The 144,179-nt window shown below is 44.3% G+C and overlaps 1 long non-coding RNA gene across 1 annotated transcript; it reads left to right on the top strand.

The window, feature by feature from the left end:
* The first annotated feature begins 45,336 nt into the window (after positions 1 to 45,336).
* Positions 45,337 to 140,634, top strand: LOC144686289 (uncharacterized). The gene is made up of 3 exons (XR_013577891.1): positions 45,337 to 45,463; positions 48,329 to 48,483; positions 140,516 to 140,634. It is a non-coding gene; the product is annotated as an uncharacterized LOC144686289 (long non-coding RNA).
* Positions 140,635 to 144,179: the final 3,545 nt, after the last annotated feature.

Below are 144,179 nucleotides of genomic sequence, written 5' to 3'. Positions count from 1 at the left end.
GGGAGCTTTTCCTGCACGCACCTTTCGCATGCACGAACTTGTGTGCTCACCTTCCAGCACCCTACCCCCACTCCCCCCACCCCCCCACCCCCCGCCCCCCGCCACCACACAGGCAGCGCTGCAATGCACTTTCCACGCTGGGTGGCCCTTAATTGGCCTGCCAGTGCGAAATTGCGATCCAGCCCCGATTGCGGGTGGTAGTCGGCTTCCCGACTGCTTGCACCCGCCCCCGCTGAGCCCTCCGACGAGGTAAAAATTCTGGCCTAGGAATAAATGAGCCTTTGTCGGAGTGGCAGATGGCGACTAGTGGGGTCCAACGGGAACAGTGCTTGGGCCCCAGCTATTCACAATATGTATCAATGATTTGGATGAGGGAACCAAATGCAATATTTCCAAGTTTGCTGACAACATGAAACTTGGTGGGAATATCAGCAATGAGGCGGGCGTTAAGAGGCTTCAAGGCGATTTAGACAGGTTGAGTGTGTGGGCAAATACATGGCAGATGCAGTATAACATGGATTAAGTGTGAAGTTATCCACTTTGGTAAGAAAACAGAATGGCAGAGCTTTATTTAGATGGTGATAGATTGGGAAATGTTGATGCACAAAGGGACCTTGGTGTCCTTGTACACCAATCACTAAAAGCAAGCATGCAGGTGCAGCAAGCAGTTAAGAAGGCAAATGGTATGTTGGCTTTCATTGCGAGAGGACTTGAGTACAGGAGCAAGGATGTCTTACTGCAGCTGTAACAGGGCCTTGGTGAGACCACACCTGAAGTATTGTGTGCAGTTTTGGTCTCCTTACCTAAGAAAGGATATACTTACCATAGAGGGAGTGCAGCGAAGGTTCACCAGACTGATTCATGGAATGGCAGGATTGTAGTATGAGAGATTGGGCCGACTAGGCCTATGTTCACTGGAGTTTAGAAGAATGAGAGGAGGTCTCGTTGAAACATATAAAATTCTGACAGGGATGGAGAGACTGGATGCAGTGATGATATTTCCTGTGGCTGAAAGGATCTAGAACAAAGGGTCACAGTCTCAGGATATGGGGTAGACCATTTAGGACTGAGATGAGGAGAAACTTCTTCACTCAGAGGGCAATGAGCCTTTGGAATTCTCTACCACAGAAGGTTGTGGAGGTCAAGTCACTGAACATATTTAAGAAGGAAATAGATCTCTGGACTCTAAAGGTATCAAGGGGTATGGGGAGAGCGCAGGAGTACGGTATTGAGATAAAGGGTCAGCCATGATCATATTGAATGGTGAAGCAGGCTCGAAGGGCCGAATTACCTACTCCTGCTCCTATTTTCTATGTTTCTTTGTTTCCAAAGCCCATGGATCCCAAAGCCAGGTAAGTCCAGGGTCTTGGGCTGGGGGTGGAGGGGTGCGGTTTTGGCAGTTTAGGGAAGGGGAGTGATGGGGGTTGTGTGTTATATAGAACAAGTGGGTGGGAAGAAAGGGGCTTACTATATTAGGGAAGCTGTCCCCCTATGCACAAAGGGCACTCCCTGAAGATTGTACCCCACTTCCTTCCCACCCTTTAAAAAAGTTTTTTAAAAAGGCAGCCTGCCCACTCCCACGCCAACCATATTATGGTGTGGGCAGAGTATTATTGGGGCCAACTGGCTTGTTAATAAGCTCAATTAACCCTTGATTATTTATTTAAATATGATGGGCAGGCTGCCAATTTTGGAACCCACGCACCCCCCATATTATGGGGGGTCAGCTTGGGGGTGGGTAGGAAGGTGGTGGGATTGATACCTACATTATTTTACATATCCCACTCCCACCCCTTCCGCCCCACTGAAAACATGCCCAGTGGGTGGCAAGAGGGCAAGTGGGTGGAATAATGAGCATGCCACTGTTCATTATTCATCCTCCCAATGAGTCTTAGCAGCTAACTACATGATTTCATAACATCTGTACCAGGTAGTGATAGCAAAACAATGCAATCTCCATGGCTGTGTCTTGAGAATCCATTCCATGCTTTCAGTGGTTCAGTAGAGTAAACTTTGATTAGGCAGCAACAATGACAATTCTCCCAGAGGGAAAGTCCATGATGGTCCATCCAGGCCAAGGTCACCGAACAGCTGGATAATATTTACAGCTTGGGTAGTCACCTGACAAGGCAATGACATCTCCTCCGAGGCACAGGGACTTTGCTGCTAATGACCTACCTCTCAAATAGGCCTTTCAGAAGGCCCAATTTTTACCTGCACCTGAGTTGTCCAAACCAGACTGAGCCTTCCTCCGCCTCCTCACTATTTCCCGGATCGCCCAACCCAGCTCATATTTTAGCCAACCCTCCCACCCCGGATTGAAAATCAGAAGTTCAGGCAGAGGTCGGGTTCACAGAGCCATGAATTCTCCCATCTCTGCGCACCTGACCTGGGAGCGAAAATCTGGGCCACAGATCCCTGTGTACTGTAGAATTCTGTAGTCTTTCTCTATTTAAATAATATTCTGCTTTTTTATTCTTCCTACCAAATTTTCCCATATTACATTCCATCTGCCAAATATTTGCACATTCACTTAACCTACCAATATTTCTTTACAGATTCTTTGTGTCCTCTTCATATCTTGCTTTCCCCCCTATCTTTGTATCATTTACAAATTTGACTTTAATACATTTGGTTCCTTCGTCCAAGTCATTAATATAATTTGTAAATAGTTGAGACCCCAGCACTGCTCTATCACTCAGCTAGTTAGTTAGCTAACCCGAAAATGTCCCATTTACCCTGACTCTTGGTTTCCTGTTAATTAGCCACTACTCAATTCATATCTATAGATTACCTCCAACACTGTGAACTCTTATAATGTGTGGTGGCATTGTGATATCGTCACTGGACGGGTAATGTTCTGGGGACCTGGGTTCAAATCTCACCATGGCAGATGGTGGAATTTGATAATGTCCCACATGGTGGAATTTGAATTTAATAAATATCTAATGATGACCATGAAACTATTGTCAATTGTTGTAAAAACCCATCTGGTTCACTAAAGTCCTTTAGGGAAGGATATCTGCTGTCTTCCCCTGGTCTAGCCTACATGTGACTCTAGATCTGCAGTAATGTGATTGACTCTTAAATGCCCTCTGAAATGGCCACTCAGTTGTATCAAACCTCTAAAAAATAAAGGGAATGAAACCGGATAGACCACCCAGCATCAACCTAGGCACTGGAAACAACAATGGCAAATTCAGTCCTGTCGACCCTGCAAAGTCCTCCTTACTAGGTTTGTGCCAAAATTGGAAGAGCTGTCTCACAGACTAGTCAAGCAACAGCCTGACATAGTCATCCTCACAGAATCATACAGATACCTTGTCCCAGACACCACAATCACATCCCTGTCCCACCGGTAGGACAGACACAACAGAGGTGGTAGCACTAGTAAACAGTCGGGAGGGAGTTGCCCTGGGAGTCCTCATCATCAACTCCTGAGCCTCATGGCATCAGGTCAAGCATGGACAAGGACACTTCCTGCTGATTACCATGTACCACAACCCCCTCCTCCCATCCCCAAGCAATGTATTTATATTACTAATAAAATTGGAAGAATGAAAGGATTATTGTTAGGAGAGGAGTCTGTATGTGTGAGTCAGAGGCATTTAAGAACTAACCAGCTTGTAAGCCAAGGACTGTGTCTGCAAAGGAAACAAATTGAAAGAAGCCTCATTTTGAATTTGTAAGGTCAAATGTGCTTTGCCTGGTGTCTGTTTAAAGTCTATGGGTTATTGTTGCCTTGGTGAAGATTTACCTGGGAGTGATTAATTTGGGGAGTTTTTTAAAAGTTATAATGGTAGTAATTTGTAAACATGTGTATGCTGTTAAGTTAATAAATGTTTAATTTAGTTTAATATGTAAAAACCTCATGAGGCTTGGTGGTTTTATTCCTGAATTCAGAGCTGCATCTCAAACATGCTAATTCAAAATATAGGTTATGACAGTTGTTCAAGTTTCCCTCTGGGATTTAAACAACTCAGCCTTTGCCAACTGCTGTGTCATAACACAATCTGTAACCTCGTGGCCCAGCATATCCTCCGTTCTACCATTACCACGAAGCCAGGGCATCAACCCTGGTTCAATGAAGAGTGCAGGAAGACATGCCAGGGGCAGCACCAGGCATACCTAAAAATGAGATGTTAACCTAGTGAAGCTACAACACAGGACTAGCTGTGTGCCAAACAGCATAGGCAGCAAGTGATGCAGAGCTAAGCAATTCCACAATCAACGGATCAGATCGAAGCTCTGCAGTCCTGCCACATCCAGTTGTGAATGGTGGTGGACAATTAAATAACTCACTAGAGGAGGAGGCTCCACAAATAGCCCCATCCACAATGACGGAGGAGCCAAGTACATCAGTGCCAAAGGTAAGGCTGAAGCATTTGCAGGAATCTTCAGCCAGAAGTGCCGAGTGGATGATCTAACTCAGCCTCCTCTGGGGATCACCAGCATCACAGATCCTAATCTTCAGCCAATTCAATTCACTCCATGTGATATCAAGAAATGGCTGAAGGCACTTGATAGCGCAAAGGCTATGGGCCCTGACAATATTCCAGCAATAGTGCTGAAGACTTGTGCCCCAGAACTTGCTGCGCCCCTACACAAAAAGCAGGACAAATCCAGTCTGGCCAATTACCGCCTCATCAGTCTGCGCTCCATCATCAATAAAGCAATGGAAGGGGTCATTAACAGTGCTATCAAGCAGCACTTGCTTAGCAGTAACCTGCTCACTGACACTCAGTTTGTGTTCCGTCAGGGTCATTCAGCTTCTGACACCATTACGGCCTTGGTTCAAACATGGACAAAAGAGCTCAACTCCAGAAGTGAGTTGAGAGTGACTGTCCTTGACATCAAGGCAGCATTTGACCGAGTGTGGCATCAAGAAGCCCTGGCAAAACTGGAGTCAATGGGAATCAGGCGGAAAACTCTCCACGGGTTGGAGTCATACCAAGCACAAAGGAAGATAGCTGTGGTTGTTCAAGGTCATCTTAGCTCCAGGACATCACTGCACGAGTTCCTCAGGGTAGTGTCCTAAGCCCAACCATCTTCAGCTGCTTCATCAATGACCTTTCTTCCATCATAAGGTCAGAAGTGGGGATGTTTGCTGATGATTGCATAATGTTCATCACCATTTGCAACTCCTCAGATACTGAAGCAGTCTATGTCCAAATACAGCAAGACCTGGACAGTATCCAGGCTTGGGCCTACAAGTGGCAAGTAACATTCGTGCCACACAAGTGTCAGGCAATGACCATCTCCAACAAGAGAGAACCCAACCATCGCCCCCCGATGTTCAACGGCATTACCATCACTGAATGCCCCATTATCAACATCCTGGGGGCTACCATTGACCAGAAACTGAACTGGACAAGTCATATAAATACTGTGGCTACAGGAGATGTCAGAGGCTAGGAATCCTGTGGTAAGTAACTCACCTCCTGACTCCCCAAAGCCTGCCCACCCCCTATAAGGCACAAGTCAGGAATGTGATGGAATACCCTCCACTTGCCTCGATGAGTGCAGCTCCAATAACACTCAAGAAGCTTGATGCCTTCCTGGACAAAGCAGCCTCTTGATTGGCACCCCTTCCACATACATTCACACACTCCACCACTGACAAGCAGTGGCAGCAGTATGTACCATCTACAAGATGCACTACAGAAACTCAACAAGGCTTCTTAGGCAGCACCTTCCAAACCCACGACCGCTACCATCTAGAAGGACAAGGGCAGTAGATACATGGGAGCACCACCACCTGGAAGTTCCCTTCCAAACCACTCACCATCCTGACTTGGAAATATATCACCATTCCTTCACTGTCACTGATGTCAACTGAGAACCATGCACTATGCAGGATTTGAAATGGCCTTATCATTGCATTTTTCAATATGATTGGTGTTTCCCTCTGTAGTCAGCTGCCTGGATTTGCATCTCTTCTCAGTTATTATAGGATATGTATTTTTATTTAAGTATAATCTAATTATGCAACAGCAGCAATGCTAATCAAACCTGAACTACTTTTTTTTCCTCTGAATCTTTGTCTAGAAGAACAAATGTAAGCACCTCACTAAAGAGGTTTTTGTTTCATTTCTTTTGAAGGATCCAGTATTGTATAAAGGCCCCAGGCATTCAATCAAAATCCATTGACTGTCTATAAAATGCCAGTTACGATATAACAGAAGGGGGAGAAAGTGAATAAAACAGTCTTGCAGGCCACATTATAGATCTATTTTTCAAAAACACCACACCAGCCACACAATATACTATTATCCAAAACACCAGAGATATTTCATGTGGGACTATACATATTTTTTCTGCAGAGCAGCACTGAAAATCCTTACATCAAGCACGTATTTCCAGTCCAACAAATGTCAGCATTAAATGAAGGTCAAAGTCCCCTGCTGACAAAGATAGAACAATATTCAGCCTCCCAGTATAGTTCTACGAGATGTACAATGAGGTGATTTTATATTTTTAGATCATTATTACTATAATGGATACAAGTCTATATGCTGTGCTAGAGATTAAATTTTAAGACTGAAAGAAGCAATATGCTGGTGAGGGTTCAGCATTTCCTAATTGTGTACACTGAGTTTTGTAAACATATGTCCATTCAAGCCAATTTAAGTTTGGGCATATTCTAATAAGATTAAAAGGATGCTTGAGAAGAATTTGACATCGGCAAGATGAACGTAGTCTCAGGTGCGATTTTTGGTGCAACTTCCAGGAAGTACCAATGGAGGAAACTCCAGGCCAAATCCTGTTTCTAAACTGTATAGCAGCAATGGTAGTGTTACATATTTTGTGACTCAGTCTTTAAAATCCATGGACTGGATTTTTGGTCCCCGCTAAAGGCAGGAACGGAGGAGCACATGTACACAATGTCACATCGCCGGCTGACGTGCCAGTTCTCTGGCTCCATGCTGCCCCCATGACCACAAACTCGCATAATTTCTGTCTGAACCAAAGCAGATTAAGCAGTTGCTTGGCAGCAATGCTTATCTGTTGGATGATAACACAAAACTAAACGCGAAACACTTGATAGTGAGCAGACCAGGATATTCCGACAGCGATTATGAGGATACATTTCACTTTCTGATGAGAGGCAGCGATCTTCATTACCCACCTCATCAAGCTGATCACACGGAACCACAACCTCAAGTTGTAGATCTCAGCGCTGTCATCAGTGACCTTCATATCTCAAAGGCTAGTTCCAAGCTTAGAAAAAACAGACGTGCTGAACTCTTAGAAATTACTTGGTGTGCTCTCCATGCGGTATCAGGAAATGGCTGCAGGCATTGGATACTGGAAAGGCTATGGGCCTTGACAACATTCCGGCAATAGAAGTGAAGACTTTGTTCCAGGATTTGCCGCGCCCCTAGCCAAGCTGTTCCAGTACAGCTACGACAATGACGTCTACCCAGCTATGTGGAAAATTGCCCAGGTATGCCCTATACACCAAAAGCAGGACAAATCCAACCCAGCCAATTACCGCCCTATCAGTCTATTCTTGATCATCAGTAAAGTAATGGAAGGGGTCATCAACAGTGCTATCAAGCAGCTCTTGCTAAGCAATAGCCTACTCACTGACACTCAGTTTGCGTTCCACCAGGGCAACTAGGCTCCTGACCTCATTGCAGCTTTGGTTCAAACATGGACAAAAGAGCTGAACTCCCGAGGTGAGGTGAGAGTGACTGCCCTTGAAATCAAGACCACATTTGACCAAGTGTGGCATCAAGGAAAACAAAAATACCTGGAAAAACTCAACAGGTCTGGCAGCATCTGCTGAGAGGAGCACAGTTAACGTTTCGAGTCCGAATGACCCTTCAACAGAACTAAGTAAAAACAGAAGAGAGGTGAAATATAAGCTGGCTTAAGGGTGGGGATGGGGGTGGGGGGGGGGGGTGGGGGGAGGTGGGGGGCGGGGACAAGTAGAGCTGGATAGAGGGCCAGTGATATGTGGAGATAACCAAAAGATGTCACAGACAAAAGGACAAAGAGGTGTTGAAGGTGGTGATATTATGTATGGAATGTGCTAATTAAGGGTAGAAAGCAGAACAAGCAAGGTACAGATAGCCCTAGTGGGGGTGGGGTAGGGTGAAGGAATCAAAAAAGGCTAAAAGGTAGAGATAAAACAGTGCACCTCATCTTCCGACTAGGCACTTTACAGCCTTCCGGACTGAATATTGAGTTCAACAATTTTAGATCATGAACTCTCTCCTCCATGCCCACCCTCTTTCCGATTCCCCCCTTTTTTTGCCAATGATTTATATAGATTTTTCTTTTCCCACCTACTTCCATTATTTTTTAAAGTATTTCCATCCATTGTTTTATCTCTACCTTTTAGCCTTTTTTGATTCCTTCACCCTACCCCACCCCCACTAGGGCTATCTGTACCTTGCTTGTCCTCCTTTCTACCCTTAATTAGCACATTCCATAGATAATATCACCACCTTCAACACCTCTTTGTCCTTTTGTGACATCTTTTGGTTATCTCCACCTATCACTGGCCCTCTATCCAGCTCTACTTGTCCCACCCACCCTTAAACCAGCTTATATTTCACTTCTCTTCTATTTTTACTTAGTTCTGTTGAAGGGTCATTCGGACTCGAAACGTTAACTGTGCTCCTCTCCGCAGATGCTGCCAGACCTGCTGAGTTTTTCCAGGTATTTTTGTTTTTGTTTTGGATTTCCAGCATCCGCAGTTTTTTGCTTTTATCTTAGTGGCATCAAGGAACCCTAGCAAAATGGGAGTCAATGGGAAACAGGAGGAAATCTGTCTGCTGGTTGATGTCATACCTAGCACAAAGGAAGATGGTTGTGATTTTTGGAGGTCAGTCATCTCAGTTCCAAGGCATCATTGCAGGAGTTCCTCAGGGTAGTGTCCTAGGCCCAACCATCTTCAGTTGCTTCATCAATGACCTTCCTTGCATCATAAGGTCAGAAACAGGGATGCTTGCTGATGATTGCATAACGTTCAGCACCATTCGCAACCCCTCAGATACTGAAGCAGTCCATGCCCAAATACAACAAGACCTGGACAATATCCAGGCTTGGGCTGACAACTGGCAAGTAACATTCACGCCACACAAGTGTCAGTAATGACCATCTCCATCAAGAGAGGATCCAACCATCGCCCCTTGATGTTCAATGACATTACCTTCACTGAATCCCCCACTATTAACATCCATGGGGTTATCATTGACTAGAAGCTGAGCTGGATTAGCCATATTAATATTGTGGCTACAAGAGCAGTTCAGAGGCCAGGAATCATGCAACGAATAACTCACCTCCTGACTCCCCAAAGCCTGTCCACCATCTGCAAGACACAAGTCAGGAGTGTGATGGAATACTCCCCACTGAGTGCAGCTCCAATAACACTCAAGAAGCTTGACACCATCCAGGACAAAGCAGCCCATTTGATTGGCACCACATCCACAAACATTCACTCTCTCCATCTCCGACGTACAGTAGCAGCAGTGTGTACCATCTACACGATCCATTGCAGGAGTTCACTAAGGTTCCTTTGACAGCACCTTCCAAGCCCACATTCACTACCATCTAGAAGGACAAGGGCAGCAGATAGATGGAAACACCACCACCTGGAAGTTCCCCTCCAAGTCACTCACCATCCTGACTTGGAACTATATCGCCGTTCCTTCACTGTCACTGGGTCAAAATCCTGGAACTCCTTCCCTAACAGCACTTTGGGTATACCTGCACCACATGGACTGCAGCAGCTCAAGAAGGCAGCTCATCCCGCCTTCTCAAGGGCAACTAGGAATGGACAATAAATGCTGGCCCAGCCAACGATGCCCACATCCCGTGAATTAATAAAAAATAATGTTTCTTGTTTATGATGGTTTATTTTAAAATAAGATCCTTCAGTTTTACAAGGGGTGCAATAAGTTATGATCAGTTTTTGGTTGTGTGTGTCTGTTGACTGCCCACTGTTGTATGCTGTTTATCGAACCTGTGAGTGCAGTTAGAGAAACAGAAACAGTTTTGTCTTGATTTTGGGGTCTATCTAGATGGGGTTTCTTCAGAGTATGCCTGTTTCCCTAACAAAACTACTTTAGTCTGTAATTTTTTAAAAATGCATTCTTGTTTATTCACGGATCTATATGCATCTCACTAACTCTACGTGAGGTTGTACTTCTGCTTCTCTCCAGATGGCAGTTACTTAATCATGTGACATTGCATCATAGTTACATCAGTATCAGGTGCTCCTGATGTTAACCCTTTACTCTACAAAAACTAAACAGTAAGCTTGAGGCAGCAGACATTTTAAGAGCATTGAAATAAAGTTCCTGTTCACACACACAACCTAGTGAGAGTCATCTCTGCATATCTCCAAAGCACAAACACAATATAAAGCAGGCACAAACATACTAATTTAGCTGTGAGTAAGCCTCCCCCAACCTGTGTAAGAGTTGGTCCCACTGCTACATTCATGGGGACCATTTTGTGGGCCCAGCAATTTCTACGACATACATTGTAAATCTGTTGCAAAAAGGGCTGTAACTCAGAGCAAAATATCAGCCAGGATTTTTGCTGCTAGTGCTCCACCTCTGGCTGCATTTTTCTAGTGATAGTTATGGGTGAATTTTTCCTTTAAAGGAATAGAACAAACACGGTGTTAAAAATATGTAAGTGACTAGGATATTTCTCTCATAAAAGCATATTATCTTATGATGAGAGGTGCAATGCATAACTGTTTAAAATTAAATGAAGTCCAGCTGAACTCTTTGTGGTGGTCAATATGAATGTGCATGCATGGATTTTGAGATGTATCCATTTGAGTGCTTTCATTAAAGATTAGAAATTGAATCATATTTTATTTGTCCAAGGGCAAAAAGACAGTTTTGCATTCACAGTACTAATGGATGTGAATTAGCAACACATCATTGACTTACCTTGGCCACACTTGTGAGGTCATGACTCTGTGCAGCAGTACTTGGAGTGCTGGCAATTGCACTGATCACATCTGCCATCTCGCTTCATATATCTTGAACCATTCCTACCCAACCGTCACAGGTTTCACAAATGTATCATAATTGCTTTCTCCTCTGTATGCATAGAACAAGAAAATCAATGTCATTGTTTGGCAAAGGTAGTGCCATCAGTTTGAAGAAAGCACATCCAAATAAAGAATTAGACTGTAATGATATTTGTAGTAGATGCTACTGTGTATCCTGTGCAGCATTGATCTTTCTGAAACTAAAATAGACAGACTTCTTTCAGCAATCGGTTACCTGCTTAGTACAAATTGATGGATCGCAAAATGTTTAAAATTGAGGGATTGGGATGGAATCAAAGCCTATTCAGTTATTTAGTTATATATGAATATATTTCAACAGAGAGATGTGATTAGTGCCTTGGGCTATACTAATTTTTCCACCAAATATGTAAAAAGAAAAAAATGTATAACTTATACAATGCAGTAATTTTTCACCAATTTTTTTTTACAGTTTTTTGCTTTAAAGTAATTGTGGAGATCAACAGTCTTCTCACTGTTACATATTAGAGCAACAACAAAGATTTAACATCCTGGTATTAATGCAGAACAATATTTCAGCTTCACTAACCTGCCCTTGATATCAAGGCAGCATTTGACCAATTGTGGCATTAAGCAGCCCTAGCAAAACTGGAGTCAGTGAGAATCAGGGGCAAAGCTCTCCACTGGTTGGAGTCATACCTAGTACAAAGGAAGATGGCTGTAGTTATTGGAGGTCAATCATCTCAGTTCTGGGACATCGCTGCAGGAGTTCCTCAGGGTAGTGCCCTTGGCCAAGCCATCTTCAGCTGCTTCATTAATGACCTTCCCTCCATCATCGGATCAGAAGTGGGGATGTTCGCTGATGTTTGCATAATGTTCAGCATCACTTTCAACTCCTCAGATACTGAAGTAGTCCATGTCCAAATGCAGCAATACCTGGACAATATTCAGGCTTGGGCTGATAAGTGACAAGTAAGATACACATCACACAGGTGCCAGGCAATGGCCATCTCCAACAAGAGAGAATCTAATTGCCTTCCCTAGACTTTCAATGCAATTACCATCACTGAATCCTTCTCTAACAACATCCTGGGGGTTATCATTGATTCGAAACTTAACTGGACCAGCCATATAAACACTGTGGCTACAAGAACAGGTCAGAGGCTGGGAATTCTGTGGAGAGTAACTCACTTTGTGACTCCCCAAAGCCTGTCCACCATCTACAAGACGCAAGTCAGCCTGAATGGGTGCAGCTCCAACACTCAAAAAGCTCAATACCACCCAGCCCATTGGCACCCCATCCACCACCTTAAGCACTCACTCCCTCCAACACCAGTGCACAGAGGCAGGAGTGTGTGATCTACAAGATGCACGGTGTTGTGGAATGTGCTGAGCCAGGATTCTAGCAAGGAAGAGCTATAGGCGTAGCAGGGTATCTGCTTAAAAACTAGTTTATTTGCACTATTTATAGTATGTACAAAGTGAGTTACAGGGAAGACACAATACCGTTCAGGTTGCCTGTCTATTACTCACACTACCTCGCATACGACTTACTGATATCAGTGCCACATCATCATGTGCCCCATTGATTAGCATATCCATTCTGTTAACCCTTTATGTTACATCCCGTCCAAGTACGTTGTCTTGTTTTTAACAACAATATAGAACTCTCTCTTTAACTATTTACATGACCTTTGTTTTTAAACTTTTTGACATTACTGCCTCCTTCTCCACAACAACACCCCCTCTCTTCCTGAGCGTGTCCTGGGGATTGCTCCACTGGGTCAGAGGACTGGGAGTGAGTCCTGGGGTGCGTCAACACCCCTCAGAGCATCTGAAATGTTTTGAGGGTCTTCTGTCTACAGCTCGTAGTAGTAGAAACCCTGTGGTCTGGTGGGAGCGAATGTGATGAGGGTGTGTCTGTTTCTTCAGATGGTCCCAGACGGTGTCTGGAACAAATACAAGAACGGGTGCTCCATGCTATTGAGAATGAGGACTTCGGCTTTTCGGCCCTGGATCCAGACTCGCTGGCTTGACTTCAAAGTTGGCAAAGCTTTCACTCTGTGTCTGGTATTGTACTATTGGTGTTGTTTTTCCCAGAGGTTCAACTCCTTTGCCCTTACTGTGTTATGGTCAGTGGGAGTGATGTGAGGCTGAAGGTTTGCAGGCAATACCTGAGCCTGCATTATTAAACGATGGCCCAAAAGATGTTCGGCTGGATAGAATCCGTTGGCCGGGGCTAGCCCGATACTGCATGAGAGCTGCATGCCAGTCCAAATTCTTAGGCATCAGGTCCTTACTGGTGTAGCTGCTCGCTTAGCTCCCCTGTTGGCTTGTGGATGAAGAGGGGAACTGGTGACATGGAAGATACTGTTATCAACGGTGAACGCTGAAAATGGTCATTGGCAAATTGGGGCCCATTATCTGAAATAATTTCATCTGGGAGCCCATGGGTGTAACAGACGCTTTGTAGCACTTTGAGGATGAATTCCGCTGTGGTTATGTAAAGCCTGATTATCTCTAACCATTGACCATAATAATCAATAACCACAAGGTATGTCTAGACATGGATATCAAAGATATTGAGCCCTAACATCTGCCACAGGTGTTGAGGAAAGACAGATGGTGCCAGGGGCTCCATTGGTATCGGAGTGTTAATGCAGCAGGTGTGGCAGGATAGGACAAAATCCTGGATTGGCCACCACACTGATTGCAGGCTCTCACTCTGCATTTAGCAATGCCAATGTGACCTCTGTGGAGACTGTGAAGAATATCGTGGGGCAGGAAATGACCAAACAATGGTCACAAACTAGGGGGTTGTCCTCAGCAGTCAAATGGGTTCGTTTTTCATGGTATTTGCTGATAATGCCGGGTTGTATTTGGACCACCCTTGGAAACAGAACTCCCGCACTTGAATGCATTTGGTGTTTGCTTTTGGGACATGTCGAACATCCTGGAGCTTCATGGCGGATATGGACAGTAGGTTCATGACAGTGGAGGAAAATTCTTCTACTTCTGACACCAATGTAGAATCAAGAGTGACAGCATGGTCAACTGTGGGTCTGGCACAGTAAGGCACAGTATGGTGATAATCTGGCACTGACCATGTAGGTTTGTTCGACCCAGCCCCTGGGGTTTCATATTGGAAGGCTGAAGAGGATTTGTGCAGAGCTCTGCAAGGTACTCAACCAGTACAGATACGCCTGCTCCTGTATCAAGTTTGAAGCATATTGCAAACAACTGATCTCTAATTTGATGAACCAAAAGTCCAGGGTATGTTGGTGAACTTTGCCTAGGAAGTGCTAATTACTGGTGTTATTGTTGTTTGCCTCATTTGTTGGAGACTCTAACTGAGCAGAAATGCTGTAAATGTCCTGTGCTGCTGCATCTGAAACACTCAGCATCCCCTGCTGAGCAATCCTACCATTTATACTGTTGTCTCCTGCTAAAATGGCGGCCAACCAATTTCCCATCTTTTGTACCAATTTGGCAGGCTTCGGCATGGGTGGAGTTACTGTGTTTGGCCCTGCAAAAGCAAGGAAAGAACTGACCTGGATCGGTTGTTGAAATCTTTCACGGCACATCTTGCAGCAGCAATCTCTGTGTAAGTCCTCAAGGCTTGAAAATGAGTGGGATAAGGGAAGTGACTGTTCTTACAGTGCTGCCATCTCTAGCCGTCTATGGTGAGTGTCTCACCAGGATGTCTGACAAGGCATCTTGCCAAAGTGGGGTTGCAGTCGTCTTGGATCATGGCTGTTTGTCATGTGGCACCAACAATTAACTAAATTGGTGCTACCACCAGTGTTACCATGTTGTAGAATGTGCTAGGTCAGGATTCTAGAATGGAAGAGCCATAGGCACAGCAGGGTATCTATTAAAAAAACTAGGTTATTTAAACTATATACATAGTGGGAAGGCAGATCTCCCCTGAGATCTCTATGCCTGTCTGCTTCCTGCAGTACCTCGCATATGACTGCCTGATGTCAGTGCAATGTCATCATGTGCTGCATAGATTAGCATATCCATTCTGTTAACCCTGTATACGACACACTGCAGCAACTCACCAAGGCTCCTTCAACAGCACGTTCCAAACCTGTGACCAGGGCAGCAGATGCATGGAAACACCACCACCTGCAAGTTCCCCTTCAAGCCACTCACCATGCTGATTTGAAACTATATTGCCATTCCTTCACTGTCACTGGGTCAAAGTCCTGAAACTGTCTCCCTAACAGGGCTCTGGGTGTACCTATGCCACATGGACTGCAGCAGTTCAAGAAGGCAGCTCACCACCACCTTCTCAAGGGCAATGTGTCTTTTACAACAATCAGCAATGGCTTCATGGTCATCATTAGACTTTTAATCCCAGATTTTAATTGGATTTAAATCCCACAATCTGCTATGGTAGGATTTAAACCCAGGTCCCTGGAGCATTACCCTGGGTCTCTGGATTACTAGTCCAGCGACAATACCATATGCCATCACCTCCCTGATGAGGAAAGCAGACAATTAGTCATGGGCAGATCCATACAAAAGCTGTTCACATGAGAATGCATCAACCACTCGTTAGTGATTCTTTTTCAGTTTGTAAATTTTTCAGTGATTTGTATGAGAGTAGGGAATGGTATTGTAAAGAATATTCTATGAAATTCTATGAAATCAGACAGACATAATTCCTGTTTTCATGAGCAATATGATTCTTGTTGAATGTTTGTGAGTGGAAGGTTGCTTGACAGTTCTTATTTCTCATACTCTGCTTGATTTTCTTTTGCTAATTATATTCTTAACTGACAGCCAGCCTAATAGAGAATCTCTTAGAAGAGTTGGATCAAATTATTTTGGCTAATTGTACAAGCCTCTTCTTATCACTGCCATACACTAGTGGGCATTATGAGTGGGGTGCTGTTGCATCAAGATGAGTTGTAGCGAAATGGCTGACTTTTGCTTTTAAGTGTTCCAAGTACTATTCATCTATTTATGCAACACAGAAATAGAAATTGTTTTGAAGTGCTCTTTCCCCCGAAGCAAAGTTTTGACTTAAGAGATTAGAAGATCATTCTTACATTTAGAAGTTATGTAAATCTTTCTTTCATCCTCTCATATAGATCCTGCATCATAAGCCTATTTGAGGGAGACACTGCATGCATGTTTCTAATCTATGAAATGATGGGATTAAAAAGCCATATGGGAAGATCTAAAGGTTATTGGTTGCTTTATTTCCACACAGCTTTCCCACTTAGATGGTGGTACTGCATCGGTCACATTGATTTAATCCTGAAATATTGGCAGTTATAGCACTTTAATTGGAGGGAAAAGGATGAGGCTAATGGGTTTAACCACAAGGCACTGAAACAGCATTCAACCCGATGCGCCTGGGACACTGAGTTAGCTCACAGCTTGCAATCAATGTCTGTAACAAAGACTCCTGCAGAAAATTGCTAACCTCAGAATAGAGTAAGAACAAATCATTATTGTTACCAGGCACCTTTTCATTACCTAGATGAATAGATTTTCAGGGCAGGAAAATTTGTGGAGTTTTTTTAGAAACTCATTTTCTTTTTGTTTTTAATTAGGATCTTGAGTAATGAGTAGGATATTACAAGATCAGAGTCAAGGGTTCATTGAATTTCATAAATCAAGCCTCTTACAGTTATACAGGTCACCGAAACCCTGACACAGCATTATTGTCTTTACTTGTCTCCTGCCTATCATTGTTTGAATGTTATAAGGCCAATCTGCATTTATACAAATGGTAAAATTACTTTGATTCACCAGTGATAACAGGTGCATTCAATTATTGTCCATGTAACCTTAGAGTCGACATGCCAAGGTCTGTTGTGAAATAAACAAGTCTATGTAACTAGTATTTTACTTTTGGATAATTTGTTTCTCTATGCGAAATACTCTGTTATTTCATGTGAGTTTTTTTTGTCTATTATTGAGGGCAACTTGAGGGAAAAACTGGATAGATTAAAGCCAGGATTTTATCGACCCCTGGGAGGCAGGCAAGAAGTGGGGACAGTAAAATTGTGGGGGAGCCGCACTGGACCAGTCCCACAATGTAGTACCACTACTGAGGCATTTCCCCATCGGCGGGACTGGAAATGGAGAGGTTGCTCATTCAAAGATGATCGGCAACTGATTACCATAATTAAAGGTCAGATCAGGATCATCTTACCCTGTAGTGAGGTTAATCCTCCACCACGTGGGGAGACTGCCAGCTACATGGAGGCAGCCTTTCCATGGCAGCCCGGAGGGCCAGGCTCAATGGCCCAAAAATGGAAGGCAACGCCTGCTGTCCCAATGATCTCTCCAGAAGGATTTGCCCTCTGACCCTCGGCACAGTGATTTAAAAAAAATCTTTTTTGCCTAGGTGGACCAGCTCCCAAGATCTCTTGCATACCTCAGTAGTGGCCACCTCTCTCGGGGGCGCGGTTGAGGCTTTGGGGTTGCTGGCCCTCTGATTGGGCCAACAGCATCAGGAGAATGTTCTCCACCCTTAATTGGATGGTGGGTCCACTGGCAGCCAATTAGGAGGCTTACTGTGATAAAATTGTCGAGATGTCCTGCTGCTGCCAAATATGGGCTCAGCTCTGCTGTTTACTGTGCCACAGGTGCCAACACCGGTTGAAGTTTCAGAACCATTCAACAAGTAAACAATGTTTAGTTTTATTATAAGGTATTTTGTCTGCTTCTTCATAGTGCTGGCAATTAAATGGAGGCTTCAAACATCTCATTTAAATGAAATATTTTGCTTTCCTGCTCTCATTGAAAAGATATAAGCCCCGAGATGCAGGTCGAGCTAGGTTAGTGTAACTTACAGTGTAGAGGATTCTCATCTCCAGCTCTGCCCCAGGGATTCACATAAACTTGATTGGCTACATAAACAGCAGGGGAAGTTCTATCCCTTGTCAGCCGTGGCTCAATGGCAATATTCTAGCCTCTGGGTCAGATGTTTGTGGGTTCAAAGTCCCACTGCAAGCCCAAACTTGGGGCAGGATTTTATGTCCCACGGGTGGGGGCATGTCCGACCTGATCGGGCATAAAATAGCGTGCGATGACGTCAGTTGAGTGACCCGACATCATCACTTACTGGTGCGATATTTCGGTCGGCAGGCACGAGCCGGTGCTGGAGCCGCGCCCACATAATTAAGAGGCCACTTAAGGCCATTAAAAATCCAAATGACACCAATTTTTCATTGCCCAAGCGATTTTGCTCACTAGCAAAATAGGCAGGCTGCCAGCTGACATTTTCAATAACCTTATCCCCAGGCGGGATGAAAAGGGTCAGCAGCATTGCCAGTGTGAGAAGTGAGGAGTTTGGTACATAGTTTGCTGCTGGTTGCTTATTGGTACTTGGCAGCTTCATCTCTGTTCAGAACATCATGCTTAGCATTTCCAGGCTTCAATGCAGGACTCCTTGGTGTCTCCAAGGCCCACGGATTCAGACTGTGTGGACCCTTCCAGGTATCAGACAGCCTTCGGTTACCCTGGTAATGGAGATTGTGGTCTCCACTAGTGGCACCTCCTCTGAGAAGAAAGAGAGGGGCAGAAGGGAGAGGAGGCCAGGAGTCCCAGTGCAGCTTCCAGGGGAGGGACGTGTGGGAGGAGAGACGCAGGCACAAGGGGCACAGGGCCAGCAGAAGTCCAAGGCAGAAGGGGTCATAGAAGACATTACTATCCTGCTGCCAGGGTTTACAGGCACTGATGCAACTACCTCAATAATTCTGAGGTGCAATGCTGAAGGAGGCTCCGCCTCTGAAGGGAGACAGTGACCTCCATTTGTCAGGTGATTGGGCCTGAGGTTATCTCCGACTGTGTGGGTGGACACCCCACGCCAGTGGCTCTGAAGGTCACAGCGGCCCTCAACTACTATGCCTCCGGCTCTTTCCAGGGGTCAATGGGGGATCTGTGTGGAGTCTCCCAAACAGCTGTTCACAGTTGCGTCAAGCTGGTGACAGAAACTGTGTTCAGGCGGGTACTGACCTTTATTCTTTACCATATGGACGAGGCCAGCCAGGCTGAGTGAGCCGGAGGCTTTGCAGCCATTGCTGTGTTCCCACATGTCCAGGGTGCAATCGACTGCACACATGTGGCCATCAAGGCACCAGCAGGCGAGCCGGGTGCTGTTTTCAACAGGAAGGGCTTCCACTCCATGAACGTCTAGATAGTTTGTGACCAAAGGATACAGTTTCTCCAAGTCTGTGCAAGGTATCCTGGCAGCTCCCATGATGCCTATGTCCTCAGACACTCCCAAGTGCCAAGGCTCGTCAGTGCTCCAACCCATCTGGATGGTTGACTGCTGGGTGACAAGGGCTATCCATTGAAGAGGTGGATGAAGATGCCTCTCCGCTACCCAAGAACAGAGACTGAGCAGTGGTACAACAGGAGCCATGCCTCCACAAGGGCGGTAGTAGAGAGGAGATTAGTCCACTCTCTCCCTGGAGTGCCATTGCAGCCTGGCCAACCCCACCTGAAGAATGACTCGCAGGGCACATCCGAGTCGTGGCCCTCGAGCCGCAAGGCACTCAGTCCAAGCAGCCAGAGTTCACTCCCTTGGCCAGATCCGGCGTCATTGACAGTTGGCACTCAGACTCTAGCACCCTCAAGGCCCACAGGGGGATGGCAACACCTTAACACTTCTGCACACTGACCCATGCCAACATGGTACTCACCCTTCCTGAGTGCAGCAGGTCATTGAACCGCTTCTGGCACTGCGCCCATGTGTGCAGCACCATGTCGTGGCTGCTCACCAGCACTGTCACCTCCTCCCATGCTCTCTTTGTGAGGTGCTGTGGACTCCTCCTCCCATCTCTGGGGACAAGGGTGTCCCTCCTGGCAGACACTTCCTCCAGCAGAACGGCGAGGCACTCATCTGAAAAGCAGGGGGCCGAGTGCCCACCCAGTCTGCCCTCCTGCCTGGCATCTCCAGCCACACTCAACTCCATCATTTGAGTCTGCTAACGCACAACAGACATTTTTCCGTGGCAGCCTTCCAGGGGCTGCCTGGGCCGTTTTTAAACTGACCACCAGGTTGACATTGGACCATTGGCTGATAGGCACCTAACCCCGTTCGGCCCTTCCTGACCAGTCACGTGCCATGTTTCACACTGGGCGGTCCTCAATTGGCCCCCCAGCATGAAATCGCGGTCAGGGGCCAATCGCGGGCCCGCCCATCATGCCAGCCCAATGTCCTCAAAATCCTGCCCTTGAATGCAGTTCTGCTTTTATCCTGTCCTACATTACAGTAGTAAATCCAGTCAAAAGTACTTCATTGGCCGTAAATTACTTTAGAATATCCTGAGAGTATGAAAGACGCTATATAAATGCAAGTCTTTTTCTCTTTTCTTTCTCTTTGCAAGAGCAGCTGGAAAATCCAAGGAGCAATGAGGACCCATGCTACTCAGGCCCCTGCCACTTTCCATTGTCTTCCTGCTGGAAATTCACCACTGCTCCAATTTCAATCTGGTGCAACTCATGAGGAAATTCGTGGTCATAATATTGTAGAACTAACCTAGACTTAGGACATTCAACTTTGTCTATGTGTTAATGGGAAAAAAACAATGCACCCACAGTGAATTCATCTGATTAAATGCTAGAATTGTGAAACATAAAATAGACACCTTGATCAATGAACATTGGCTTCATTGAGAGCTAAAAGTTATTCCAATTAATTTCCGAAGCAATAAGATATTAAAAGTATGCTGAAGTGACCAAAAGGATATTTGAAGAAAACAACCACATCTGATTCAACTGAATACATAATAGAAATGCACCACTCTTCAGTATGAAAGTGAAGCAAATTAATTATTGCAGTACCAAAGGATATGTTGATAGGGTTAAATGAAGAGGTGTGTGAAGAGGATCATTTTTCTTTCAAGCTGTCTGGAACTTACATTACAGACTGGCTAATATTCTCACATCAGAGTGTCATGAAGACATGCTTGATGTAAAAAAAAAATAATCCACCTGGCTGGAAACATGACTTGAACTTTTAAAAACAGACTTTTTAAATCACAGAGACTAAAGGTAACTTTAGATGGCTACCCCAATTTGCATCACAGTACACACCACATTCCACTTCAACTGGAATGGAGACAGGATATCTGCAAAAACCAAAGACAATGACCTCCTCGGGAATGTGAAAGACTCACATTTCCTGTCCCATTAGCAAGGCATTAAGGCAACCACCTGAGGCATTCAACTGTTGGAGACAGACCATTAAGCCTAATCACATGGACAATGGGACCGCGGCTAAGAGAGCTTTCCAGGCTTGATCTAACCAAATTACCCTTGGAATACATGGACCATGACCTTATTTGGATTCCCTATATAGTTGAAGAGGGAAGGTCTTAAGACAAGCCAATCCTTTGTATGTTTTAAGCACATATTTTCTCTGCAGAACTGAGGACAAGTAGCTGAGGCGCTGAGAGAGAAGGCCCAAGTGGGGTCTCACCTACATCACTCTCTCTCAGCCTACTTGGCAAGCCTTGAGCTGTGATTACTGACTGTGATCATCCAGGATGTCCCTCCTGCAGACAGAGATTTCTTAATCCCCACCCTCAATGATGGAGGAGCCCAGCAAACCAGTGCAAAAGATAAGGCTGAAGCATTTGCTACAATCTTCAGCCAGTAGTGCCAAGTGGATGATCCATCTCGTCCTCTGCCAGAGGTCCCCAGCATCACAGTTGCCATTCTTCAGCCAATTCTATTCACTCCACGTGATATCAAGAAACAGCTGAATGCACTGGATACGGCAGAGGCTATGGGCCCTGACAATATTCCTGCAAAGGTACTGAAGACTTGTGCTCCAGAACTTGCTACGCCCCTAGCCAAACTGTTCCAGTACAGCTACAACACTGGCATCTACCCGGCTATGTGGGAAATTGCCCAGGTATGCTCTGTACATAAAAATCAGGACAAATCCAACCTGGCCAATTACCGCCCCATTAGTCTATTCTCGATCATCAGTAAACTAATGGAAAGGGTCATCAACAGTGCTATCAAGCGGCACTTGCTTCGCAATAACCTGCTCACTGACGCCCAATTTGGGTTCCGTCAAGGCCACTCGGCTCCTGACTTCATTACTGCCTTGTTTCAAACATGGATATAAGAGCTGAACTCCAGAGGTGAGGTGAGACTAACTGCCCTCGACATCAAGGCCGCATTTGACCAAGTGTGGCATCAAGGAGCCCTAGCAAAACTGGAGTCAATGGGGATCAGGGGGAAAACTCTCTGCTAGTTGGAGTCATACTGAGCACAAAGGAAAGTGGTTGTGGCTGTTGGAGGTCAGTCATCTCAGCTCCAGGACATCACTGCAAGGTAGTGTCCTAGGCCCAACCATCTTCAGCTGCTTCATCAATGACCTTCCTTTCATTATAAGGTCAGAAGTGGGGATGCTTGTTGATGATTGCACAATGTTCAGCACCATTCGTGCCTCCTCAGATACTGAAGCATTCCATGTTCAAATGCAGCAAGACCTGGACAAAATCCAGGCTTGGGCTGATAAATAGCAAGTAACAGTCATGCCACACAAGTGTCAGGCAATGACCTTCTCCAACAAGAGGGCATCCAACCATTGCCCCTTGACATTCAATGACATTACCATCGCTGAATCCCCTACTATCAACATCCTGTGGGTCACCATTGACCAGAAACTGAACTGGACTAGTCATATAAATACCGTGGCTACAAGAGCAGGTCAGAGGCTAGGAATCCTGCGGCAAGTAATTCACCTCCTGACTCCCAAAAGCCTGTCCACCATCTATGAGGCACAAGTCAGGAGTGTGATGGAATACGCCCCACTTGCCTGCATGAGTGCAGCTCCCACAACACTCAAGAAGCTTGTCAACGACCAGGACAAAGCAATCCGCTTGATTAGCACCACATCCACAAACAACCACTCCCTGCAGCACCGACGCACAGTAGCAGCAGTGTGTACCATCTACAAGATGCATTGCAGGAATTCACCAAGGCTCTTTAGACAGCACCTTCCCAATTCACAGCCACTACCATCTAGAAGGACAAGGGCAGCAGGTAGATGGTGTGGAATAAAGCTTTAGTCAGCTAAATTGTCTAATGGGTTATTTGGTCTAAAAGTGATTATATTGCAGTAAGGAATGATGTAAACTAATCAAGCAGTGTAAAACTAATTATGCAGAGTATCTTTGAAAAGTTTGTGGTTACAACTGCATCCTGTTATGTACTAAACGAAACAATGGTGCCAAACGAAACAATGGTGCCCTGATTAAATCTGCTGATATGGTAATTTATGTCATCTTTATCTAACATAGTTGTAGTTAAACTGTCTCCTGTCTTATTGTAAAATGTACCATCTGCCTGTAATTGTATTACTGTGTTCTCCCTTTGATCGTGCTAACCATGACATAACTGTGATTTCTTGATGTACAAACCTTATATGGTATGAATTTCTTGTTATGAGTGGTATAAACAACGCTGGATTCTCTGTTCAGGGTAGTAGACTGACTAGGAACCACGTGTGGTGTCCTGAGCTGCCTACTCCCAAGCATGCTTGAATAAATATAGTTTTGCTTCTAACAAGTCAGTGTTCTGGTAGTTGTGTCGCGATTCGACAATGGGAAGTTCCCACCACCACCTGGAAGTTCCCCTCCAAATCACTCAACATCCTGACTTGGAAATATAGTGTCTCTGGGTCAAAATCCTGAAACTCCCTTCCTAACAGCACTGTGGGTGTACTTACACCACATGGACTGAAGCGGTTCAAGAAGGCAGCTCACCGCCACTTTCTCAAGGGCAACTAATGATGGGCAATAAATGGTGGCCCAACCAGCGAAGCCCACATCCCATGAATAGATAAAAAAAAATTTCAGTACTATCGTCTCCAGAGGAACAACAAACTCAGCCATCTACATATTTAAATCAGAAGCATTAGGATCGCCAAAGGAAAGTTGTAAGATCACCAAACGCAGCCTGAAGCCAGCCAAGTCACCAAACTGCAGGTTGTATCTGTGTGTGTGTACACGAAAGTCAGAGCGTATTTTATTATTTCACTTAGATCAGTTTAAGTATAATAAAGGTAATCTCTTCCTTTGTTAAACCCAAGAAAACATGTGCGATTGGTTCTTTTATGATCACAGCACATAAACAATTAAGTATTCACTAAATTAGCAAGTATATCCTTTTCAAAACAAAAAAATCTGTTGAGGTTAAATGAGGAGAGGGAAAAGAGGTAAGCCAGTCACCCCCTCCTCACTTGATCTTATCAAGAGCAAGGCAGAGACACACATGGTTCAGGAAGTCTTTGCCTTTATGGAATGATTGCTCACAATATATTTGAATGGAAATCCATCTAGCAGAACATTTCAAATGTTTGGAACAGATCAGTTGATCAATCATCTCATTTGATTCAAAATATCCTTGGTAATTGATATCATACACTAGTGATTTTGATTGACAATTGCAACTGAGATAAAACTTTGGTTCTGGTTTGTGTGCAAGACAGGATCAATAATTCTTTGTGTTCCCTTTAATGGACAGCTCCACTGTCAGAAGCTCCCAATTGTGGACTTATATTGGGTGACCTGCAGTCAGTCTGAAGCCAGCAAAAAACGTGTATAAATCAATACCTCTGGTGGTACTTGATACATTTGAGTGACTGTTTCAAGGATCAATTTTTGCTGAGGGTTAATACAGGAGATGCATCTTTGTTTTGACATTTTAAGGATAAAAAACTTTGTAGTTGCTATAAATACATGTTTGCACTAAGTACTGTTCATTTATGTGACCACCATTAAATTAGTTTATCTAGTGGTTATATACTCTGAGCTTTCACCTGATAAAATGTAAGTTCAGTCTGCTGTCCTAAATTCAGGAATTCGTATTAGTGATAAATTTAATAAGATGAAAGCTGGGCCAAGGTTCTCTGTTTTGATTCTCAGGCTTGCTTCATTTACATAGGTATTGAACCGGTAAAGGCACGCTCTAATTTACAGGGGTGCACGATCCACTAATTGAAGTTGTCAGTGATGCTGAATCCAAAGGGAATATCCAGCATGGAGCCCAAATAAAACACAGAGCCAATTAACTTGTAGCTGTGAACTTACTGCTATCCTGTACAATTAATGCAATAATGCTTTTTCTTCATGATGAAACCAGATAGACACTGTGGTAGGAAAATACAGACTGATATAGGTTAAATAAGAACCACTAATTAACTATGAAATTAACTGGAGTGCATATAGAGATCTGTACATAATACATAATCCACTGTTTGAAACATTGTCGGTCTCCAGATCTTCATGTTATTTGCTTTTGTCAATCATTGTGAACTTCATAGCCCATTGAATTTCAACATATTAGCCCTTATACTCCTCTCCTGCTCACCCCTGGGTACAGGTCAGTTGGAGTGCACTCAAAGTGTGCGCCGTCTGACGTAATCTGAACTCGGCTGGAATCCTATGCTCTGGCCATTAGCATTGTCCAAAATTGCAGTTCCTGTTCAGTTCCAAGGGTTCACAGGAGATACATAAAAAAAAAGATGCACTTGCCTTTCCCTGACATCCTTGGCCTTGCAGCGTCCTCCGTTCAGATCCTTGATTCAGGAAGAAGGATCATCCTCCTAAATACCATTCCCCTACATCAGAACAAGTGACTCCACATTAGATGTGAAGCACTTTGGGATGTCTTAAGGCTGTGAAAGGTGCTATATAAATGTAAGTTCTTCCTTTCTAACATTTAAAAATTCCTCTATGTCAAGGCCTGATCCAATGCAGGAAGTTGCCATGATGCTTTCATCCTCTGCCATTCAGCACCCCTTGACCTCATGACAGAAAAACAATTATCTTAATGGATGGCAGCTGGACAACAAAGCTTTCATCGCTTTTTATCATGGCTATTGACCTTAACTCGAGGTGTCAACAGAAGTGGAGGAGCAGTACAATGAGGCACACACAGCTATAAAGTTGATGTTAGAGAGGAGCACAGTGCTGTTGAGAACATGCTACCTTGATATGTTGGGAGTGGCTCTGAAGTGTGCTCTTGTCATTAAGTCTATAGAATAATTTTGGCCTGCTGTGTACTTCATTACTTTGCCATTCAGTAAGGCAGTAGCTTAATGAGGCCTAGGAGGAGGCCCTGTCTCTGCTGGGTCCAGAACTACAGGCAGTAGAGCCAATTCAGAGGTTGTGCACTTAGACGAATCTTGCTAACACATGCAAGGAGCATCAGAAGACAAATCCTTTCAGAAGTAACTCGGTCTATCTTGGACATCATAACCTGGCCCTTTTAATAGGGGCTTTAATTTTCATTTCTTCTGTCGATGCTAGGTTAGCCTTTCCTCTATTTTCTTCCTATCTCTCACCAGAGAGTGAATGAGAAAAAAAAAGGATTTGATGGTGAAAGTGGAAATTATGTAAATTAGGCAGACTATTAATCTATGACTAAAATAATGTTACTGATAACCTAGGAGCCTTGAGAGGCATATTGGGGTGAAGTGTTCCACATTAAGGGCAAGAACTAACTGGTTTCATTATTTTGCTCTCATCTCATGTCACAACAAGTGGGAATATAGATTTATATTAATTGCCTTTGAACATGTATGTAACCATGTTATTGGCACCTTGGATAAGTAGCAGTCTGGGAATGAAAGTCATAATTAAAGTTGACTTTACATTTCGTAATTGCTCTGTCCAAATTTCTCTGCTCTTATTTGTGCTAGGTTTGATCAATTCCAGCACAAATTAGATGAAACATCACATAAATGTTAAACAGCCCACAGGAAAGGGAAAAGAGTGCCATTTCTTGTCCTGCCTTTGGTAATTAGAGAGTGATTCTGATGGCTGCCACGGCAGAGTCAAAGCCTATCCATTGACTGCAGCAGCTCCCAGAATAAGCGCTGACAACAGAGCAAAAAATTAAATTGTGTGACTTGATGCAATGTGAAATATTTGTTCCTCTTCCAAATATTCACTACTTCCAGCTTTCTTCCCATCAATCTGATATTTCGCCTTTTGTCAAAATGCTAAAAAAAATTCAAAATTCTCTCAAGTTGAATCAAAAGATTCAGTGGGCTGGGGTGGGAAGATGGATTTTAGCATGACACAATGGGTGAATTTTTGATATTTCAAAAATCAAAAATCTGACCCAACCCGGCTCCAACACATCCACATCCACTTTTAACAGAGGCAGGTTTGGATGCATGCAAATAACTCCCTCTGGAGAAGTAGGTTACTGATTATAATATCTAAATTAGGAAGTTTTAACAAGATTTATTCACTGCTAAAATAATGTTGTTGACAACCAGGAACCTAGAGGGGCATACTAGGAATGAAGTATTTCACATCACTGACTGGTTCTTCAGGATTTTGCTCTCATCTGATGTTCCTGTCAGTGGAAATATGCATTTGTATTAATTGGTTTTAAACATGACTGCAACCCAGTTGTTGATATTTTAGAAAGTAGGTGCGTGGGAATTAAATCCACCGGATGGAATTTAATGTCCTCTCCCTGCCCCTGGAGGTGGTGCCTTTTGATAAGGTAGGAGGGTGCAGTATGGGGACACTTCCGTCTTCCCGAATCCTGCTAACCAAGCTCTGCATGTGAAGGACAAAGGGCATCATTCCTGCCCAGAGGCAAATTGAAGCCCTGAAGTAGCCACTTAAGGGCCTCACCTTGCTGCTGCTGCTGGTATTTAACCAGTGGGGGGGTGGGTGTCCTGCCATCCGAGGAGATGGCCCTGCAGCCCCTGTGCTAAACTGTGGGTTCTAATCCCCGGCAGGATCACAGGATGAGCAATTGCGGTTGCAAGCTTTGAGGCAGCAACGGCAGTTGTGGAGCAGAGACTATGATTTGACCGTCCTGGGATTGGCACCTAGGGCAGTTTAAATGCGTGTTTTGCCAGTGGGAATAGCCTAATGAAGTGAGCTGTGAGGCTCAATCTCTATCACAAAAAGAACCTGCAATATGGTAGGTTTCTTAGCTTTTACTTTGTATCTGTACTCCTACTCCCAACCCCCCACCAGTCAACATGTCTCCACCGCCTGACCACCCTCAGCCCCCACCACAATTTTCACTCTGGGGTCACAACAAGAGTGCAGCATTAAAATGAGGCGACAGCAGGAAAAGATTTGGGAAGCACTGTCTTATAAGACTTGCCTGTGGTCTAGAAGGAGGGGGAGGGGGTGGGGGGGTCACTCACTCAAAGGCACTCTGTGTTTAATTGAGGGACCTGGCATTGAGAAGACGGGGCCCACTGAAAGCCGCCCCCCTTGCTGGTGACCACCCTGCAACAACCCCCACCTGGACTCTCTCACCTCCATCTGGGGTTCCAGTGGTGATCCTCAAGGTAAGTTAGACTCTACCCCATGTTTTCCCCCTGTGTGATTCATGCCCCTTCCGCCTTACCCTGTCAGCAAAAGTTGGATTTGTTGGAAATGGGGCAGGACTTCAGTACTCGAGTGCCTCCTGACATTTTTAAAGATCCACAGATTCTTTCCAACTCCACAAAAATCTAGCCCTTGGTCTCTTTATCCTTTTCTATAACTACTTTAGATCTAACTGAATTTTGATCACTAGCACTACTACCTGCCCAGATTCATTCTCTAAAATTAATTCCAGAGCTACCCCTTTTCTTGCTGGGCTAGCTTAGTAATGGCTAAAAAAAAATCTCCTGAATACATTTTAAGAATTCTGCACCCTCTATACCTTTAGCATTGAATTTATCCCATTAATATTGGGTTGTTGAAATCCTTTACTATTGCTGCCCTTTTTTCCTGTGCTTCTCAGCAAATTGCCTATATATTCACCTTTCTATCTCCCTCTGAATTGCTTATGGTCTATATTAAACTCCCAGCAGTGTGATTTCCCCCTTTTTGTTCCTCAATTCAACCTATATGATATCATTTGATGCTACTTCTAACATGTTATCTCTCCTCATAACTGTGATTGTTTCTTTGACCAATATTGCGACCCCTCCTTTTTATCCCTCTCTTTATCCTGTCTGTAAACCCTGTAACCAGAAATGTTGAACAGCTACTCCTGCCCTTATTAAAGCCACATTTCAGTGATAGCTATGATATCATGCATCCAAATATCTTTCTGTGCCTTCATCTGATCTGTTTTATTCAAACACCAGACTCTTTGCATTAAACTACATACCACTAATCTCTGAACAACTCCTTCGTTGTCTATTTTATGGCCCTCTCCAAGGAGCAGAAGGACCTAAGTGTTTTCGTGCATGAGTCACAAAAAGTTAGCATGCAGGTACAACATAATCAAAAAGGCATCAAAAATTGAACATAAAAGTAAGGATGTTATGCTTCAGTTTTACAGGGCATTGGTGAGACTGCATCTCAAATACTGTGTGAAGTTTTGGTCTCCTTATTTAAGGAAGGATGTAAATGCATTGGAGGCGATTCAGAGGAGGTTTACTAGATTGATACCTGGGATGAGCGTGTTGTCTTATGAGGAAAGGTTGGACAGGATGGGCTCGTTTCCACTGGAGTTTGGAAGACTGAGGGGTGACTTGATTGAAGTATATAAGATCCTGACAAGATGGACGTGGAAAGGATGTTTCCTCTTGTGGATGAGTCCAGAACTAGTGGGCACTGTTTTAAAATTAGGGGTCAGAGATGAGAAGATTTTTTTTCTCTCAGAGGATTGTGCAATTTTGGAACTCTCTGCCTCAGACGACAGTGGAAGCAGGGTCATTGAATATTTTTAAGGCAGAGGTAGATAGATTCTTGTTAGGTAAGGGAATCAAAGGTTATCAGGGTTAGATGGGAATGTGGAACCTGAAACACAAACAGATCAGCCATGATCTTACTGAATGGCGGAGCAGGCTCAAGGGGTTGAATGGCCTAGTTCTGCTCCTATTTCGTATGTTCATATGTTTGTAAGTTTTCTTGACCTTCCATATTCGCTTACTAATTTACTACCCTCTATTTCCAGCTTTGTTTTTCTTCCTTTTGATAGTACTCTCATAGTCCCATCCCCATTTCAAGCTACTTTAAACTAACACATGTCAAAGGTCTTCTAGCAGCTGGGATTGTGATGTCCAGAGGCCTCAAAAATCTGCAGCCTCCGAGAAAATGAGCTGCTGATCCTGTTGGACACAGTGGTCATGCATTGCCAGTGGTTATAAAAGTGACCAGCTTCCCTCAACTTTTGAATAAGACAAAAATGAAAATGGGGCACTGAATGCCAGTCCAGCCGTTCACATTGCTGCTTGGGATGCCAGAGATGTTCTAATAGCTGGGAGGTTCATTTAGTCAGATGCACTGAAGCGAAGTAGCTATCACATTCCCTGCTGCATCTTTCCTCCCTCTACCACTAACATAAAGCATTTCTGAAACCAACTATCCACTCATTACATATCCACCAAATAACCATCACCAACTCATATCTTCACACTCATCAATGAGCAACTGAACAGGTGAGTTGACACCCAGCATGCAATAATGATCTGCATAGGAAAGTGATGTAAATTAATACATATTAAATTATTTATTTAAAATGAGGAAAATTAATCACAACATTTTCACAAGCATTCCTGTGTATACCTCTAGTGATCTACAAAACGTTTTCTTTGGCTGGAATTTTCCAGCCCTGTTGGCATCGGGCATTAATCAGAGGGAGGGGTGAGGAACCATATGGCGAGAAGGTTAAAAATCGGTTATACGCCATCGTGAAACCAGCTCGCGATCATCCACTCCACCCGTCAAGGGTGCGCCGCGTTTCCTGCCGCCAACACGTTGGGAACGTCATTTTAATGCATTTGCATCTAATTATAAGCCCTGCTTACTGGAATCACCCCACCCCACATCAAATTTACCGCCCACGTCAGCGTGACTTCAGGATAGCGTGCTTCACGACTGCCTTTAAAAGGTGGGCACGGGGCAACCTGAACTTGGAGGGGAACTGGGAGGTGAGTGCACACCACCTTGCACAGCGCTAACATGCATCACCTGTTGGACATCAAGGAAGAGGCGCTGCGCATTCGGTTCGGGGGGTCGGGGGGTGGGGGGGGCACAGGCAAGTTGCTTTTCCCCGGCTGACTTTCGGTGCAGTGCCAGGGCAGGGGCTGCAGGCCAGGATGGGAGTGGGTGGTGGGGGGCTAGGCAGCACAGGCTGAAAGAAATGCTCAAGCACATTCTGGATGTTGGGGGGAGGGGAAGTGAGGAAGTGACCACGCACTTGGAAAAGCATCTCAGGAGTGAGCATTCAGTTGCAGCTCCATTGATATGCTTGGAGTCGGGCCTCTAACGCTTTTCTGCCCACCCAAGCAATGTAAAAGCATGAAAGTGCCACCGAATGCTAACAAACTTTTCACCCCTTGGGCACAGAGTGCAAATTAATGAGTGTTTTAGGGGCAACAGAGCAATTGGCCGACTGGGCACATTGTACAATCCCCTTGTGAAAGGTGGCCATGGCGCAGTCACTGGTGGAGGCGCTCACAGCCTCTTGCAATGTCTTTATTAAGGTTTGGACCAGTCCCCATTATGGGGGTTCAAGCTAACAGCGTAGCCTTGCAGTGTGGATTAGGAGAATGCCTGCACCTGAGCTGAGAGCACAACATGCAGTTCAATGGCTGAAGCTGCTGCCAATCAGTCAAGTGGAGTGGGGCAGAGGTGGGTGGGGTCTTGGGCACCAATGAACGCACTACGCACTAGCCATCCAAGCTGTGGCCCACACTCGACTGCATGCATGAAGGGGCTTTCAGACTTAACCAAGATAGTTTCTTAGTACACATATGCTAACCCACGCAACGCTCTCTTTGATCCTGCAGGAGGAGAACATCAGGATCATGAAGCCTGGTGATTTAGCGGTATGCCTCATGGCTTAAACAGCTTAGAGAAGAAGAAGAGAATGGTAGAGGCACCTGGCTCAGCAAAGGGAGGAGCACCTCCCTCAAGGTGAAGGGGCAGCAGGGCCTGTTGCACACGTAGCTGAAGATCCACAACGAGCCCTTGCTTGTAGGTGCCTCACTAGACCCAGGGTCTATAGACGGTGCCTGTAATTCCTGCAGATGACTGAGAACCAGTGTTGCCGAAGACTGCGCATGTCTAGGGAACTGGTCAGTCACAAGTGACACCTACTGCAGGATTTGGTACCACAGGGACATGGAGGCCATCCACTAGCCAGCAGCCGTGGAAGTGACCGTGGGGCTCAATTTTTACACCAGTAACTCCTTCCAGGGCTCCACAGGTGACCTGTGTGGGATCTCGCAAGCCTCCACACACAAGTGTATCCAGGAGTTCATGAACGCCATCTCCACGAAGGCACAGAGTTTTGTGCATTTTGCCCAGAACCAGGAAAGCCAGGAAGCAAGAGCGCTGGGATTTACACAGATCTCTGGTTTTCCACAGGTGCAGGGTGCCATTGACTGCAAGTTCCTGCCCTCTGCGGTAGAGTATTCTAATGAAGGGGTTTCTCCTCATCTCAGCCCTAACTGGCCAACCCCTTATTCTGATTTTGGTTCTAGACTCTCGAGCCAGGTGAAACATTCTTTAAGCATATACCCTGTCAAACAAACTCTTAAGAATTTTACAAATATCAGTCAGGTCACCTCTCATTCCTCTAAATTCTGGGTAATACAGCTCTAGTCTACTCAATCTCTCCCCAGAGGAAAAAACCCTCAACCTAGAAATCAGTTTCTCAAGCCTTTGTTGCAGTACCTCCAAGACTAGTATATCCTTCCTCAAGTAAAGAGACCAAAACTGTAAATAGTACTTTAGGTGTGGTCCCACCAAGTATCTGCCCATCCGCAGCAAGACTTCTTCACTCTTATACTCTAAACCATTGGGGCAAGCTGCAGCTACCAACCACATTGAAAGGTGGTGGATAGACAGAAACTATATCCAGACATGGATGTAGGCTGCAAAATAAACAGGACCTCTCCTGATACATAAGCAATTGTGGACCACAGTGGAGGGTGTTTAGGGTGGTGCCTCTACATCATTCAAACACCCCATAACCCAGTGGCATGGTGAGCAAGGGCCACCATTCAATGTGTCTTACCACAACAAAATCCTTCAATGGTGGATCAGTTGATGGCTGTGAAGGTGGACAAAAGGTTGCATCAGGGCATTGACCTCAATTATTCAGACTTGCCTGATCATTGCAACCAGACAATGCCTTCCAAGACAATGCGGGGCCTGTGGTGCAATAGGCCTCCCACATTAAAAAAACACCTGGTACAGGCCCTACAATGGATGACAAATTACCTCAAACCCTTTGCCCATCAACTAGTAGTGACAGCCGCAGGATCATGATATCAGGCAGCTTCTAGTCACAAACTGATACAAAGAGAGCAGTTACTAATAAACCACTCAACTCTTAACCAAGGCAGAAGGGTGGTACAGTGTTTGTAATTGTGCCTGAGCAGCCCTCTTCAGAATGGAAGGGAATAGAAAAGGTAGCCTAAAAACGCCTGTCTTACTCCAAACCTGGCTGAAAAACTGCATCCAACAGCAGTCAAAGCTCACAGAAACAAACAATTAAAGATAGGATCACGGAATATTGGGTCATTAATGGATAACTCAGAATAACGTGAGAGATGAACAGTGATAGTAGCCTATGAGCTCCGAGGCCTAGATGTTAACACAATAGCCCTTAGTGAGACTTATAGAGCAGATAAAGGAAAATCAAAGAACATAGAGATGGCAATGCTTTCTTCTGGAAAGAAAAATCATGGGAAGAACACAGAATTCATGATGGAGTGACCTTTGCAATCAAAAACAAACGCATGAAGAGATCTCACGAATCCTTTGTTGGGATAAATGAGCATCTTATCCCTGAATCTTAAGCTCAAAGGCAATCAAACTGCCACCTTTATCAGCGCTTATGCAGTGACCTTAGATTGGAGGGAAAAGTGAAAGAAATCTTCTACTCCAACCGAGACGCAACTCTGGCAATTGTACCACCACAGTCAAAGATCATACATCTCAGTGATTTCATTGCCAGGATGGGGGACAACCACATCTTTTGGCCATACACTATTATCAAGCATAGAGTTGGAAAGTCCATTGTGCAGAACATGATAATGTGTTCATTAACACACTTTCCACCAAAAAATGCTGAGTGGTGAGAAACAGCGAGAACAGAGCAGGGCTTAAAACAGCATGGAGGGAGGGAGTGAGACTTCACTTGGTGAGTGGCAGGGAACAGTGAGAGCAGAAGGTGGCTTAAAACAATATGGAAGGAGTAAGACTTTGTTTGGTGAGCAATGGGAAACAGCACGAGAAGAGTAGGGTTAACCGCCACCACCAAGAGTCAGTCTGTGGGTTCAGAACTCACTTTCAGAAAGAAAAATCAAGGTGTGACATCACAGGGAAGCAGGTAGTTAATTGACTGGTGAGTATGTCCTGTTTAACTTATCTAAATGATGGATTAAACTTGTGAGCCTTATTTTTATTTTTTTTAAAGTAAGGTTTATTACTACTAGCAAAGTGTATTAAGTACTAGTTATCAGTATTAGTAAAGTTCATTAGCATTAATAAAGTTTATTAATAGTAGTAAGGTTTATTAGTATTAGTAAAGGTTTATCAGCAGTACTAAGTGCAAGGCTATTAACTAACAGATAGAGGAATGACAGGGCTCCAACCTTGAGAGTGCACATTCTATACTACGTACGAACTCCAGGACGTTTCTTGTGATATGGATAACCATTTGTCCAGGATGTGTCATCAGTTGCAGCAGCTTGAGCTCCAAGTTTTGGAACTTGAACAGCAGCTGGCAACACTGTGGTGAATCTGTGAAGTTGAGAAATTCATGGATAGCACATTTATAGATGTGATCAGCCAGCATCTCAAGAGTATGCAGGGAGAGAGGGAATGGGTGGCCAACAGGGCAATCAAGTAGAAACGGGCAGGTAATGAGGACATCCTACTCTCCAACCAGTATTCAGTTCTGAATACTGTTGAGAGTGATGGTTCCTCCAGTGAGTGCAATCAGAGCCAAGTCCATGGCACCATGAGTGACACAGCTACAGCTATACAGAGGGTTTGAGGAAGACCAGAAGAGCAAGGTGATTCAATAGACGTCAATCCAGGATGGTGTGTTGCCTCCATGGTGTCAGGGTCAAGGATGTCACAGAACAGCTGCAAAGCACCCTGTGTTGGGAGGGTGAACAGTCAGTAGTTGTATACATTAGTATGGATGACATAGATAAAAAGAGGGATGTGGTCCTGTAGACAGAAGTTAGGGAGCTAGGTAGGAAATTAATAAGCAGGACCTCAAAAGTAGTAATCTCTGGATTACTCCCAGCGCCACGTGCAAGTGAGTATAGAAATAGGAGGATAAAGCAGATGAATTATGGCTGGATAGATGGGGCAGGAGAGAGGACTTTAAATTCTTGGAGCATTGGGACCAGCTCTGGGGGAGATGGGACCTGTACAGACAGATTGCATCTAAATTGAGCCAGGACTGAGTTCCTTGTGGAGCGGTTTGCTGGTGCTATTGGGGAGGGTTTAAATGAACTTGACAGAGGTGTGGGAATGAGGAGATAATATCAGAGAGGAATATCAAGGTGCACAGAATACTGGGAGAGATAGCATTAGAGTCGGGAATAGTAAATTACTAGCTAGGGTTAAAGTAAGGGAGAAAGTAATAAAGTCTAAATTAGGGTTACTGTGCATGTGTGTGAATTCATGGAGCATGGTTAATAAAATTGGTAAGTTAAAGGCACTGACTGACATGTGGAAATACAATGTGGCTATAACAGAGAGCTGGATCAAAGAAAGGCAGACTGGGTGTGAAATACTCTTGGGTGAAAAGTGTTCAGGTAAGATAAGAAAGGAAGAAAATGGGAAGGAGTGGCAGCATTGATTAAGGAGGGCATTGCACTGCTGGAGAGAGAGGATATCCCAGACTGGCCAAGGACAGAATCCATTTGGTTGTATCTAAGGAACAAAAATGGTGCAAGTATATTACTTGATGTAATCTTTGGCACCTGATTAGTGGAAAGGATGTAGTGAAACAAATTTGCAAGGAAATTACAAAGAGGTGCAAGGATTACAGAGCAGTTATAATGAGGGACTTTAATTATCTGAATATAGACTGGGATAGTAATAGTGTAAAGGGAAGAGAGTGGCAAAAGTTCTTGGAGTGTGTTCAGGAAAATTTTCTACAGCAGTGTGTTTCCAGTCCAACAGGAGGGGACGCACAGATGGACCTGGTCCTTGGGAATGAAATGGCTCAAATGAATCAAATATCAGCAGGAGAAGATTCAGGGGACAGTGATCATTGCATCATTATGCTTAGGTTGGCTATGGAAAAGGGCATGGAACAATCTATAGTCAAAATAATTAACTGGGGGAAAGCCAACTTCTGTGGGATAAGAATGGATCTGGGCCAGATAAATTGGACTCAAATGTTGGCAGTAATCATGTAGCTGAACAATGGGCTACCTTCAAAGAAGAGATAGCTCATGCACAGACAAGGTATATTACCTCAAAAGTGAAAGGTAGGACAAACAAATCCAGAGCTCTCTGGAAGACAGAAGAGATAGGTATTAAGCTGAAGCAAAAAAAAGCGTGCTTATGACAGATGTAAGTTAGATAATACAAAGGAGAACCAGGCTGAATATAGAAGGTCCAGAGTGAAAAAGCAAATAAGAGAAGAAATGAGGGAGTATGAAAAGAGATTGGCAGTTAACATAAAGGGAATCTAAATCTCTTCTATAGGCGTATAAATAGTAAAATGGTGGTAAAAGAAGGAGAGGGGCCAATTAGGGACAAAAAAGATGATTTATGCATGGATAAAAGCAAAAAACTGCGGATGCTGGAATTCCAAAACAAAAACAAAAATACCTGGAAAAACTCAGCAGGTCTGGCAGCATCTGTGGAGAGGAGCACAGTTAACGTTTCGAGTCTGAATGACCCTTCAACAGAACTAAGTAAAAATAGAAGAGAGGTGAAATATAAGCTAGTTTAAGGGGGGAGGGGTGTGGGACAAGAAGGGCTGGATAGAGGGCCAGTGATAGGTGGAGATAACCAAAAGATGTCACAGACAGAAGGGCAAAGAGGTGTTGAAGGTGGTGATATTATCTAAAGGAATGTGCTAATTAAGGGTAGAAAGCAGGGCGAGCAAGGTACAGATAGCCCTAGTGGGGGTGGGGTGGGGGGAAGGGATCGAAATAGGCTAAAAGGTAGAGATAAAACAATGGATGGAAATACACTTAAAAATAATGGAAGTAGGTGGGAAAAGAAAAATCTATATAAATTATTGGAAAAAACAAAAAGGAGGGGGAAAATCGGAAAGGGGGTGGGGATGGAGGAGAGAGTTCATGATCTAAAATTGTTGAACTCAATATTCAGTCCGGAAGGCTGTAAAGTGCCTAGTCGGAAGATGACGTGCTGTTCCTCCAGTTTGCGTTGAGCTTCACTGGAACAATGCAGCAGGCCAAGGACAGACATGTGGGCAAGAGAGCAGGGTGGAGTGTTGAAATGGCAAGCAACAGGGAGGACTGGGTAATGCTTGCGGACAGACCGAAGGTGTTCTGCAAAGCGGTCACCCAGTCTGCGTTTGGTCTCTCCAATGTAGAGGAAACCGCATTGGGAGCAATGAATGCAGTAGACTAAATTGAGGGAAGTGCAAGTGAAATGCTGCTTCACTTGAAAGGAGTGTTTGGGCCCTTGGACGTTGAGGAGAGGGGAAGTAAAGAGGCAGGTGTTGCACCTTCTGCGGTTGCATGGGAAGGTGCCGTGGGAGGGGGTTGAGGTGTTGGGGGCGATGGAGGAATGAACCACGGTGTCCTGGAGGGAATGATCCCTACGGAATGCCGCCAGGGGGGTGAAGTTTGATCTGTTTGGTGGTGGCATCATGCTGGAGTTGGTGGAAATGGTGGAGGATGATCCTTTGAATGCGGAGGCTGGTGGGGTGATAAGTGAGGACAAGGGGGACCCCATCATGTTTCTGGGAGGGAGGAGAAGGCGTGAGGGCGGATGCGTGGGAGATGGGCCAGACACGGATGAGGGCCCTGTCAACCACCGTGGATGGAAAACTTCGGTTAAGGAAGAAGGAGGACATGTCAGAGGAACTGTTTTTGAAAGTGGCACCATCAGAACAGATGCGACGGAGGTGAAGGAACTGAGGGAATGGGATGGAGTCCTTACAGGAAGCGGGGTGTGAGGAGCTGTAGTCAAGGTAGCTGTGGGAGTCGATAGGCTTGTAATGGATATTGGTGGACAGTCTATCACCAGACATTGAGACAGAGAGGTCAAGGAAGGGAAGGGAAGCGTCAGAGATGGACCATGTGAAACTGATGGAGGGGTGGAAATTGGAAGCAAAATTAATAAATTATTCCAGGTCCAGACGAGAGCATGAAGCAGCACCGAAATAATCATCGATATACCGGAGAAAGAGTTGTGGGAGGGGGCCTATCTTGACTCCATTCTCTCTCCCCTTGTCCTGTCCCTTCCCACCTACATCCGTGATTCCTCTGACACCCTACATCATATCAACAATTTCCAGTACCCTGGCCCCAACCGCCTCCTCTTCACCATGGACGTCCAATCCCTCTACACATCCAACCCCCACCAGGATGGTCTGATGGCTCTCCACTTCTTCCTCGAACAGGGGCCCGAACAATCCCCATCCACCACTACTCTCCTCCGTCTGGCTGAACTTGTTCTCACACTGAACAATTTCTCCTTAAACTCCTCTCACTTCCTCCAAATAAAAGGTGTGACTATGGGTACCCGCATGGGCCCCAGCTATGCCTGTCTCTTTATGGGGTGTGTGGAACATTCCTTGTTCCAGTCCTACTCTGGCCCCCTCCCACAACTCTTTCTCCGGTACACCAATGATTACTTCGGTGCTCCTTTTTGTTTTTTCCAACAATTTATATAGATTTTTCTTTTCCCACCTACTTCCATTATTTTTAAGTGTATTTCCATCCATTGTTTTATCACTATCTTTTAGCCTATTTCGATCCCTTCCCCCCAACTCACCCCCACTAGGGCTATTCTTAATTAGCACATTCCTTTCGATAATATCACCACCTTCAACACCTCTTTGACCTTTTGTCTGTGACATCTTTTGGTTATCTCCGCCTATCACTGGCCCTCTATCCAGCTCTTCTTGTCTCCAATCCCCCCCACCCCCCCAATCCTGCTGAGTTTTACCAGGTATTTTTGTTTTTGATTTATGCATGGAGGTAGGGGGATTAGCTGAGATATTAAATGAATACTTTGTAACTGCCTTTACCTGGGAGAAGATGGTACCCAGGCCATAGTGAAAGAAGAGGCAATTAAAACACTAGAAGGATTTAAAATTGATAAGGAAGAGTTATTAGATAGTCTTACAGTACTTAAAATTGATAAAATGCCAGGACTGGATGACATGCATCCAAGGATACCGAGGAAGATGAGAGTGGACATTGCGAAGGCAGTGGCCATAATTTTCCAGTTTTCCTTAGACTCAGGGTTGTGTCAGAGGAAGGTGAATTGCAAGTGTTACACACTTATTCATAAAGGGTGTAAAGATAAGCCGAGCAAGTACAGACCAGTGAGTTTAACTTTGGTGCTGGGCAAACTTCTAGACACAATAACTTGGGACAAAATTAAGTCACATGTACAAATGTAGGTTAATTAAGGAAAGCCAGCAGATTCATTGATGGGAAAATCATGTTTAACTAACTTGCTAGAGTTTTTTTGAAGATGTAAGAGAGAGAGAGTCGTTGAGGAAAATGCAATTGATGTGGTGTTCACGGACTGCCAAAAGTCATTTGATACAGTGCCACAATGACAGACTTTGAGCCCATGGAATAAAAGGGACAGTAGCAACATGGATACAAAATTGGCTGATCGAGTGACAGGAAACAGAGAGTAGTGGTTAAAGGGTGTTTTTCAGTCTGGGGGAAGGTTTGTAGTGGAGGTCCCCATGGGGTCAGTGTTGAAGCCCTTGCTCTTCCTGATATATATTAATGACCTACACCTCAGTGTACAGGGTACAATTTCGAAATTTAAGGATGATGTAAAAACTTGGAAGCATTGTGAACTGTGAGGAGGATAGTGTAGAACTTCAAAAGGACATAGACAAGTTGCGTGGAATGGGCGGACATGTGACAGATGAAGTTCAATGCAGAGAAATGTGAAGTGATTCGTTTTGGTAAGAAGAACATGGAGAGACAATATAAAATAAAGGGTACAACCTAAAGTGGATGCAAGAGCAGACGAACTTGGGGTTATATGTGCATAGGTCATTGAAAGTGACAGGACAAATTGCGAGTGCAGTTAGTAAAGCATACTAGGCTTTACTAATAGGGCCATAGAGTACAAGAAAAAGAAGGTTAGGTTGAACTTGTATAAGACACTAGCTCGGCCTCAGCTGGAGGATTGTGTCCAGTTCTGGGTGCTGCACTTCAGGAAGGATGTGAAGGCATTGGAGAGAGTGCAGAAAAGATTCCAGGATGAGGAACTTCAGTTATGAAGATAGATTGAAGAAGTTGAGACTGTTTTCCTTCAAGAAGAGAAGGCTGAGAGGAGATTTAATAGAGGTATTCAAAACCATTAGGGGTCTGGACAGAGTAGATTGGGAGAAACTGTTCATACTTGTGAAAGGATTAAGAATGAGAGGGCACAGATTTAAAGTAATTGGCAAAAGAAGCAAATTTACATGAGGAAAAGCTTTTTCACATAGCGAGTGGATAAGGTCTGGAGTGCACTGCCTGAGTTTGTGGTGGAGGCAGATTCAATCAAGGTATGCAAAAGGGAATTAGACTGTTATCTGAGAAGGAAAAATGTGCTGGGTGACAGGGAGAAGGCGGGGGAATGGCGCTAGGTGAGTTGTTCATTTGGAGAGCTGGTGCAGACGTGATGGTGCGAATGGCCTCTTCTGTGCTGTAACAATTCTATGATTCTGTGAAGACATCCTAGCAACATCCAAGATCGAAGCATTGGAACCAAAGAGACTATGTGATAATCAGGACCAGGGATTGAAAAGATATGCACATTACACATGCTGTGGTTACGGCTGACAAGTCCTCGACAGACCGCAACTCTTTCATTCGGTATTAGCACTTGAGGTGGCCCCCCAAAATGAACCGTCGGCCACAACAGATACTGAGAAAGTTTGAGATTTCTGGCCTGTTAAACAACATCAGGCTCAAGGAATATCAAGGCCAAAGCATTCAGAAACTACAGGAATGGCAGGCCACATCATCAATGAGCATCTAAGATGTCAGGCAATCATTTAACTCCATCATCACTCATACTTGCTTGGAAATCCTAAGACACACCACTAAAAGACACCAAGACTGGTTTGGTGACAACAATACAGAAATATGCAAACTCATTGATTATAAATGGACAGCATCCAAAATCAGGATCCAAACTCCACAGAAAATAAGCTCGCCCACCAGACAGCCAAAGCTGAAGTTCAAAGAAGAGCTCATAATTTGAAGGACAAGTAGTGGATGGAGAAAGTTGAGGAAATTCAACTCCTCCCCAACATGCATGACAAATTTTCAGGGCAACCAAGCAAACATATGGACCTTCAAAACACAGACCAAGAATGGTAAGATCCAAAGATAGCAAGATTTTTCTCAAAGACACAAACAATATTAACGTCTGCTGGAAAGAGCACTTTGTAGAACTGCTCAATCAAAATTTCATGGTAGACATACTTGCTGGAAAACCTTCCACAACATCCAATCAGAAGTGAGTTAGACAATGACCCAATGCTGAACAAAAGGACTCCTGTCAACCAGATGAAACACTATAAATCTTTTAGTCCTGACAATGTTGCTGTGGAAACACTGAAAAGTAGAGGAGACGTACTGATCTCTTAGATACATGCCCTATTTGTGAAGCTCTGGCAGAATGAAGAAATTCTAAATGACCTTAGAGATGGCATGATGATTACAATCTTCAAGAAAGGAGGCAAGTCAAAATGTATCAAATACAGGGGCATAGCAGTTCTCTCAATTGTTGGCAAAGTCCTAGCTAGCTTACTTCTTAATTACCTCTCACCTATTAAGGTCCTTCTAGAGTCTCTGTGTGGCTTCCAACCATCCAGAGGAACAACCTACATGGTCCTCACGCACACTAACTTCAGGAAAAATTCAGAGAATGGAACATTCTTTTTTACATGGCTTTCTTCAATCTCACAAAAGCTTTCAACTCAGTGCTACAGTGGTATAGGTGCCCCGCTAATTTCACAAACATCATTAATCTCCCACATGGCAATCTGCAAATAACAGTGCAATGAATTGGCTCCACCACAGAGCCTCTCCCTGGCAAAACAGTCATCAAGCAGGGGCATGTAATAACCCCAGTGCTATTCTTAATCTTTCTTGCAGCAACACTGCAACTTAGTACTGATCGGCTCCCCACAGGTTTGGCAATAACTCATCACAGTGATGATAAACTCGTCAACCTCATCTGACTGAATTCCACAACTGCACTTCTATAATAGAACTTAATATGCTGAAAATGCACAAGACAGTGCTCATGCTGAAGAAGAGCTACAACAGATAATTAACACATTCACCACAACCTGCCAGAGCACGAGACTTGCCCTGAACACCAGAAAGACCAAAACCCTCTACTAACCAGCACAAAATGTATCAAATGCAACACCTTCAATTGAGATTCATGGTCAAGTGTTGGAAAATGTCCCTCACTTCCCATATTTTTAAAGCTATCTATCCCAAAAAACTGACATTGGTGACGAGGTACACCACTGAATTCAATGTGCCAGCTCAGTCTATGGCAAATTATGTGCTTGAGTTTATAAGAATCATGATATCAGACCTACCACTAAACTCAGACTCTGCTGAGTACTGGTTTTCGTCATGCTTCTCTTAGAGTCCTGAAGCTTAGACAACTTATAGATGCCATATCATGGCCCTAGAGCAACATCATCAATACTGTCTTAGGGGGATCTTGCGAATCAAGTGGGAGGACAAAAGAATAAACATGAACATTTTCCAGGACATACTCATACTAAGTTTAAAAGCCATGATAATCTCACATCAGCTGAGTGGATGGGATATGTTGTCAGAATGCCCAACCCAAGACTGCCCAAACAAGTGCTCTACTCAGAAATATGCCAGGGAACCCATTCTTAAGCGGGCGTGGGGGGGGGGGGGGGGGGGGTGGGAAAGGAAATGTTTCAAAGACAATCTCAAAGCCTCCAGGAAGGTTTGCTCTATTAACATTAACACATGGGAAACAGGTGCTAAATTGCAGCTAAAATAGTGATTCATCATCAAAAATGGTGTCAAAACCTTCCAATCAACAAGAGCAGCCACTGAGAGAGAATGGCAAATGAGATAGTAAGAGAGATGGCTGCTCAAGCCAACAATCCGTCACCACCCCTACAAGCTGTCAACCAAAGTACTCACTATGGGAGAGCCTGCAAGCCTAAGATAGGGCTCATAAATCATCTGCAAACTCACAGGCAACACTGACATCTCACTTCAATCCAGCTATCCACAAGAAAGAATCATGCTCAACACAAGGGATTGTCAATAGCCTCTAAACCATTTACAACAAAGGTTAACATACCATTTGCTTTTCTTGTTACTTGCCACAACTCCATATTAACTTTCTGTGTCATGTTCAAGGACACTCTCTGAACATCAACATTTCCCAGCCTCTCACCATTTAAAAAATATTCTGCTTTTCTATGTTTCCTTTTTTAATCAAAGTTGATAACTTTACAGTTCCCCATTATAAAATAGTGTATTTGAATTTGAAAATGTCTGAAACACAGCATAGTAATTGTTCCATGTATAAACATCAATAATTTATTTTTGCCAATGTTCTTCATTTTTCTCATCAGCCTATCAATTCTTTGCAACACAACTAATCCCAGTCCTGTGTTCAGCCAACCTTCACATGCACAAACTTCCGGCAGGAGTGACTGAATATTAATCAGCCAATGTCAGCATTTTTCAATGTTTTAAGTACTTAGGCACTACAGCACTTTTAAATTTCCAGTTTCAAAAGTGGCTGTCAATTTAATCAGCTTGTTTCTAACTTTAACATTTATTTGACAGTTCGAGGCAATCGAGTAGAGTCCTACAGATGTGTTTTGGTATAGATGCATGGAGCTAATTCCAGAGCAGGTCAAGCCTAACTGTCACTGCCAGAAATTGTCTCGATAATGAACCACTTGGTGCATCGTTACAGAACACTGATGTCATAGATTTCTCAACAGCTGCAGTTTTGCATTTCATAAAACTGGAATCATTGTGCAACTGTTCTACAAACTTTCATTTGGTGTGGCAACTCCACTAAGAATGTATACCACTTTTGATTGAAAATTTATTAGAATCTCTCCACTCTGTTTGTTTTTATCCATCACTGAAGCTTATTACCAAGAATAATTGATACTTGTACAATGCAACCTTAAGTAATGTAATAGAGCAGTGGTTAATTAGTGCAGATGAAGTAAAAATGAAAAACAAGACTTAGATTTATATTGTGCCTTTCATGACAGTTAGATGCCCAAAACCACTTTATAGCCAATGGAGTACTACAGAATTGTAGCTATTGTTGTAATGTAGGAAATTGTGGGAAGCTGCTGTATTTTGAATATAATAAAAGGGTCATTACATTGGGGAAGCTTTTTATAGATACAGGGAAAAGCTGAACTTACAATTACTATTTAGCATTACCTATAAGGATAACATAGGCTAACTTTTGCAAATGAGTTAACAGAGAATCTTAATGCTATGTTTATGGTTTTGTGCTAATAGTATGAAGGTGACTTGTTAAAGGCCAGGTGACAAATGGTTAAAAGCCAGGCAACAATTGGAAGATGCTGAAGCAAACAGATCTAGGAGGAGATTGGCCAAATTTGCTTTTGGGACCTTCCTGCTCTAGAGAGGACTGCTGGGGGTGAAAATGAACCAATATGGACCGTCACTATCAGAGAAAGGAGCCAATCATGGACCGTCGCTATCAGTGAAAGGAACCAATCATGGACAAAGGCAAAATACTGTGGATGCTGGAAATCTGAAACAAAAACAAAAAATGGTGGAAGAGCTCAGCAGGTCTGACAGCATCTTTGGAGAGAAAGACAGAGTTAACATCTCGAGTCCGTATTTTCTTCAGAGCTGAAGGGAAGTATGATGCCTTACATCATTCCCCACACACTTCCCTTCAGCTCTGAAGAAGCGTCATATGGACTCAAAACATTAGCTCTGTCTTTCTCTCCACAGATACTGTCAGACCTGCTGAGTTTTTCCAGCATTTTTTGTTTTTGTTTGAGCCAATCACGGACCGTCACTGTCAGAGAAAGGAGCCAAACATGGACCGTTGTTATCAGAAAGGAACCAATCAGAAAGTGTGTAACTGGCAGGGCGGGAAGCAGAGGCCTATTTAAGCACAGCATTCGTTAAGCTTGAGGCCATTGCTGCAGTTGGGCAAGGAAGTGGGATAGCCTGGTCAGCTATCTAAATAGAAAACGGACAAGGATGAATCGACCACCCAACCCTGTCTGTTTCTCAGGGAAACCAGGCAACTAAAGCACGGGGTGAGTAGTTACCGGTATAAGTATTATTGAACTGTCTGTAACAGAAATCGAATAAAAAAGTGCAGCTGTTCTGGGCAAAGTCTCAGGTTTTGGGTCATTGACATCCAGAATAAATCTCTGAACCCAGGTGATAGGAATAGTCTACAAAATGCTACAGTCCATTTGTGCACAGCAACTCTCTCAAACAGCAATTTTCAACATTATTCTTTACTCTACATTTGTACCAAATGCGGGACATAGTCATCGAATGAGTATAGTACAGCATAGCTCACATCTTATTGCAGGTAACTCACTGTTGTTGCTCGTTGCATGGTGTCAGTTGCGGCGCAGTTGGTAATGCTGTCACCTGATTTACACAGTTTTGGATTCAAGTCCTATTCCAGGACTTAAGCATAAAGTCAAGGCTGACATTTCACTACAAGTATTGAGAGAGTGTGGCACTGCATGAGATGTTAAACAGAGACCCTACCTGCCCACTCAGGTGGAAGCAAAATAACCCATGGCACTATTTTGAAGAAGGGGAGTAAAGTTAACATGGTGTCCTGGTCAATATGAGTTAACTGTTCACAAATTAGCTGCTGTATTTCCTAGATTGCAACAGCAACTACATGTCAAACATTCTTTATTGGCTGTAAAATGCGTTGGTGCTATATAAATGGAACTTTTTTCTTTTTTTTCATGCACTCTCACTAAAGGCCTTTTCAATGTGTTCCTCTCTCTCTGTGTCCCTGTGTCCCTCTCTCTGTGTCCCTGTGCCCCTCTTTCTCCCTGTGTCCCTTTCTTTTCCTGTGTCCCTGTGTCCCACTCTCCCCTGTTTCTCTGTGACCTTTTCTCTCTCCCTGTGCCCCTCTCTTTGCCTGTGTCCCAATCTCCCTGTTCCTCTGTGTCCCTTTCTCTGTGTTCCTGAGTCCCTCTCTGTGTTTCAGTTTCTCTGTGTTCCTCACAGTCCCTGTGCCCTCTCTACCTGTGTGTCCCCATCTCTCCCTCTGTGCCCATGTCCCTCTCTCTCTCTCTCTGTGTCTCTCTGTCCTTCTGACCCCCTCTCTCCCCCTCTCTCTCCTTCTCTCTATGTCCCTTTCTCTCCCTGGGCCCCTCTTTTTTTCTTTGTCTCTCTCTCTCCGTCTCACTCTCTCTGTCTTTCTGTCTTGCTCTCTTTCTGTGTCCCCCTCTCACTGTCTCCTCTCTCACTGTGGGACCTGGGGGCTAGGAGGTGGGGTTAAGATGTAGAAGCAGTGAGAGGCTGGAGGGGGTGTGGGTTGGGGTAGATGGATTGGGAGGGTAGGGGTGGGGTTAGGGGGTAGGGGTCAAGGGTGGGGGTTGGAGGATGGATCTGGGGTGTGGGGGCTAGAGATTGCGGGTTTGGGGATAAGCAGGAGGGTGGTAGGGGCTGGGAGGGATTGGGGGATGGTGGGGTAGGGGTCAGGGGCTAGGAGGTGGGGTGGGTGGTAGTGGTAGGGGTGGGGGTCAGTGGGGGTGCGGGGATAGGGGCTATTAGGTAGGGTAGGCAATATGGGGGTAAGGGTTTGGGGATAGGGCTTGGGGGTGGGGGTAGACAAGGGTGGGAGGTAGAGGGCGTGGGGCTGTACAGTGTGGGGTGCTGGGATGAGGGCTAGGAGGGGGTGGGTGTTGCGCCATGGGGCAGTGGGAAGTAGGAGGCTGCAGGAGGGGCAGCAACATTACTACCATTGCCTACCAAGCTGGAGTGGTAATGATCAGTGCCAATGCTGCATAGAAGAGGTTGGCCATCCAATGCAGATAGAGGATGAATGATCTCACCCATGCAGCCAGGGTAAGGCAACCATTTCATCACTCTAAACTCACACACTCAAGCCCATCACACATTCACTGGCATCTCACTCACTGCCAGCTCAAGGGACATTACCACCCATTCTCACACACTTACCCTCACATGTCCATCTGGCCTCATGTCCTCTGGAGATTGCCTCCTCAGACGTCGCCATCTTGAGGCCACTTTCACAGATCAACATGTCACCCCACACAAATGCTGGGTTGCCCTCCTTCCACAGCACTGTCCTCATCCTGCAGCCTCTTCCCTTGCCTGAGGGCACTTCTCCCTCTTCGCTGAGTAAGCCCTAACCCTATAGCCGTTGAAAAGCCACCCACACATGACTGATCTGGTAGGTAGAGACCTATCTGTGAGCCCCCCTAAAAGTGATGTGGTGCTGTCTGTGAAGCCTGGCACTGATGACTGCAAGTGCTGACCGAAGCAAGGTAGACAAACAAACCTTGAAGTCCCAGGTAAAGTGCAGCTCGCCAGGTGCATGTCGCTTATGTGCTGTTGTGAAACACGTCGGTGTGTTTTCCCGCCAACGTGGACGGATGATCCAGGAGGGGAGAGGGGGAACGATTCTGGCAGGTTAGTCTAATAATCATATGCTGATGTATTACAATGAGGTTCCCGACGTCCGATGGTGAAGAACGTGGCCTTCCATTGGTGGGCTGAGCGGACAATCGCGAACTGGTTTCACGCCGTCATGAAACCGATCGTGCCATATTGTCTGCTCACACCACCAAACATGCCCAACTCTGGCGGGCACGGAAAATCCTGACCAATATCTTTTTTTATTTATTCATTCAAGGGGTGTGGGCGTTGCTGCCTAGGGCAGTGTTTGGTGTCCACCTTTAATTGCCCTTGAGCAGGTGGTGCTGAGTTGTCTTCTTAAACAGCTGCAGTCCATGTGGTGTAGGACCCACAGTGCTGTTAGGAAGGGAATTCAAGGAATAGTATCACATGACACAGCTAAATCTAACCATCCAAATTTACCTGCCTACCTATGAGCTTTCCTGATTCCCTTTACAGGTTTTGGTGTACATTCATTTTGTAAGATCCTGTTTCATTTTCAGGCATTGGTACTTCAGACACTGAAGTCTGAACTGGGTCAAGCTTTGGGATGAGCTTGTGAACAAGTGAATCATACTCGTATTTTGCTTCATCCCTTTCCGGAATCATGCTTGGAGGTGCAAATAACTGTGGGCATGTTCACTGCCAGAGGATGAAGGTATCATTGCACTTATTTTTCACAGACATCGTGATAATCTTTTAGTAATTGCATTCCAGTTGAAGATTAATGGAGAAGAATCATTTTCGGTTGATGAATACCTCTGGGTGATCTGGGGAGCTTTGGCTGCCACATGTGTGCAATCTATGATTCCCTGGACCTGTGGGAATCCAGCCAGAGCAGCAAACCTGAGTGCGCTCTCATTCTGACTGGCTTCATTAGTTGTGAAGTGCAAATTAATGCCAGCCATGGTAAACGTGGTATCAGTCACGGGAGATCCACTTGTGGGCAGCAGATTGTAAGATTCAACAAATAGCATTAGCAGATTTTGGAAAGGTGCTGGAATTGGAGAAATTAAGGGCTGTGGTGACCTTGACCACCACTCTCAAAATGTATCCACCTGGTCCACTTAGCAGGAGGTCTTCTTCCAGGAGGTTGTAAAAGACAGGCCCCACATGACAAGAATGGCTGAGTTTCCTGAAACACTTATGCTCAGTTATGCCTAAGAAGCCAATCCTCTACCTGCATACCCTGTGTTGGGGATAACAGCTACTGCAAACTGGAACTCTATGTTCATCCCCTGTGTCCTATGGAACAGCAGGTAGTTGAGGAGATGGCAGCAGGTGCTGCTATTACTGTTGGTGTTGCTGCTGCTGCTCCTTTTGTTCCTCAGCTAAGGTCCAAGGTAGGGTCGATTAGTAGCAACCATGCTGATCCAAAGGTTGACACCTGGAAAGTGCAGATCAAAGGCAAAAAAACTTCAAGGTAGTAGGAATGACCTCTAAAGTCACCTCCAAAGCAGTGAAAGGACACTCAGAACAAGATAAAAGCATAATACTGCGGATGCTGGAAATCTGAAACAAAAACAGAAAATGCTGAAAATACTCAACAGGTCTAGCAGCATCTGCGGAGAGAGAAACAGAGTTAATGTTTTGAGTCCATATGACCCTTCTTCAGAACTCTGAAGGGTCACATGGACTTGAAACGTTAACTCTGTTTCTTTCTCCTCAGATGCTGCCAGACCTGCTGAGTCTTTCCAGCATTTTCTGTTTTTGTTTTTCTCTCAGAGCAAGTCCTGTGAGCAAAAGCCTTCCATTTAGATTAGGGAGTAGCTGCCATATCTCAGTGTTTAAAGTCTTTCATGTCTGTCAATTGTTCATTCCTGTTGTCCTCTCACCTTGGTTTACCAGACAAGTTCAGGATGCCCAGGAAACCCGTGTGTACAGAAGTAAAGACAGAACCCTGGGTGAAAACAGCAGTTAATGACCGTTTAACATATTCAATTGATAGATTCACGTGTTCCCTGGGGTTTTCTCATGAGCTGCAGAGTGTGCATGGATTAAAGGCGGAAATCAGTGGATTCCTGCCAACTACCTAGTGCACTGGCTGTTTCAGCTGTTTTAACCTGTCATCCACACAGAAGCCCACCCACCTTGGCAGGTTAAAAGCCCCCAATACTTTTCAACTGACTAGTTGCTCCCACATTGTTGTACCATTTTCTAGAATCTTGCACATGTTTTCTTCAGGTATGAGATGGGAAGGAGGAGTGTTGTTACAGTTCTCTTTGTTTTGCTCCAAATTTAGAATTACCATATCTCTGATATTCTTGCCCTTTTAACCTGGTGGTGACACCACTACAATTTTCAACGTGCTGCATTATAATTTGGTATTGAGAAAGAATACTATGTTTATTTCTATAACAGCTTAACCATTCACCATGTGGGATGTTCACAAAGTAGAAATTAAAGCCATATTTTGGTCACAGTGGTCATAGTAAAATTGTTGAGTGTATTAACATTTAGCTCGAAAACAAAGGCTACTTAACATTACAGGAATTTTGACATAATAGGGGTGAAATTGGTCTTTAAAGAGTGAAACGGCTGATGACGAATAGACCTGCAATGAAAAACAAAATCAGATGCAATGCAAAATAGGCTGCTGATTCACAAACATTCATTTTGCACTGTTGCTGAAGACTGATTTCACCCAAATTATCTTATGCATATTCTTTCCATCAAAGAATGTCTTCTTCAGGATTCAGCTAATTTTGCTCAAAGAATTCAATTCATCTAGCTTCTGCTGTGTTTTTTTTGTCAAAATGCTACATTGGACAATTTTATTTTACACATCATTGGATTGTTCTAAAAGAGGTCGGCCTCCATGAAGTAGAGGTCTGTTCGTCAAACAATAACAGTGCCACCCCTGTCAATAGGTTTACTCAGAATGTAAGGGTTGTATTTAAGAGAAAGGAGTGCTGGAAGTTCATAGCAAGATTTGTTAGAGTGAGGTTAGAATGAGATTTTTTAAATTTATTCTTTCATAGAATGGGGGCTTTGCTGACTAGGCCAACACTTATTTCCCATTCCTAATTGCCCTTGAGCTGGTGGTGATGAGCCACCTTCTTGAACTGCTGCAGCCCATGTGCTGTTTGTACTCCCAAAATGCTGTTCGGGAGGGAGTTCAGGGATTTTGACCCAATCAAGCATGTTGCTTTGCTCTCGATGATGTCGAGCTTCTTGAGTGTTGTTGGCACTGTGCTCACCCAGGCAAGTGGATAGCATCTATCACACTCCTGACTTGTGCTTTGTAGATGGTGAACAGGCTCTGGGGAGACAGAAGATGAGGCACTTGCCACAGAATTCCCAGCATCTGATCTGCTCTTGTAGCCACAGTATTTATATGGCTAGTCCAATTCAGTTTCTGGTCAACGGTAACCCCCAAGATGTTAATAGGTGGGGAGGGGGGGATTTCAGTGATGGTAATGCCATTGAATGTCAGGGGAGATGGTTAGATTCTCTCCTGCTGGAGATGGTCATTACCTGGCACTTGAGTGGCGCAAATGTTACTTGCTACTTATCAGTCCAAGTCTGAATGTTGTCCAGGTCTTGCTGCATATGGACACAAGCTGCTTCTGTACCTGAGGAGCCATGAATGGTGCTGAACATTATGCAATCATCAGCAAACATCCCCACTTCTGACCTTATGATAGAAGGAAGGTCATTGATGAAGCAGCTGCAGATGTTTGGGCCGAGGATACTGACCTGAGGAACTCAGGGTCGAGCGAGCAGAGTTCAAAAATTGAGACAGCCGACTTCACCCTTTACAGGTTTGAAAGTGGGTGGCCAGTTTACCCAGGGCTCAGGAAGTCCAACAGCTGAAGTGAGGAAAGAACAGCCTCGGAAAGAAGGCAATTGCCTTCACAGCAATACTTGTGGTCCAGGAGGGGCAGGTATGCTTTCTCAAGTCTCCCAAGTTTCTTCTCCATCAGATCTCCCACCATATGTCTCAGAGAACAAATCCATCCCAGAAGGCGCATGCTATGGGGTTAAAACACCTCCACAGCTTTTGAGGAAACATACACTTCCACTTTTTCTGACTGAACCTCTGGTCCCTCCAGGCTATGCAATCTGCTTCTGTTAATATCCAGGCCATGGTTTTAATAATTTATAATGTTTTTAATTATGGATAGACCATAAGTCTCTATTAACGTTGTTATAGAATTCCTTCCAGCTATGTTCCTGCTATATATGAAATTAAAAGTTGTTTTTATTCCACATAAGCTAAAGTAAACACTAACATAATGTAGGAAAGCCTAAATCTATATTCACAGAATCACAGAATCACAGTGCAGAAGAGGCCCTTCGGCCCGTCGAGTCTGCACCCTACCTACCTAATCCCATTTACCAGCACTTGGCCCATAGCCTTGAATGTTATGACGTGCCAAGTGCTCATCCAGGTACTTTTTAAAGGATGTGAGGCAACCCGCCTCCACCACCCTCCCAGGCAGCGCATTCCAGACCGTCACCACCCTCTGGGTAAAAAAGTTTTTGCTCACATCCCCCCTAAACCTCCTGCCCCTCACCTTGAACTTATGTCCCCTTGTGACTGACCCTTCAACTAAGGGTAACAGCTGCTCCCTATCCACCCTGTCCATGCCCCTCATAATCTTGTACACCTCGATCAGGTCACCCCTCAGTCTTCTCTGCTCCAACGAAAACAACCCAAGTCTATCCAACCTCTCTTCATAAGGTAAACGTTTCATCCCAGGCAACATCCTGGTGAATCTCCTCTGCACCCCCTCCAATGCAATCACATCCTTCCTATAATGTGGCGACCAGAACTGCTCACAGTACTCCAGTCTATATTGTCTAAAGGATGATGGTTTCACCTATGACTGAGTGGTATGTTCCTTAGTACAATAGTGTTGTGATTATGGGTTGCTGGCCTGGCAATCCAGTGATCAGAATCTCAAAATGCACTTTAATAAACGTCATAATTTGTCATAATTGCCATTCAGGAAAGCAAATTTATTGGCACGAAACTGGGATCGGTAGCGCTCATTGTTTGAATGCCAGAAGAGTCATTTGGGCCCAAAATGGCATTTTCAGCACACATATACATTGCACATTTTTGGGACGGATTGCATCAGACAACGCACTCATGAAGATGGTAGTGCATGCAGTGTGAATGGCCTTTGGAAGTGTGTAGAGCAGGTAGATCATCACATCAACCACTGTGTAATGCTGATTTGATATCAGTGCTGCCATTTTGGAGCTCAACACTCCAGCTCATGGTCTCTGTTAAACTTATACAGCTGAACATGTGTTCAGTAGTGAAGGGCTCCTACCAGTGTCATTTAAAGAAATTGTAACTATATATAGGATAGTTATTAGATGGTTTCTTCTGGTTGCTACTTCAACTCGACAAGTGCTTGTTTGAAGATTTACAAGATGTGGTGTGATTGGTGCTCAAGGACTTTTACTGACTTGAAGGCTTCTGCCCAAATCAGTTACTCCCAGCATGGATGTTTGAGTAGCCATTCCATTGGAATACAGCAAAACTTGAAGAACATAGAGCAGGACAAGCTGCCGGAAAAGGGAGGAGAAGAAAGGGGAGAAAGACTCGCAGTAGGTGTCAGGGGGAAGGGTGCTCAGGGGGCAACTGTCCTATCTGAATCACAGTGAGGAATAATGTGTTCAATGTTTAGATTTCAGTAAGGGCATTCTCACTGAAATCCTCCACCTGCTGCAGTCACAACTGCAACCTCAGAACAGGGCAAGGACAGCATTGTTAGTGGCTGTGAAGGTGACCACGGCCATGAACTTTCCTGCTTCTTGCTTCTTCCAGGCTGGAGATAAAGGTACTTGCAATATCTGACATTTTGTCATCCATGAGGGAGGTCACTGGTGAAATTCCATTCTCGCTTGTAAGAGGGAAGCAGGTAAAGTGAGTACATGGCAAACCAAAGGGTAGCTATTGATTGTAAAGGGCTACCTTCTGACAACATGCTTCATGTCTTCGGTGCACAACCCACTCACTCATGGGCAGCATGCTTACAATAAAAGTTCTGCTACCATACAAGATGTGGTAGAGTGGACCATTATTGTGCTAAAACAATCCTTCTGCTGCCTGAATCAGTGTAGAGGAGCCCTGCAATACTCAGCAGAACAAGGGCCAAGATCCCTGGTGGTTTGCTGCATGCTGCACAACTTTGCCATCATGAGGGCACAGCCCTTGTCACCAGCTATACGGCAGGAGGAGAAACGGGAGCCGGGGAAGGAAGAGGAGGGAGGAGGAAACCTAAATAGTCCCTTTCTTGCACCTGTCTTTACCAAGGAAAAATATACTGCCAAATCATAATGAAAGAGGAGGTGATCGAGACACTGGATAGGCTAAAAATTGTGATGAAGAGAAGGTATTAAGCAGACTGCATGTACAAAAGGTTGATAAGTTACCAGGACCAGATTAGATATATCCAAGGACACTGAGGGAAATAAGGGTAGAAATTGTGACGGCACTGGCCATAATTTTCCAATCTTCCTTAGATACAGAGATGGTGTTGGAGAGCAGGAGAATTGCAAACATTACACCCTTGTTCAAAAAATATGTAGTGATAAGGCCAGCATTTACAGATAGGCCAGTGTAATTTTGGTGGAGGGAAACATTTTAGAAATGATAATTCAGGATAATATTAACAACCACTTGGACAAATGTGGATTAATTAGGAAAAGCCAGTATGGATTTATTGGGGGTAAATCATGCTTAACTAAAGTGACTGAGTTTATTGATGAGGCAACAGAGAGGGTATATGACCTTCCAAAAGGCAATTGATAAAATGCCATGTAATGGGCTTGTCAGCAAAATTGAAACCCATGGAATAAAAGGGACATTACCAGCACGGATTCAAAGTTGGCCAAGTGACAGAAAACAAGAGTTGTAGTAGACAATTGATTTCTGAACTGGCGGAAAGTATGTAGTGGGGTCCCCCAGTGGTCAACATGAGGACCAATGCTTTTCTTGATCTATATGAATGATCTAGATATGAGTGTACAGGGCACAATTTCAAAATTTTCAGATAACACAAAACTTGGAAGTATTGCAAATTCTGAGGAGAATGTGAAAGACTTCAAGAGGACATAGACAGCCTGGTGGAATGGACAGACTCGTGGTCGATGAAATTTAATTCAGATGATTGTGAAGTGATACATTTTGGCAGAAGAAATGAGGAGGTGCAATATAAATAAAGGGTACAATTTTAAAGGGGGTGCAGGAGCAGAGTGACTTGGGGACATATGTGCACAAATCATTGAAGATAGCAGGGGAGTGGTTAATAATTGATATGGGAATCTTGGGCTTTATAAATAGGGTCATAGGGTACGAAAGCAAGGAAGTGATGATGGTGAACCTTTATAAAACTGGTTCAGTCTCAACAGTAGTGTTGTGTCCAATCCTGGGCACCACACTTTAGGAAGGACATGAAAGCATTAGGTAGGGTGCAGAAAAAAATTGCGACAATGGTCCCAGGAATGATGGACTTCAGTTACATGGATAGACTGAAGAAACTCGGGGTGTTCTTCTTAAAGAAGAGAAGATTGATAGGAGGTTTGATAGGAGAATTTAAAATCATGAACTGGACAGAGAAGATAGGGAGAAACTTTTCCCATTGGCAGAAGGATTGAAAACCAGACAATACTGATTTAAGGTGATTGGCAAAAGAAGCAACAGCAACATGAGAGAACTATTTTATGTATTGAGTGGTTCAAATCTGGAATGAACTGCTCGAGAGTGTGGTGAAGGCAATTTCAATCACGACTTTCAAAATAGTCCAACAGGCTAATTATCCAAAGATAAAAAATTTAGAGGACTACGGGAAAAAGCCCGCACATACACAATGGGATGAATGGCTTCCTGCGTGCAGTAACCACTCTATGCTTCTATGAGTCAATCGGTGGGATTTTATGGCCCCGCCCACAACCAGGATCGTCCGGTCCCACCGAAAGTCAATGGATTTCTGGCTGGGCCGCCGAATCTCCTGCAGTGGGTCCTGCCACAATGGGGCCGGAAAATCCTGGCCTATAATTCTTGCTGGGCTGTCTATGGACAACTCATCTGACTGTGATGCCAGTAAATGTAATCACAATTCCCCATTTGCCAACAGACCCAAACCTTCCTTTCCCTCTGTCATTGACAATCATAGCATCCGTTTGAACACAATGCAAAATTAAAAGCCAATATTAAATAAATATTCCAAACCAAATTCATATAAATGAAATCATTCCATATTACATACAAAAGTCAACAAATTACCCTTGTGCCTGTCATTTGTGTGCCTTTATCTTCCCTAGTGCTTCAGCACTTTGCTACTTTAATGGCTGCAGCATGGCTGATGGAAGGAATTTCTGTAAAGGAGACTGTAGATGACCTTGGAGAACAACCTGAAGCAGCTCTGCACCACCTCGGAATGGACAGCAACAGTCTAGGCTGGTTCACTGATAGGCAACAGCCAAGACACTAATGCAGCTGCAGGGGTGGGAAAACGAATGCGCTTATTGAGAGAGAGGACAGCAGGTCCATGCTCCATGGTGCCACTACCACTGCCGGGAGCAGCACCTCAGCAATCCTGCAAATCTATTGGAGGACAAAATACTGGACTGCTGTGACGCCCTGCAAGCCCCATTGCAGTAATATACAACCATGCTGAGATTATGCTTGTGTAGCAGCGTGTTGAGCCTGCATGACAGCAGTCTCAGCTTCCACTGCAGCACTCAGACTTCTGGTAGAAGCTGGTTATGCTGCAGAAGAAGCTGAGATATTGATCAGGTGCTGTATCATGGCTGGTCCCACAAATGTTACTAATGGAGTTGGCCACCACTTTCATGTTGGAAAGGATGTTTTTTAAATTATTCTTTCATGGAATGTGGGCTTTACTGGCTAGGCCAGCAACTGTTGCCCATTCCTAATTGCCCTTGAGAAGGTAGTGGTAAGCCATCTTCTTGAATTGTTGCAGCCCATGTAGTGTGGGTATATCCACAGTGCTGTTAAATTTCAGGATTTCGACCAGGTAATGCTAAAGGAGTGTCAACATTGTTCCAAGTCAGGATGGTGGGTGACTTTGAGGCAAACTTACAGGTGGTGGTGTTCCCATGCATCTGCTGCCTTTCCTTCTAGGCAGTAGAGGTCATGGATTTGGTAGGTGCTGTTGAAGGGGCTTTAATGAGTCACTGCAATGCATCTTGTAGGGGGTACACACTGCTGCCACTGTGCATCAGTTGTGGAGGAAGTGAATGCTTAAGGTGGCGGTTGGGGTGGCAATCAAGCACAAATCCATGGGCCAAATGAGTGCTGGACTCTTCCCTGCTCCTTGATATTGACTGCGGGATCACCAATACACTAAGTATACCACTGTACATATCCATCAGGGTGGATCTGTAGACTGTCCCATCGGAGTGCTCATCTGAGTCCTCTCAGCAGAACCCTTGCATAAGACTGCCCTTTGTTGAGCTGGCAACTGTGCTTTCCCTGCTCCATGACCTGGCTGCAGGCCACTCATGCCCAGTGTATCACCACATGCAGACCCCACCACTGTGCCATCCTGTAAATCACAGCCAATGTCAGAATCTGAGCTGGTGGCTGCAAGTGTGAAATCAAATAATGATACTTCTTCATCAACATTATTTTCTTTCTGTTCATCCACTGGCTGACCAGGTTGCACTTCTTGAGTATCTCAAAGGGCCGTGGAAAGGTTGTGATGTGGCGAGTAGGGGAATGTAACAGATGCATGTTTACACCATCTGCAGCTTACATATCAAAGGGAATTGTGGCATGAAGGATAAGTTGGATGTAAGAAGGAGGATTAGATATGAGGATAGCATCATCTTTGATGGCTTCAACCCCACCTCTGTCCATGGTATCAGTGACAGCCACTCCGACGACAGTTACCACAGTCTCCTCCATCGGGATAAAGAGATGCAGTATTCCCTACTGGTTAGCTCCTGCTGCCTTTGGTTGAATTTTCCTGCAAGGGCAAAGAAATGAGTTATCAAGTGTCTTTCAACCTGTTTGTGTAACGTGATTGACTTGGTTGAATAGCTAGCAGCAAGCTGTGTGATGTGAGTGTGAGATTTGCACCAATACTATCAGCAAGATTTTCCATCGGCGTGCGGGGTGGGGCTGATGTGCCAATGCGTAAAATGACGCACGATGATGTGGGGCATGCGTCCCAACGTCATCGTGCTGAGTTGTGATGTTTTGTTCGGTGGGCGCACGCCAGGGTCAGCTGTGCACCCACCGGTATGTAAACGGCTTATTAAGGCCATTAAGAAACCAATTAAGGTTATTGTAAATGCTGCCATTCCAGCCTTACGGCTGGCAAGTAGGCGAAAAGGCCAAGAAGCCTTCGCATTCTTTAGGAAACCTCAGCCACGAGCGGGATGAGGTTTCCTAAAGCTTTTATTAAATAAATAAATATATTTTCATAAATATAAAAACATGTCCTATCTCATGTGACACAGTCACATGAGGAGACATGTTTAAATACATTTTTCAACCATTTAAATTTTTTCAACATCGATCCAAACTTCCTGAGGCAGCTCCATGCCTTAGGGAGGTTGAAGCGTTCTTTCAGGCGCATGCGTGAAAAAGTGCTGGCCCCAACTATCCCTCCTCCCTCCCACCCATACAGGTAGCGCTGAGCGCTACGGCTCGCGTATTACGCTGGGCGGGCCTTAATTGGCCCGCCCGTGTAAAATGACGGTGTGGAGCCGATCGCGGGTGGTGAATGGCTCTGCGGCCGCCCCCACCCGCTGACGCCGAGCCTGCCCGCCAACTGAAAAACTCAGGCCTATATGCCTGAGGATGGGGTGAAACATTTAAATATCAGGATTGCGTCCTGATTGATAGAGGTAGGTGAGCGATGGACATGTGGCAAATTGAGGAGTTTCTGAAGCTAGTGCTGTAGTTTTAAGGATATGGCATTTGAAGATACATTCACTGAACTTGATCATTTTTGTGAGGTCATTGAGCTTCCTTCGACACTGCATGCTGGTCTTCAGGGCAAGATCCCTGGCATTAAGCTCTACGGCTATGTGCTCTCACTGTCTTCTGAATGTCTGTCTGGAGAATCTCTCCAGAGAATCTCTCCAGATCCTGCTAATATAGGATACCTGTCTACTTTTCCACCTCCTCCAACAAGGCCTCAGCTCAGAGTCCAAAAACCTTAGAGCCCATGCTCTCCCATATTTTGTGATTATTTAATATTTCTCAGGTCAGATTCGCATCCAGCACGACTGTCAGTGCTTGCTCCAGTTACAATGCCCCTCCTGCACCTCCTAAGGAGTTCAACTAGCTTTAACTAGCTTTAAAATGTGCAGACTCGTTTTAACTGGTGCTGGTCACTCATGATATTGGACCCCAACTCAGGCATCCAGCAAATCAACAACACTGTTAACACTGGCTGGAAGCTGAAATCATTTAAAATGGCAATTAGCCCCAGGTTGGCAATCTGCCTGTAATAGCTGCCAACAGGTGCAAGTTAATCATCTACTGTGATTCCTTCATCTGTTTTCAGGGTTGTCGAATTTAGTCCCATATCATGTCTATTCACTTTGGTCTAACTGTAACTCCAGTTCCATACTATGCAGTTAACCCTTACTGATCCCAAAGTTTCTAACAAACCATTCAGTTGTAAACAATTGCTACAAAGCTCAGTATACACCAGAAACCAGTGCTAGAATCTGTTGCCTCCGAATATAAATGTTTGAGTGCAGTGCTCTCTTGGCCAACTTTGAACTGACTAAAACATTTGGTGCAAACCCATAACTCGCAAGTGGTACAAGGACAAATTATGATTGCTCTTCAATCTTGTGAAAGGGCTTTAAACTCAGCAATGATATTGATTATTCTACTCAATGTTAATTATTATCTCACATTCATAAATAACAATCCAATGGGAAATGAAATTACATGTCTCCCAAAAAACACATATGCCATGCTAGAAAGAAAAACACTCAGCATCAGTCAACAGAAGCTTCTTAACATAAAAATTCCAAGGTAAAGCAAAATGTCCTGTTTATCTAATTCTTTCTATTAACACACCTGTGCAGAATATATGAAATGATACTAAAATAAACCAAGGAATCACTTATAACTCCAACTAAAACTGTAAAGCAATAGTATGTCTCCTTTATTAAATTACTCAAAAATCATGGCATTCATGTATATTTTATTTACAAATTTTGAGATATATGAGCAATTTCTTGTTGAGTATTTTCCTCTGGAGAAGGTTTGGACTTTTTCCAAATGAAGAGGAGGATGCAGAGCATAGAGATGACAGCGGTGACTGAAGTGAAAATGAAAGCAGATCAAAGAGTGTGGGAGTAGCTGACTGTATGTAGAGATTCAGGGATTAGGGGATGGATTTTATTTTAGTTTATGACAAAAGACTCAAAATATACTCTTAGAGGATCTGAATAATTGCTATAATTAAGAATTTTAAAAACCTCAAGATCGCAGGATGAATATACTTCTGCTGTCAAACATTTAGAAAGGCACAGAAAGAGGGGAAAGAACAGATCAATGAAAATTTGGGGTCAAAAAGTGAATGCAGCAATGAAACCACAGTTTGTTTTGGTTTATAGTTTTGAAACATACAAGCAAATATGCAGCATTTAACAGTTAGTTAAATATTTCTGGCAGTTTGGATAGATGAATCTAATGTCCAACTTGTTGGTAATGCTACCTTAAGAGTATTCAAGGTTTTTGCATCCTGTCTAGTTGGTTCAAAGGTTGTCTGTTCATATTGTTTACATTTAAACTGGTTGTATATTGTATGCATGAAGTAAAATAGCTATCTTCTACAACTTGCAACCTGGTATTGTCCTGGAAAAAATCTCTTTGCAGACTTTCTGTTGAATATTGCACAAAATCAGGCCTTGCCAAAAGATTGCTTAACCTAATTTAGATAGTTCATCCTTGAGGTACACCAAATAATTAAACACCTCTCCATCCTTGTCAGCACATTTGCAAGGAGGAAGTTAGTCTTTGGAACTGTCTGTCCCTGCCTTTTCTGCAGGAGTAAATAGATGGCTGGGTAGCTTGGAGTCAGGGAAATTTACTGATATGTAGGCCCAAAGGGCTTAAGGTCTATCAGAACTAATTTGTGATTATATTTATGCAAGTCAAGACATAAAATATCCATTTGAACATTTTCAGAGCAAGACTAAACTGCTGAAGTGTTATCACAAGACCCTTTGGCAGTGCACATCAGAACTTTGCCAGTGTTAAGCTTTGCCAGATTCTATCTCAACTTTTTAATTAGTATGCTATAATTATACTCTTATATTTTAATTTCTAGTGCAACTTCCCAATAAAGCGTTTTGCCTTTGGAACAAAATACCCTCAAGCTGCTTTGTGCAAGGAATTGGACATTAAACAGAGAGATAAAAACAAAAATCTAAAAGCTACTGCGGATGCTGGAAATCCAAAACAAAAACAGAATTACCTGGAAAAACTCAGCAGGTCTGGCAGCATCGGTAGAGAAGAAAACAGTTGACGTTTCGAGTCCTCATGACCCTTCGGCAGAACTGAAGTATAGTTAGGAGAGAGGTGAAATATAAGCTGGTCTAAGGTGGGGGGCGGGGGGAGAGAGAAGTTGAAGGTGGGGTGGTTGTAGGGATAAGCAAGCAGTGATAGGAGCAGATAATCAAAAGATGTCACAGACAAAAGGATCAAAGAGGTGTTGAAGGTGGTGATATTATCTAAGAAAAGTGCTAATTAAGAATGGATGGCAGGATACTCAAGGTACAGCTCTAGCGGGGGTGGGGTGGAAAGACTAATAAGTATTAGTTGTAGATTTAAAAATAATGGAAATAGGTGGGAAAAGAAGAATCTATATAAATTATTGAAAAAAAAAGGGAGGGGGAAGAAACGGGGTGGGGAAGCGGGGAGGGGGAGTTTAAAATCTAAAGTTGTTGAATTCAATATTCAGCCCGGAAGGCTGTAAAGTGCCTAGTCGGAAGATGAGGTGCTGTTCCTCCAGTTTGCGTTGGGCTTCACTGGAACAATGCAGCAAGCCAAGGACAGACATGTGGGCAAGAGAACAGGGTGGAGTGTTAAAATGGCAAGCGACAGGGAGGTTTGGGTCTTTCTTGCGGACAGACCGCAGGTGTTCTGCAAAGCGGTCGCCCAGTTTGCGTTTGGTCTCTCCAACGTAGAGGAGACCGCATTAGGAGCAATGAATGCAGTAGACTAAGTTAGGGGAAATGCAAGTGAAATGCTGCTCCACTTGAAAGGGGTGTTTGGGCCCTTGGACAGTGAGGAGAGAGGAAGTGAAGGGGCAGGTGTTGCATCTTCTGCGTGGGCATGGGGAGGTGCCATAGGTGGGGGTTGAGGAGTAGGGGGTGATGGAGGAGTGGACCAGGGTGTCCCGGAGGGAACGATCCCTACGGAATGCCGCCAGTGGGGGTGAAGGGAAGATGTGTTTGGTGGTGGCATCATGCTGGAGTTGGCGGAAATGGTGGAGGATGATCCTTTGAATGCAGAGGCTGGTGGGGTGATAAGTGAGGACAAGGGGGACCCTATCATGTTTCTGGGAGGGAGGAGAAGGCGTGAGGGCGGATGCGCGGGATACGGGCTGGACACGGTTGAGGGCCCTGTCAAAGACCGTGGGTGGAAAACCTCGGTTAAGGAAGAAGGAGGACATGTCAGAGGAGCTGTTTTTGAAGGTAGCAGCATCAGAACAGATGCGACGGAGGCGAAGGAACTGAGAGAATGGGATGGAGTCCTTACAGGAAGTGGGTGTGAGGAGCTGTAGTCGAGGTAGCTGTGGGAGTCGGTAGGCTTGTAATGGATATTGGTGGACAGTCTATCATCAGAAATTGAGACAGAGAGGTCAAGGAAGGGAAGAGAAGTGTCAGAGATGGACCATGTGAAAATGATGGAGGGGTGGAGATTGGAAGCAAAATTAATAAATTTTTCCAGGTCCCGACGAGAGCATGAAGCAGCACCCAAGTAATCATCGATGTACCGGAGAAAGAATTGTGGGAGGGGGCCGGAGTAGGACTGGAACAAGGAATGTTCGACATACCCCATAAAGAGACAGGCATAGCTGGGGCCCATGCGGGTACCCATAGCCACACCTTTTATTTGGAGGAAGTGAGAGGAGTTAAAGGAGAAATTGTTCAGTGTGAGAACAAGTTCAGCCAGACGGAGGAGAGTAGTGGTGGATGGGGATTGTTCGGGCCTCTGTTCAAGGAAGAAGCTAAGGGCCCTCAGACCATCCTGGTGGGGGATGAAGGTGTAGAGGGATTGGACATCCATGGTGAAGAGGAAGCGGTTGGGGCCAGGGAACTGGATATTGTTGATGTGAAGTAAGGTGTCAGAGGAATCACGGATGTAGGTGGGAAGGGACTGGACAAGGGGAGAGAGAAGGGAGTCAAGATAACGAGAAATGAGTTCCGTGGGGCAGGAACAGGCTGACACGATCGGTCTGCCAGGACAGTTCTGTTTGTGGATTTTGGGTAGGAGGTAGAAGCGGGCCGTCCGAGGTTGGGCGACTATTAGGTTGGAAGCTGTGGGAGGAAGATCTCCAGAGGAGATGAGGTCAGTGACAGTCCTGGAAACAATGGCTTGATGTTCTGTGGTGGGGTCATGGTCCAGGGAGAGGTAGGAGGAAGTGTCTGCGAGTTGACGCTCAGCCTCCGCGACGTAGAGGTCGACCGCTTTGCAGAACACCTGCGGTCTGTCCGCAAGAAAGACCCAAACCTCCCTGTCGCTTGCCATTTTAACACTCCACCCTGTTCTCTTGCCCACATGTCTGTCCTTGGCTTGCTGCATTGTTCCAGTGAAGCCCAACGCAAACTGAAGGAACAGCACCTCATCTTCCGACTAGGCACTTTACAGCCTTCCGGGCTGAATATTGAATTCAACAACTTTAGATCTTAAACTCCCCCTCCCCACTTCCCCACCCCGTTTCTTCCCCCTCCCTTTTATTTTTAATAATTTATATAGATTCTTCTTTTCCCACCTATTTCCATTATTTTTAAATCTACAACTAATACTTGGTTAGTCTTTCCACCCCACCCCCACTAGAGCTGTACCTTGAGTATCCTGCCATCCATTCTTAATTAGCACTTTTCTTAGATAATATCGCCACCTTCAACACCTCTTTGATCCTTTTGTCTGTGACATCTTTTGATTATCTGCTCCTATCACTGCTTGCTTATCCCTACAACCACCCCACCTTCAACTTCTCTCTCCCCCCGCCCCCCACCTTAGACCAGCTTATATTTCACCTCTCTCCTAACTATACTTCAGTTCTGCCGAAGGGTCATGAGGACTCGAAACGTCAACTGTTTTCTTCTCCACCGATGCTGCCAGACCTGCTGAGTTTTTCCAGGTAATTCTGTTTTTGTTTTGGACATTAAACAGATTACTCACTTGTTATTTCTTTGCTAAATTGTCTCTATAGGCATTCAAACAGAAACATTGCAAGGGTGATGAAGAAAGGATGAACACATTGCCATTTAGCCACTGACAGAATATAAATAAGAAACAAATGGAATGAGAGAATGTGCTCGGCTAGCAGCAAACCACAGGCAAGCAAGAGAAATATGATCCATGGAGACCAGCAGCAATGACTTCTTCAATGCATTCCCTCCTTGCCATTGAAGTTCACCACTAATACACCACTGTGTGCTATAATTGAAAGAATAGAGTAGGTAAAGAGATTTCAACATCCATCTTAGATGTGGATATGAAATATATCCTGGCAATGCATTATGCAGGTTAACTAGTATACAGTAATGTAGACAGACTGCCATACAGAACATAACCAAACTAAAACAGCACTTACAAGTTATTTCCACCCTTAAAACATCTTCATGTTAAAACCTATAAATTTAGGCAGACACATCAGCAGAGTGGAAAAAGTGTGAAAGGGTCCAATACAAGGCTATGCAAAATGGCTTCCATTTGTGAGTATATAAATGTATCACAGCATCTTTACAGTGCAGAAGGTGGTCATCTGGCCCATCAAGTCTGCACTGGCTCTCTGATATGGAAATTAGAATTTAAATACCACAAAAGTGCCTAACAGCAAAGCTACAGAGGAAGGTATTATGAAATCCCAAAATGACTTGATGACTACAGTTTAAATATTGCTGATTAAATGAGATATCAAAGTTCAGGAGGTTATTAGGTAGAAAGTAGAACCCAAAATGAACCCAGATATGTTGATTCAATAATGCCAAATCTAAAACCATGTGGTGTAAATGTGGCAGTGAATACTCACACACTACTGTTTGCTCTGCCAAGGCTACAGATTAACAATATTACTGGAAAGGTAGCGAATTTGGGAAACTATATATTCAACAGTACTCAATTAAAGGAACACATGATCAAATAAACATTCAGTCTAGATCTCTGTAAATCATGTCTCCTTTGGAGTGCTCAAAGAAACTTTGGGTTGCTGTTTCTCCAGCTTCTTTCTGGTTCACAAAACCCTCTTCAACAGCATGATGAATTACCTGTGTGTAGGTGGGTACTTGCCAGTGCTACAACCACATTTGGAAGGGTAAAAATGACTCCCTTATTCTACCACTCCAGGGCGGACCATAAGAGGGTTCTTTGTGAATTTAGAGAGGGTGTGCTTTTCTAATACTGCAAGAGTCCCACTGTTTATGTTTTCAGATTGTAAAGAATTAGTCAGATATGTTTCTGAGTTTAAACAAAGAATAAGATAAGTTTAAAAGTAAAAAACTGCAGATGCTGGAAATACAAAACAAAAATAAAAATACCTGGAAAAACTCATCAGGTCTGGCAGCATCTGTGGAGAGGAACATAGTTAACGTTTCGAGTCCGTATGACTCTTTAACAGAACTAAGTAAAAATAGCAAAGAGGTGAAATATAAGCTGGTTTAAGGGAGGGGGGGGGGGTGGGGGTGGTAGAGCTGTACCCGCTGAAGAGTCATACGGACTTGAAACGTTAACTGTGCTCCTCTCCGCAGATGCTGCCAGACCTGCTGAGTTTTTCCAGGTATTTTTATTTTTGAATAAGATAAGTTTATTGAAACTATTTCCTGTATTAAAATAAGGTAAATCACAACCAACCATTCATACGTCACACACATTCCCTGGGCTCACACACACTCTAGTAAATATGGTAGAATAAGAGGGTAGGCTTAAAATTTTTTTTTTACAGTTTGTGAAGAAGATAAAGCAAAGGAGTATATGGTTAGCTGTCCTTTGGCTGGCCTCGATGCAGGATTCCATGTTGTGGCCATTTTGTTCAGTTTCTTCCTGAGTGTAGTTTTATGGAGCAGATTTCCACATTTTATCCCCCAAATATCTCGATTTGCAGTAGATTTCTCTTCTCAGGGTGGTTACTTTTTGAATCCGGGTACAATGCTATAGGAGGAAGAGAGAGAGAAAGAGAGAGCTTCTTTACAGCCTTTCACTACAGCATTATGATCTCTGATCTCTCTGGCCTTGTAAACAGTTCCTAAAGTCCTGCTGGCTGTATATCCCACTGAAATTTGATTAATTCATGTCTGTTGTTGCCATTGTTTTTAGAACATTTTGATGTTGTTCTGTTATGGGCTCATTTGGTATCTCATTGATGAGATCTTGAGACTTTTTTGTTTAAACATGAACCATTTCTCAGTCAGCCTTAACTATGTACAGATCCCAGTTACTGAATTGCATTGTGCTGCTGCCATGCAGGTCCTTCTAGACAGTTCTCTGAGTCTATTACCATGTGACTCTATACATAATACCATGGGCAGCACTATTGTCCAGTCCCAAATTAACTCTTGCTCTGCCGAGCACTTCTACATTACAATGGTATACAGACACACACAACAGATGTCTCATCTCAAACTTTTGAAAAGTTTCAGGACAGTGTAAAAACTAACAGGAGATGGGTCTTTCATGCTCCCCAAGGGTTTGAGTGTCCTGTTCCTTTACATCCCATTTAGTGGAGTGTAAGTTTGTATATTGTAGCTGGCTAGCAATCCTCCATTATCTTAGTAGAATTACAGTTCATTGTTTTTTTTTAAAAGTCCAGCCAGAAGAAGAGGAATTAGGAATTGTACCCTTTTTTTAAAAAAAAGAAACACATCCTGATAACACCAACCAGAATCTGCTGATCTTCTTCTAGGCATTTGTTTTTGGGCAGTTAGCTCACCTGCTGCATTTAATTGAAGACCAGGCACTAAGATGGATCAGGCCTCTCGCAGAAACTGCCAGGTAGTCCTTTCACCATCTTTCCACCTGAGAGCTAAAGTTCTCTTTCGTGTCTCTGTAACAGATACACAAGACAGTACAGTAAGTATATGGCACCTCCGTTTAAGAAAATCCAACTGAGGGAGACAATTGACATTTGATCATTTTGTAAGTAAGTGAATTTTGTGACTAAAACATTTTACTCTCTTAAAATAAATAGCAAATTACTATTTAAACAACTGCAAGTTCAAATTTAGACACTAACTATGTTCAGAGCTCTGTGCACAGAGCTGCCTCAGGGAACTGAAGATTTATAACATTAAAAATAAAGATATAAAAATTAAGGTAAACCTGTCCCCTCATGTGACCCTGTCACATGAGCAGGTACATGTTAGAAATGAGATTTAAACATTTTTATTTTATTTTTAATTAACATCGGAAACCTCATCCCGCCCATGGATGAGGTTTCCTCAAAAATCCCAAAGGACGGGCAGGGAAAAATTCAGTTTAATTTATTTATTAATGAGCTTAACAGCCCTCTTAATTGTTGGCAGATGCGCTGACAAGTCCCACACGTGGCTGTCGACCAAAATATTGCGCGAGTGTGCGATGAATTCGGGACGCTCACCCGAAATCATTGCGCGCTATTTCATGCTTGTGCGTGTCAGGCGTGCGCCCACACACCGGATGAAAAATTCAGCCCCATGTCTCTGCCAGCTGTGAAGGATCCATATAAAATTAATGGATTGTCTTAAACTCACGCAAAAGTAACCACAATTCAGTACAAGTTCTTGAATGCTACATGGTGGTTCAGATAGGAAATAGAAAAAATGACATTGGCATATTACAAGGGGCAGATCTTAAATTGGAATTCGGAAATACGACGGAATTGTTCCAGATTTTCACAAAGTGCGAAAACAGATGGGAGAAAAGTTGCTTTACCCACAGGCCGCAATGATGAGTTTTCACACTGTATCATCCCATTCCCGGCCCACCCAGTCTCATTAATAGTGCATTCCCGGCAAACACACTGGATCGCTGATTTGCCCACCCTGCCATCACCTCAGGCCTTCAGTACCTTCAGGGTGCCGTACTTAAAGGGTGCTCCTGCACAAAGTTAGCTCTCTCTAAGGGATCGAAAGCTGCTGGAAAGTCATGACTGCCAAAGGGAGTAAACATGCTGCCCACAAATTTAGTGACGCCTTCCTCGGACACTTACTGAATGCTGTTGAGGCCTGCTGTAAAGTCCTCTACCCGCTCAGGATGAAGACCAGCAAGCAAGGTCACCAATTCAGCATAGGAGGAGTGGCAGCGAAGGTCAGCGCCAACCGCCTGCAAAAGAGGACAGCCACCCAGTACCGAAAGAGGGTGAATGATCTCCTCCATTCCACCAGGGTAAGTCACTCTTCTCATCACTCTCAATTCACACACTCATAGGTCCATCACACATCCACAGGGATCTCACTCACTGCTAGCTCAAGGGACATCACAACTCACTCTCTCACACACACCTTCTTCTGCCCTGCAGATCCTGTCCTCATCACATCAATGGCACTGCTAACCACCCACACACGCCAGGCCTTCTTCTCATATAGCCTGGCAGGCATTCTGCTTACAATTTCTCCATCTGTATTCATGCAGGACAAGCTGGCACACATCTAAAAGGAGAGGTCGCAGACTGGTGGAAGAATGCCTGACATCAAGGTCCTCACAGATTTTGAAAATAGAGTCATTCGGCTGTTCGGCGATGAGGTCAGCAGTGTTCAACCAAGTGAGGATCCAGCATGCAATATCCATCAGACAACTACGCTGTGAGTCAGTTCCCCTATTCCGCAGTTCCCTGCCATGCACTAATTATCTCTCCTTGCTTCTGCAGGTACATCTAGGAAGCAGATGAGGGGATCCTTGAGCCAGGCCCTCGACTTAAGCCCCGAAGACACCTCAGGAGAAGAAATTGATGAGACCTTAATTGGAAAGTCAGCACAGCACTCACCAACACACTCGACCAGCGCAAAGCCACACACTTCGGTGCGACTCAGTTCTACAGTAGCCTCAGGGTCACAATCTGGTGAGCACATTGCACTGCCTGATCTGCAGCAGGCGGCGGCAGGGATGCCCCAGGTTTTCAGTGCCCATGGGACTGCTGGAGGCCAGAAATCTGCTGAATCTGAGTCAGATGAGGAGCCTCTGGACTCGGTATATTTAGTTGCTGGAGCTGCAAAATCAAGCCTGGGAACATCAGGAAGAAATGTCCACTGTAGTCCTCAGGTTTCAAGACAGGTTGGAGGAGAAGGTCCACCTTCAGGCTGCGGTGATAGCGCCAGCATGCCAACACACTGAGGTCAACGCTGGTAGGATGGCAGCCAGCATGGAGACCTTGGTCCAGGACATTGGTCTTGCACTGCTGCGCCGACTGAACTCCATCGCTGATGCCATAGCTGGCCTCCAATAGTGTCAACATGAGAGGGGTGAGAGGCAGCTTTATCTCACTCCAGCTTTCCCTTCTCCTCAAGGAGTCAGCCATCCACCCAGATGTCTCGGGAGTGTCCGGCCTATCTGAATCCCTGCTTCCTGTAACCCCAGCAGCTCCAGCTCCACAGGTCAAGGAAGGTGCCACTGCCATACAGCAGGGCCATGAAAGCAGGCCAGAGCCCTCCAGGTCTCAGCCCGCCAGAGGGTGCCCGCCAAGATCACCAGAGACAGGGCGTAGCAGTCAGGAGGCTGCCTCCACTTCCACTGTGGATGTCGGGGGAGCACCAAGACGTAGGCACAGTTAGGAGGTTAAGAAGATGTAGTTGCACAGCCTGGGCAAGGGTGTTAATCACTTATACATAATGTTCACCATTGTAAATAAACTCCCAAGAATATCTCCTTGCCTATGGCTCCTTGTTATGATGAGCAGTGTTTGTGTCATTCAGATGTGAAACCTTGGTTCCTGCACAAGATAAAAACAAGTGTCTCAGTCCAGGGCCTCTTCCCTGTGCCATGTGTAACCTTCAGACCAAAGTGATGGTCCAGCTTCACAATCACTGGACACATTAGCGATGCCTGCACCTCAATGATGCTTGTTATTCTTATGGAATGTTGTGGGCAGGTGTCACAGAGTTCCGTCATTCTCTCTGTGGCTCTCAGCACCTTCGAGGTGGGGCTGGCCCCCATCTCTTCAGCACCTGTGATCAGTGATGCTGTGCTCCAGAAGGGCTCAGGTGCTGAAGGCTGACAAAGGATCAGGCGCTTTTAAAGTTTCACGGCCGTGTCTCTATGATATGACCCTGATCACAGAGCATAAGCGAGCTGCCCTCAGTCAAACAGGAGTCGGACATTCACAGCGGCAATGTGAAGATCTATGGGGCGTCCTCATTGCATGTCGTCATCATCCTCCTGGAATCTAGTGACTATTAGGGGCTCTGCTGTATCTCCATGACATGAGCCTGAACACTGAAGGTATGTGTGCTGCCATCAGTCACACAGAAGCCAAGCATGCACAGGTGCAAGATGAGGATGTCAGGACTGTCCTCACTGCATTTCATCATCATCCTTCATGAATCTTGCAGTTACAAGAGCCTCCTGAGAATGCCTGCCTAATCTGGCCAGTACGATGGCCTCATCACTGGCATCCTTGCCTTCAAGGACCTCATCATCGTCATCCCCTTCGACTCTTTGGAGGATACATGCAGCTCCTCCATCTCCCTCTCAACCAGGTCCTCCCCCCATTACAGTGCCAAGGTGTGGAGCACACAGTAAGCGATGATGATGTGCGACACCCTTGGTGGACTGTATTGCAGTGCTCCATCGGACCTGTTGAGGCACTGGGAACGCCATTTTCAAAATGTCTATCATTTGCTCCACCAAAGTCCAGGTCAAGGCATGAGCCTTGTTATATCATCGCTCTGCTGCAGTCTGAGGCCGCCACACGGGCGTCATCAGCCACTGTGAATAGCCCTCTGTGGCTAGCCCTCGTCCCCAAGAAGCCAACCCTGCAGCCTCTCTGGACCCTGGAAGATGCCAAGGGTCTAAGACCTGATAAGGATGTAGGAGTCATGCACGTTTCCTGGGAATTGTGCGCAGCCCTGTAGGGTGTGTTTGTGGTGATCACACACCAGCTGAACATTCAGCGAGTGGAACTTCAGCATCAGCTATTGTGGTTGACGTAGTTGACTGCTTGTTGCCATGGAGATCTAAGAACCATGTGAGTGCAGTCAATGGCACCCTGTGCCTGTGGAAAACCTGAGATCTGCGCAAATCTTGCTTCCTGGTTTTCCTAATCCCGGGCGAAATGCAATAAGTTTTGTGCCTTTGTGAAGATGGCATCCATGGCCTCCTGGATACACTTGTGCATGGAGGCTTGTGAGATCCCGCACAGGTCACCTGTGGAACCCTGGAAGGAGCCACTTGCATAAAAATTGCACGCCACAGTCACTTTCACAGCCACTGGAAGTGGATGTCCTCCATGTCTCCATGGAAACAAATCATGCAGCAAGTGTTATATGTGACCGACCAATTCCCTACACATGAGCAGTCTTCGGCGACACTCGTTCTCAGTCATCTGCAGGAATGATAGGCGCAGTCTATAGGTCTTGGGTCCAGTGAGGCGCCTACAAGCGACGGCTCTCTGCGGATCTTCAGCGGCATATGCAGCAGGCCCTTCATCTTGAGGGAGATGCTCATCCCTTTGCTGAGCCAGACACCTCTGTTTGTCTCTTCTTCTTTTCTGGTCTCTGTAAACCGTAAGGCATCCCATTAAATCACCAGGCTCCATGATCCTGATGTTCTCCTCTTGCAGAATCAAAGAGAACGACTTATGGGTTAGCATAGGTGTACTAAGAAATTCTCTTGGTTAAGTCTGATGGCTCCTTCATGCACGTAGGAGAGTGCTGGCCACCACTTGGATGGCCATCTACCTCTGCCCCACTCCACTTGACTGATTGGCAGCAGCTTCAGCCACTGGACTGCATGCTGTGCTCTCTGCTCAAGCGCAGGCATTCTCCTAACCTGCATTGTAAGGCTGCCCTGTTACCTTGAACCATAACGGATACTGATCCAAACCTTAATAAAGACATTGCAAGGGGCTGTGAGCACCTCCACCAATGACTGTGCCATGGCCACCTTTCACAAGGGGATTGTACAACTTGCTCAGTGGGCTAATTGTTTTGCTGCCCTCTAAAATGCACATTAATTTGCAGCCTGCAACCGAGGGGTGAAAAGTTCTGGAGCATTTGGTGGCAATTTCATACTTTTGCATTGCTTGAGTGGGCAGGAAAAGCTTCAGAGGCCCGACTCCAAGCAGGTCAACGGAGCTGCAGCTGAACCGTCTCAGCTGTGGAAAAATGTTCACTTTTGACAAGCTTTTCCAAAGCGTGACATAACATGCTGGTGAGTGGTTGTCTGTGAGTAAAAAAGTACTCAAATTTTTAAACAAATGTAATGCTGAGTTAGATTGTAAAATCAACTGGAATTAGTGTCAGAGAGAGAGAGAGAGAGAAAAAAATGGATGATTCATGTGAAAATGAAATGGCTGCCGCAGCAGTAAACACACAGCTCCGGCCTTTGATGATTTGGGAGGCTGATGATGTCATAAAGGCATTTGAGAATTCAAACAAAAGTGCGGGCTGCTTTCAATTGCTTTCTAAAAGGCACTAGTGAAGAGGAAAGGGTCAGCTACTTTGTTACGATCCTGGACCAGGCCCTAAGTGTTTAGGTAGGGACCAGTCATTTTTTGTTTAATGTAGGCAACATTTGAGATTCAAGATACTTGTTGAGAGAAAAAAGCCACAAGATTCCACAGGTTTTGAGCAAACAAAAACAAACCTTACTATGCAAGGCCAGAAAGATAAAACAATTTACAATACCTATCTTATACTATAACCTTCAGGGTTAATATGAGGTACGTGTGAATTAACAACAAATGGCAGATGCAACCGAAGCAGATTCCACAATTTCTCAACAACCCACCCAGATGTGAATGCTGTGAGTCAACCAACTCATTGAAACTCTGTTGCCCTCACGAGGAACTTGAAACATTTCACTTCCAAAGATCCAGGGTGGAAATTTATGGCCTCGTCGCGGCAAGGGTGGGGTTGTAAAATGCAGCAAGTCATTCAAAATTCCATTGACTTCAGCGGGACCATAAAATCTTGCTGGCAGGAGGGGCCGTAAAATTCCACTCTCAGCCTTTGAATTCCCTCAAAGCTGCTCCAACTGGGACTGCCTCAATGACTGCACACCCCCCAGGGTTTCAATCTCATCTGCTGAGACTCCATTTCCCTGGATTTCCAAGCCTGTACTCCAGCCTCTGCTTACTGGTGCAATTTCAGCTCCTTGATAGCCAGCTAGCTTCACTAGGCTGGCAATGCCCCTGGATTTCACCATCCTCCAATCTCCCCAGCAACACCAAATTATAAATGGCTCCCATGGCATCTTCTGAGCCATAACCCTTTCCCTTTTCTGCATAGAGACAGTCACCTTCTGCCACCTTTTCAGTTCCCTACGGCTTCTAAAACGCCTCCTGGAACTTCTCCTGAGCCCCAAATACACAGGGCCAACAAACAACAACACTTTTGCTGCCTGGAGCCTGCTAACCACAGCACCTTTTCAGTAAGGCCTTTTCCCCTGCTGCAGAACACTCACTCCCTCAGCAAACACACAGATACATTGAAACCCTAGAACCTTCTTAAGCTCCACCTATCTCCATGGTGACATAACCTTCCAGGGCGCATGGAATGTTTTTAAATCAATGGTAGTTCAAACTCCCAAAACAAAAAAAAAACTCTCTGGGCTCCATTTCTTTGCAAGCAATGAAGGCACCTCATCTCCAATTCTCCAGCTATATAAGCTTACCTGCTGTTTTATCACCTTACCTTTCTAGCTGTTAACCCCTTAAGCCAATATGGCCCCAACATTTTAAGTATAATAGTCTTCAAACTATTTTAGTTGCATTTATCCAGTTTTCTATAGTTAAACTTTAATCTCCCCAGAACTAAAAACTACCTCTGAAATACTACATTGAGCCATGAACTAGTTATTTCTAACAATGTCCTATCGTGGGCAAGAAAGAAAGGGTTAACTTTGCTTAATAGCTGGGAGCTGAGTGAAAATGCCAGCAGAAACCCAGTCATTTTTTTTTAAAGTTCAGCACACATCTGCAACCATAGGCAAATCATTGGATTTACTAAGGCCTGAGGAATGAATCAGGTGAGCCGGTTGACAATTTCATAACAAGATTGAAAAATGTAGCCAGAAAATGTAAATTTAAGGACACAGATAAAAAGTTGATAAATCAGCTCATTTAGTATGTAAATTTAAGGACACAGATAAAAGGCTGATAGATCAGCTCAACTGGAGCCTCTGTAACATTCTACATCATTGAAACAGATGGACCTGCTATGCTCGGGTTGAGCTGTTACGAAGAGCTGTAGCTTATCTCGATAAAAGATCTTTGTACAAAGGTCCATCACCTAGTAAACATAATACCATCAAACTGAGTCAAATTAAAGATGAGACCAGAAAAGATGAAGAGTTTTGGATGCTCTTTTGGCAAGTGATCTAGGGATGCCCTGATAAGATACAGCAAGCATAGCCAGTAATATGGCAGTACTGGTCTATCGGAGATGACATCTCACTAAAAGATGGTGTCCTGCTAGTCAGATTCACAATAGTCATACCAATAACAATAAGGGAAGAACTTCTCCAGAAGATACATGAAGGCCGCAAGTGAATGGAGAAATGTAAGCTCGAAGCCTAATCAGCTGTTTGCGCGATATGCATTTACAAATACATTGAAAGAATGGTGCCTGCATGCAGAGTATGTCAGAAATACAGAAATACACAGCAGAAAGAGGAGATGATAGCTATTGAAGCACCACCTGGACCATGGCATACTATGGGAGTTGATTCATTTACACAGTCAAGAATGGTTTCTCATAGTTGCAGACCACTACTCAAAGTTCCCTTTTACCTGAGAGCTGAAAGATTTTAGACTTGCAACAACCATCTCAGCAGTACGAGTTCTGTTTGTTGAGCAAGGGATTCCTGAAAGAACAATATGTGATAATAGATCCTAATTCACCTCCAGGGAATTTAAGAGAAATGTGAAAAGTGTAGGTCCAACATCATCACCTCATCACCACATATCCCAAGGGGACATGGGTTTATAGAAAGACATATGCAGACAGTCAATAGAACCATCACAAAATGCCGAGAGACAAAGGAAGACCCAAACCTTGCCTTATTGTCACTCTGATCTACACCTCTCAAGGTTGATGTGAAATCGTCTGCAGAGCAATTGAATAGAAGAAAATATAAGACAACTCTGCCAAGCAAGATCTTCCTCCAAATGACGGGGAGAAGTAAGACAACACTCACTGATGCACAGGTAGAAGGATGTCAACACTTCACAACCATGCTAAATTCCTGCCTGAGTTGTTGAGAGGGCAAACTGTACATGTAAGGAATCTAATCATGAAAACCTGCAACCCAGTCAAAGTTGTTGGTGAAGCTGAGACTCCAAAGTCATACATCATTGAGACCCAAACCAGCCAGTAATTGGGAAGGAATAGAATCCATATTCAACCTACACTTGAGATGTAAATGCAAAAAAGATCATCAACAACACCAGCAACATTACTAACCAGGGCGACAACATCAACAGCATCAGTAACAAGTGGTGCAACATCAGCCACGTCACCAGCAAGTGACACAACATTAGGAACATCAAGCACAACTCCTGCAACAACAGGAGCAACACACACAACATTGCCAGTGCAGCATACCAACTCACCCCTGAGAGCAATGAATGGCAAATCCATGAGATGGAGGCACAATATCCTACCACCTAAGTGATACCATGATTAATATTTTGAGAAAAGAAAACAGACTATAAAAGACTCTTAAGGAATTCAGTTTATTTCTAAGTTTGTTGTTAATCTTATTTAGTTTACAAAAAAAGTTAATGGTTGGACGAATTATATTTATATAGAGGCATTATGTATTTTTTAAAGAAAAAGAGAGGTTATATTGAGATATTATTCATAAAGAGCTAGTAACTAATTGTTATGTGAATATATATCAGTAGTAATTATGGTTTTATTTAATGTGCAATATAACTTTAAGAATAATACTGGTTAGAAACAAGGTCACATGGTCTGTGGTAACCAATAGGAGAGTAGCGTGTGCTACATCAGCAGCCAGCGTAGAGATAGAGTTGGAGTTGAAAGCACACATGTAGCTGCTGAGTAGATTGTAAATAAACTTAAAGTTTCCACCCAAGAAGTGTCTGCTGATCAACTCTATCATTAATAGCATAACTCGGCCACCCTACAACAAACTGGTGACAAGGATTAAACAGGATTGAACAGAAGAAATTAAGTTTAAAAACAATTGGCACTGTACCTCACCTAGTGATTATAAGTAGCAAGCTCCATTAGAATTGAAGAAGTTATCCCCTCTCAAGCTGCCACAATTTGGAAGAATTTATCATTTTGAGCTTGCCACAAATGATTGGTCTCAATAATAGAATGCCTCACGTTCTTTTTTCAAGCCAACGAGATTACGAGGGAAGAGAAGAGGTAAGCGATCCTCATGAGTGCTTGTGGGAGCAAAACCTAAAGCTTGATTAGAAGTTTGACTGCACCCAGTGCCCCAGATTCGATGAATTAGTGGACCTCGTGAAGGGTCATTTTCAATCAAAGCCCTCAGTCAGTAAACCTGCAGAGGGTCAGGTTTAATTTGCAAAATAGAGCCCCAGGTGAGATAATTGCATGCTATGTGGCAAATTTGAAGCAGCTGTTGGAACATTATGAGTTTGGTATGACTCTGAATGACATGCTCAGAGATCATTTAGTGTGTGGTGTAAAAGAGGACTCCATTCAGAAAAGATTATTGTCTGAAGTGAGTCTGGATTTCAAGATGGTGCTAGAGATAGCGCTGGCCATGGAAAGCACAGTAAGAGATTCAAAAGCAATACCAGGTGTACAAAATGGTGCCGCCCTCCATATCGGGCGGGAAACCTCAAACAAAAGAGGCGCAAAGAAATGAGACTTCGCCAAGAAGCGGGAAACAGCGTCCGCTAACTGAAGAATAAAGAAAAATAGCTTAGCAGCGAAATCAAAGAATGATTTTAATAGAGGTGGAAACAATCAGTCTTTTAGAGAGTGGCAGTTAAAAAAAATCGAATTCTACTATTGTCACAGAAATGGACATATGATGAGACAATGCAAGGAAAGACTCAAGCAGGCTTGTAAACAAAAGAAGGAGCCCAATGAAATCTACAATGTGGAAGAGTCTGAGACAACAAATTCAGACAGTTACCTGTTGTTTCCCCTGCTAGTTGGAAAGACAGAACCAATATTTGTCATAGTGAAAGTAAATGGCAAGCCTGTTAAAATGGAAGTGGACACGGGAGCTTTAACTACAGTAATTGGGAAACAAACCTTCAGATATTTGAACAATGGTGAATATCAATTAAGTTTAGAAGAAATGGATGCCAAGCTAAAAACTCATATGGGTGAAGACATCAAATAAAAGGCATTAGCAGAGTAACTGTCCATTATGGAAGCCAATCGACAAAGCTACCCTTGATGGTGGTCGCAGGTGAAGGGCCAAGCTGCCTGGGGTGAAATTGGTTAAAGGAGATTAAGTTAGAATGGGCTGAAATTTTCCAGTTGAGAGCAAGTGGGCTACCAGAGCTACTTAGAAAGTACATCACCATCTTTAAGGACGAACTGGGGAAAATACAGGCCCTGCAAGCCACGATTCATGTGGATCCAGAAGCAACTCCTCACTTCATGAAGGCAAGACTGGTGCCATATGCTCAGTGAGGAAAAGATGACATTGAACTGAACATACTAGAGAAGCTGGGCATTATACAACCTGTTCAGTTCTCAGAATGGGCAGCACCCATAGCCCCATCCTTAAACCCGACCAAAGCATCTGAATTTGTGGAGACTACAAACTGCTGGTTAATAAAGTAGCTAAGCTAGACATTCCAAAAATTGAAGACCTGTATGCCAAGCTGGCAGGAGGAACAATATACACAAAACTTGACATGATTCATGCTTATCAACAACTAGAGTTGGATAATGCCTCCTGGGAATTTGTCACAATTAATACCCACAAAGGGTTGTACCAATATATGCGATTGCCTTTCAGTGTCTCATCTGCTTGTGCCATTTTTCAGAGAACAATGGAAAGTTTACTGCAGAGACTGCCCCAGGTTGTAGCCTATTTAGACAATGTATTAGTGACAGGATTCACTAAAAAAGAGCATTTGGCAAACTTAGAAGAAGTCTTAAAATGTTTCTTGCAAGCTGGAGTGCGTTTAAAAAAAGAAAAGTGCACGTTCCAAGTGAGCGAGGTAATCTATTTGGGTTACCGGGTAGATTCACAGGACCTCCAACCAGTTGAGGAGAAAGTGAGAACCATAACAGAAGCACCTGTGCCAAAGAACGCCTCAGAGCTCAAGTCATTTCTAGGAATGATCAAGTATTATGGGCAGTTCTCACCCAATGTGTTTACAGTGCTGGCCCCCCTGCATTCTGTACTCAAAAAGAACCAACGTTGGTCTTGGGATGCACCCCAGAAAGAAGTTTTCATAAAGGTGAAACAATTGTTACACTCATCCAATCTATTAGTTAATTATGACCTGACAAAAGAATTGGTGCTGACATGAGACGCATCTTCCCTACGGAGAGGGAGCAGTGTTTCTCATCAGTTAGATGACGGCACGGAACAGCCAACAGGTTACGCATCAAGAACACTCACCACAGTGGCAAAGGAATACTCACAGATAGAAAAAGAAGGCCTGTCCGTCATCTTTGGTATCAGAAAATTTCACTAGTACATCCACAGCCGCCATTTTACAATCATTTCAGACCACAAACCATTGCTAGGATTGTTCAGTGAAGTCAAGGCTATACCACTCATAGCCTCAGCAAGAATACAGTGATGAGTTTTAATTATGGAAGCATACGAATACACTTTTGTACATAGGCCTCTCATCGTCCATCCGATGAGAGAGCACTACGCCCATTCCGTAGGGAGATGCGTCTCATGTCAGCACCAATTCTTTTGTCTGGTCATAATGCACTAATAGCTTGGACGAGTGCAACAATTGTTTCAAATCAAACACCGATGCCCTTAGTTCTTTTCCTTTACAAGAAAATGATGAACACATCCCAGTTCCACAGGAACTTGTTTTACTGTTAAATTTCTTAGATTCCTCGCTGGTATGCACTCGACAGATCAGAGACTGGACAAGTCGGGACCTTGTCCTATCTCAGGTACGAGAATAAGTGTTACATGGTTGGTCACAGGGGCCCGTATCTGACAAAATGAAACTGTACTTCAACAGAAGACATGAAATAACCAGCCAGGATGGCATCTTATTGTGGGGGAGCACGAGTGATAGTACCTCCAAAGGGAAGGGAACTATCTTTAGTTGAAATACACAGTGCCCAGCCAGGAATATCCCGAATGAAGACCATAGCACGCAGTTATCTATGGTGGCCTGGGATGGATGATGAAATAGAGAGTTTAGTAAAGCACTGTGTGCAATGTCAGCAACTGCAAAAGTTGCCAGCAACAGCTCCGTTACACCCATGGGAGTGGTCAGGTAGACCCTCGGTGCGGTTACACATTGACTACATTGGACCTTTCCGGTGAACAATGTTTCTGCTCATTGTCGATGCCCATTCAAAATGGTTGGACATATATGAGGTGAAGTGACCAATGTTGGGCACTACAATTGAGAAACTACGTCAGAGTTTTGCTATCCACGGACTTCCAGAAGTAGTCATTCCCGATAACAGCACAGCATTTACGAGTGCTGAGTTTCAACAGTGTATCAGCCTCAACAGTATCACTCATGTGAAAACTTCACTATACCACCTTTCCTCAAATGGATTGGCCAAAAGGGCGGTTCAAACATTCAAGGCAGGCATGAAAAAGTTAACAGGTGATTCCTTGGCAACCAAGGTAGCACACTTTCTTTTTCATTACAGGACTACCCCTCATACAACAACAGACATCACACCAGCGGAGTTATTGTTGAAATGCCGTTTCAGGAAAAAATTGAGCTTAATAATGCTGAATTTAGAGGGGGAGGTAGAAAAGAATCAGGGAAGCCAGAAAACTAGACACGACTGGTATAGTCATTAGTGGAAATTTACTGTGGGATAGCCAGCATACGGGAAGAAATTTGGGGAAGGGCCAAAATGGTTACCGGGTGAAATAAGTGCAGTGACTGGACCTCTATCACACCACGTGGAGGTGGAAGGTGGATCATCCGTAAACATGTGAACCATTTAAGGAAGAGAGAGACAAATCACCAAGATTTGGTTCCACCAGTGATCATGACCGTGTCTCTGTTTCCTGTTGAAAATTCTCAACCAGGACTGACACGTCTGATGTTCTTGTAGGAGTTGAGGATACAGAACTGCAAGTGCTCACTGAAGCACCTGATGTTCGGGCAACTCCGGAAAAGGAGGCCCCTGACAAAGAATCTGAAGTTGTGGAGCTGCGATGTTCTAGGAAACCACCTGAAAGACTGAACTTGTAAATATATTATATATAGCCGAGTTAAAGGGGGAGGAATGTAGTAATTATGATTTTATTTAGTGTGCAATGTACCTTTAAGAATAATACGTGTTAGGCAAGATCACATGATCTGTAGTAACCAATAGGAGAGTAGTGCGGTACTTCAGCAGTCAGTGTAGAGACAGAGTTGGATTTGAAAGCACACATGTAGTTGCTGCTAAATATATTGTAAATAAACCTAATGTTTCCACCCAAGAAGTGTCTGCAGATCAATTCTATCAATAATAGTACAAATTGGCCACCTTACAACAATATCCCAGGATGCCACATTCACTATCACACTGCAGTCATGTTGCCAAGTAAATGTAATAGTTTATCAGTCCACCAGCCAACTGTAAGAAATACATTTGATAAAGCTCCAGCATTTGTTGTCTAAAGCATAATTATTTCTAACTTATGGGAACCAGAAGACATGACCAGCAGAAGGAGGAAAAGGAAAGAACAGGATAAAACCTAAATGGGAAATCACAGGAAGGGAATCCAGAAAACAAAGGAAAAAGAGAAAATAGATGGAGTGGGAATTAACAAGAACATATTTAAAAGAGCTCTCTGTATAGTACTAAGGGTGAGACAGTAGGAACTCCCCTCAGCAGCTCACCCAACTCTTCTCTGCCCAGTCTTCTTCCTGTTGCAATTTGGGTTATGTCTTTGTACCTTTAGCTATGTCCTCATTTTTTTTGCCTGTTGTTATCACCAACTTATTGGACCGCCTTAGCCCTCTCTATATAGGTGCGATGACTGATCCAAGCGTATTCCATGTGCTCAACTAATTTCTAGGCACCTGTTACTGACTACTTTCAGGTTGAATATTTGTAGGCCGCTAAAGCTTCAAATGCAGGTAGAGGTACAATACATTTTGGCTTGGTTGGATGTAAGACAGGCCCATGATCTGATCATCATTTGTATTTTCAAATTTAATAGTATCTGTAAAAATATAAATCCATTTAAAATCAATGAAAGGAGTGATTAAAGAGTATATTCAATAAAATCTCAATTTTAATGCAACTTATTAGCATTTCATCCAACATCAACATTTGTCATAGAATATGAATGAGGTAACTCTCAGGAAAATTGTGGTCTGATGCTCTGTTGAAAATCAAATTACCACAGATTTTCAATGCAATGAAAGGAAAAGCTATTGTTATTGAAATGCAAAAATGAATAAAATTAACTGGAAAGAAATTGGCTGGGAGGTCCTGTGGCTGGAACCTCATCCCTTAAAGGGGCAGAGGCGGAGGTAGTTAATTACCTGAAGATTGTAAAATCCACTCAGGGCTTCCATGATTGGCCAAGAGGGGGCTGCACCTGACTTTCCGGCTGGTAGGCGGGGCCACGGTCGCCCCAACAATTCCAGCCCAATGCTGAACGTGATAATTGTATCTTTGCATAACTTCTCAATTGCTTATTAGCATGTGCATGTCATAAAATTGAGAAATTATTTGGCTGAAATCTGTATGTTGATTGCTCAAATCCCAGGGGAAACATCCAGAAACACCAGTACATCATTGTTAATTAATGTGGTTGGAATTGGGCCAGGATGAGCTCTTCTACAAATTAACTTGACAGGGTGCAATATGGATCACTTTGTGATTGTTGCTTAATTTGATTTCTTTTAATTTAATACGGCACTCATCCCTGGTTGGTCAAATATGCAACTGGAAATTCAAACCGATACATGATGTAGTGTAGGTTATGTTTAAATCAAACATGGTACGTAGCAAAAATATACTAAAAGCCTTTAGATGCCCTGGACCACTGTATTTTCTAATAATGGTAAGGAGACTACAATCCACTGTTTTCAGCATATATGTGCTGGGAATTTCCACAGGTGTTTTTTCGTAATGCAGTTGTACCTTTGATGTAAACTATTGTGCACCTAAATGGGGTTTCTGCCAAAGTTATGATGGAAGAAAGGGAGAAGCCCCTGAGGAAATTCAAGCAATGGTTTATGTTCCGACTTTGTCATCCAAGATACAAGTCATTTGACAACAATGACAATAGCTTTTATTTATATAGCATTTCTAACATTATAAAACATCCCAATATGCTTCACAGGAACATTATAAAACAAAACATGCAAATAAGCCACATAGGGAGATATGGACCTGGATTTTTGCAGAGTTGCGGAGATTCCTCGACATATCCAAAATGGTGGACAGATCCCAGATCCAGAATTCCTGCTCCATATCTGGCAGTGTGAGGGCGGTGGGGGGGACAAGGGCGGCAAGTGACTCTCACATGTGTGAAACCCAAACTCATCAAGGTCATTTGAACTCAGTCCTGAATTAAAACGAAACCCATTTTTGCTGGAATAAGGGCCTTATCCCACATTGTGTGAGCTAAGAATTTTTAGAATAGTCACACATGCTCTTGAAGGACAGATAAGATATATAGAACCATCAAGCTGTCAAATGATTTAAATCATCTGACCTTTAAAAATCGAGGAAAAGCTGCCTGCCTGTGTCTGAGTGTTGAAAAAAGCTATTCTAGTAGTTTCAATAGCTGTTTGTTGACATAACCTTAAGTGCTATCATTATAGTATTATTAATACTACTTTCCACAACCTATCATTATCACAGTGGGAGGTTGTAAGTTCACAGTTTGATTCTCAACTCACAGAGGTTATTAAAGAATTAGCTGATTTTAATGCAGGGTTATGAATACAAATGCTTGTTTTTATATGAAATTAGGTACCCAAGAGGATTTAAATATATTAAATAGGCTTTCGTGAATGAGTGCTTGTTTATATATAGTGAAGTCTGTAATAGATATTTAGAATTTTATTTTATTTAATCTCAGCATGGCTCCTGACATTTGCACATGGTAAATCTCAGTGAGTTGGCATGCAAAGTGTCAAGGGAAAGGGTAGTGGATGGGGGGAATTGTGAGTTGGCATGAGTTGGCACTAATTTGGCATAAGCACTATAAAAGGCCATGTGGGTTTGTGGGGTGGTGATGATTTGGCAATAAGTTGACAATAGATCTTTAAGGGGTCATGGGGTAGTTGAGGGGTCATGGGTTGGCATGAGTTGGCATACATGGGCATATGAAGTTTGTGGGAGTGTAATGGGTGTGAGGGGGTAATGGCTAGAGGGCCTAATGTTTAAGAAAATAACTGGTATGAAGACCCAGGGAACTGGCCTTTTAAACAGTCCACCTTGACACTTGGCAGCCCCTCTGGCTGCCCCAATCTGTGCTTGGAGCTGGCGAGCCTGACTCCATCCTGTACCCATGCACCCAGGATGAAGATCCTGTCATTTGAGGTACTTTTTCCCAATTAGGGTGAGGCAAACCAGGAGATTTCCCAACTCTGCGCACCCACCTTGGGAGCGAAAATCCAAGTCATAATGTCAGATGACCATAAACTTGGTCAAAGAGATCAGCTTTAAGCAGTGTCTTAAAGGAGGAAAGTGAGGTAGAGAGGTGGAGACGTGGAGGAAGTGTATTCCAGAGTGTAGGGTCTAGGAAACTGAAGGTGCGGCCTCTGACGGTGAAGCAATTAAAATTGGGGATGCTCAAGATGACAGAATTAGAGGAGTGCAGATATTTTGGAGGGTTGTGGGGCTGGAGGATACTACAGAGACAGGGAAGGGTAAGGCCAAGGAGGGATTTGAAAACAGACAAGACTTTGCTTGGCCAGGAGCCAATGTAGGTCAGCAAACAGAGTAGTGATAGGTGAAAGAGATTTGGTGCAAGTTGAAACATGCACTGCAGCGCTTTGGATTACCTCAAATTTTTGGCAGGTAGAACATGGGAGACCAGCCAGAAGCACATAGGAATAGTTGAGTCTGATGGTAACAAAGGCATGAATGAAGGTTTCAACAGTAAATGAGGAGTGGGGGTTGGAATTTTGGCAATGTTATGGAGGTGGAAATAGATAATCTTTGTGATGGCTCAAGTTTCTGTTCAGAAGTTTATCTCAGGTTAAATTTGACTTTAAGGTTGCGAACAGATTGGTTTAATCCCGGACTGTTGCCAGGGAGAAGGATGGAGTAGGCAGCTAGGGAATAGAGTTTGATGGCTTCAGTCATCCCAATATTTAATTGAAGGAAATGTTTACTCATGCATCAATGGATGTCTGATAAGCAGTTTGATAATTTAACAACAGGGTGCAGGAATCAAAGAGAGGTGGTGGTGAAGTAGAGCTGGGTATCATCAGTGTACATGTGAAGACTAACGCTTTTGGATGATGGAGCCTAGAGGCAGCATTAAGGTGCAAATTGAAGGGGGACAAGATTAGTTCCAACAGTCACCATAGATAATGGTGTGAGAACAGAAAGAGAAGCCATTGCAAGTGATACTCTGGATGTGATTAGATTGATAAGAATGGAACCAGGTGAGTGCACGTAGTTGGATGACATTGGAGGAGGATGATGTGGGCCAGGATTTTCTGGACCCTCCCCTCAGCAAGACCTTTCGGAACCTCCAAAGTCAATGGAGATTTGGATTGCTCACCACATCCGCCACGGGGGAACCATCCTCTCTCTTAAAGGTCTTACAGTAGTTCTCTTGTCTCATACATTCTGGAAATTTTTCTATACTCTAATGAGTATTATGCAGTGATGGCTGGATTCCCCATTCTGCGAATATTGATCACATCTATGAAACAAACCAAGCCATTTCTTCACTCATCATTTTTGGTGCACAGTGGGAATTCGGTGCAGAGGGGAAGAGGTGGTCTTTGCATTTTTTCTTTGCTATCCAACTTCTTAAATCTTCAAAGAGTAGTCTTTCCCTGCTGCAGCAATAGATGCTACAAGGGAGAGAAATGACTGGTAAGTAGTGGGTAAGGTCGGGTGAGTATTTTCTACTTTTATTGCTTTTAGTTTAAGGTCTTCTTGTGATTTGTAGTTTGTATATTCTGTAGTAATGAGGATCAGGAAAGAAGGACCCCAGAGTAATTGATTTAAAAAGTTTAATTTAAAGAGATAAGGTCATGGCAGGAGAGCTCAAAGCCGTGGTGTGCCCCTCATGCTCCATGTAGGGTGCCGGGAACATTTCCAGTGCCCGGGACCAGCATGTGTGCAGTAAGTGTGTCCAGCTGCAGCTCCTGGAAGCTCGGGTTTCAGAGCTGGAGCGGCAGCTGGGAACACTGTGGAGCATCCGTGAGTCTGAGAGCATCATGGATAGCACGTTTAGAGAGGTGGTCACACCGCAGCTGAAGAGACTTGAGGAGGGAAGGGAATGGGTGACCACCAGGCAGTCCAAGAGAAACAGGCAGGTAGTTCAGGAGTCCCCTGGGGTCCCGCTCGCAAATTGGTATTCCATTTTGGAGGCTGATGAGGGTGCTGGTTCCTCCAGGGAATGCAGACAGAGCCAAGCTTCTGGCACCACAAGCAGCCTGTCTGTACAAGAGGGGAGGAAGAGAGAAAGAGCAATAGTAATAGGGGATTCTATAGTCAGGGGAACAGATAGGTGCTACTGTGGCCGTCAATGTGACTCCAGGATGGTGTGTTGCCTCCCTGGTGCCAGGGTCCGGGATATCACTGAACGGATGCAGGGCATCCTGAAGGGGGAGGGTGATAAGGCAGAGGTCATGGTACATGTTGGTACCAATGACATAGGTAGAAAGAGTAATGAGGTCTTGCATCAAGAATTCAGGGAGTTAGGCAGTAGACTAAAAAGCAGGACCTCTCTGGTTGTAATCTTTGGATTACTCCCAGTGCCACGTGCTAGCGAGCACAGAAATAGGAGAATAGCACAGATGAATATGTGGCTTAAGAGTTGGTGCAGGAGGGAGGGTTTTAGATTCCTGGATCACTGGGATCATTTCTGGGTAAGGTGGGACCTGTACAAGTGGGACGGTCTACATCTGAACCAAAGTGGGACAAAATCCTAGCGGGCGGGTTTGCTAGTGCTGTTGGGAGGAGTTTAAACTAATTCAGCAGGGGGAGGGGACACAGAATGTTAGCAGAATAGGGACACATCGTAATGCAGTAAAACAATCAAGTCAGAGGGAGGACAGCTGCATTAAGTTTCAAGGGAGTAAGTCATGGCTGGATGGCCTCTACTTTAATGCCAGGAGTATTATATGTAAAACGGATGAGTTAAGGGTGAGGATTGATACATGGAATTGTGATATAGCAGCTATCACAGAGATGTGGTTGAGGGAAGGGCAGGATTGGCAGCTCAACATTCTGAGATATAGAATCTTCAGCCGAGACAGGGGAGGGGGTAAAAGAGGAGGAGGCATTGCATTATTAGTCAAGGAGTGCATTACTGCTGTAAGGAGAAATGATATATTGGAGGAGGCATCGAATGAAGCTTTGTGGGTAGAGTTTAGGAATAAAAAAAGGGGCAGCCACATTGTTAAGTGTTTATTATAGACCCCCAGATAGTCAGCAGGAAATTGAGGAGCAAATGTGTGCACAATTCACGGAGGTGTGTAAAAACAATAACCATAGGGTAATTATATTGGGTGATTTCAACCTTCCCAACAATAATTGGGGTAGAAATATTATTAAGGGCTTGGATGGAGTGGATTTCTTGAAATATGTACAGAAGAACTTTTTAGGTCAATATATAGAAGGTCCAACAAGGGACAGTGCAGTGCTTGACCTAATTCTGGGGAATGAAGCTGGACAGGTGGCTGAGGTGGTGGTGGGGGAGCATTTTAGTGATAGCGACCATGGTATAATTTAAGCTTGTTATGGACAAAGAAATAGCCAAGTTGCAAAAAAATGTATTGGATTGGGGGAGAATGGATTTTAGTAAAATAAGGCAGGATCTGGCCAAGGTAGACTGGGAACGGCTACTTGTGGGGAAATCTACAGAGGAACAGTGGGGGGTGTTCAAAAAGGAAATGGGGAGGGTACAGGCTCAACATGTTCCCTCTAGGGTGATAGGAAGGAGTAACAAGCCCAGAGAACCATGGATGACCAGAGATATTCAGGATACGATGAGAAGGAAAAGAGAGGCTTTTAGCAGGTACAAGGGGAGCAAATCAGCAGAGGCATTAATGGAGTCCAGAAAGTGCAGGGTGGAGCTTAAGAAAGCAATTAGGAGAGCAAAGAGGGGATACGAGAAAGCTCTGGCTGATAAAATAAGGAAAACCCCAAGGTACTCTATAAATATATCAATGGGAAGAGGATAACCAGGGAAAGAGTAGAGCCCATTAGGGACCACGGGGGCAATCTATGGGTGGAGCCAGAGGACATTGGTTGAATGAATACTTTATATCCGTCTTCACCCAAGAGAATGAGGATGAAGATATCAAACTCGGGGAGAGAGACTGCAAAGTTCTTGAGCAAAATGATATAGGGAGTGACAAGGTTTTGGAGGTGTTGGCAGGCTTAAAAGTGGACAAATCTCCAGATCCGGATGATTTGTGTCCCAGACTGCTGAGGGAGGCAAGGGAGGAGATCGCAGGGGCTCTGATCCAAATGTTTAATTGCTCTCTGACCACGGAGGAGGTGCCAGAGGACTGGAGAACAGCTAATGTGGTTCCGCTATTTAAGAAGGGCTGTAGAGATAAGCCAGGGAACTACAGACCAGTGAGTCTCATGTCAGTGGTAGGGAAACTATTGGAGAAAATTCTGAAGGAGAGAATCTATCTCCACTTGGAGAGGCAAGGTTTGATCAGGGATAGTCAGCATGGCTTTGTCAGAGGGAGGTCATGCCTAATAAATGTGATTGAATTTTTTGAAGAGATGACCAGGTGTGTCGATGAAGGTAGTGCAGTTGATGTGGTTTATATGGATTTCAGCAAAGCCTTTGACAAGGTCCCACATGGGAGACTTATAAAGAAGGCAAATGCACATGGGATACAGGGTAATTTGATAAGTTGGATTCAAAATTGGCTTAGTTGTAGGAGACAGAGGGTGTTGATAGAAGGCTGCTTTAGTGACTGGAAGCCAGAGTCCAGTGGCGTACCACAGGGATCTGTGCTGGCTCCCCTATTATTTGTCATTTATATAAACGATATAGATGACTATGTGGGGGGTAGGATTAGTAAGTTTGCGGATGACACAAAAATTGGCCAGGTGGTTAACAGTGAGGTTGAGTGTCTTGGGCTACAGGAAGATATAGATGGGATGGTCAAATGGACAGATAAGTGGCAGATGGAATTTAACCCTGAAAAGTGTGAGATGATACACCTTGGAAGGAATAATTTGACAAGGAAGTATTCAATGAATGGCATGACACTAGGAAGTTTTGAGGAACAAAGGGACCTTGGCGTGTGTGTCCATAGATCTCTGAAGGTGGAGGGGCATGTTAGTGCGGTGATGAAAAAGGCATATGGAACACTTGCCTTTATCAATCGAGGCATAGATTACAAAAGCAGGGAGGTCATGTTGGAGTTGTATAGAACCTTGGTGAGGCCACAGCTGGAGTACGTATGCAGTTCTGGTTACTACATTATAGGAAGGATGTGATTGCACTGGAGGGGGTGCAGAGGAGATTCACCAGGATGTTGCCTGGGATGAAACATTTAAGTTATGAAGAGAGGTTGGGTAGACTTGGGTTGTTTTTGCTGGAGCAGATAAGACTGAGGGGCGACCTGATCGAGGTGTACAAGATTATGAGGGGCAGGAGGTTTAGGGGGGACGTGAGGAAAAACTTTTTTACCCAGAGTGTGGTGACGGTCTGGAATGCACTGCCTGGGAGGGTGGTGGAGGCGGGTTGCCTCACATCCTTTAAAAAGTACCTTGATGAGCACTTGGCACATCATAACATTCAAAGCTATAGGCCAAGTGCTGGTAAATGGGATTAGGTAGGTAGGTCAGGTGTTCCTTACGTGTCGGTGCAGACTCGATGGGCTGAAGGGCTTCTTCTGCACTGTGTGATTCTGTGATCATTTTAACAAGTATCAGAAAGCTGATTTGAATGCACAGCTCCTCAGAGAGGTCCAGTGTGGTCTATGCACATTTGTGAGGAGATCTACAGTACCGATTGATCTATTGTAGCCATGCTGCCTGGTTCTCCTAACATGCACATTGTGGTGCTGCAGTTCCCCATTCTGTATCTGAGGCTGTTCTGATATTGAACAGGGATGAGTGTTAGGGGGTGGGTGAGTTGGGTTCATGGACAAAAAGGAAAGCGTTACAGTAAATGATGTACTTGGATTTTGGTAAGGCCTTTGGTACAGTTCCTCTGCAAATGCTTTTACTGAAAACGGGAATCAAAGGGAATATTCTAAAATAGATATGAAATTGGTTGAAGCAAACCATAAGTACATTATTAGGATCTTTCCTGGAACTGATCAACCAGCATTTTTGTTCTTTTCAGGATAAAAGCTAAGCCATGTTGAAAATTCAGCTATTAATGGTAGTATTTTAAAAATGAAACCAATTTTTGAAGTCCTATGTTCAGATATCAACAAAATATCCTAGCATGCACCCCACCCCTCCCCCCACCTCCCCCCAATCCTCCATGCATTGTGAATGAAGAGTGGGTTCCATCAGAAAACTCATTAAAACAATTATCCCCAGGTTCTCAGGAAGGAAATGGAAAATTCAGCTCTTGGAATTTAAAGGAAGGGGAATCATTGTTCTTTAGAGAGCAGGTAAACAGGAACAACCAAGATGTGTCTGATCAAGAAAAAATCAAATTGTGGCTTTCTTCCATTCATCTTAATACTATTCAGTACTTATTGATAGCAAGGTATGTTATAATGCATGCTACATTCAGATTCCCTAATTTTATGGCAAGAGATTCTTTCTCCGCCAATCTGTCAACTACATTCCCAAAGGAGTACATCCAACAATGAATTAACACAAATTATGTAATTAAGTTGTTTCAATATATTGAGTTATTGATGCTGCTTGACTTTTCATTTTGGGTCATTGGCTTGGCTGCATTTACACTGTAGGTACCAAATAGAATGGAGTCATTGTTCAGATACTCTTGCACTACTAAAATGATGACACCACTAGAATGTTCCTTATGTTGAATTGTTAATAAAATAAGGGCAATATAGGACTCTAAGGTACTGTTACAATCAGTGTGATTCCAGATACCTACCGCCTCCAGCAGAGGGGAGTGTTTCTTCTACATGTATTCTGGAGTTGGCTTGTTTATATAAAAACTTTATTTTCCCATTAGGGCTGAATGCATTCTGTTTAAATTAGATTTCTCAGCCTTTAGCAGGTGTCCATGGCTATGAGATATAGATATTTATTAACTGGTATCACAGGCACATATTTCTAATATGAGTGATGGACCTAAATAGAGATAACTGAGTGTGTCATGTTTAGAGATGAAACACAACATGCTCTATGGAAGGTGCGTTTGATTTGTGTCTTCTTGTTAAGGACACATGCGCATGTACACGCAACAGTGCACATCACACATGAATAATTTTAAGATGTAATTATCTTCCATAGCTTGAATTTATGCCCATGGGTCTTCCTATAGAAACTAAATCATTGCAGAGATTAATTGATTTATTATTACACACCATACATGTCATTTTTATTACATCTCCAGAATAAAGATAAATAAAGGTTATTTCTTCAGAAGCTGATTCAAGAAAAGTTATTACTTTTTTTTAAGCTTTATATAATGATACCTATTTAAGACTTAAAAATACACACACAAGCTTTCAAAGTGTCAGGCATGTCTTCCTTCTAACACAATCCATGCTCTCATTTTGCTGCTTTAAGTACTATTCTCAACCATTAAAGTAAAATTTCACCACTTACTGCAATAATTTATTTTTAATCACTTTGTATTACTCCCTAATTCCCCCTTTGTGTTTTCTCATTTGTGTGGCTATCCGTTATATAACTGCTTCTGCTTGACTATAGACAGTCCAATAGCTACTTTCAAGCAGTCAGTTGACAGGAAAGGCCTTTGAAGCTGACATCAGATTTTTTTTCACTGGCGAAGCTTCTTACTATGCCCAGAACTCCATCTAGTAGTTTCAGCTGCATAAAGAAGAGTGATTCATCAAGTTGAAAGACAAGCAACCTGGAGAATCAAACCCTAACCCAATTATCATAACTTAAAATAATTTTCTCTGCTGCGTGCCCAATAGGCTCCAATCAAATTGAGCATTTTTAGCTCAATTTATCTTCATACATTCTGGTATAGAAAACTAGCAAAAAACTGAGCAACAGCTTCAAATAAACTGACAAAATAGATCCAAATATAGGCTTGTGAGCAAAGGACAGGTTTTGTTGAATGGCATGCATCATCATTCCAGATCATGACTCGCTGTGTAAAATTGTTCCCTCATTTTATTTCTGGTTCTTCTGCCAATCATCTTAAATCTGTGTCCTTTGGGTGTTGACACTTCAACTGCTGGAAGCAATTTATTTACTCTGACAAAACCATTCATGATTTTGACCACCTCCATCAAATCTCCTATCAACCTTCTCTGCTCTAGGGAGAACAATCCCAGCTTCTCCATACTCTTCACTCAACCGAAGTCTCTCATTCCTGATGTCCTCACCAAGGCCTTGAAACCCTTCCATAATGTGGTGCCGGAATTGAACACAATAGTTTATTCTAGGCTTAACCAGTATTTTGTGTACCGACTGAACAATACACACTCGGTCAAAATTACCAACAGCTGTACAACACATGCATTGGTAATTTGAAGAATACCAGCTTTGTTTAGATTCCCTCCATTTAAATAGCCAGATAAGAAACATGGGGTAATTTCTGCCTAACCCGCCCAGCAGGAAATAGACAGAATCAGAAAAGCCATCCTTTTTACATGTCATCCAATTTCAATGGAAAGTAAAAATAGGGTGGAGTGTAAGGGAAGCTGATCTGATCCCTACAGTTTCACATTGATCGAACAAAGTTAAAATTAACTCCATTACGTCAGTATTGTGCATGCAGTAATTAGTCCAATCAATGTAATACTTTAAGTGATGATGTTGTCAAATCAGAAAGCTATTATAAACTACAGTCACTTTAACGGCATTGGTGGCTTTTTAAGTTGAAAAAGCTCTTAATTTATTTTGACTTTGAAGTTAATACTTCCATATCAATCATTAAATTAAATCAAGTGAACATAACAGAATTTGTTATATGAGCAGTAGTTGCTTTCAACTTCATTATTATTTCAAAATATTTCTCCCAATTCTCACATTAGGTGTGTGTGTGTGTGAATTCCTTCAGAATATTCTGAATATTTTATGAAGGCGTTCTCTATAAATAGCTAATATATTCATGTAATTTGTATATTAAGCAATACCAAACTTCCTCTACATCTTATCATTATTCAAGTAACCAAAATATTTCACAACACATTGAGTCTTGCCAGGAGCAATAATCTTAAACCATATTCTAGAGGCTAGTTCTATAAATTACAATGATTCTAAGCTACTAAAGTAAAGCATTAGAATAAATAGAGATGAGAAATAAAATAGGAAAAAACCCATGGCCCGAGCTGAGGTAGGCTTGCCCAGGAGTTCTGGCACTTACCCAGTCCAAATTTGTAATATTCAGGGGGGGTCCTTTAATTTAAATAGCCCAGTTAGGCACCTGATCTCTGAAAAAGAATCACTGTCCCTTGTTCTGATACTTGCAGCGAGCAGTTCAGATACTGGCACTGCGCAAACTTTAGAGGTTTGTATAGAGTTGGTATCTGCACATGGTGAGTCACCAAGCACGAATGGGGCCACAGCAAGGACAGATGGATAGGAGAGCTCATCTGACAGCTCACCAGAGGGTGGGGTTGCAGACAGGTTCTGCTGCAGGGTACTCAAATGAGAACCTCGATATAGAGGCATACAGGAGAACACACATCAGCATGAAGAACGAGATGCTTGGTGTATTGGCAGGCCTGGCAGACAGCCTCCTGTCACTGTTTAAGAGCATGGAAGAGTTCAGCTCCAATATGGCACAGAGCATCACAGAGAGTTTGGAGTCCATCCTTTCCAGCATGGAACGCCATGACACCAGTAGCAGACACACCTGTGATGTTGCCTCTCTCAGCTTCCACTGCAGCACAGACAGAAGCCACCCGGCACCTCAATTCTCCAGTGGATGATGGGATAATGAGGTCCATGCCAGCTGCCATGCAGGCGCAGACTGCTGCCACCATGGCTGCAGGTCTCAGGGCTCAAAGGGGCAATACAGACTCTCATGGCAGTTCAGCAATCTGTCCTCAAACAGATTGCCAGGATTGCTGAGGTACTGCCCTGGAGGAGTAGCAGTGGCTCCATGTTGCATGGACTTACTGTCCTCTCACAGGATGACAGCATTTGTGCTCCTGCCACTGCCACTCCACCAGTGCCCTTGCTGTTGCCTCTCAGCCATCCAGCCCAGACTTGCTAATGCCAAGATGCTTCAGTCCAACACCAGGGCCTCAAGGCCCAGAGCTCCTTGAGGTCATCATGGAAGACCATCTGCAGTCTCCCCAGTGAAAGTCAGCAGTCTTCCACCAGCCACTGCACATCATACTCTTATGGGTACAACAAATGAACAAATAAAAAGGTCAAATTAGCAAACTGGCAAAAAATTAACAAATTAAGGGGGCAACCCCTTAAAGGGGTGCTGGAACCAAAAACAAAACCACAAAGGAAACTCAACAAACTCAAATCAAAATGTGATTTTGGGGGCCAGGAATGCACCCCAGCCCCTGCAGTGCCCACCAACCACAGAAGGTCTCAAGCATATCGGTGGACACTGCAGCCATTGCCACCAGGGACACCCAGCTGCGAACATCGGAAGAGGGGCAGACAATCAGGCCAGACAAACTCATCAACCACCCGCTGCCTGAACCTGTTGATGGCCAGCTTGACCAGGCCTAGGAACAGGCTTACGAGAAGGTCCTTCTCTCTCCGTGCTGGATGCCCCACTGCGCACTAGACAGGCACATTGAAGAAGTTGGGAAGAGAATGAACAAGGGCGATTAGTTCATTTCTGTTGGTAATATTGGATGTGTTGTTGGATAAGTATGTTAATAAAAAGGCTTTTGTGGGTGGCTTTTATTGTAGGATGTTTGGCCCAAGGGGATGCTGTACATTTCGGATGGATGTAATGGTGTAGAATGGCAGACCCATCTGGATAAATGGAAATAGTTTCCTGGTAGCTGGGGTCTGAGCAGGTGCTCTCAGACAACCTGTCCAGAGTGAAGGGGCCCAAGTTGCATTCTCTCTGCCTTCTCTCCTTTTTTCTCCTCTACTTCCTCCTCCTCCTCCTGAGATGAGTTCTGGACTGCTGGTGGCAATGGCTGCACCCTCATGATGGTGATGTTATGGACAACACAGCAGACCACTGCAAACTTGAACAGCAGCATGTACTAGACAGCTGAGTTGTCCAAGCATTGGAATGCCTGATGATATGAGCTGCCCCATGATGCTCCTGAGATTCCATAGCTCTCATTGTATGATCTTTGTCCTGACATGTTACCATGGTGGGAGAGAGGAGTGGTGATGTCATGAGCCACATGCACAGAGGTGTAGGCTTTGCCTCTGAGAAACCAGCCTCTGGTTCACCATGGAGGCCCAGAGATGATATAAATGGCAGATACCTGAGAATGAAGGCATTGTGGTTGCTATCAGGGTAATGGGCATTCACCATCATGATGTATTGCGCGTGGTTGCATACCAGCTGCACACTGATGGAATAGTAACCCTTGGGATTCTTATACCTCTGCCCATTGACATGGGGTCCTGCAGGGCCACATGTGTGTATGTATTTGTGTCCCGCACCATCAGGCATCCTATTATACTGGTAAAACCACTCGTCCTTTCAGTCTGTTATGCCTTCCTGAGGGAGAAAACTATCTATTCAGCTCCCCAGATCTCTGTCATCTCCCAGATGCACCCTTGGACAGCATACTGAGATATGTTGGAATTGTCGCCTGTTCCTGCCTGGAAAGATCTGGATGCATAACAGTTCAATGCTATTGTGCTCTTCACAGCCTCTCTCCTTACTATAATGGGAGGCTCCATGTTGGTTTGAACGAGGCGGCATAATTCTGTGATCACCTCCTTGTTGAATCTGAGTCACCTCAGGCATTGTTCCTGGAGGTTAGAGAAGTGTTCTTGAAAAACCTCTGCTAGGTTGGGCCTTCAGTAGAGACATTTCCTCCTCCTCCTCTTCCACTGTCATAGAGCTTCTGCTGTCTGCAGTCTCTGACCCATTTACTGGTCATGTTGCAGATCCAGAGGCACTACAACCACAATCCCCATACCTCATGCAGATTTGGGTCACCAAATCCTATTGCCTATCTGAATGTTTGCAACAGGTTTCTAAAAGACATCCAAACACAAACCGCAGAACATCCACCAGATGTGCCTAAGCCAAAGCAAGTCAAAAGCACCTCACCTGCATGTTGATGGTTGGCCCTTTCAATAATGCTAATGGCAGTCCCTCGTGCTGCCGAATGCATGTTCAGCTATAAGTACTTAGCATGTGTGTTCAGTGAACATGCTCAGTCTAAGTTAGTGGAACAAGCGTCAAATTAGCTGGGTTTTATCCCTTTATTCATTAAACCTCTCCTGCCTTCTACCCTATCACAGACCTTCTCTTTTGTTCTTTCCTCCCCCTCTTTCTCTGCCTTACTTAACAATTGTTAAATCTCTAAGTACTCTCAGTTCTGACAAAGGGTCATCTACCTGAAATGTTGGGCAGGATTTTTCGCTCTGGTAACTAAGTGCAGTGGCAAACAGGAAAGGTGGAGCAGATCCCACCCGACGCCCGATGTGGTGAGTTTCCCGCACCAGATCATCCACTTTTCACCTCATTATTTGTGTATAAACGAGCAGCATGCCGTACCTCATGGTGGGTCGGGCTGGGATTTGATCGCTCGCCTTTACCGCATCAGCTCATATTTCCGGGCACCGTATTTAAAAGGAGCCCGCACACACATTCATTCTCTGCAACCCAGGGCTTATTGTGGCAAGCAATGGCCCTGAGGAGAGACAAATGATGTGCCCTGAAGTTCAGTGACAAGGCACTGGCAGCACTCCTCTATGCAATCAAGGACCAACAGGAGATCCTTTACCCCCGTGATAGGAGCCAGACGTCTGCCAACCTCACCACCCACCCGGGCAGTCAGCACGTGCGCTCCTCAGAAGAGGACCGTGATCCAGTGCAGGAAGAGGATGAATGATCTCATCCACTCCGCCAGGATGAGTAAAGCTTCTCCTCACTCTCAACTCATCAGGCATTCGCAGAGTTGCAGTCTGCAGGGATCTCACACACCACCAGCACAAGGGACATCATCACTGAATCTCTCACACACACTTAAAAATCATCATCTCTTGCCACATCTTGCACAAGTCACATCCTCAGCCCTTACATAGGTCCACTCAGCACACACAGAAGGCAGACATGCTTATCATCTGGTTTGACATCTGTCCTGCTCACAGTCTGTCCATCTGTCTTTATGCAGAAAAGATCGCTCGCAACAACAGGGAGAGATCCCAGGGACAGGAGAGGCGATCCCAGGGACAGGAGGGGTGATCCCAGGGACAGGAGAGGCGATCCCAGGGACAGGAGGGGCGATGCCGGAGCTCAGGCCACTCATCCGCTTTGAGGAGCAGGCAGCAGAGCAATAACAAAGGCCAAGATCGGTGTCTCCCAACAAGCCAGTGAGGATCCATCCAGTCGTATTCACCCACCTGCCGGAACTGTGAGCGCTCTTTAATGTAGGTGATTCTTCAGCCAATCACTAATTATTTCTTCTCTCCATTGTAGCCACCAGCAAGAAAAGCAGGAGACACACTGTCACCCAGCCCAGTAGCACCAGCCCCCAGGCCACCTTGGATGAGGAATCTGAGTAGTCTAGACACTAGATGTCGAGCCGTCACTGCGTTCAGCCCTACCCTCCACCAACGCCGAGGTACACACCTTAGTGGGACCTAGTTTTAGAACAGGCTCAAGGTCACCTCTGGTGATCACAACACAGGTTCTAATCCACACCAGGTGAAGGCAGTGACAGCTAAGTTCACCGACACTCAGATGACTGCTGGAGGCCAGGATCCTGCTGAGTCCAAGTCCAGTGAAGAGCCTCTGGAATCGGCCCGCAGAGAAATCCAAAAACAGACAGGGGGACAGCAGGCAGGGTTGTCACAGGCCTTCACCAGATTACAGCCGAGGATGGAGTCCGTCCACGTCCTGTCTGATGTTGTGGCACACCGAGGTTACCATGGGAAAGCTGGCAACCAGCATGGAGACCTTGGTCCAGCATTTGTGCTGGACATGTGCACCAGCACCATGGGTGGGATGCATCAGTGGCTATGCGAGAAGGGAATGGGGCACCTCAATCTCCGTCCAGGAGCCTCTTCTCCTCAAGGAGCTGGGGAGGGCTCTCAGGCACCCACAGGGAGGAGGAGTGTGAGCCACACACCCAGGGCCAATCCACTCAGGACTCTCCTGGGCTGTGTAGCCGCTCCAAGTCCCACAGCCTGTGACCCCAGCAACTCCAGCTGCTCAGACTGAGGAGGGTGCACCTACCCCACAGCAGGAGACCCAAAGCAGGCTGGGGCCTTCAGGGCCTCGGTCCTCCATGGCACACCAAAGTCATCACAGACAACAGGGTGTAGTAATCAGCAGGCTGCCCCCACCTCTGCTGCAGATGTCGGGGATGCACCTAGATGTAGCAGTAGGATATGAAAAATTAAGAAATATTGAGAGCACAAAGTGTCCACTTGCTGTATATACTTTGCACTTCTGTAAGTATATTTTGCTTATCTGAAATTGTTATCTAGTACATGGCTCTTCTACCTGATGCAATGCTCCGAGGTCATACAAGTGTAACAGGTGCCCCCCCCACCCCCTCACATATCGTGTGCCTCAGGTCTATGGTGTCTCACAATCTCAGTACAGTGAGTCGCCTTTCTGTCCACAGCAGCTACATGAGCAAAGCCTCTTGCTCTATTGACATAGCGGTTAGTCGATGCATATGTTAGACTTGTATCAGAGGATCATATCATGTGGCATCTGAGTATAGATTTTGCAGTTTGGTTTCTTCTCCTGATGCTGCTATACTGAAGGCTGGTCCTTGTGGATTTGATCGGTTTTACTGGTGCCCCGCATTGGAGTCAATCTAACTTGGTGCATCTTTAAATGGCCTCCATGTAATGTCTGTCAGCCTTAAGTGTTGGTTACCTTTCAAGCAATAGTCTTAGGTGCTCATGGCAGCCTGTAGCATGACGTTGTGACTGTGTGTACAGCTAGACATCACCCCTATCGTAGTTCCCATTCTCAAACTGCATAATGCAGAGCTATGAATCTAGCTAGCAGTTGATGACTCCTGAAGTATCTGCTAGATGGTAATGACTATGCGAGGCCAGAGATGTGTGTCTAGGATCCTGATGCCAGACTATTACTTGTGAGGATGCCGCTCTGAACTGAAGTTCTGACCAGCGTGGCTTGCCAGAGCTCTGATGGGCAATCGACATGGTTATCTGATCGTCACAATGCCATCAGTGTGACAGATTTCCTTGTGTCTATCTGAAACTACTTGAATGAAAATGTGGAGGCCTGAAATGAGATCAGAGCAAAGTTCCAATGCATCTGATGTGTGCTCTTTATTACCGGTGAAGTTACTAAGTAATTCCTAAATGGAGTGCTGACTTGTTCTGGGTCACATATGCCAAGACAATGCTGGACATGAACTTGGGAAGCTCCATAAGAAGGTGGGGTTACAAGAGCTTGACAATGATTAGACGATGGTGCTACTGAAGCTCGCTCTGTGCACACAAAGGTCAGCTGACTCTCAGGCTCGCATCCATGACTGAGATCACTGCGTCCTAAAGAACGATCTCATGCTGGGAACTCAGTGTGAGGATGAGGTCAGAACATTGTTCTTGCATGAGGGATGGTCTGTGGAGAGATGCTGCAGTTCGGATTCAGATAAGACCTCAGATGTTCAGGCGAGAACCTGTGATAGATGATTGTCCCCTTGAGGCACCTTGCAATGCTCCAGGCAGACTGCCATGAGTGCACTGAGGTTTGCAGTGCTGCTCCTGTTTTTTGAAGGCTGCCATAGGCAGTGAAATGTTGGTGTGATGCTTGAAAAGACAGCACCATGTCTAATTTCTTCACTGTGTAATTTCTATCATATAAAATAAAGGCCACATGTTCCAGAGGTTGCCTAGCCTTACAAGATGAGGTCTTCATCACACAGGATTGTGTCTACTCTTTCTGAAATTGATGCCCTTCATTGAGAATCTGAGGATAGCAAAGAAGGTGTTAAAGTCATGCCTGCTTGGAGGGCACAGGCGAAAGGGGCTCGCATGAGCTAGTCATTTTCATCGTCCTGTATTCTTGTGGCTATAAGGGTCTCATATGCATGTCTGCTGCATCAGGCCCATGTTATGGCCTCTTCCCCTAGGGCCTCAATATCCTCACCCTCATCGGGCTCATCCCTCTCAACATCCTCCTCATTGGAGGAAATGTGCGGCTCCTCCATCACTCCAACTGGCAACTCATTCCCCCCTTTGGAGCGCCAGGTTATGTAGAGTGCAGCAAACCACGGTGATGCGGGACACCCTCTAGGGAGAATACTGGAAAGCACTGCCTGACTGGTTCAGGCATCGGAAACGCATCTTCAGCATGCCAATGGTCTGCTCAATCAAGAAGCATGTGGCGGCATGAACCACATTATACCTCTCCTCTGAAGCACTTTGTGGTCGCCAGATGGGCGTCAGTAGCCAAGTGTTTTGGGGGTAGCCTCTATCGCCGATGAGCCAGCCCGAGATGTACTGAGGGCTCTCAATGTTCTGTGGCACCTGCAAGTGAGTCAAGGTATAAGAGCCGTGTGAGCTCCCAGGGTACCTCGCACAGACCTGCATAATCTGCTTTCGGTGATCACAGATCAGCTGCACCTTGAGAGAGTAGAAGCCTTTCCTATTGATGAATCGTAGTTGCTGCTGGAGTTCTTAATGCCACATATGTGCAGTCAATGGCACCCTGCATCTGTGGGAAGATGGAGGCCGCTGCAAGTCCCACTGCTCTGGCAGCCTGGCTGGCTTCATCTCAGGAAACTTAGACGTAATTGTGTGTCTTACTGAATAGGGCATCAGTGACCTTTCGGATACATTTATGAGTGGAGGATTGTGATATTCCACAGAAATCCCCAGTGGAACCCTGGAATGAGCCACTCACAAAATAGTTAAATGCAGCGGTCACCTTTAGAGCCACTGGAAATGGATGGTCTCCCAGTGCATGCAGCATCAGATCCTCCCAAAGAACGTAGCAGATATGAATCGCCACATTGCTTGACAAGCAGAGACATCTATGGCACTGTCTCTCGCTCATCCCCAAGTATGAGAGCTGTTTTTGGTACACCCTGGGTCATGCCAAATGCCTCCATGGGATTGATCTCTCCTCATCAGCTTCTGGGTCTTCATGGGGCCATCCTGTCCATGTTCCTCAGTGCGAGGCTCTTCCCTTTTCTCTACCTGACAGCGACGGGCCCATCTTCACCTCAGTTCCTTGAGAGCCATGAAAAAGGCAGCGTTGCCTGCTGCCTCCATTGTGCACTCCTCCTTGTCTCTGAGGAAACATTGAACAGAGACATAATTGAACATAACCCTGCAATGATCACCTTTCATCGCCAAGTGAAGCTCTTGGGCTGCCCTCATTTCAGGCATCCCATCCCCAGATCCTCCCTTGCAGCTGTCGCACAGCCTTAAGGATCACTGGAAGCTGCCCCCACCACTGCCCCAGATACCCCTGACATGACAGCACTTTCACAGAGAGTGTTGGATCTGGATGAGTACTTCCAAGCGCTATGGGCCTCAGTCAGGGCACTGTCAGGGTGTCTCCTTTGGAGTAGACTAGAGCCCAAAACTGCACGAATGTAATGACTGTAATCGTTGAGCCGTGTAAAGCCTGAACCTCTCAACTGTGATATGCAGAGGTCTTTGGGGCTTTTTGTATATGCACTTTAGCCATTGCCTCTTTACAGGTGGATACCTGTGACCTTGGCATATTCCTATGAGAGGGACAAATGGTTCATCAAACCCAATTAACACTTGGCCCCAAGTCATAATGGATTCTCACAAGAATGTGCACCATGAGTTAAGGTGGCCAAACCCATCAACTGGAATTTGAGTCTTTCTAACACGTCTCAGCTGAGCCTTGCTTTCCATATCCTGAAGCGAAAATTCTTAGACTGCCCATTAATCGACCCAAAAGTGCAGAAGTCGACTTCTCTCACAAGCCCTTGGACCCCTTTTCAACTGCATCATTCCGTTGGCTGGCGAAATGGTGCTGCTCTGGTTCCATTATAAGACCAGCTTCCAACTCCCCACAGTGACAATCCAAGGCCCTCCTATCATCCTGGAAGAACATGATGTGCAAGTTTCCCTCCGTCTGATCACTCTCCTTCCTCCCCCTCTAATGCTGGAGCCCATCATTACTCTTGGAGATATCCCTGTCTGCCCCCCTGAACCATTTTCTGTGCATGTCCTGATGCCCCATGTCGACCTGACCTCTCCCCATCTTGAGGCCCTATACAGAGTGACCTACCAAGACGCCCTAAATGAGACCATCCAGTGCCCCCCTCTTAGTTACCAGTTCCCCATTTACAGGGTGCAGATGCCTCCCCTGACTGTGACCATGCCATCTGCGGCCCAATACCAAGATACCAAGCCCAGGACCCACACTGTCTCTCGCTCATCTGCAAGTACGAGAGGCGTCTTCGCTACACCCTGGGTCATGCCAAATGCCTCCATGGAATTGGTCTCTCCTCATCAGCTTCTGGGTCTTCATGGGGCCTCCCTGTCCATGTTCCTCAGTGAGGGACTGACCACGCCCTGCACACCATGCTGTGAATCACCAACACAGTACAGACAGGTCCTCCCACTTCCTGAACTGGGACCATGATATGTATGCAGGCACAGCCTTGTAGCCTGGTGTGCACTGCCCCAGGGCTGCCCCACACTTATGCCCACTCTTCCTTCCCCCTCCCCCTGAGTCATGTGTCTCTGTCCCTTCCCCCCTGGGCTCCAGGAAAACCACTCCAATCATGTGTCTCTGTTAGCCCCATCCCTAGCACCACCCCCCGCCCCAACTCTAGCCTTTGCCTTCCAGCCCCTTCCCTTGCCTCTCTCTTGTCTCACCCCCACCCCACAACCCAGTGTGTGCCTTACAAATGTTCCCCCCAACCCCTTTCCACCCTGCTAGTCTTGCCTGTGTAGCCTTGCAGGGAGTCAGAGCGGCCATGAACGTAGTGCAGTGAAAGATAGACGAACGCTGCTCGCACAGACCTCGAAGTTGTGAGTGAAGTGCAGTTCACTAGATGCATTATATCCAGTTATATCCAGTCATGATTCATGATGGTCTCATTAGATTTGATTTGGAGTGGGGGCATGATTCTAGCAAGTTGGGTTTTTAATGAGCATTCATGAGGCACAAAGGCATGCTAATACGATTCCCAACGTGGCGCAGCCTGCCATGAAACTCAGGGGTGGAAAATGGTGAACTACTTTCACACTGACGGGAAACTAACTTTTGACCTCGCTCCAAATTTTCTGGTCCCACTTGCATGATGCCCATCGCTGGTGGAACTGGAAAATCCCATCTGATATCTCTGTTTCTCTCCCCTGAGATGCTGCCAGATATGTTGAGCATTTTCTGTTTTTATGTCAGATCAAGCAGAATGGCTGCTTGATGTCATGACAGAACATTTTCTGATTCTTCCAATTGCAATATTGTCCTTCACAGCAAGGGGAATTGTGCGGGCCATGGCGGAAGTGGCTGGAAACACAACTTGTGCCACTTTATGCCTTCAGGGCTTCCAATGCGCTGGTATCAACAGTGGTTCCCAGCCCAAATTCACTGTCTTTGTGTCTTCCTCACAGCTCACTTTCTCAACAACTTTATATTGTCAGAAAACTTGGACACTTTACACTCGGTCCCTTCATCTATGTTATTACTATAGATTGTAAATTTCTGAGGCAATAGCACTAGTCCTTTTTGGAACTCCACTGATAATAGCCTGCTAACCTGAAAATGACCGTTGTTATGAATATCTAGCTCATGGTACATTATAGAGGTTATGTTTAGCTGTGGGTAGATTATTGTTGCAGAGGTAAGATAACTAAAATGCTGGGCTTGAGCAATTGCCAGCATACCTAAAAGAAAATGGCAGTTCAGAAGGCTCTGATAGAAGAGATGGAACCATAAAACTGCAGGTGAACTTACTTAGCTGGGGAACTGGAGATGTGATGTTTACACTGCTTGCAAAGAGAGATGTCCAGTCAAGAGAGATGTTTTATTTTAGGGGTTAGAGTTAAATTAGTTTAAACGCATTCAGTAAACCCTGAAAGGCTATATTGTCATGGAGATGGGTGGAGCTTAAGAAGGTTTTCTGGTGGTCAATTTATCTGTGTTTACTGGGAGATGGAAATTAGTTGCAGTTTGGACCTCATGTGGTTTGCATCTCACAAGCAAAGCCATGGGAGCTGTTAGCAGCTTCCATGCAACTAGGGCTTAGAGAAGTCCTAGCAGCCTAAGGAGATGGCAGAAGATCATTGGTTCCACACCAGGTAGTTTGGGCTTAGAGAAGCTCTGGCAGCCATTTATAGTTCAGTGCAGCCAGGAGGTTGGAGATCAGAAGTACCCAGGGGGAGTGTCAGCTTAATGAAGTTAGAAATCTGCAGAAGAGCTGGAATTGTGCTGATAATTAGAGGCTGGAGTTCAGCTTTGTGAATCCCGTGGAACACATTCTTAGGAGAAGAGATTGAACCACCGGGAGGTGAGCAGTCTTGAGGCAGTGCAAATCAGGGCAGCTTTTGAGGGAATGCAGAGGCTAGATCTTTGCAAGTGAAGAGTTGAAATCCCTCAGGATGGAGATTGAGTTTTAATACAATTTTTCAACTCACAGTGGTCACTGATGTCTGGGTGGGTTGCTGAGAAATCCATGGGATCTATCTTGGTCACATCTGCCATTTAATGCACAGTCTGGTGTGTTCAACCACAGTTTGCCTGGTAATTCATATTTACCCCATGTTAATTCTGTATATTAGATAGATATTATAGATTGTTTCATTTTTATAACTTTGTATATTAAAGTTTATTTTGTTTGTTTAAAGCCATGGAAACTTGTGGCTTTATTCTCTTAGTAAGTACTTGGGATTTTAAACTTGGTCTACTGGTCCCTAGCATGATTGCAACACCTGTATATTCCTGCTCCCTGTTTTCTGTGTGTTAACCAATCTTCTATCGATGTTAATATATTACACCAGCTCCATGAGACTTTATCTTGTGCAACAACCTTTCATGGGCAATTTGCTAACTGTCTTTTGAAATCCAAATATATCACATCCATTGGTTCCTCTATATCTACCCTCTAATTACATCCTCAATAAACTCTAATAAATTTATCAAACATGGACTGAATCTTTGGTTTGGTGAGCGGGGGCGAGGCCCGCTTGCCGAGACATAAAATGACGCGGGGTGACATCAGGCATACGTCCTGACGTCACCGCGTGTCAGTTAGATTTCCAGCTCAGCAGGCGCACTAATTAAGCCTATTGAGAAAGTTGCCTGTCCAACCTTAAGGTTGATGGGCAGGCGAAGAGCCTAGGTGGCCTTCGCATTTTTCATGGAACCTCATCCACGGGCAGGATGAGGTCTCATGAAGGGCTTATAAATTAAATACATTTTTTCATTAAAGTTCATTGACATGTCCCAGCCCATGTGTCACTGTCACATGAGGGGACATGTCTTAATTTTTTTTTTGTTTATTAAAATTTTTGGTTTAAATTTTAAACCAAAATTTAAACTAATCTCCCTGAGGCAGCTCTGTGCCCATATAAAATGGTGGCGCAGACCCGATCAGGGGCGCTGATCGGGTCCGCTCCCGCCTGTGCCCATCCCCGTACAAACCCCCTAATGGGGGAAAAATTCTACCCATGATTTTTCTTTCATAAAACCATGTTGACTCTGCCAAATCATATTATGATTTTCTAAGTGCCCTGTATCCCTTCCATAATAATGGATTCCAGCAATTTCCTGATGACTGATGTCAGGCTAACTGGTCAATAGTTGCCTGTTTTTCCTTTCCTTCTTTCTTAAATAGTGGTGTTATATTTTCTACCTTCTAATTCACTGGGACCATTCCGCAATCTTGGGAAAATTGGAAGATCACAGCTAGTACTTCCACTATCTCTGCAGCAACCTCCTTTAGAACACTAGGATGTAAAGCGCCAAGCCCAGGGAATTTGTCAGCTTTCAGTTCTACTAACTTTGCCAGTAATTGATCTTTACTAGTGTTCTTTACTTCAAATGCTTCATTCTTAATGGGCCTTTGGCTCCAAACTAGTTCTGGTATTTCTCTTTGTGTCTTCTCCTACAAAGAGAGACGCAATATTTGTTAATGCCTCTGCAATTTCTTTATTCCCCATTGTAATTCCTCCTGTTGCAGCCTCTATGGGACCCACATGTACTTTTGCTATTCTCTTCCTTTTCACATACTTGTAGAAGCTCTTACTAGCAGGTTTTATATTCTTGGCTAGTCTACTCACATAGTTTCTCCTTCTTTGTCAATTTTTTGGTCATCCTTTGCTGAAACCTAGAACCTCCACCTGCCTTGCAATCCCCGCCAATCCTCAGATTTATTATGCTTCTTAGCAATATTATAAGTCTCATCTTTTAATCTAATCTAGCCACAGATGGATCGCTTTTTCCAAGGAATTTTTACTTCTCAATCGAAGGTATAAGCACTGAGAAATATTGTTAGAAAATGATGATAATTTAAGCAATTTACATTTGTATTTGTGGGTGTTAGGAATGAATTTTAGCTTTAAAGTTTAAGTTTGATTTGTATTTCTGTATCTGTGTGTCCCGACATCATCACGTACTCGTACGATATTTCAATCAGTGGGCACACAAGAGTCGGGCAGTGTGCCCACCAGCAATTAAAAGGCCAATTAAGGCCATTAAAGTCCCAATTAAATGTTATTTTTCGCTGCCTGTCTAACCTTACGGTTGGCAGGCAGGCGAAAAGGCCAAGCGGCCTTTGCACTTTTTAGGGATGAGGTTTCCAACAGCAATTAAAAGTAAAATATAAATTTTAACATTTCATTAAGGGCATGACCCTGCTCATGTGACAGAATCACATGAGGGGACATGTTTATTGACAATTTAAAATTGTTTATTTTTGATTCTTAAACTCTTCAGCTCCCTGAGGCAGCTCTGTGCCTCAGGAAGCTTTTCCAGCACACACCCCGCACGCATGCGTGAAGTTGTGTGCTCGCCCTCCTCCCCCCCACACAGGCAGCGCTGAGCATTGCCACACGCGTTTCACGCTGGGCGGACCTTAATTGGCCCACCAGCGTGAAATCATGGTTTGTCCCTGATCGCGGGTGGCAATCAACTTCCTGGCCGCTCCTACTTGCCTGTTCTGAGCCTGCCCAACAAGGGAAAAATCCTGGCCTTAGTTTCACCTTAAAAAGGTGCTTGCATCTCTAATGAAGTTTTTGTGACTGTTGCAGCTAGATTAAACAAACAAGAGTGGAAGAATTGGGCTGTTGCCAAGCAACAAGGCTCCAGAGAGACAGGTCCTTCCCACAGACACACACGGAAAAGAAAAACAGCAGTTTGATTTTGGAAGCTGTTTGTGTTCAGTTTGTTTTGAAAGTAGCTGCAAGAGAGAGAGTGGAGCAAAAAGGACAGATAGCAAGTCCCAAACTAAAGAAAGGACCCCAAAATCCAGGGGAGTGGAACAGGAGAAAGTCCAATGAAGACCTTCTAGTCAAAGGAACGAAGTAACCTCGAAAAGGTCCTGTTAAGTGAAGTTAAGAACGAGAGGCAGAGAGAAAGACACCAAGCTTCAGATTTAGAGAGACAAAAGCTGCAGAAGGCAGATTTAAAGTGAGAACATCTTGCAAGAGGAAAGAAGGTCCAAAGAGCTAACTGAAGGTCTCTAACTCTTTGCTATTGGCATGTGAAGCACTGGTACCGTTGACAGCTGAGTCAGTGAGAGAGAGTGTGTGGAAGGCAGCTTGAATGCACGTGGTGACTCAGGAGAGAGGAACATCGGAAGGGGTGTTCAAAACCCTAGATGTGCACCTTTGCAGAAGATGTCTGAGAGAAAGCATCAGTTTAGGAGAAGATTCCAAGACAAGGCCTTAGAGAATGGATAGTGGAAACCCTCATGTGAAAGATGGAGTTCAGTGAGACCAGTTGGCTCACAGTGTGACAAGCATCTGGGGAGGAACTGAGGAGACATCATAGCATCTGGTTGAGGTGGCATCTGTCGCTTGGTTTCAGAATGTGGTGTGTCTGACCACAGGGTGCGATTGGTTTACATGGACTGTATACTTACCTTGAACATTAAAGTATAAGATAGCTTTTGTAACTTGTGTATCCTTACAAATCTGTATATATCTGTAAAGGTTTAGTCGTGGGTGAAGGGGTAATTTAATATAGTTCATCCTTGTTTAATAAATGTTTTATACTTTTGTTAAAAGTTCATTAACTGACTCTGGTGACTCTGTTCAGTAGCCCTTCTCCACGTTCCTAAACAAAAAAATTAAAAGTTGGGATCTATCAAGCTGGGTTCATGATGCTGGAGAAGTAGTAGTGGGGAACAAAGAAATGGCGGAGGAACTGAATAGGTACTTTGCGTCAGTCTTCACGGTGGAAGACACGAGTAACATCCCCAAAGTTCAAGAGAGTCGGGGGGCAGAGGTGAGTATGGTGGCCATTACCAAGGAGAAGGTGCTAGGAAAACTGAAAGGTCTGAAGGTGGATAAATCACCTGGACCAGATGGATTACACCCCAGAGTTCTGAAGGAGATAGCTGAAGAGATAGTGGAGGCGTTAGTGGTGATCTTTCAGGAATCACTGGAGTCAGGGAGGATCCCAGAGGACTGGAAAATCGCTAATGTAACCCCCCTGTTTAAGAAGGGAGTGAGGCAAAAGATGGAAAATTACAGGCCGATTAGCCTGACCTCTGTCATTGGTAAGATTTTAGAGTCCATTATTAAGGATGAGATTTCAGGATACTTGGAAGTGCATGGTAAAATAGGGCAAAGTCAGCATGGTTTCATCAAGGGGAGGTCATGCCTGACAAATCTGTTAGAATTCTTTGGGGAGGTAACGAGTAGGTTAGACAAAGGAGAGCCAATGGATGTTATCTACTTGGACTTCCAGAAGGCCTTTGACAAGGTGCCGCACAGGAGGCTGCTCAGTAAGATAAGAGCCCATGGTGTCAGAGGCAAGGTACTAGCATGGATAGAAGATTGGCTTTCTGGCAGGAGGCAGAGAGTGGGGATAAGAGGGTCCTTCTCAGGATGGCGGCCGGTGACTAGTGGAGTTCCGCAGGGGACAGTGTTGGGACCACAACTTTTCACTTTATACATTAATGATCTCGATGAAGGAACTGAGGGCATCCTGGCTAAGTTTGCAGATGATACAAAGATAGGTGGAAGGACAGGTAGATTGAGGAGGCCGGGAGGCTGCAGAAGGATTTGGACAGGTTAGGAGAATGGGCAAAGAAGTGGCAAATGGAATACAATTTGGGGAAGTGTGAGGTCATGCACTTTGGTAGGAAGAATAGAGGCATAGACTATTTTCTAAATGGGGAGAGAATTCAGAAATCTGTAGTGCAAAGGGACTTGGGAGTCCTAGTCCAGGATCCTCTTAAGGTTAACTTCAGGTTGAGTCGGTAGTTAGGAAGGCAAATGCAATGTTGGCATTTATTTCAAGAGGACTAGAATATAAAAGCAGGGATGTGCTGCTGAGGCTTTATAAGGCTCTGGTCAGACCACATTTAGAATATTGTGAGCAATTTTGGACCCCATATCTCAGGAAGGATGTTCTGGCCCTGGAGAGGATCCAGAGGAAGTTCACGAGAATGATCCCAGGAATGAAAGGCTTAATGTGTGAGGAACGTTTGAGGACTCTGGGTCTATGCTCGATGGAGTTTAGAAGGATGAGGGGGGATCTGATTGAAACTTACAGAATACTGAAAGGCCTGGATAGAGTGGACGTGGGGAAGATGTTTCCATTAGTAGGAGAGACTAGGACCCGAGGGCACAGCCTCAAAGTAAAGGGAAGACCTTTTAGAACAGAGATAAGAAGAAACTTCTTTAGCCAGAGAGTGGTGAATCTATGGAATTCATTGCCACAGAAGGCTGTGGAGGCCAGGTCATTGGGTGTACTTAAGACCAAGATAGATAGGTTCTTGATTGGTAAGGGGATCAAAGGTTATGGGGAGAAGGCGGGAGAATGGGGTTGAGAAACTTATCAGCCATGATTGAATGATGGAGCAGACTCGATGGGCCGAATGGCCTAATTTCTGCTCCTATGTCTTATTGTCTTATGGTCACTATGGGATCAGTCTTGTCCAGGGATAATCTCAACTGGGATCATAACAATATATATTTCTTTAAATTTTTACCATTGCTAACCTAGTATCATACCTTTAAATCTAATTTTCCAATATACCTTCAGTATCTCACTCCTCATACCTATATCATTGACTTTATTTAAGTTTGATACTCTAATTTTAGACTTAGTATGCCACTATCAAACTCATTGTGAAATTCTCACATATTGTGGTTCTTCTTTCCCAGAGGATCCCTTACAATGAGATTACTAAGTAGCCCCGGCCCAAATCTTCTGAGGAGTGGCAATCACCATCTGACTGCTACTTCACTCCTACTTTTCTCTGCCATGCCAGAGCTTCGCATTTCTTGCCAGGACTTCCAATCCAGGCTTCTCCAGAAATGCAGAGTGTACCTGAAATTGAACTGCTTCTTTGTAGCGCTGGATCGTCATGTCAAGACAAGCCATGCCCCCTTTTAATGGCACTAGCTGTTGTATTCTGGTAAGCACAGATTTAGATTTCTCAAACCTTTTTTGAAAAGCGAAAGCAAGATGATAAGTGGGTAAGGGGGTAGGGTGGGTAAATGGGTAAGGGAGTACGATAGGTGAGATGGGGTAAGGGGGTAGTATGCCTATGATAGGGAGTGAGGGGTAGGGTGGGTGAGGTAATTGGGTAAGGGGTAGGGTGAGTAAGATAAGGCATAAGGGGGTAGGGCGGGTGTGGTGAGTGGTTAATGGGGTAGGGTGGATGAGGAGGTAGGGTGGGTGAGGCGGTAGAGTGGGTGAGGTGGTAGGGTGGGTAAGGGGGTAGGATGGAAGCTGGGTAGGGTGGCAAGGTAAGTGGTTAAGGGTGGGAAAGGGGGTAAGGGGAGAGGTTGGTTAAGTGGGGGGATAGAGTGACAGTTGGCTAGGAATGTGAAGTCAGGTCAGATTTGGGGAAGTCAGGGGGTAGTGGGGGGGTCAAGGGTATAATCGGGTGGTGGGGTGAGGCCAGATTGGGGAGGGTTTGGGGTGTTGGGTGTGAGCCATGTGGTGGGGGCTAGTCAGGTCAGTTAGGGGGACATTCGGGGATTCGGGGGGGGGAGTTGAAGTGTCAGTGAGGGATTCGGGGGGTCACGGGGGAGCTGAGTGGTGCTGGTTAGTAAGATTGGGTTGGGGGAGACGGAACGTTGGCGGGGAGTCGGATGGTGAGGTTGGGTTAGTGGAGTCAGGAAGCATCAAGTGGTGGGGTTGGGTTAGGCTGGGGTGGGGGGAAGGAGGGCATCAGGGGGAAGGTGGGGGGTCGAATGGGGGAATGGGGGAATCAGGTGATGAGATGGGGTCAGGTTGAGTTGGGGGGGGAGTCGAGGGGTTGAGGTGGGCGTCAGGGCGTCAGTTGTATAATTACCCAAGAGTTAGACATGGATTTTTCTGCGTAACATTTTCTGGGTAACTATCCAGGTAAGTAAATCAGAACTGGTCAAAATCTCCGACTCTAACTCAGAATTGGTGGGTCTCAGATTAAGGGGAATTGCTAATTGGTAGTTCAAACAGCCCAGGCATTTCCCACGGAGTCATTTCATTGGGAGTTCCAGGGAATCCCGTAGCACATCTTGGGGGGTACATCTGGTCTCCGACTATCCAGAGTTTGGAAGACCTGGGCCCCTGTCTCATTCCAAGAGACAAGACCTAAAATTGCCTCTTCCCTGATTGGTCCCACAATATATTGTTTTAGGAAATTGTCTTAAATGTATTGCATGAACTCACCCGCCACACTACTTTTATGGATTTGATTTGTCCAGTCTGTATGGAGATTAATGTCTCTCACAATTGCATTGCCTTTGTTACATGGTCCTCTTATTTCTTGATTAATGTTTTGTCCAATGAAATAGCTACTGTTATGGGGTCTATAAACTACTCCCACCAGAGCCTTCTGTCTCTTGTTATTTCTTATCTCCACCCATACTGATTCTATTTCCTGCCCTCCTGAGTCAAGATCCTTCCTCACTACTGCCTTTATGTCATCCTTTATTATCAGGGGTACCCACCCCATCTTCGCTCCTCCCTTTTTGTTCTGTCTTTCTTTTAAAATGTAAAGCAGTTTGGAATAATTAATTCCTAATCTTGGTCACCATGCAACCAAGTTTCTATAATGGCTATTAAATAAAACTCATTTATCTCTATTTGCGTCTTTAGTTTGCCTATTTGTTGCGAATGCTTCATGCATTCAGGTAAAGCATCTTTAATTTGAACTTTTTATGATTATCTCCTGATATGACATCATTCACTAAGGTACTATTACCGTTTTATTCTTCCTGTCACATTCTTCTTTACCCAATATGCTACACTGTTCTGGAGTCTTGACTTTTTTCTTGTTTCAACAGTTCCCCTGCTCTTTTTAGCTTAAAGCCCTATCTTCAGCCTTAGTTATACAATTCGGTAGGACATTGGACCCAACCTGGTCCCAATGGAAGAGCTGCCTCTTTGTCCAGGACTGGTGCCCGTGCCCCATCTGTCTGGCTCTCAGCCTGTTGAGTGGGCCTAACCTGCACTCCTGTGGAGTGACAGTGGCAGAGTGTTGGAAGGGCAATAGATTTTCAGTCCCAAAGTTTCTAATATAGTGGCCCAAATCTTCCGTATGGGCAGAGGCCTCCAACTCAACTTACATCATTGCAACGCCATGGGACCTTGAGGAAGTCCTGATGTCTGCATATCCGTGGTACTTACATGGGAAGTTTAAACTTGCAATTGTCGGTTTTACCTTGCCCAGAATGTTCTGTGATTTCTAAGGCGGTGGGATCAGATGGCCATATCCACAGAGACTTAGGCAATTTGTCCTATACTTACACTGGTTTTAATACAGCTTTACTTAGAGCTTTTTAACAGAAAGTGTAAAACTTGCTGAGCAGCCAACCTCTAAGTGAATCAGTCAAATGTCAAAGCACTCCAGCATCCACAGCATCCCTAGCAATGTACATCTCCCTCCAGACAATGTTAAGCCCTGTCTCAGCAATGTTCACCCTTTGCCCCAGCAATGTTCATCCCCATCGCCTAAGCAATGTTGACTCCCCTCCCCCACAGACGGTACTCAACCTCTCCCGCTCCCCTTCTCCCGATTCACCTTCTGGAATCCCTGGCCCTTGTCCAGCCAATGCCGAAAGATCAGCATTGTCGGGGAGTACAGGGGGCTGGGGGTGGGGTTGAATGTTGTTGGGGATGATGAGGGGGTGAACATTATTGGGGGTGAGCATTGTCAGGGCATGAGCATTTTTGTGGGGTGAGGAGGGTGAACATTGTCATGGAGTGAGGGGGGTTTGAACATTTTTGTGGGGTGAGGGAGGGGGTGAACATTGTCAAGGGGCGGGGGTGAGTGAAGGAATGGAGCCATCTCCACTTAAAACAATGTAAGTCAATGAACTGCAGCCAGACCTTAAGGGGAGTGGCTTCAGTTCATGATGAGAAATGGGGGCATGGCTGCATTGGAATTATGCTCAACTATTGGCTCTGTTCATCCTTGCATCCCTGTTGGAGCTGGCACTGGAAGATCCAAAGGCTCCAGCATAAGATGGTAAGTGGACAGTTTAAATCACAGTCAGCATTGTATCTCTGATGTCACCCGGAAAATATGGGCCAGTATGAATTGCTGCTTGTCTTCAGTACAATTGTTGATTCATCAGTGTGAACCAGTTCAAATTCATTTTTATTAGTTTTTCCAAGTCATGAATTATGCCAACAAAATAACTCAATTACGCAACAAAATTTATTCATGCATTCGAAGATATTCTAGAGGTGCCTTGGTTTTACTGATTTAAATAGCAAACAAATCAACACAAGTTGGGGTAATTCTAACTCCTCCTCCCCCTCCTCCTCCCCCCCCTCAAAATGAGTGGGTTTGGATGGGGTTGGACGTTTAAAAATTGAAAATCTTAAAAAGGAACCCAACCCACCTCAAATGACCCACCCATTACTCCCAGTTTAGTGGACACAGGATAAGAGCAGGTGAATAATCCACTCTCAGGATGGGGATCAATGCCCATCGCCAAGAATGGATTGATAGCACCACCACTGACCATGCTGGCTGAGTTCTGAAGGGCATATCTACCAGTATGGGCCTGCAGTCAATGGTGAGAGAATCAACAAGAGGGAAAAACCTACTTCACCTTGTCTTCACTAATCTACCTTTTGCAGATGCATCTGTCCATGACAGTATTGGTAGGAGTGACCACTAAACAGTGCTTGTGGAGATGAAACTCTGTCTTCAAATTGAAGGCACCCCCTGTCTTGTTGTGTGGCACCACCACCATGCTAAATGGGGTAACTTCAGATCAGATTTAGCAGCTCAAACTGAGCATCCATGGGGTGTAGTAGACCACCAGCAGCAGCAGGATTAAATTCAACCACAATCTTTAACCTCACAGTCTTGCACATCCCTCACTCAACTATCACCACCAAACCAGGAGATTAACTCTGTTTCAATGAGGAGTGCAGGAGGGCATGCGAAGAGCAGCGACAGGCACGCATAAAAATGAGGTGGCAATCTGGTGAAGCTACAACACATGCTAAGCAGCAGAAGCAGCATGTTATAGACAGAGCTAAGAGATCCCACAACAACAGATCAGATCAAAGCCCTACAGTCCTGTAACATCCAGTCATGACTGGTAGTGAACAACTTAACAGTTAACAGGAGGATGTGGCTCTATGAATATTTTCATCCTTAATGATGGGGGAACCCAATACATCACTGCTAAAAACAAGACTGATGTGTGATTCATCTTGATGTCCTCCTGCTGCCAGTCTTCAGCCAATTTGATCCAATCCACGTGACGTCAAGAAATGACTGAATGCATTGGATACTGCAAACGCTATGGGCGCTGAGAACATTCCGGAAATCGTACTGAAGATTTGTGCTCAGAACAAGCCCTGCCCCTAGCCAAGCTGTTCCATAACGAACACAACACTGGCATCTATCTGACAATGCGTAAAATTGCCCAGGCGTGTCCTGTCCACAAAAAGCAGGACAGATTATCAGCAATGTCATGAAAGGTGTCATTGACAGTGCTATCAAGATCTTTCTCAGCAATAACCTGCTCACAGATGCTCAGTTTGGGTTCCGCTAGGGCCACTTAGCTTCAGTCCTCATTGCAGCCTTCGTTCAAATATTGACAAAAGAGCTGAATTCCAGAGGAGAGATAAGATTAACTGTCCTTGACATCAAGGCAGTATTTGGCCAGGAGTAGCATAAAGGAGCCCTAGTAAGTGTAATGGAATACTCTCAATTTGCCTGGATAAGTGCAGCTCCAACAACACGCAGGAATCTTGACACCATCCGGGACAAAGCATCCTGCTAGATCACCATTTTATAAACCACCTTAAATATTCACCCCCTCCACCACCAGCACACAGTGACAACAGTGTGTACCATCTACAAGATGCAGTGCAGTAACTTACTAAGCTCCTCCGACAGCACCTTCCAAACCTGCATTCTCTATGCCTAGAAGGGCAGGGGCAGCAGATGCTTGGGAACACCACTGTCTACAAGTTCCCCTTCAAGTCACACACCAGCCTGACTTGGAACTATATCTCCATTCCTTTACTGTCACTGGGTTAAATTCCTGGAACTCCCTCCCAAACATCACTGAGGGTATGTTAAGCGTTGTGCATCTTGTGCCTCTTGAAAGACGGGAGCAGTTCAAGAAGGTGATTCACCACCACCTTCTTAAGGGCAATTAGAGATGGATAATAAATGTTGGCCTTGCCAACAATGCCCATATGCCATGAACAAATAAAAAAAGTCATAGACTATTTTTCCTGATTGCCTAGTAAATTCACTGAGGTACCCAACTAGATTAAACAAAATTGACTGTACTTCCAATGTCAAAATGACTAATAAAGCTGCACCATTAGAAGCAGTTCAGAGAAGGTTCACTCAATTCATCAGCATGCAACAAATGCTGCAGCTGCAATGTGAGGTAAGGGAACATCTCATGGAGCTTCCAAAGGCAATGCACACCCAAGCACAAATGATGGAGGAGCCCATGCTGGCCTTGAGTGCTGCCATGTCTCTGGCATGTGCATGCTTAGCTTCCTCCGTCGAGAGATTGGTGCCCTCATGAAGAGTCAGTGGATGTCAGAGATGTGTGCAGACTTGAATTTCATTGCCTTGTCCATGAGCTCAAGGCAGCAGTGGCAAGGTGATAGTGGGATGAGGCACCTGAAATCTCCACCAGGTCCGTGTACTTCTCACATCACCTTCCCCCCAGGGTGGTCCTGGTGTGGACAGTGGCTTCGCAGCCATTCTGCCAGTGATACCAGTGCTTCAAGTAGCCGTGAAGACCAAGGAGGGCCCTACATCTGTGCAGGAGTCCCTCAGAATACTGGGGCCCTCCAGCCTCAGGCATCCAAAGGATAGCTTCCAAGGTCATCCTAGGTCATGGGGCAATAAAGTCAGCAACCTGCCTCCACCTCAGCTGCAAACAAAGGAGCATGGAGGAACATGTGTATGAGATTTAAGAAGAGTACCTAGCTGTCCTTGGGGCTCATGGGTGAAAAGATTTTCAAAATGTTAAGCGTTGTGCATCTTGCGCCTCTTAATAAAGGATTAATGTATTTCTCTACATTTCTTTCTAATTCTTGCTGTCCTTCGGGATTTCAGTTATATCTTGACTTCTTCAAGGGAATGATAATGAGGTTCTATGGTGTGCATGGTCAACATTTCACCCTTGCCGCTGTGCAACTGGACAGCAAGGCTTCAAAAAGGGGGTGCTTTGTTTGTGTGGATCCAAAGGTAATAAGGAGCATATGAAGCGTTCATGTATTAGTGTCCGAGCCTGCCTTGTGCAGATCTCATTTTGCCTTTCCAATGGTCCCTGAGGCCTGTCATCATTCGTCGCCTGGTAAGCAGCCTCTTCCACATCATCATCATTGTAGTAAGCATCACAACCCACAAGATCCTCTTTGTTCAACACCTCCAGACTCTGCAGAGCCAGGATGTGCAGTGCACAGCACACCATCATAATATGCAAGACCTTCGCTGGGGCATACTGAAGGGCTCCACCACATTAATCGAGGCACCTGAATTGCAACTTCAGAATCTTTATGGTCTGCTGAATTGTTGCTCAGGTTGCCTCCTGGCAGATGTCCTCTGTATCCGTGCATAGGTTCCTCACAGGTGTTAGTAGCCATGTTCTCAGCGGGTAGCCCTTGACTCCAAGTAGCCATCCCTGAAGGCACATTGGGGATTGGGTGGCGGTGGTGGGGGGTGGGGGGGCGGTGTGGGGGGTGGCGGTGTAGGAAAAGCCGTGGTACCTAGGATTGCTAAAGTATGTATGCACTGTGGCTGCTTCCTGGAAACAGAACACACACCTGAAAGATCCATCTACAACGGTCACTTACCAGATCATGTGGTCACATAGCCACATTGATTGCATGAAAGCTCTTCCTGTTGATCATGGATGCTATCTCGTCTATGGGAGACTTGATGGCCACATGCATGCAGCCAATCACACCCTGCACCTGGGGAAATCCAGCAAACACAATGGCTTACACAAAAACAAAAAATGCTGGAAAAGCTCAGCAGGATAAAGACAGGGTTAACGTTTTGAGTCCATAAGGCTCTTCTTCAGAGCTAAAGAGAAGTAAAAATGTGATGAAATTTATACTGGTTAAGTGGGGTGGAGCAGGTGAAGCTGGATAGAAGGCCAACAATAGGTGGGGGCAAAGGAGAGATTGCCAAAGATGTCATAAATGAAAGGTCAAAGGGGTGTTAATGGTAGTGGTACCGGCTAAAGGAGGTGCTGATGCTGACATTAAGGTCAGAAAGCAAAATGTGATAATAGCCGGACAAGGGTAAGCACTCTGGAAAGAACAAGTGACAGGTGGTCCTAGTGGGGTGGGGGGTGGGGGCAGTGATGGGATAGAAGATGGAAATAGGATAAAAGATGGGGATAAAACAATGATTAAAAATGAAAATAAATAAAAATAAAAATAAGTGGATAAAAATTTAAAAATAGAAATGAATATTGAAAAAAGTGGATAAAAAAAGGGGTGAGGATGGAGGAGAGAGTTCATGATCTGAAGTTGTTGAACTCAATGTTAAGTCCAGAAGGCTGTAAAGTGCCTAGTCGGAAGATGAGGTGCTGTTCCTCCAGTTTGCATTGGGCTTTACTGGAACATTGCAGTAGGCCAAGGACAGACATGTGGGCATGAGAGCAGGGTGGTATGTTGAAATGGCAAGCGACAGGGAGGTCTGGATCATATTTGCAGACATACCAAAGGTGTTCTGCAAAGCCGTCACCCAGTCTGCATTTGGTCTCTCCAATGTAGAGGAGACTGCATTGGGAGCAGCGAATGCAGTAGACCAAATTGAAGGAGGTGCAAGTGAAGTGCTGCTTCACCTGAAAGGAGTGTTTGGGCCCTTGGACGGTGAGGAGGGAAGAGGTAGAGGGGCAGGTGTTGAACCTTCTGTGGTTGCATGGTAAGGTGCCGTGGGTGGGGGATGAGATGTTGGGGATGATGGAGGAGTGGACCAGGGTGTCCCGAAGGGAATGATCCCTATGGAATGCTGACGGGGTTGGTGAAGGGAAGATGTGTTTGGTGGTGGCATCATGCTGGAGCTGGCAGAAATGGCGGAGGATGATCCTTTGAATGGGGAGGCTGGTAGGGTGAAAAGTGAGGTCAAGGGGGACCCTATCATGGTTCTGGGAGGGAGAGGAAGGTGTGAGGGCAGAGGCACGGGAGATGGGTCGGACACGGTTGAGGGCCCTGTCAACCACAGTGGGTGGGCTTGACTGGATCAGTGCAGTAGCACACATAGTCACCAGCCCTCTTGAAAAGAGCATTAATCGACACCTTGATGCATTTATGCACCGCAAACTGTGAGATCTCACACATAATCCCTGAATCCCTGAAACACAGAATCCCTGAAAAGATCCAAGGGCATAGAGGTACAGTGCCATGATGTCTTCAGCGTCACTGGTATTGGGTGTCCACCACCTCCCTTTGGGTTCAGCATGTCCTGCAGCATGGCACAAAGATCAATGACAGCCTCCCTGTGGAGGCCCAGTCTTCAGAGACACTGCAGCTTGGACATATTCAAGCAGTTAGGCCTCAGAAGGTAGACCATCTATTGAGGGCAGCTTCTTCTGCACACAGCAGGTTGGTCGTGTGCCCTTCTGTGCCCTGTTCCTGTGCCCCCACCCAAGGCAGAACCTTCTGTCAGACCTGAAGTTACTGATCTCCTGTTACCTGTGTCTAGACTTCCCCCAGAAAACCAGAAACGATAGGCCAGTTAGTTGAATCTGTCATAGGGAAAATACTGGAATCCATTACTAAGGAACTAATAGCAGGACAGTCCTGAGTCTGAGTCTGAAAGGGAAATTGTGTTTGACTAATTTTTCGGAGCTCTTTGAGGAAGTAACAATCATGGTGGATAATGGGGAACCAGTAGATGTGGTGTGTTTGGATTTCTAAAAGACACTCGATGTGGTGCCTCATAAAAGGTTACTACACAAAATAAGATCTCACACTGTTGGGGATAACATGTTAACATGGATAGAGGATTGTTTAGCTAACAGGAGGCATGCTGTGTTATGAGTTTAACACCTTGAGAGTTTGAACCAGCCAGTATCTTTGTGTTTGAATGGCCCATTAAATTGATAATACCACTTTGAATTAGTTTTGGGAAAAGGCATTGATTCAACATTAGTCTGGAATGTTTCTTTGGTTCTCCTTAAGGCAGGCAAGTGGCTTCAATCCACAAAAGAAGTTATGTGATCCTATGGTGGCCATCTTTTGCAGCTTTTTGTAGTCAGTTTTAGTTTGAAATTCAGAGTATACAGTGGCATGACACTTGGATGAAGGGACTGAGTGTACGGTAGCTAAATTTGCTGATTACACAAAAATAGAGAGAAAGGCAAGTTGATTTTACCTGGGAGAGAAGCAGAGAGCGAACCTGGTAGGAGAACGCACAGGAGACAGTGAGGAGATAAAGAGAGAGCTGGGCGGGGCCCACTCGCCGACACGTAAAATGACGCGGAATTACGTCAGTGGAACTCCCGATGTTGCCCCGCTCCATTTAAATTTTCAGGGGAGCGGGGGCTCAGCAGAATTAGCTGTGCGCCCGCCGACCTGTCAATGGCCAATTGGGGCCATTGACAGAATCATTAAAATGATTAATGGACCTGCCTGTCCAACCTTAAGGTTGGTGGGCAGGCCGGGAGCCCTGGCGGGCAATAGAAAAAACATGAAACCTCATCCTCAGGTGGGATGAGGTTTCATGTAGGGTTTAAAAAATGTAATTAAACTGTATTTAAAAGTGTCACATGAGGGGACATGTTAGGGAAATTTTAATTTTCTATTTCTCAAATTTTTTACTGTAGAGCCGATCTCCCTGAGGCAGCGCTTAGCCTCAGGGAGGTGAGTGCATTCTTTCGCATGAAAGAGCGCACTCTCGGCTCAGGAAATCCTCCCCCCCTCCCCCCCATCCCTGACCGCACAGGGAGCACATAGCGCTTTCGTGTGGACATCACACTGGGCGGACCTTAATTGGTCTGCCCACGTAAAATGGTGGTGCGCCCCCAATTGGGGGCGCCGATCAGAGGCGTGCCTCCGCACCCCCGCTCTTAAACTTCCTCCTCGATGGGGAAAAATTCTGCCCTTGGAATAAGGGAGTAAAATTAAGTCAGGGCCAGTAAGATGAAGTAATATAAGTAAACCAAAGTACATTAAAGTTAACGCAAGGGAAGTAAAGGCAAGACATGGCAGGGCAGCTCGGGCATGTGGAATGCATGTCCTGTAATATATGGGAATTCGTGGACACTGCTGGTGTACTCAATGACCACATGTTCAGTAAATGACACCAGCTGCAGAAACTTGAGCTCCGGGTTTTGGGGCTCAAGCGGCGGCTGGAGTCACTGTGGCACATCTGTGAGGCTGAGAGCTACATGAATAACACATTCAGAGAGGTGGCTATACAGGCAGAAAGGGAATGGGTGACTGCCAGGCATTCCAAGAGAGCCTGGCAGGCAGTGCAGGAGTCCCCTGGGATCCCGCTCACAAATCAGTTTTCTGTTTTGGATACTGGTGAGGATGTTGGCTCCTCAGAAGAGTGCAGTCAGAGCCACGTTTGTGGCACCATGAGTGGCTCAGCTGTACAGGAGGGGAGGAAGAAGAGTGGAAGAGCAATAGTAATAGGGGATTCATTATTTAGGGGAACAGACAGGCGTTTCTACACCAGTAGACGTGACTCCAGGATGGTATGTTGCCTCCCTGGTACCAGGGTCAAGGATGTCACCGAGCAGCTGCAGGGCATTCTTCTGGGCAAGGGTGTTCAGCCAGATGCTGTGGTCCACATTGATGCCAATGAATTAGGTAGGAAGGGGGATGTGGTCCTGCAAGCAGAATTTAGGGAACTAGGTCAAAAATGAGCAAGCAGGGCCTCAAATGTAGTAATCTCCGGATTACTCCCAGTGCCACGTGCAAGTGAATATAGAAATAGGAGGATATGGCAGATGAATGCGTGGCTGTAAAGATAGTGCAGGAGGGAGGGCTTTAGATTCCTGGGACTGGGACTGGCTCTGGGGAAGACGGCACCTGTAAAAGCCAGACAGAGCTGGGACTGAGTTCCTTGCCAGGAGTTTTGCTGGTGCTGTTGGATAGGCTTTAAACTAACTCGGCAGAAGTGTGGGAACCAGGAGAGAATATTAGACAGGAATACCGCAGTGCACAAAATACTGGGAGAGACAGATAGCACTAGTATAGAGAATAGTAAGTTAACAGGTGGAGTCGGAGTAAGGGAAAAAGTCAAGAAGTCTAAATCAGGGTTATTGTGCATGTATGTGAATGCATGGAGTATAGCAAATAAGAAAGGTGAGTTACAGGCGCAGGTTGCCATATGGAAATATGATCTTGTGGCGATAACAGAGACCTGGCTCAAGGAAAGGCAGGACTAGGTGTTAAATATTCCTGGGTACAAGACGTTCAGAAAAGATAGGGCAGGAAGAAAAGGAGAAGGGGTGGTAGTGTTGGTTAAGGAGAGCATTGCAGTGCTGGAGAAAGAGGATGTCCCAGAGGGTTCAAGGACAAAATCAGTTTGGCTAGAGCTAGGGAACAAAAAGGGTGCAATCGGTGTAGTCTATAGATCGCCAACTCATGGGAAGGATGTAGAGGAATAAACCTGCAGACAAATTACAGAGAGGTGCAAATATTATAGAGTAGTTATAGTGGGGGACTTTAATTACCCAAATGTAGACTGGGACAGTGGTAGTGTAAAGGGTAGAGAGGGGCAAGAGTTCCTAGATTATGTTCCAGAGAATTTTCTACAATGGTATGTGTCCAGTCCAACAAGAAAGGATGCACTATTGGACCTGGTTCTTGGAAATAAGGTGGGTCAAGCAGATCAAATGTCAGTGGGGAAACATTTAGGAGACAGTGATCATTGTATCAGAAGGTTCAGAATGATGGTAGAAAAGGACAATGTGCAATACAGACTAAGAATAATTAACTGGGGGAGAGCCAACTTCAAGGGGGCAACAACGGAGCTGGGCCAGATAGACTGGAACCAAAGGCTGGCAGGAAAATCTGTAGCTGAACAATGGGGTACCTTCAATGAAGAGATGGTTCAGGAACAGTCAAGGTATATTCCCTCAAAAGGGAAAGGTAGGGCAAACGAATCCAGAGCTCCCCAGATGAAAAAGGAGATAGAAATTAAGATAATGAAGAAAAAGTGTGCTTATGACAGGTGTCAGGTAAAAAATACAATTGAGAAGCAAGCGGAATACAGATGGTTCAGAGGGGAGGTGAGAAAGCAAATAAGAGAAGCAAAGAGGGGCTATGAGAAAAGGTTGGCAGCCAACATAAAGGGGAATCCCAAAGTCTTCTATCGGCACATAAATAGTAAAAGAGTTGTAAAAGGAGGAGTAGGACCAATTAGGGACCAAAAAGGGGTTTACGCGTGGAGGCAGATGGCATGGCTAAGGTGTTAAATGAATACTTTGCATCTGTCTTTACCAAAGAAGCAGAATCTACTGAGGCCATTGTGACAGAGGAGGAAACTTTGTCACAGAAGGGTTCAAAATTGATTACGAGGCAGGGAGGAAGTGTTGGATAAACTGTTGGTTCTTAAGGTTAACAAGGCACTGGGACCAGATGAGATGTATCCAAGGATATTGAAGGAAGTAAGAGTGGAAATTGCAGGGGCATTGCCCATAATCTTTCAGTGTTCCCTAGACTCAGGGGTGGTGCCAGAGGACTGGAGAATTGCAAATATTATACTCTTATTCAAAAAAGTTTGCAAGGATAAGCCCAGCAATTATAGACCAGTCAGTTTAACTTTAGGGTTGGGGAAGCTTCTAGAGAAAATTATTCAGGATAGAATTAGTAGTCACATGGAAAAATGTGGGTTGATTAGGAAGGGCCAGAATGGATTTCTAAAGGGGAAATTGTGTTTAACTAAATTTCTGGAGCTTTTTGAAGAGGTAACAGAGAGGGTTGATTCGGGTATTATTATTGATGTGGGGCACATGGACTTTCAAAAGACATTCGATAAAGACTTGTGAGAAAAGTTATAGCTCATGGAATAAAAGGGATAGTAGCGACGTGGATACAAAATTAGCTAATTAACAGGAAACAAAGGGCAATAGTCAATGGATATTTTTTGGGCTGGAGGAAGATTTGTAGTGGAGTTCCCCAGGGGTCAGTATTGGGACTCTTGCTTTTCCTGATATTTATTAATGATCTAGAACTTGGTGTGCAGGGGACAATTTCAAAGTTTGTGGATGATACAAAACTTGGAAACATTGTAAACTGTGAAAAGGACAATATACAACTTCTAAAGGACATAGAAAAGTTGGTGGAGTGGGCAGATAGGTGGCAGATGAAGTACAATGCAGAGAAGTGTGAGGTGATTCATTTTGATAGGAAGAACATGGAGAGATAATATAAAATAATGGGTACAATTCTTAGGGGTGCGTAGAAGAAGAGAGGCCTGGGTGTATGTGCATAAGTCATTAAAGGTGACTGGACAAGTGGAGAGAGCAGTTAATAAAGCATTGAGTATCCTGGGCTTTATTAATAGGGGCATAGAGTACAAGAGCAGGGAGGTTATACTGAGCTTATATAAGACACTAGTTAGACTTCAGCTGGAGTATTGTGTACAGTTCTGGGTGCCACACTTTAGGAACGATGTGAACGCATTGGAGAGAGTGCAGAAGAGGTTTACAAAAAATGGTTTCAGGGTTGAGGAACTTCAGTTATGAAGGTAGATTGGAGAGGTTGGAACTGTTCTTCTTGGAGAGGAGAAGGCTAAGAGGAGATTTGATAGAGGTGTTCAAAATCATGAGGGGGCGGGATAGAATAGATTGGAAGCTGTTCCCGCTCATCAAGGGATCAAGAACGATTTAAAGTCATTTGCAAAAGAAACAAATGTGATGTGAGAAAAACTTGTTCACACAGCAAGTCGTTCAGGTCTAGAATGCACTGCCTGGAAATGTGGTGCAGGCAGGCTCAATGGAGACATTCAAGAGGGCAATAGATGATCATTTGAATAGAAATGATGTGCAGGGTTACAGGCAAAAAGCAGGTGAATGGCACTGAGTCACGATGCTCATTTGGACAGCCGATGCAGACATGATGGACTGAATGGCCTCCTTCTGCACTGCAACAATTCTGTGATTCTGTCATTCTGTGAAGAGGACACAAAGAGTCTGCAAAGGGATGTTAATAGGCTAGGTATTGAGCAAAGATTTGACACATCGGGTGGAATTTTACACTGGTGGGATTTTACAGTCCCACTGAAGTCAATGGACTTTCAAATGGCTTGCCACATTTTACGGTCCCACACCCTCTGGCATTGGGCCGTAAAATTCCACCAAAGGAGTGCAGTGTGAGAAAATGTGAGCTTGTTCACTTTGGCATGAAGAGTAGAAATGCAGAACATTATGTCAATGGAAGAGAGAATGCAGTAATGTGTGGTGCAGAGGGATCTGGGTGTCCTGGTACATGATTTTTAAAAAATCATTCATGGGGTTTGGGCATCACTGACTAGGCCAGCATTTATTGCCCATCCCCATTGCCCATGAGAATGTGATGGCGTGCTGCCTTCTTGAACCGCTGCACTCCATGTGGTGTAGGTACACCCACAGTGCTGTTAGGGAGGGAGTTCCAGGATTTTGACCCAGCGACAGTGAAGGAACGGCAATATATTTCCAAGTCAGGGTGGTGTGTGGCTTAGAGGGGAAATTCTAAGTGGTGGTTCCTCTGTATCTGCTGCCCTTGTCCTCTAAATGGTAGCAGTCGTGGGTTTGGATGGTGCTGCCTAAGGACCATTGGTGACTTTCTGTAGTGCATCATGTAGATGGTACACTGCTGCCACTGTGCATCAGTGGTGGAGAGAATGGATGTTTGTGGATGTGGTGCCAATCAAGCGGGTTGCTTTGCCGTGGATGGTGTCATGCTTTTTGAAAGTTGTTGGAGCTGCATTCATCCAGGCAAGTGGGGAGTATTCTATCACACTCATGACTTATGTCCTGTAGATGATGGACAGTCTTTGGGGAGCCAGGAGGTGAGTTACTTGCTGCAGGATTCCTAGCCCCTGACCTGCTCGTGTAGCCACAGTATTTATATGGCTAGTCCAGTTCAATTTCTGGTCAATGGTAACCACCTGAATGTTAATAGCGGGGGTTTCAGCAATGGCAATGCCATTGAATGTCAAGGGGCGATGGTTGGATTCTCCCTTGTTTGAGATGGTCATTGCCTGACACTTGTGTGGCACAAAGGTTACTTATCACTTGTCAGCCCCAGCTTGGATATTGTCCAGGTATTGCTGCATTTGGATATGGCCTGCTTCAGTATCTGAGGAGTTGTGAATGGTGCTGAACATTGTGCAATCATCAGCGAATATCTCCACATCTGACCTTATGATGGAAGGAAGGTCATTGATGAAGCAGCTGAAGATGGTGGGGCCGAGGACACTACCCTGAGCAACTCCTGCAGTGATGCCCTGGAGTTGATGATTGACCTCCAACAACCACAACCACCTTCCTTCGTGCTAGGTATGGCTTCAACTTGTGGAGAGTTTCCCCCCTGATTCCCATCAACTCCAGTTTTGCTCGGGCTCCTTGATGCCACACTCCGTCAAATGCTGACCTTGATGTCAAGGGACGTCACTCTCACTTCACCTCTGGAGTTCAGCTCTTTGTCCCATGTTTGAACAAAAAGCTATCAGGCAGGTATGGCAAATGGTTGGGAAGGCAAATGGAATGCTGTTGTTTATTACAAGGCAGATGGAATATAAAAGTAGGGAAGTTTTGCTATAGCTGTAAAGGGTATTGGTAGATTGTACCTGGAATGCTGTGTATATTTTTGGTCTCCTTTTATTGCATTTGAAGCAGTTCAGAGAAGGTTCACTCAGCTGATTCCTGGGATGAAGGGGTTGTCTTATTGTGAAAGGTTGAGCAGCTTAAGCCTATACTCATTGGAGTTTAGAAGAATGAGAGGTGATCTTATTGAAACATATAGGATTAAGAGGGAACTTGATAGGATGGATGCTGGGAGGATATTTCTCCTTGTGGGGGTGTCTAGAATAACACTTTGAAACTAAGGGGCCTCCGATTTATGACCTAGATGAGCAGGCATTCTTTATACCAGAGGGTAATTAGACTTTGGAATTCACTTCCCTAGACAACAGTGGAGGCTGGATTATTGAATATATTCAAGACTGAGTTAGACAGATTTTTGATCGACAAGGGACTCAAGGGTTATGAGGAGCAGGCAGGAAAGTGAAGTTAAGTGAAAGTGAAGTTAGGCAGAGCAGGGTCAAGGGGCCGAATGGTCTACTCATGCTTCAAATTCTTATGATCTTATGATCTTTAAGAAGTATCAAAAAGGAGGAAAGTGAGGTAGAGATGCGGCAAGGTCTACAGAAGGTCTTCCAGAGCTCAGGGCCTAGGCAACTGAAGGCATGGTCACCAATGGTGCACAAATTAAAATTAGGAATGCACAAAAGCAACAATTAGAGGAACCCCCATATCTCAGAGGGTCGCAGTGCTGATGGAGATTACAGAGAAAGGGAGAGGTGAGCCATGGAGAGATGTGAAAACAAGAATTAGAATTTTAAAGCCAAGATGTTGCTTGACCAGGAACCAATGCAAATCAGCATGCACAGGAGTGATAGATGAATGGGACTTGGAGCAAGTTAAAGCATAAGCAGCAAAGTTCTGCGTGACCTCAAGTTTACAATGGGTAGAATGTGGGAGACCAGCCAGGAGTACCTTGGAGCAGGCAGTCTAGAGGTAATGAAGACATGAATGAGGGTTTCAGCTGCAGATGAGCTGAGACAGGGGTGAATTTGGATAATGTTACAGGAGTGGAAATAGGCTGTCTTAGTGATAACACAAATATGAGGTTGGAAGTTCAATGGGTATCAAATGTGACACCAAAAGTTGCAATCAGACTGGTTAAATCCCAGACTATAGACAGGGAGAGGACTTGAATCAGTACCTATAAAAAGAAGTTTGGAAGGGAAACCGAAAACAATGGTTTCAGACTTCCCAAGTTTTAACTGAAGACATTTTCTTCAGTTGAGTAAGCAGTCTGATAATTTAGCAACAGTTGGAGGAGTTGAGAGAGGTGATGGTGGGGTAGAGCTGGGTGCCATCAGCCAACAAGTGAAAACTAATGCTGTGCCTTCAGATCATTGATTGAATTTTTGGGGAGCTAGAAGCCCCATAACTGGGGATGAAAGCCGACGGCAACCCCACTTGGCAGATGGCAATTCCCTGGGGCAGCATATTGCTGCTAGTGGCCAATTACGAGCCCACCGCCGGGTGCACTATCCAATTAAAGATGGCAACCCATCCCCAAGAGTTCTGAGCCCAATCAGAGAACTGGCAGCTCAACAGTCTCAGCAGCACCACCACAAGTGGTGGTCAGTGCTGAGCCTACAGCTCCAGATAGGGGCACATCAATGGCAGAAGAGAAGTGAATTTTATTGGGGGAAGGTGCAGCCAGGCTGTCATGAAGAGATATTAATGTGTATAATGTTATTGGAAATTATCTTTAAATTGGATATGTAGTAGGGTCTGTGTCTTTGTGTAGCTTAATTGGATTAAAGCCAGCTAGTCTGGGTGCTTTGATGTATAGTAGTTTGAGATGTTAATTAGAGAAATGTAAGCTGGAAGATAAAGAGCACATTTACTATAAGACCATAAGACATCGGAGCAGAAATTAGGCCATTCTGCCCATCGAGTCTGCTCCGCCATTCAATCATGGCTGCTAAGTTTCTCAACCCCATTCTCCCGCCTTCTCCCCGTAACCTTTGATCCCCTTACCAATCAAGAACCTATCTATCTTGGTCTTAAATACAGTCAATGACCTAGCCTCCACAGCCTTCTGTGGCAATGAATTCCATAGATTCACCACTCTCTGGCTAAAGAAGTTTCTCCTCATCTCTGTTCTAAAAGGTCTTCCCTTTACTCTGAGGCTGTGCCCGCGGGTCCTAGTCTCTCCTACTAATGGAAACATCCCCACATCCACTCTATCCAGGCCTTTCAGTATTCTGTAAGTTTCAATCAGATCCCCCCTCATCCTTCTAAACTCCATCGAGTATAGACCCAGAGTCCTCAAACGTTCCTCATATGTTAAGCCTTTCATTCCTGGGATCATTCTCGTCAACCTCCTCTGGACCCACTCCAGGGCCAGAACATCCTTCCTGAGATGCGGGGCCCAAAATTGCTCACAATATTCTAAATGTGGTCTGACCAGAGCCTTATAAAGCCTTAGCAGCACATCCCTGCTTTTATATTCTAGTCCTCTCGAAATAAATGCCAACATTGCATTTGCCTTCCTCACTACCGACTCAACCTGCAATTTAACCTTAAGAGAATCCTGGACCAGGACTCCCAAGTCCCTTTGCACTACAGATTTCTGAATTCTCTCCCCATTTAGAAAATAGTCTATGCCTCTATTCTTACTACCAAAGTGCATGACCTCACACTTCCCCACATTGTATTCCATCTCCCACTTCTTTGCCCATTCTCCTAACCTGTCCAAATCCTTCTGCAGCCTCCCCGCCTCCTCAATACTACCTGTCCCTCCAGCTATCTTTGTATCATCTGCAAACTTAGCCAGGATGCCCTCAGTTCCTTCATCTAGACCATTAATGCATAAAGTGAAAAGTTTTGGCCCCAACACTGACCCCTGCGGAACTCCACTAGTCACCGGCCGCCATCCTGAGAAGGACCCCCTTATCCCCACTCTCTGCCTCCTGCCAGAAAGCCAATCTTCTATCCATGCTAGTACCTTGCCTCTAACACCATGGGCTCTTACCTTACTGAGCAGCCTCCTGTGCGGCACCTTGTCAAAGGCCTTCTGGAAGTCCAAGTAGATAACATCCATTGGCTCTCCTTTGTCTAACCTACTCATTACCTCCCCAAAGAATTCTAACAGATTTGTCAGGCATGACCTCCCCTTGATGAAACCATGCTGACTTTGCCCTATTTTACCATGCACTTCCAAGTATTCTGAAATCTCATCCTTAATAATGGACTCTAAAATCTTACCAACGACCGAGGTCAGGCTAATCGGCCTGTAATTTCCCGTCTTTTGCCTCACTCCCTTCTTAAACAGGGGGGTTACATTAGCGATTTTCCAGTCCTCTGGGACCCTCCCTGACTCCAGTGATTCCTGAAAGATCACCACTAACGCCTCCACTATCTCTTCAGCTATCTCCTTCAGAACTCTGGGGTGTAATCCATCTGGTCCAGGTGATCTATCCACCTTCAACCTTTCAGTTTTCCTAGCACCTTCTCCTTGGTAATGGCCACCATACTCACCTCTGCCCCCCGACTCTCTTGAACTTTGGGGATGTTACTCGTGTCTTCCACCGTGAAGACTGACGCAAAGTACCTATTCAGTTCCTCCGCCATTTCTTTGTTCCCCACTACTACTTCTCCAGCGTCATTTTCCAGTGGTCCAATGTCCACTTTTGCCTCTCTCTTAACCTTTATATATCTAAAAAAACTCTTGCAATCTTCTTTTATATCACTGGCCAGTTTACACTCATATTTAATCTTCTCCCTCCTTATTTCTTTTTTCGTTGTCCTCTGTTGGTCTTTGTAGGCTTCCTAATCCCCTGGTTTCCCACTGCTCTTCGCCGCATTGTATGCTTTCTCTTTAGCTTTTATGCTGTCCCTGACTTCCCTTGTCAGCCATGGTTGCCTCGTCCTCCCTTTAGTATGCTTCTTCTTCCTAGGGATGAATTTTTGCTGTGTTTCTCAAATTACTCCCAGAAACTCCTGCCATTGCTGTTCCACTGTCTTTCCTGCTAGGCTCATCTCCCAGTCAATTCTGGCCAGCTCCTTCCTCATGCCTCTGTAGTTGCCTTTATTCAACATTAATACCGTTACATCTGATTCCAGCTTTTTCCTCTCAAATTGCAGGGTAAATTCTATCATATTATGGTCACTTCCTCCTAAGGGTTCCTTCACCTTAAGCTCCCTTATCAAATCTGCCTCATTACACATCACTAAATCTAGAATTGCCTGTTCCCTAGTGGGCTCCACCACAAGCTGCTCCAAAAAGCCATCTCGTAGACATTCCACAAATTCCTTTTCTTGGGATCCACTACCAACCTGATTTTCCCAGGCTACCTGCATATTGAAATCCCCCATGATCACTGTAACCTTGCCTTTCTTACACGCCTTTTCTATCTCCTGGTGTATCTTGTGCCCCACATCCTGACTACTGTTCGCAGGCCTGTACATAACTCCCATTATGGTTTTTTTACCTTTGCGGTTCCTCAACTCTACCCACACAGATTCTACATCATCTGACCCTACGTCATTTCTTGCTATTGATTTAATTTCATTTCTTACTAACAAAGCAACCCCACCCCCTCTGCCAACCTGCCTATCTTTTCGATAGGACGTATATCCTTGGATATTTAGCTCCCAGTCCTGATCCCCTTGCAGCCATGTCTCCTTGATGCCCACCACATCATACCTGCCAATTTCAATCTGTGCCACAAGCTCATTTACCTTATTTCGTATACTGCGTGCATTCAGATACAACAGCTTCAGTCTTGTATTTCCCATCCCCTTTCTCATTATCGTCCCTTTATCTGACGTGCTTGAAGTTAGATTCCTAGCCCTTTCCAAACACTCTGTCCTATTTTGTGTTCTGGAGACTTTAATAGCCTCTCCTGGGCTCTCCTTTCTTTTCAGTTTTTTCATAATTTTCCATGAAGTTGAATCCACCCCACAACACGCTAACCTGTTGCTTTGTTTCCCATTAGTCATACTTCTTGGAGTTTTACCCTTCCCTTAAACCATTCAAAAGAAGGGAGTCAAATCTTGCATTTAGCTAGGAGACACCAAGCAATGTATTTATATTACTAATAAAATTGGTGCTATGATAGGGATTTTATTGTTAGAAGAGGTGGAGTTCAAAGACCTAGTGATACAATGAGAATTTACATTCAATGGGAAGGCTAGGTATAAACCGAAAGGAGTTTTGTATGTGCAGGTCGGAGGCATGTAAGATATAAGCAGCCTGTAAGCCCCACAACTGCATCTACAAAGGAACCAAATTGCAAGGGACCTTATTTTGAATTTTTAAGGTTAAATGTACTTTGCCTGGTGTCTGTTTAAAGTCTATGGGTTATTGTTGCCTTGGTGAAGATTTACCTGGGAGTGATTAATTTGGGGACTTGTTTAAAAGTTTTAAGGTAGTAATTTGTAGACATATGTGTATGTGTTTAATTTCTTGTTAAATTAATGCATGTTTAATTTAGTTTATATAAAAATCCTCTTGAGGCTTGGTGGTTTCATTTCTGAATTCAGAGCTGCATCTCAAACATACCAATTGAAAATATAGGTTATGCCAGTTGTTCAAGTTTCTTGCTGGGATTTAAACAACTCAGCCTTTACCAACTGCTGTGTCATATCACAGGCAAACAGCCCCTGTGATCAGTTGTGGGGAGAGAGGGCATGGGGGATATGTGGTGCACCTTTGATGCTGTTGCTGCCGGGGTGGCCATTGCCATAGGGTTGCCCCCTTGTGGACCATGGAGAATTCTGCAAGGATGGCCCCCCCCACCCCCCCACCCCTCTCCCACCAGAACCTTCTTGGAGGCTGACAGGGTTACCTCCCTTCCCAACACCTTCCCCATACTGCTAGCCCTCCTAACTTCAATCCATTGGCAATGGGCAGGGAAAATCCAGCCCAATGTCACCAAGGGGCAGCATGCAGATAAGAAATAGAAGGGGCCCAAGGATGGATCCTTGGGGAATACCAGAGTTCAGGAGCAGGAAGAGAAGCCATTGCAAATGATTCTCTGGGTGCAACTAGATAATCATGGAAACAAATGAGAGCAGTCACACCTAGCTAGACAACAGTGGTGAGACATTGGAGGAGGATAGCGTGATCAACCATTTTAAAGAATGTTGACAGGTTGAGGAGGACAAGGAAGAATGTTCACCTTTGTCACAGTCAGACAGGGTGTTGTTTGTAACTTTGATAAGAGCTGTTCTGTTGTGGCAGGGGTGGCAACTTTAGCATCTTAGGGACCGCAGCACCACATTTAACCTGTACAGTAATTAAACGGTACTTAAGACTAACACAGCATGAAACATGTACAGATTCCATTCCCCTGCTTTGATTAATAATTTGTATTGTGAAAATGAGGAGAATCTAGTGGAATAATTGAGAATACTTTAGGCACTACAGCACGTAGATAAAAGAAAATGGTAGGGAAATTTCAATGCATAATTTGTGTAATAAAATATCCATATGCATTTTGTACCAGAACTGTAAGAAGCATGACTTACCATACCTTGAAGCAAATCTTTAGGTGGAATTGACACTGTTATCTCTTACGCAGCATGTTTAATAGGTAAATCTAAAATTCATTCTGCATGTTTTAAAATAATGTTGGTCTATAAAATTATATGACTACATGTGCTCTGTGAATGAGGCATTTCATTGAACAACATAACAGATAATTAGCATAATTGCAGTAGCTATTGTGAGTATGATGCTTTTTGGGATCCTGAAGTGTTTCATCACAACAGCTATAATGTAATATTCTGCTCCATTGCTCACCAAGTGGTAAGGTTTCCTAGCAACAATATCTCTTCTTACTGTACCACTACATCTCCTGAGTCTCTTAAATAATCTGCCCTGCAACTGTTGGGCAGGGTTTTATTAAAGATTTATAATGTAGCTAAAAATGAGCAGCTAAAGTGGAAATCCTCAGCACAGACTTCAGAAATCAATTACTATATCATCTAATGGACATGTAAAGTTAGTTCTTAGCTTGTAATATGTATACTGTAATAATCAATAAAACATGAACTGTGCCTCTTAAAGCAAAGAGATCAATTCTGTACAAGGCAAGTTTGCTATATAAGAAGGTAGTCTGATCTTAAAATGAAAAGAAAAAGCTTAATTAAAATAAGAAAGTCAGGTTTATATCTATATATATGTTGATTCATTGAAAAATTATTTTTATGCTACATGTTAAAGTATGGATTTATGTTTCTAAAGTATTTTCCAAATAATGGTAAGAAAATAATGGGGAAGAAATTAGACTGAATGGTGCCCATTTTTAGTCACCTAATGCTTGAAAACTTTTGGCAGGCAATGCTCTGGATGCCAGCTTGGGGTTTACAGCTAATACCTAATAATCTCAGGCAGCATGCAGAGAAGAAAGATTATAATGTCAATAAATGAGGAGCACTGATGCCAGCATTGCCATTCTTGAACACCATGTCCCAGTTTACACCCTTTCTTAACCTTCTAAAGGCAAACATGTTTTAAATGAAATGAAGGACCCCTCACCAATGTTACTTAAAATGGTCATGACTACTTGCAGATTGGTTGCTGGACTATTGCTTCCGGCTGCTTGTGCAACTCTATGCATTTCCAATGCTTGCCTAAAGTATAAATACAGGGACTAGTCTGAAGTACTATTCTGTTGATTTAAAAGCTTATGCTGAAACAAGTTGATTCCAGACATGAATTGTTTGGTTTTGAAATGGAAATTGAACATGTTTGGTAGAATGAAGGGCGGTCACACTGAGCAGGACAAGCTACTAAAAGAGTGGGGTGAAGGGTTCTCAACAGGAGGCCTTAGACAGTCTTTAGTGAGCAATTCCTTTACCTCAACTTCAGCAAGGGCCAATGCTTGGGATGCTTTTGTTTCACAAAAGATATTGCAACTGAAATCTGCCAACTGCTGCAGTTCTTAGAACGTTTCAGTCCACAAAACAATTAATTATATTATTGAAGAAAACTAGTAACAGATGTATGAACTAAAATTTTTAAGCCGCATCTTGAATCTGTATATGTTGATTCTGGTAGCTTTTGAAAGAATATCAAATTAAATATTTAATTAATATTAAAATTAGCTTCACAATTATTTATGAGTATTTTATAGAATGTGGAATAGAATGGTTACAGCACAGAAGGAGGCCATTTGGTCCGTCATGTCTGTGCCAACTCACTGCAAAAGCAATTCACCTGGTGCTGTTCCCCTGCTTTTTCCTCGTTGCCCTGAAAATTTTTCCTCTTCAGATCCAATTCTCTTACCAAAGCCACGGTTGACTCTGCATCCATCACATTCTCAGGCAGTGCATTCCAGATTCTAACTACTCGCTGAATAAAAATGTTTTTCCCAATGTCACCATTGCTTGTTTTACTAATCATTTTAAATGGGTATCCTTTGGTTCTCAATCCTTTCACCAATGGGAACTGTTTCTCCCTATATACTCCATACAGACTCCTCATGATTTTTAACACCTCTATAAAATCTCCTCTCAAAATTCTCTTCTCCAAGGAGAACAGCACCGGCTTCTTCAGTTTATCTTTGTGACTGAAGTTCCTCATCCCAGGAACCATTCTTGTGAATCTTTTCTGTATACTTCTCTAATGCCTTCACATCCTTCCTAAGGCATGGTGTTATAACTGGATGCATTACTCCAGTTAAGGTCGAACCAGTTTTTTTATACAGGTTTAGCATAATTTCCTTACTTTTGTACTCTATGACCCCTATTTATAAAGCCCAGGATTCTATATGCATTTTTAATCATGCTTTCAACCCGCTCTGCCACCTTCAATGATTTGTGCATATATACCCCCAGGTTCCTCTGCTCCTGAAACCTCCTTAGAATTGTAACCTTTATTCTACATTGCCTCTCCTGTTCTTTCTACTAAAATGAATGACTTCACACTTCTCTGCATTAAATTTAATCTGCCACTTGTCTACTAGCCTATGTCCTCTTGAAATTTATCACAATACTTCCTAGTATCAAATAAATTTCATTTTTCCTAACATTACTGTGGGATACTGAAGCAGGTTTATGGGGGCTGTGTGTGTATGTTTGTGTGTGTGTGACTAATTTAATTAAACTGAAGGCAGTAAGATTGCAAGATTTAGATCATCAAGCGGATTAAGTGTAAAAGCAGGCATTTTGAAATGGAGATGAGTGAGCTCAGATGAAGTCACAGCAGATACAGTGTGGATAGAATTTGCATTTGTAGATAAGTTGAGAGGTTGTTTGAATTTCAAAGGGACATGACTGGATGTTTTACAACTGGAAAAATCATAGGTAAATAAGGCAAAGTTATTAAGTTTATTTTTCCCGAAAGTGCTGACCATAATGACAATGTGAAAGATTTTTATATTCTGGGAAAAGTAACTTCCAAAGCAAGGTTAGAACAATAGATTTACAGATCAAAAGGAAGAAAATATAGTTAAGGATAGATTGAAGGCTGTATGTGAATGTCCAAATGAGATCTTGAAAGGTGGATTGTGTAAAAGAGACCAATGAAGAACCAACCTCTAGACATCCCAGAGAAGCGCCTGCTTGCTCCAGAAAGCAAGGTTTTCTTATTGGAATTCCATTGTCGAGTGAGAGGAAGAGGGAAGCCCTGTGAAATACCTCCCTAATAGCAACAATGGGTGTGCTTTGTGGCAAAAATACTGGATGTTTTACAGATTAAGAATCTATTTGGACTTTTGCCTGAAAAGGGTATTTATTTTGGATGTCTGTCCAAGTAGAAACCTTTTGGGAAATGTTGTAAGACTAAATTTAACCGTGTAACTGTAATCTATATGTTTAAGTTTTCTTTTCTTTTTTTAATAAGTGTTTTAAGTTAATCTTTAAAGTCTCCAAAAGTGGCCGTGGACTCTTTATTTCTGACTTCATGTACCATCTTGTAATAAAAATACAAATTTCAAATCAGTGTGATAGCTTGGCCAAGTTTCCCTTTGGGATTTGGTCAGCCTGGCAATTACAACCTGCCATACCATAACACAAGTCATCCACAAATCTTGAAATTGTGTCCTGTACACCCAAGTCCAGGTAATTCATACATATCAAGAAGAACAGGGGGTCCTAACACTGAGCCCTGGGGAACCCCGCCATAAGCTTTCCTCCAGTCTGAAAAACAACCATTCACCACTACTCTCTGTTTCCTGGCACTTAGCCAATTTGAGTAAGAACATGAATTCACCGTCTTCCCTCTACATAACAGACACAGCACTTCAATTAACAATGCATAGTGTAAAGTGTTTTTAAAGACTTGGTGCTCTAAAAAGTCCATGGGACACCAGATCTGGGTCTGGGAGGGACTTAGTAGAATGTCTAGGTCACTAACATCCTTGAAGGTGGATAAATCACCAGGGCTGGATGGATTGTATCCCAGGCTGTTAAAGGAAGTCAGGGAGGAAATAACACATGCCCTGACAATTATTTTCCATCTTCACTAGGTACAGGCAAGGTACCAGAGGACTGGAAGTCTGCTAACATTGTACCATTATTTTAAAAGGGTGTGAAGGATAGGCCAAATAATTATAGACTGGTCAGTCTTACTTCTGTGGTGGGCAAATTATTAGAATTTATTCTGAGAGACAGGATAAAATGTCACTTAGAAAAGAACAGATTAATTAGGGATGGTCAACATGATTTTGTTAAGGGAGGGTCATGTTTTACTAATTTAATCTAATTTTTTGAGGAAGTAACAAGGAGGGTTTATGAAGGTAGTGCAGTGGATGTTGTCTACATGGATTTCAGTAAGGCATTTGACAAGGTCCCACACGGCTGACTGGTCAGAAAAGTAAAAGCCATGGGATACAGGAGAATGTGGCTAGTTGAATCCAAAATTGGCTCACTGACAGGAAACAAAGGGCAATGGTTGATGGATATTTTTGCGAATGGAAGATGATTTCCAGTGGCGTTCAACAGGGCTCAGTGTTGGGTCCCATGCTGTTTGTTGCATATATTAATCATTTGTGCTTAAATGCAGGTGGCATGATTGGGAAATTTGCAGATGACACAAAAATTGGCGGTTGATAGTGAAAAGGATAGCTGTTGTCTCCGGATTTATATCATTGGTTTGGTCAGTGAGCAGAAAAGTGGCAGATAGAATTCAATCTGGAGAAGTGTGAGGTAGTGCATTTGGTAGGGCAAACACACCTAGGGAATGCACAGTAAATGGGAGGATATTGGGTGGGGTAGATGAAGTGAGAGACCTTGGAGTGCATGTCCATAGGTCCCTGAAGGTGGCAGGACAGGTGGATAAGTTGGTCAAGAAAGCATGTGGAATGCTTTCCTTTATTAGACGAGCTATAGAATACAAAAGCAGGGATGTAATGATGGAATTGTATAAAACATTGGTCAGGCCACAGCTGGAATTTGTGTACAGTTCTGGTTGCCATGTTACAGAAAGTACATTATTACTTTGGAGAGAGTACAGAGGAGATTCACAAGATTGTTGCTAGGGCTTGAAGATTGTAGCTATGAGGAAAGATTGGATAGGCTGGGGTTGTTTTCCTTGGAACTGAGGTGGCTGAGAGGTGACCTGATTGAGGTGTAGAAGATTATGAGGGGCTTAGATAGACAAGGATGCCCTGTTTCCCCCAGCAGAGAGGTCAATCACCAGGGGGCACAGATTTAAGCTGATTGGTAGAAGGATTAGAGGAAACATATTGAAAAACTTCTTCACCCAGAAGGCGGTGGGTGTTTAGTATTTGTTGCCTGGTTTGGATGTGGAGGCAGAAACCCTCAACTCATTTAAAAGGTACCTGGATCTGTACCTAACTTGCAAGGCTACGGATAAGTTGCTGAAAGATGGGATTAGAATACTCAGTCAATTTTTATTTTTTTATTTTTCAGCCAGCGCAGACACAATAGGCTGAATGGCCTCTTTCTGTGCTGTAACTTTTCTATGGTTCCATTGACAAACGGCACCTGTAAGGGCTGGATTTGCAGGGTTGGGAGTATTTTTTATAGGGAGAACAGGAAAGGAGGAAGCTAGACTAGGAGACTGGGAAGTAATGAAGGAAATTAGTGTGTAGGAGCACTGGGGGAAGAGCAGACAAGTGTATGAGAGCAAGTGAACTACAGGCATCTATAAAAACCATCACAGAGGGTGACTGCAGTCACCTAACAGCAGCAACACTGACCAAGTAGGGTAACAAGAGTAGCTTGGCTGCCAGGTATGTATATAAGTCATGAGAAAGAACACTGAAGAGTAAAATACAGAGTTGCACCTGTATAGAGTAAGTGGAACATAGGGCTGCATCTTCCGGTCGGCGAGCGGGAGGCGGGCCTGCTCGCCGACACAGGGTGATGTCGGGCGTGTGTCCCGACGTCACCCCACGTCATTTAGATTAGGCTGCACGCCCACTGAACTGTCAAAGGGTATTAAGGCTATTAAAAAAGTAATTAAATTGATTAATGGACCTGCCTGTCCAACCTTAAGGTTGGCGGGCAGGCAAAGAGGCCAGGCGGCCTTCAGAAAAAACATGAAGCCTCATCCATGAGCAGGATGAGGTTTTATGAAGGATTTAAAATGTTTATAAAATGCTGAAATAAAATAAATTGACATGTCCCAGCTCATGGGCAGGGTTTTCCCCCGATCGGGGGCGCGGCACCATTTTATGTGGGTGGGCCAATTAAAGCCCGCCCAATGTGACATCTGCACGGAAGCGCTATGCGCTCCCTTGGCAGGCGAGGGGGGGCGGAATCCCTAGATTGAGAGTGCGCTCTTTCGCACACGCGCACGAAAGAGCGCATTCATCTCCCTGAGGCTAAGTTGTGCCTCAGGGAGGTCGGCTGTTCTGTCACAAACATTAAAAATAGAGAAAAAAAAAATCCTGACATGTCCCCTCATGTGACACTGTCACATGAGTTGGGACATGTCCATAATTTTTACAAAAACTTTAATAAAATTTTTTAAAACCTACATGAAACCTCATCCCGCCTGTGGATGAGGTTTCATGCTTTTTCTAATTCCCACTGAGGTCCATTAATTAGCTAAATGACTCTGTCAATAGCCTCAATTGGCCATTGACAGGTCGGCAGATGCACAGCTGATTTTGCTGCCCCCCGCCTACCGGAAAATTTAAATGGGGTGCAGTGATGTCGGGAGTTCTGCCTGACATCACTGTGCGTCATTTAATGTGTTGGTGAGTGGGCCCCGCCCCCTGCTCGCCGACAGGAAAATCCTGCCCCATGTGACAGTGTCACATGAGGGGACATGTCAGGAAGTTTTTTTCACATCTTTATTGACTGTTTGAAACCTGAGCCGATCTCCCTGAGGCAGCACTTAGCCTCAGGGAGATGAGTGCATTCTTTTGTGCGCATGCACGAAAGGGCGCACTCCCAGCTTAGGGAATTCCCCACCTCACCCGCACAGGGAGTGCATAGCGCTTACTGGTGGACATCACGCTGGGCGGGCCAATTAAGGCCTGTAAAAATGTCAAATGGCAGCACGCCCTCTACCAGGAGCACCGATCGGGAACCTGCCCACTCGCGCCTGTTCCCGGACAACCCCCCCCCGACGGGGGGGATGATCCTGCCCATAGAGATTCTTAAACAATGCATCATGTAGGGAAAATAGTACAGCTAAAGGATTAGAACTTGGGAAATGTAACAAATATTTAAGCTCAAGTCCCCAGAGAAAATGAAAACCTCTGTGAGGTAAGTTTATTGGGTAATCTGAAAACTGCTTTTCTCCCTTTGTTATTGAATTTTGCATGTATCTGTTATGTTATGAATGTAATGCATAATATATAGTGTGACAAATGAACAACCAACATATTGAAGTACTGAAAAAATAATTTTCAGGGGTACAACTGATACTTTTTTAATGAACGTGTGTTTTGGGGGGAGAAGAGTCAAATAAATGTTTATATTTTTTAAACTAGTTGCATTTCGATGAATACAAAATTTGAGCTTATCAATGTATTTCTTGCTCATGTCATAAATGCTTCACGAAATTTAATGTTATTGATAATGCCATCTTATTGTGAAGGAGAACAATGTTTTATATGTTCACAAGTATAGTTAATGATTGTAGTATTGCCTTTTGCAATGGCTGATAAAATACTACAGTAGAAATAAGATTATGATGCAGTAAAAAATTCAACTACTTTGGACTTTGAGAATTCCACTTATAATACAACAACCAGGAACCCTTTACTATGCCAAAAATAGTGTGAAAATCCAATAATCTAATAAATTCTCACTCACAATATCTATAATCAAAACCAAATGCAACCAACTGGTTATTTAGCTGTATTTAAAAGCAAGGACTCTAGATTAATAAAAAAATTCAATAAAATAATCTTAAACTAAAAGATACAAATTAATTTTTTTGTTATACAGCAGAATTCTAGGCATGTTGAATCATTGAAGGGTAAATCATTCTGCCAAGTATCCTGGTGGGTCTTTGTGTTAGTTTTCTAATACATTGCACTACTAATTGGCAGGATACAGATTCCCCCATGATTCCAAATGTGTTGAGTTTTCAAACTCAGCTTCACCATTTGGATGAAGACACCAAGCAGTGACAAGACACTTTCCAACCGCAACAAAGGATGATCAAAAGGTTAGTTGACCGAACCATTTCTATCCGACTCTTTGCTTGCAGTTTTCGTTTGGGAATGATAATGATGTTGAAGGGGTCTTAAAGTATAATTAATGTTACTGCCATTTTGAGCTGAACTAGCTTTGAATAGGTTATTTTTGAATGGTTAGGAATATACAGTCGAAGTGCACAATGGCAGTCATTGCAGACTGTAGATACTTAAACAGTCCTGAGAAGTGTAACAAATGTTATCTTTTTTTTTTGCAGCATAAACCCACTGATGACAGAACTATGAAGAGAAATGGTCTCAACCTCAAAGTCAGGTGTTTTGGGAAGTTATAAATAGAAAATGGAACATACTCCTGCGCTGTCTAATGTAACCTAGTCAAATCAGAAAACTAATAAAATCTTAAACATTATTCGTGGTCCCCGTGTATTGTTTTATTTTTCAGTATTAAATTAACTCTTTGAGTCAATCAATATTCACTTTTGGTTCAATTCTACCAAAATGGCCAAATCTGGATCAATCAAATTGTTCCACAAGCGGTAAGGTCTATATTGGATATTAAGACCTGAATAGGCAGTTAGGTAGCATGTGCACATTTCGGGCCAGAAGTGTACCCTAGCCATATTGGGTCACAACAAGCAAGAGGCATTTATTACCCACACATAAAACAGCAGTGAGGCCATTTGCATATGCAAATAATGGGCCAAATCTTTGTTCCGAGGTACCCTTCTGTAAGGTTGGTTTGCCTCAGGGAAAACAAAATTTCACCAGCAGAATCTAACTCAAGAATCGCCTGCAGGAAGTAATTTACCTGAAACTGGAGCAGGAAGGATCAGAAATACAATTCCTGACCACAGCTTAAGGAACTGTATAAGGGTTTGAGCTTCATATTTCAGAATATTCTGAGAAATTTATCGTTGCAACAATCAATTCTTCACAATGCTAGTGTTCTCCCCCTCTTAAAAATGTTGGCTGTTAAATTGGATCAGACACCAAAGTGGGAACGGAAATCACAAACTATGTCCGCTCACTGTGATGCAGGGAGCACATCGTACTGTGTGCGGCCAATGATACCCATGCTGTTCATTGGCTGCACATATCAGCAGGGTTCCCAATATCACCAGTGGCTAGTGCTATTTAAAGCTAGGCTGCATCTCTCGGTGATGCATTGTTGCTGCTTGAAGTGGTGAGAGTTTCTTCAAAGGCGTACTGTGGAAGATTCAGCAATGGCTGACAATCATTGAGAGTGTGCGCCAAGGTTATCAGACACTGCACTGGAGGTCTTGGTAGAAGAGATGGAAATGAGGAGAGATGTCCAGTGCATGTTCAGGAGGCAATCATTTTTTCACTAATACCGATTTTCTTCAATTCCCTCTCTCACTAGACCCTTGGTTCCCTAACATTTCTGGGAAATTATCTGTATCCTTTTTTGTGAAGACAGAACCAAAATATGTGTTCAATTCTTCTGCCATTTCTTTGTTCCCCATTATAATTTCCCCTGTTTCTGACTGTAAGGGACCTGCATTTGTCTTTGCTAATCTTTTTCTCTTTACATATTTATATAAGATTTTACAGTCAGTTTTTATGTTCCCTGCAAGTATACTCTCATACTCAATTTTCCCCTTCTTGATCAATCATTTTGTACACCTTTGCTGAATTCTAAACTGCTCCCAATCCTCAGGCTTGATGCTTTTTCTGGCAATTTTACATGTCTCCTTTTTGGATCTAACACCATTCCTAATTTCTTTGTAGTCCATGGTTGAGCCACCTTTCCTGTTTTATTTTTGCGCTAGACAGGGATGAATAATTGTTGTAATTCATGAATACGTTCCTTAAATATTAGCCATTGCCTATCCATCGTCAACCCTTTTAGTAAGGTTCTCATCCATCATTGTCAACTCACGCCTCATACCCTCATAGTTCCCTTTACTTAGATTCAAGACACTAGCTTCAGATTCAGCTTCTTCACTCTCCATCTTAATGAACAATTCTATCATTTTATGGTCGCTCTTCCCCAAGGGACCTCACACAAGAAGATTGTTAATTAATCCTTTCTCATTGCACAATACCCAGTCAAGGATAGCCTGCTCTCTAGTTGGTTCCTCCACGTATTGGTCTAAAAGAACCATCACGTGCACACTCCAGGAAATCCTCCTCCACAATACTATTGCTAGTTTGGTTTGTCCAATCTATATGTAGGTTAAAATCAGCCATGATTACAGTTGTACCCTTATTGCATGTGTTTCTAATTTCCTGTTTAACACATTCCCCTACACCTCCGTTACTGTTTGGGGCCCTATAGACAACCCCCACCAATGTTTTCTGCCCCTTGGTGTTTCTTATCTCCACCCAAATAGATTCCACATCATGATTTTCCGAGCCAATATCCTTCCTCACTATTGCATTAATTTCCTCCTTTACTAACAGTGCTACCCCACCATCTTTCCCTACTTGTCAGTCCTTTCTAAATTGTAAATACCCCTGGATGTTCAGTTCCCATCCTTGGTCACCTTGCAGCCATGTCTCCGTAATTGCAACTATATCATAGCCGTTTATGTCTATTTGCGCTGTTAATTCATCTACTTTATTGCGAATGCTCCATGCATCAAGATACAATGCCTTTAGACTTGTCTTTTTAACATTGTTAGTCATCTTAGCTTTGTTTTGCACTATGACCCCATTTGTTTTTCACCCTTGTTTTTTCTTCCTTCCACTTTTGCTTCTTACTTTCCTGTCGTTCGTTCCTATCCTTGTTTCCCCCTCCCCTGTCTCCTGCTCAGATTCACATTCCCCTGCCATTCTGGTTTAAACCCTCCCTGACAAACACCACCCCCTCCCCCACCCCCACCCCCACCCACCACCACCCCATGCCGAGGACATTGGTCCCGGACTTGCCCAGGTGCAACCCATCCTGTTTGTACTGGTCCCATTTTCCCCAGAACCCCAATGTCCCAGGAATCTGAATCCCTCCCCTCTACACTATTCCTTCAGCCACGTACTTGTCCAACATATCCTATTATTTCTATTCTCGCTAGCATGTGGCACTGGTAGTAATCCTGAGATTACTACCTTTGAGGTCCTACTTTTTAATTTAAGTCCTAATTTCCCCATATTCAGCTTGTAGGACCTCATCCCTTTTTTTATCACCTATATAGCTGGTACCAATATATACCACGGCCACTGGCTGTTCACTCTCCCTCTTCAGAATGCTCTGCAGCCTCTCTGAAACATCCTTGACCCTGGCACCAGGGAGGCAACATACCATCCTGGAGTCTCTTTTGCAGTCGCAGAAACACTTGTCTGTTCCCCTTACTATTGAATCACCTATCATTATAGCCCTGCCATTCTCCTTCTTCCCTATTGTGCAGCAGAGTCACATGTGGTGCCATGGACTTGGCTCCTGCTGCTTTCCCCTGAGAAGCTGTCTCCCCCAACAGCATCCAAAACAGTATACCTGTTAGAGAGGGGACAGCCACAGGGGACTCCTGCACTACCTGCCTTCCTCTACTCTGCCTGGTGGTCACCCATCCCCTTTCAGCTTGTCAGTCTTTACCTGCGA

This window comes from Cetorhinus maximus, chromosome 11 (genome assembly GCF_964194155.1).
Source record: "Cetorhinus maximus chromosome 11, sCetMax3.hap1.1, whole genome shotgun sequence".
NCBI lineage: Eukaryota > Metazoa > Chordata > Chondrichthyes > Lamniformes > Cetorhinidae > Cetorhinus > Cetorhinus maximus.
The sequence above is the reverse complement of the archived record's forward strand: the minus strand, read 5'-3'. Positions and strand labels throughout refer to the sequence as shown.